The sequence below is a fragment of the Rhizophagus irregularis genome, chromosome 17 (assembly GCF_026210795.1).
Source record: "Rhizophagus irregularis chromosome 17, complete sequence".
In the NCBI taxonomy this organism is placed as follows: Eukaryota; Fungi; Glomeromycota; class Glomeromycetes; order Glomerales; family Glomeraceae; genus Rhizophagus; species Rhizophagus irregularis.
Window position 1 is genome coordinate 3,031,576 of NC_089445.1, and position 144,179 is coordinate 3,175,754.

General features: G+C 27.0%; 35 protein-coding genes across 37 annotated transcripts; 20 read left to right on the plus strand and 15 right to left on the minus strand.

The window, feature by feature from the left end:
• Positions 1-7,351: 7,351 nt before the first annotated feature.
• OCT59_009363 (uncharacterized protein) lies at positions 7,352-7,702 on the plus strand (the record flags this gene model as incomplete). The annotated part of the gene is made up of 1 exon (XM_066133497.1): positions 7,352-7,702. One exon carries the CDS (start codon positions 7,352-7,354, stop codon positions 7,700-7,702), a length of 351 nt encoding a protein of 116 aa, XP_065999931.1.
• A 3,942-nt stretch (positions 7,703-11,644) lies between these two features.
• Positions 11,645-12,213, minus strand: OCT59_009364 (uncharacterized protein; the record flags this gene model as incomplete). Its single annotated transcript, XM_066133498.1, has 5 exons — positions 11,645-11,703; positions 11,788-11,847; positions 11,906-11,950; positions 12,033-12,065; positions 12,153-12,213. The coding sequence occupies 5 exons, from the start codon at positions 12,211-12,213 to the stop codon at positions 11,645-11,647; spliced, it is 258 nt and encodes an 85-aa protein (XP_065999932.1).
• Positions 12,214-12,320: 107 nt separating this feature from the next.
• OCT59_009365 (uncharacterized protein) lies at positions 12,321-13,488 on the minus strand (the record flags this gene model as incomplete). Its single annotated transcript, XM_066133499.1, has 2 exons — positions 12,321-12,947; positions 13,018-13,488. The coding sequence occupies 2 exons, from the start codon at positions 13,486-13,488 to the stop codon at positions 12,321-12,323; spliced, it is 1,098 nt and encodes a 365-aa protein (XP_065999933.1).
• A 9,322-nt stretch (positions 13,489-22,810) lies between these two features.
• On the plus strand, positions 22,811-24,292 carry OCT59_009366 (uncharacterized protein; the record flags this gene model as incomplete). The annotated part of the gene is made up of 3 exons (XM_066133500.1): positions 22,811-22,947; positions 23,128-23,897; positions 24,087-24,292. The coding sequence occupies 3 exons, from the start codon at positions 22,811-22,813 to the stop codon at positions 24,290-24,292; spliced, it is 1,113 nt and encodes a 370-aa protein (XP_065999934.1).
• Positions 24,293-27,879: 3,587 nt separating this feature from the next.
• Positions 27,880-28,659, plus strand: OCT59_009367 (uncharacterized protein; the record flags this gene model as incomplete). Its single annotated transcript, XM_025328908.2, has 1 exon — positions 27,880-28,659. The coding sequence occupies one exon, from the start codon at positions 27,880-27,882 to the stop codon at positions 28,657-28,659; it is 780 nt and encodes a 259-aa protein (XP_025164665.2).
• A 2,653-nt stretch (positions 28,660-31,312) lies between these two features.
• Positions 31,313-32,786, plus strand: OCT59_009368 (uncharacterized protein; the record flags this gene model as incomplete). The annotated part of the gene is made up of 2 exons (XM_066133501.1): positions 31,313-31,458; positions 31,652-32,786. The coding sequence occupies 2 exons, from the start codon at positions 31,313-31,315 to the stop codon at positions 32,784-32,786; spliced, it is 1,281 nt and encodes a 426-aa protein (XP_065999935.1).
• A 1,676-nt stretch (positions 32,787-34,462) lies between these two features.
• OCT59_009369 (uncharacterized protein) lies at positions 34,463-36,081 on the plus strand. The gene is made up of 2 exons (XM_025328910.2): positions 34,463-34,765; positions 34,843-36,081. Exons 1-2 carry the CDS (start codon positions 34,509-34,511, stop codon positions 35,993-35,995), a joined length of 1,410 nt encoding a protein of 469 aa, XP_025164667.1. The 5' UTR covers positions 34,463-34,508; the 3' UTR covers positions 35,996-36,081.
• Positions 36,082-38,383: 2,302 nt separating this feature from the next.
• OCT59_009370 (uncharacterized protein) lies at positions 38,384-39,383 on the minus strand (the record flags this gene model as incomplete). Its single annotated transcript, XM_066133502.1, has 6 exons — positions 38,384-38,424; positions 38,510-38,522; positions 38,587-38,640; positions 38,814-38,932; positions 39,022-39,170; positions 39,307-39,383. The coding sequence occupies 6 exons, from the start codon at positions 39,381-39,383 to the stop codon at positions 38,384-38,386; spliced, it is 453 nt and encodes a 150-aa protein (XP_065999936.1).
• A 2,418-nt stretch (positions 39,384-41,801) lies between these two features.
• OCT59_009371 (uncharacterized protein) lies at positions 41,802-42,593 on the plus strand (the record flags this gene model as incomplete). The annotated part of the gene is made up of 5 exons (XM_066133503.1): positions 41,802-42,027; positions 42,092-42,169; positions 42,262-42,306; positions 42,383-42,427; positions 42,499-42,593. 5 exons carry the CDS (start codon positions 41,802-41,804, stop codon positions 42,591-42,593), a joined length of 489 nt encoding a protein of 162 aa, XP_065999937.1.
• Positions 42,594-44,404: 1,811 nt separating this feature from the next.
• OCT59_009372 (uncharacterized protein) lies at positions 44,405-44,890 on the plus strand (the record flags this gene model as incomplete). The annotated part of the gene is made up of 2 exons (XM_066133504.1): positions 44,405-44,767; positions 44,837-44,890. 2 exons carry the CDS (start codon positions 44,405-44,407, stop codon positions 44,888-44,890), a joined length of 417 nt encoding a protein of 138 aa, XP_065999938.1.
• Positions 44,891-45,326: 436 nt separating this feature from the next.
• On the plus strand, positions 45,327-46,324 carry OCT59_009373 (uncharacterized protein; the record flags this gene model as incomplete). The annotated part of the gene is made up of 5 exons (XM_066133505.1): positions 45,327-45,459; positions 45,679-45,957; positions 46,040-46,083; positions 46,160-46,211; positions 46,290-46,324. The coding sequence occupies 5 exons, from the start codon at positions 45,327-45,329 to the stop codon at positions 46,322-46,324; spliced, it is 543 nt and encodes a 180-aa protein (XP_065999939.1).
• A 1,765-nt stretch (positions 46,325-48,089) lies between these two features.
• Positions 48,090-48,350, plus strand: OCT59_009374 (uncharacterized protein; the record flags this gene model as incomplete). The annotated part of the gene is made up of 1 exon (XM_066133506.1): positions 48,090-48,350. One exon carries the CDS (start codon positions 48,090-48,092, stop codon positions 48,348-48,350), a length of 261 nt encoding a protein of 86 aa, XP_065999940.1.
• A 3,625-nt stretch (positions 48,351-51,975) lies between these two features.
• Positions 51,976-53,165, plus strand: OCT59_009375 (uncharacterized protein; the record flags this gene model as incomplete). 3 transcript variants are annotated; one of them, XM_066133509.1, is made up of 2 exons in its annotated part: positions 51,976-52,197; positions 52,407-53,165. In XM_066133509.1, 2 exons carry the CDS (start codon positions 51,976-51,978, stop codon positions 53,163-53,165), a joined length of 981 nt encoding a protein of 326 aa, XP_065999943.1. The 3 variants fall into 3 exon arrangements, with proteins under 3 accessions (XP_065999943.1, XP_065999941.1, XP_065999942.1); XM_066133507.1 differs by having other exon boundaries at positions 52,195-52,197; XM_066133508.1 differs by lacking the exon at positions 51,976-52,197 and having other exon boundaries at positions 52,673-52,677; positions 52,805-53,165.
• Positions 53,166-57,551: 4,386 nt separating this feature from the next.
• On the plus strand, positions 57,552-58,976 carry OCT59_009376 (uncharacterized protein; the record flags this gene model as incomplete). The annotated part of the gene is made up of 7 exons (XM_066133510.1): positions 57,552-57,825; positions 58,089-58,298; positions 58,366-58,449; positions 58,526-58,561; positions 58,629-58,661; positions 58,731-58,830; positions 58,907-58,976. 7 exons carry the CDS (start codon positions 57,552-57,554, stop codon positions 58,974-58,976), a joined length of 807 nt encoding a protein of 268 aa, XP_065999944.1.
• A 7,736-nt stretch (positions 58,977-66,712) lies between these two features.
• OCT59_009377 (uncharacterized protein) lies at positions 66,713-67,588 on the plus strand (the record flags this gene model as incomplete). Its single annotated transcript, XM_025330677.2, has 1 exon — positions 66,713-67,588. One exon carries the CDS (start codon positions 66,713-66,715, stop codon positions 67,586-67,588), a length of 876 nt encoding a protein of 291 aa, XP_025170808.1.
• Positions 67,589-70,207: 2,619 nt separating this feature from the next.
• On the minus strand, positions 70,208-74,073 carry OCT59_009378 (uncharacterized protein; the record flags this gene model as incomplete). The annotated part of the gene is made up of 2 exons (XM_066133511.1): positions 70,208-70,536; positions 71,484-74,073. The coding sequence occupies 2 exons, from the start codon at positions 74,071-74,073 to the stop codon at positions 70,208-70,210; spliced, it is 2,919 nt and encodes a 972-aa protein (XP_065999945.1).
• A 2,898-nt stretch (positions 74,074-76,971) lies between these two features.
• Positions 76,972-78,535, minus strand: OCT59_009379 (uncharacterized protein; the record flags this gene model as incomplete). Its single annotated transcript, XM_025327524.1, has 3 exons — positions 76,972-77,810; positions 77,899-78,312; positions 78,397-78,535. The coding sequence occupies 3 exons, from the start codon at positions 78,533-78,535 to the stop codon at positions 76,972-76,974; spliced, it is 1,392 nt and encodes a 463-aa protein (XP_025170811.1).
• Positions 78,536-81,357: 2,822 nt separating this feature from the next.
• OCT59_009380 (uncharacterized protein) lies at positions 81,358-81,594 on the plus strand (the record flags this gene model as incomplete). The annotated part of the gene is made up of 1 exon (XM_066133512.1): positions 81,358-81,594. One exon carries the CDS (start codon positions 81,358-81,360, stop codon positions 81,592-81,594), a length of 237 nt encoding a protein of 78 aa, XP_065999946.1.
• A 1,475-nt stretch (positions 81,595-83,069) lies between these two features.
• Positions 83,070-83,953, plus strand: OCT59_009381 (uncharacterized protein; the record flags this gene model as incomplete). The annotated part of the gene is made up of 3 exons (XM_066133513.1): positions 83,070-83,186; positions 83,524-83,803; positions 83,886-83,953. 3 exons carry the CDS (start codon positions 83,070-83,072, stop codon positions 83,951-83,953), a joined length of 465 nt encoding a protein of 154 aa, XP_065999947.1.
• A 1,991-nt stretch (positions 83,954-85,944) lies between these two features.
• OCT59_009382 (uncharacterized protein) lies at positions 85,945-86,805 on the minus strand (the record flags this gene model as incomplete). Its single annotated transcript, XM_025330678.2, has 1 exon — positions 85,945-86,805. The coding sequence occupies one exon, from the start codon at positions 86,803-86,805 to the stop codon at positions 85,945-85,947; it is 861 nt and encodes a 286-aa protein (XP_025170813.1).
• Positions 86,806-87,712: 907 nt separating this feature from the next.
• Positions 87,713-88,621, minus strand: OCT59_009383 (uncharacterized protein; the record flags this gene model as incomplete). The annotated part of the gene is made up of 1 exon (XM_025327525.1): positions 87,713-88,621. The coding sequence occupies one exon, from the start codon at positions 88,619-88,621 to the stop codon at positions 87,713-87,715; it is 909 nt and encodes a 302-aa protein (XP_025170814.1).
• A 1,344-nt stretch (positions 88,622-89,965) lies between these two features.
• Positions 89,966-90,655, plus strand: OCT59_009384 (uncharacterized protein; the record flags this gene model as incomplete). The annotated part of the gene is made up of 1 exon (XM_025311517.1): positions 89,966-90,655. The coding sequence occupies one exon, from the start codon at positions 89,966-89,968 to the stop codon at positions 90,653-90,655; it is 690 nt and encodes a 229-aa protein (XP_025170815.1).
• A 2,269-nt stretch (positions 90,656-92,924) lies between these two features.
• On the plus strand, positions 92,925-93,728 carry OCT59_009385 (uncharacterized protein; the record flags this gene model as incomplete). The annotated part of the gene is made up of 1 exon (XM_025327526.1): positions 92,925-93,728. One exon carries the CDS (start codon positions 92,925-92,927, stop codon positions 93,726-93,728), a length of 804 nt encoding a protein of 267 aa, XP_025170816.1.
• A 4,416-nt stretch (positions 93,729-98,144) lies between these two features.
• OCT59_009386 (uncharacterized protein) lies at positions 98,145-100,146 on the minus strand (the record flags this gene model as incomplete). The annotated part of the gene is made up of 7 exons (XM_025320682.2): positions 98,145-98,179; positions 98,248-98,322; positions 98,390-98,431; positions 98,519-98,569; positions 98,655-98,672; positions 98,751-99,609; positions 99,679-100,146. The coding sequence occupies 7 exons, from the start codon at positions 100,144-100,146 to the stop codon at positions 98,145-98,147; spliced, it is 1,548 nt and encodes a 515-aa protein (XP_025170817.2).
• A 2,423-nt stretch (positions 100,147-102,569) lies between these two features.
• Positions 102,570-102,987, plus strand: OCT59_009387 (uncharacterized protein; the record flags this gene model as incomplete). Its single annotated transcript, XM_066133514.1, has 3 exons — positions 102,570-102,597; positions 102,674-102,889; positions 102,959-102,987. The coding sequence occupies 3 exons, from the start codon at positions 102,570-102,572 to the stop codon at positions 102,985-102,987; spliced, it is 273 nt and encodes a 90-aa protein (XP_065999948.1).
• A 4,168-nt stretch (positions 102,988-107,155) lies between these two features.
• OCT59_009388 (uncharacterized protein) lies at positions 107,156-108,101 on the minus strand (the record flags this gene model as incomplete). Its single annotated transcript, XM_025332522.1, has 2 exons — positions 107,156-107,223; positions 107,303-108,101. The coding sequence occupies 2 exons, from the start codon at positions 108,099-108,101 to the stop codon at positions 107,156-107,158; spliced, it is 867 nt and encodes a 288-aa protein (XP_025170819.1).
• A 2,628-nt stretch (positions 108,102-110,729) lies between these two features.
• Positions 110,730-112,740, minus strand: OCT59_009389 (uncharacterized protein; the record flags this gene model as incomplete). Its single annotated transcript, XM_066133516.1, has 8 exons — positions 110,730-110,764; positions 110,838-110,918; positions 110,987-111,025; positions 111,115-111,165; positions 111,243-111,260; positions 111,330-112,014; positions 112,191-112,196; positions 112,273-112,740. The coding sequence occupies 8 exons, from the start codon at positions 112,738-112,740 to the stop codon at positions 110,730-110,732; spliced, it is 1,383 nt and encodes a 460-aa protein (XP_065999949.1).
• Positions 112,741-113,640: 900 nt separating this feature from the next.
• Positions 113,641-115,110, minus strand: OCT59_009390 (uncharacterized protein; the record flags this gene model as incomplete). The annotated part of the gene is made up of 1 exon (XM_025333609.2): positions 113,641-115,110. One exon carries the CDS (start codon positions 115,108-115,110, stop codon positions 113,641-113,643), a length of 1,470 nt encoding a protein of 489 aa, XP_025170821.1.
• Positions 115,111-117,587: 2,477 nt separating this feature from the next.
• On the minus strand, positions 117,588-118,384 carry OCT59_009391 (uncharacterized protein; the record flags this gene model as incomplete). Its single annotated transcript, XM_025320684.2, has 5 exons — positions 117,588-117,729; positions 117,799-117,870; positions 117,943-117,997; positions 118,075-118,295; positions 118,361-118,384. The coding sequence occupies 5 exons, from the start codon at positions 118,382-118,384 to the stop codon at positions 117,613-117,615; spliced, it is 489 nt and encodes a 162-aa protein (XP_025170822.2). The 3' UTR covers positions 117,588-117,612.
• Positions 118,385-118,785: 401 nt separating this feature from the next.
• Positions 118,786-119,553, minus strand: OCT59_009392 (uncharacterized protein; the record flags this gene model as incomplete). Its single annotated transcript, XM_066133517.1, has 5 exons — positions 118,786-118,875; positions 118,950-119,021; positions 119,099-119,156; positions 119,240-119,460; positions 119,530-119,553. 5 exons carry the CDS (start codon positions 119,551-119,553, stop codon positions 118,786-118,788), a joined length of 465 nt encoding a protein of 154 aa, XP_065999950.1.
• Positions 119,554-119,804: 251 nt separating this feature from the next.
• On the minus strand, positions 119,805-120,802 carry OCT59_009393 (uncharacterized protein). Its single transcript, XM_025320686.2, has 5 exons — positions 120,746-120,802; positions 120,458-120,675; positions 120,320-120,374; positions 120,170-120,238; positions 119,805-120,077 (listed from the first exon to the last, which is right to left on the minus strand). The coding sequence occupies exons 1-5, from the start codon at positions 120,767-120,769 to the stop codon at positions 119,994-119,996; spliced, it is 450 nt and encodes a 149-aa protein (XP_025170824.1). The 5' UTR covers positions 120,770-120,802; the 3' UTR covers positions 119,805-119,993.
• A 1,138-nt stretch (positions 120,803-121,940) lies between these two features.
• Positions 121,941-124,437, minus strand: OCT59_009394 (uncharacterized protein; the record flags this gene model as incomplete). Its single annotated transcript, XM_066133518.1, has 3 exons — positions 121,941-122,042; positions 122,121-124,207; positions 124,395-124,437. The coding sequence occupies 3 exons, from the start codon at positions 124,435-124,437 to the stop codon at positions 121,941-121,943; spliced, it is 2,232 nt and encodes a 743-aa protein (XP_065999951.1).
• A 3,010-nt stretch (positions 124,438-127,447) lies between these two features.
• Positions 127,448-128,866, plus strand: OCT59_009395 (uncharacterized protein; the record flags this gene model as incomplete). The annotated part of the gene is made up of 2 exons (XM_066133519.1): positions 127,448-127,658; positions 127,806-128,866. 2 exons carry the CDS (start codon positions 127,448-127,450, stop codon positions 128,864-128,866), a joined length of 1,272 nt encoding a protein of 423 aa, XP_065999952.1.
• Positions 128,867-129,703: 837 nt separating this feature from the next.
• OCT59_009396 (uncharacterized protein) lies at positions 129,704-130,699 on the plus strand (the record flags this gene model as incomplete). The annotated part of the gene is made up of 1 exon (XM_025327528.1): positions 129,704-130,699. The coding sequence occupies one exon, from the start codon at positions 129,704-129,706 to the stop codon at positions 130,697-130,699; it is 996 nt and encodes a 331-aa protein (XP_025170827.1).
• A 2,719-nt stretch (positions 130,700-133,418) lies between these two features.
• OCT59_009397 (uncharacterized protein) lies at positions 133,419-135,071 on the plus strand (the record flags this gene model as incomplete). The annotated part of the gene is made up of 5 exons (XM_025323613.2): positions 133,419-133,736; positions 133,809-134,679; positions 134,759-134,803; positions 134,877-134,933; positions 135,037-135,071. 5 exons carry the CDS (start codon positions 133,419-133,421, stop codon positions 135,069-135,071), a joined length of 1,326 nt encoding a protein of 441 aa, XP_025170828.2.
• Between the last annotated feature and the right edge of the window lie 9,108 nt (positions 135,072-144,179).

Genomic DNA, 144,179 nt, shown 5'->3' on the forward strand with positions numbered 1-144,179 from the left:
ACAGTTTGTAATGAGTAAAAAAAATGCTTTTTATAGCAATTATTGTTATACTTCTAATCTTTTTAAAGGTTTCTGCTATCTATTTTGTAATTGATATCTTTATATACCACAATAAAAAAAGCAAAGACAAATTGTCTATTGTCCATATAGCTTATTTATTAGAATTCTATTTTAGCTTAAATTCTTTTAATTTTATCTTTAGTTAATCTGTTATGTAATTTAATTTTATTTTCATTATCTATTTCAGATTTTTTTTAATTTTATTTCATAATAATATTTTTTAATTTATCTTTAATTAATTATTAATAACCTTTTTTGTATTATTTAGTTTCAGATTTTTTTTAATTTTACTAATTTTATTATATTTGTAATTTATTATTTTCTTAAATTTATAGTTAATTTACCTGAATAATTCTTTTAAATTATTTTAGCATTTTTATTTTTATTTTTATGACACTTTTATTTTATTTTTTTAACTCCATTTATTTAATTTTATTTAATTAAATTTATTTACTGTTTAATAATTTTAAAAATACTAATATCTTCATAATAAAAAAATCAACATTAAAGGAAAAAAAATTAGTATTTTAAATTTGAATATTAGGAATTTAAATGCATATTATTTAGTGTGTTAAAAGCATATTTTTCATACAATAATTACTAGTAATTTAATCAGTTGATAATTATTATTTAATAAATAGATAAAAGTTTATTAAATATATCTAAATTTGAGTTTTATAGCAAGTTTACTTTTTTTGTTATCTAAAATATGGCTGCTTTAGCTTGGATGCAAAAGTATTGATCTTGACCAATCAGATGGTATTTTCTTGACACATCAAGGAATTTCTTATAATTCCTAGTACCCATTAAAATTTAAAACCTTGATCTTTTATTTTTATTAATTAAAAAAGGCATTTGAATGCCATCATTTAAAAAAATAAATTATACAGATATATCATTAAATAAATTTTTTTCTAAGTATTTTTTAACAAATAATAATAAATAACAATGAGTTCACATAATAATAATCATTATTGAAATTTTTTTAATTTTTTTTTCTAATAGTATAAACTGGTATGCAAGAAAAATTCATACAAAATTTTCTTTTTTTATAATATATAATACAATAATATGTATAAATTTATTGTTGTGTATACTATGCTAAATATTCAAATAAATCACAAAATGAAAAAGTAAAAATGTCCAACTGAGGTAAAAGTTCTGGTATCCACCTCTTTCAATATTTTTATAATCATTATATTATTACTTCTTTCTGTTCTTTAATTTTATCTTAATCTTCATTTTCCTCTTCTTTATTTTCTTTTTCTTCACTCTCCTCTTCTTCACTCTCCTCTTCTTCATTTTCTTCTTCCTTATCCTCTACTTCCTCATTCTCTTCTTCATATCTTTCTTCTTCATCTTCCTCAATAAAGTTAAAATCCTCATCATAAATAATATTTTGATTATTATCATCGTCTCCAAAAATCTTATTTTTCATATTTTTAGCTATTTCTAAATTTAATGATATCTTATCTAACTCTTTCATTAAATTGCAATATATTCCATCCTAAAATAATAAAATTTATTAATTTATTAATAAAGTAATTCAATCATATAAATTTATTTACCTTTTTTTCCTGAAATTTAATAGCTTTTTCAATGAGTTCCTTTTGTTCTAACCAAAAAATAACAAGTCTTGTAATTTCAGATTTGACAAGTTCTTGCTCTTCTTTACTTCTATTAAGGTTATTGAAATTTTGTATTGCATTGTACATAATAATTCGTGGTATATTGCAATTTTCATCTAAAATAATATCTAGTGATATCCAAAAATTAGATTGATTATCTAAAACATTCTTGATTGATGCTGTTAGATATTTTTTCTTTTGTGTAGACGATAAAAATTCTCTTGTTTGATTATAATTTTCAATTGTCTTATTTATATTGGTTAATGCATTAGCATTCAAATTTTTAATTTTTGATGCTAACTTTTGACCTTTTAAAAATAATATTATAATTAATATATAATTAACAATTTATACATTACATATAAAAAAATTTTATTACCTTTGTGAAATTCATTATATAAATAAGATGAATTGAATAAATATTCATTTCTTTCTTTTCTCAATCCATCAATAAATTTAGATAGTTGATTAATACAATAAAATTCAAGATATGCACTATATTTTGAATCCATAGGATCCCACCGATGTGTTTTAGGTATACTTAATGATATTTCATAATTTTCAATTTTTTTAAGTATATTATCATGTTTTTTTCTTAAAAGTTCTTTCTTCTTTATATTATTAATCTTTGTAGTTTCAATGCTAATAGTAGAATTATAAAATTTTAGTATTCTATTAATAATTGCAAATTATTACAATATATAATGCAATACACTAACTTAATACTTCTTAATTCCATTAATAATTCAAAGTATGCATGTTCTCCTTCTAAATGATGCTTAAATGCTAATGGTAAAAAAATATTAGTTATATACAATCTAACATATTTTAATAATAATATTTATACTGTACCATATTCAGAAGTCTTTTGTTTTTCTATTGTTTCTTCAATTAACTTGAAATCTATATTATGTTGTTGATTTAGAAGACTTAATTTTTCTAATGATTCATGTTCTACTTTTTTTGCATTTTTGTATCTCTTGAACAGATTATTTGCTATAATAAATAAATAATAATTAGTAATTTACTTTTAGAAAATAATTATAATCGATAATATACATTTCAAACCTAATTTTTCTACAGATTTTTGATAATGAAATTCAAGTGCTGTTCCTATAATATCCAATCTATGACCAAATTTCATATATTTAGTAGTTTTGGCAAATTTGCCAAGGTAAGACCACAATCTCTCCAGTGATTCACCATCAGTAAGACCTACTGATTTAATTACCCTTGGATGGTATTTTTGTTGGCATTTTGATGTATGGGCATATGCATGAAATATAGAAACTGCCCATGTAAATCTTTCATGATAAGGGTAAAGGATATTGTTTGGATTGGCAATATGAGCATCAAGAAAACAAGCAATATCATATAAAAATATAAATTTCTGATTTGATTTTGAAAATTGCTGTTGAAAATGATCAATTAAACATTCTGCTAGAACATATCTAATTAAATTATTTAATAATTATTAAATTAATATGAATAATAATATTATAATAGTCAAATTTATTTATTACCTTTCACCCATATTACGCAAATTTAAAAATTTTAAGGGAATTCCATGCCGACATGTACTTCCAAATATTCCTGTATCATCTAAATGTTTAAATTTTTGAAGAGATTTTATTTGGTTAGTGGCCTTAAAATTGGATTCACATGATGTTGGCCCGGTCTATTTTTTTAAAATAAATAAATAAATAAATAAATAAAAATTAAAAATCTTATATATGTTAATAAATATATTAACAACTTATATAGCTTATAAATAAATTAATATTTACCTCGGATTTATTGTTATTATTCATTAAGTGAATATTAGTAGTTGAAGCTTGATTATTTGATAACAACCAACATCTAAAATTATCTTCAGAAATAATAAATCTATCATTAACTAATCGATTTTCAACATCATTTCCCGCACTTTTTAATCTTTTTAGCTGAAAGTTTCCATCAAATGCTATAATAGTATTTGAATTTTCTTCATTTGGCCAAATAAAAGTTGTAAAAATATTATAGTTAGCTTTTATTAATTATATTGATTAATGTTTTAATAAAATATTGGTCTAAAGAATGAATATAATATTTTTATACTATAAATATGAATTATTTATTTTGTTATAAATAAGTAAAAATAAAAATATACTTGTGGACATGCAGGACATCCAAACTCATTATCATTATTTTTATAAGCTTTTCTAAAATTAGTCTGAATTCTTGATTTCAATCCAAGATATTGATGAAATGAAGAAATAAATGAATGATATATATTCTACAAATTATATAAAATTAGAATTATTACAATAAAATTTTAATATATAAAGCTGAAAAACTTACTTGTGTTATAATTTGTTTACTTTGTAATGCTTTTAAAACTTTGCAAAATGCCAAATATGGCACATGTGCTTCAAAAAGTAATTTATAATAAAGTTCAAATACTTCAAAATCAAAAGCAAGTGAAGGGTTGCAAGGTGTTGCAGGAAATAATCCATTTTTGATTAATGAATTTACATTTCCATCACATGCTGGAAGCTGAATATAAAACCATCCTAAAATATAAACAATTAGAATTATAAATTATTAAATAACTGAAGTTTAGAAAAATTAAAGTTACTTTAGTTACCTTTTAATGTAATTGTTAAAATTCTAATTATAGAATGCTCACAATTTCCTTCACATAATTGTGGCAATTTTACATCATTTGATTGAATTTGAAAATTTTCAAATATAAGAGTACGATGAAATAAATTGACCTTGTGATGAAAAATATTAAAACATGAATTACAATAAAATATTTTTGTTCCACAATCCAAGCACCTTAATACAGCCAAATTATTACAATTAATGCAAGTTGCATTGCTTGGAATTGCTTCATTTTCTAACATAATATTATAAATATCATCCATCCCCATTTTCCAATTTGTTGAAAGTGTAATTTGTCTTTGTTGATAACTAATATTTTTGTGATTGGATTTATTATCAGCAAATTCTATTTCACCAGTATTTTCATATTCATCATTCTTTGCTTCTAAAATTTGCTTAACTTGAAGTTTTGTATAACTGGATGCTTTATACTTATTTATTCCTTTAGAAAATTTATTGTTTATAACTCTTCCAGCATCTTTATTATTAAAGGAAACTCTATAAGGTCTATAAAATTTTGGTCCTTTAAATGTAAAATAAAGCGGAAAATTGTTATTACATCTTAAAAAATTTAAACTTTAATTATATTGACTGACCTTTTTTTGTTTTAGTATTAAGAGTATTTTTCTCAAAATTCATAGAATTTATCTCTTTAACCTTAAATTTAATAAATAAAGATGTTTATATTAGTATTCATAAATTATTTTTAACATTATTAAAACATACTTTGTTGAAATCTGACATTTTATTAATTAAAAAAAATCGAAAAAGATCAATTATTAAGATAATCTCTTTATATGATATTAATGAATGATCGGCAAACAAAAATGCAAATCCAACTGTTACCTACGTAAATGATCATAAGATTAATATGAATTATGGAAAATGATATATGAATGTAGTCTATTTAATTAAGATACAACATATAGATAAAAATAATCTCTAATAATTAAATCCAAAAATGTGAGGCAACTCAAGTAATGAAGACAAAATGTTTTTAAAATTATGAAAACACAAGTTACAAGGATACAATATCTTCAAATTATTACAAGGATAAAAATATCCTCAAAATTATGAGGATAGCAATATCATTAAAATTACAAGGACAAAAATGGCCTCAAATTTACAAGTACAGCAATGTATATTCTCAAAATCTACAAGTACAACAATGTTCTCAAAATTATAAGGATAGCAATATTATCAAAATTATAAAGACAAAAATGTCCTCAATATTATGAGGACAGCAATATCATCAAAATTATGAGAACAATAATATATATTATCAAAATTATGAGGACTAAAATGTTCTCATTACAAGGACATCAAATTTATAAGGACAACAATGTCTCAAAATTATGGGGACAGCAATATCATTAAAATTATAAGAACAAAAACATCCTCAAATTACAAGGATAAAAATGTCCTCAAATTATGAGAATAGCAATAACATTAATATTATGAGGACAATAATATCATCAAAATTATGAGGACAAAAATGTCCTCAAAATTATAAGGACAAAAATGTCCTCAAAATTATAAGGACAAAAATGTCCTCAAAATTATGAGGATAGCAATATCATCAAAATTATGAGAACAATAATATATATTATCAAAATTATGAGGACTAAAATGTCCTTAAATTGCAAGGACATCAAATTTATAAGGACAGCAATGTATGTTCTAAATCTACAAAAACAACAATGTCTCAAAATTATGGGGACAGCAATATCATTAAAATTATAAGGACAACAACATCCTCAAATTACAAGGACAAAAATGTCCTCAAATTATGAGAACAGCAATAACATTAATATTATGAGGACAATAATATCATCAAAATTATGAGGACAAAAATGTCCTCAAAATTATGAGGATAGCAATATCATCAAAATTATGAGAACAAAAATGTCCTCAAAATTATGAGGATAGCAATATCATCAAAATTATGAGGACAAAAATGTCCTCAAAATTATGAGGACATCAAATTTATAAGGACAACAATGTATGTTCTAAATCTACAAAAACAACAATGTCTCAAAATTATGGGGACAGCAATATCATTAAAATTATAAGGACAACAACATCCTCAAATTACAAGGACAAAAATGTCCTCAAATTATGAGAACAGCAATAACATTAATATTATGAGGACAATAATATCATCAAAATTATGAGGACAAAAATGTCCTAAAAATTATGAGGATAGCAATATCATCAAAATTATGAGGACAAAAATGTCCTCAAAATTATGAGGATAGCAATATCATCAAAATTATGAGGACAAAAATGTCCTCAAAATTATGAGGATAGCAATATCATCAAAATTATGAGAACAATAATATATATTATCAAAATTATGAGGACTAAAATGTCCTTAAATTGCAAGGACATCAAATTTATAAGGACAACAATGTATGTTCTAAATCTACAAAAACAACAATGTCTCAAAATTATGGGGACAGCAATATCATTAAAATTATATGGACAACAACATCCTCAAATTACAAGGACAAAAATGTCCTCAAATTATGAGAACAGCAATAACATTAATATTATGAGGAAAATAATATCATCAAAATTATGAGGACAAAAATGTCCTCAAAATTATGAGGACAACAATATCATCCAAATTATGAGGACAAAAATATCATCAAAATTATGAGGACAAAATATCATGAGAACAAAAATGTTCTCAAATTTACAAGGACAACAATGTATGTATGTTCTCAAAATTTACAAGGACAACAATGTTCTCAAAATTATAAGAATAGCAATATTATCAAAATTACAAGGACAAAAATGTCCTCAAACTTATAAGAACAGTAGAGGACAGCAATATCATTAAAATTACGAGAACAATAATATTATCAAAATTATGAGGACAAATATGTCAGGACATCAAATTTATAAGGACAACAATGCATGTTCTCAAAATCCACAAAGACAACAATGTCCTGAGGACAGCAAAATCTTCAAAATTATAAGGACAAGAATGTCCTCAAATTACAAGAACAAAAATGTCCTCAAATTTACAAGGGCAATGGTATTCTCAAAATTTACAAGGACAACAGTGTCCTCAATATTTACAAGGACAACGATGTCCTCAATATTATGAGGTCAAACATGTCCTCAACTTACAAGGACAACAATGTCCTCAAGATTATGAGGACAAACATGTCCTCAAAATTTACAAGGACAACAATGTTCTCGGACAAATATGTCCTCAAAATTTACAAGGACAGCAATGTCCTCAAGATTACGAGGACAAAAATGTCCTCAAAATTTACAAGGACAGCAATGTCCTCAAGATTATGAGGACAAAAATCTCTTCAAAATTTACAAGGACAACAATGCCCTCAAAATTATGAGGACAAAAATGTCCTCAAATTTATTAAGACAATAATGTCCTTAAGTTACGAGGATAAAATGTCTACACTTATAAGGTCACATGATCACTGCTTAGTATTGGCCAATAAAAACCGTGGTTTCCATGGAGGATATAACCTATGCATTTGAGACACGATGGATAAGGTTATATCCTTTGCCGATCAGGCGAATGGGGTGTACATAAAAGGAAAATTTCCTTAAAAGGCGATTTTCAAATTCAAAATTTCGAAATTTCGAAATTTCAAAAATCTTAAAAAAAATTTCCTTTTATGGTAATTTTTTTTTGAAATTTCGAAATTTCGAAATTTTGAACTTTTAAAATCGCCTTATAAGGAAATTTTCCTTTTATAGGATAGATCTACGTTACACAAAACGTCCAAAAAAGGAAATTTGGTAATACAAACTTCCTTATTTGGACATTTGTGTAACGTTACATTGCCATAAAAGGAGATTTTAAAATTCAAAAATTCGAAAAATCAATTTTTCGAAATTTTGGCACTTTTCGTTCAAACGGTACACCGTAATTTACTATATTAGCTTAGAATTAAAATATATTCCATTAGTTGGTTTAATAAAAAATCAGAAAGTTAAATATGGTGCAAATGAATTAGAAATTTAGATAAAATCCTTGAAAAGGAAAATGAAGAAGATTTACTAAAAAGACCATATACATATTGGTCTAAAGAATATAAAAGAACAAACCAGACAACTATAGGTGAAGTATTGAACAGTGGTATAAGTCAACTGGAATCATATATGAATACAATTTCAAAGGGAAGAGTTGTTGATTATTCTAGTTCAGGAATATTTGATGAACGTGTCAAAATAGTAAAATCAAATCCTAATAAATTAAAAGGATTTGTCATTTTAGTAATTGGTTTTCGTCGTATTTTATGGAAACCTGTTGATGATGTAATATCTAATTATACATATAATATAATTTAAGTATTATTTTAGTTTAGCAATTTAATTAGTAAATTTAAAGTAATCCAAATAATAAATTTATGTAAAATTAAATCGTATTTCAATTAAATTTTAAAAAATATGGTTATTTCATTATTCTTCTTAAATTGGATGAGTTTACTATTAGTATATTGTTTGTATTTATATAAAAAATTGCAAGGTTTAATACTTTCAGAATAAAGATATAGTAGATAATAAGTATCTGGTATTATACAATAATAATTATATTTTAGTTGTATTATAATTAGATTAGTGTATAAAATATTTTTTTTTTGAAATATTTTTAAAAATATACTACTTTATTTTCAATCCAATTATTTACTTAGTTGTTAATATTAGTCACATTAGAAATTTCAAACCAATTTTTAGTAGGCTAAATTAAAGATTTTGAACTTTTAAATCTATAATTACTTTTTGTTATTAAAGTTGATCAATAAATTTATATTCATTTGGAAATAATATTTATAATATATATTTGGAATTATTTACCTATATATATTGTATACCATTTGTTATTTGTTATGACTACTATATAAAGTAAAATTTAGATAATAATAAATTATTACAAGTACACTAAGGATCAATTATAAGGAAATTTATAAATATCAAACTTTTATATTTAATTAGCTATCAGACTATCAATCTAAGCAATCTTCAGTTAAAATCCTTTAATTACTTCTACTTCTACTATATTTAATTGCTAATCCATTATCAGTAGGATGTTACCAGAAGGTATTTCTTTTAGTGTATTATATACTAACTTCAAATAATATACAATAAGGTTAAAATTTCAGTTAATATACCAATTTTCTTAATTAAAAATTGTATCTTAAAATTTATTTCCTTTTGCTCCTTTTTAGTATTGAGAAGACTTATAATAAATTGCACTTTTATTCCTTGAAGAATAACATTTCTGAAAGTAAATAAAATCATTAAATAAATAATTTGATTTATTTAAATTTGCAAGTATAACTAATATAATAAAGATTTAAAGATAAAATGGCAACTGACTGCTATTATTAATAAGAAATTTCAACAATAATAATAAAAGCAGAATAGGATAGTTTACTTCTTCCATTTTACCTCAATTAAGTTTTAAAATTATTTCCATAATCACTTATAAGGACGCTTGCCAAAACTATTTTTTCAAAATTTTAGTTTAGTCAAAATTCAATCTGAACTAATTTTTATAATAAAACTTAATTGCCTAAACTGTTTTTATGCTTTTCTGAAACTAATTATAATTTAGGAAAGTTTCAGATTTACCAATTTTTTCATTAAAAATAAAGTTTTTGAGTTTCAGATTTTTGAATTTTATCATTAAATGAGTTTTGGGCAGCAACATTAATCACTTATGATCTTACAAATGCATTCAGCTTTTGCAAAAGTTTTAATACTATTATCTAGATCCTTATTGGTATATTGGTAATATTATAAGTGATTTACTTTTGATTATTTTAGAAAGTTTAACTAGCTTTTGAAATAGATGTAGTAGTAGTAATTTTCTGACTTTTTTCATATTCTTTAATAACTTCTTGCCAAAATATTTGCAAATCTTTTTTATGCTGTAAATGCTCTATATTTACCTATGAAGTGAAATGGATGAGGATCTCAAATAAAAATATCCATATAATTCACAAAATATTACTAATGAATTTCTAAATGAGGTATGAAATTTCTCTATGGATTTTAATTTAACTCGTTTTTTTTCTAGTATAAAATACAATAATTTTTTTTTCATATGTTTTATAGGTTAAGACGTATAATTGCAAGAATAATCTTAATTTATATGGAATAACTAATTTTCAAAAATGGACATTGTGAAAATGTGGCGAGCAACATATAAATCAATCTGATACAAGCTAGTGTAAAAATTGATAATTTAATTCAAGCAAGATATGCAATTAACAATTAATCCTTACTATGATATATCATTTGAATGGGTCCATACGATCAATTTGAGGATATTGTATAAATAGGCAAGGGTGAATTTGCGATGAATTTTTAAATGGGATATGAAATTTCTCCGAAAATTAAATTTGTTTAAATACTGTACTTCGTTTTAGACAATTTTGGTTTAGGTGAGTTGAGTTAAATAAATTGGTAATAATGTAAAAACATGCATATTTGAGTAAAAAATTGTAACATGTTACATGTGTCAGTATCAGTTTTACTTGCAAAATTGACTTTATGATAAAACCAGTAATTTTATTTGACAGTAATTAAAAAGATTTTTTTAACTATAAGTAAGTATAAATGATATAATGGTATAGGTTATTTATTTCAGAATGGCAGATCAATGGGTCAGTGGCTGGGTTCAGTAAAAATTAGCAGATTGGTATATTTGCAGATTACCACAGTTAGTTAGCTAATTTTAACGAATGTTTTGTTTAATAATTTTTTTATTGCTTTTTTTTACTAATGATCATTAAATAATAACCTTTTATAATTATATTTAATAAATTATTATCATCATGGTTTATTAATAGTTATTAATAAATAATTTTATTGATTTTATTCTGTGGCCTTTTTTTGGCAGATAAATGGATCAGCTGCTACAGTAAATTTATTATTTAATGTTAATTATTATTTTTTAAATACTATAATTTAATGATAAATAGTTTTGCTTATATGATAATTCTAAACATATTTGGCATACTACTAGACAAATATTTTTTCATTTCTTTTGCAGTTTTGCTTCAGAATTTTAAGAATTTCAGATTTGTGTATAAGCATTTTTCTAAATTACTGTAAATTCACAGTTAGTTGAGTACCCTACAGTAAAAACGTTGGCAGTGAAAAGTTATGTAAGAAACTATATTATCAGTTATATACATGTAAATATTAAATATGCATGAGTTCTTTTCATAAAACATAATTAATGAGAAGTAATATATTTATTGATATTTAATTATTATCATATACAGGAAAAAATAAAAAATACAATCTTCTGTTGATGATTAAAAATTTAAACCACAGCGAGTGTCAATATCAAGATTAATTTCTTCAGTGATATAATCTATGTAATAAACAAAATTAATTAATTCGTAAATTTATAATTTAATTAAAACATAACGATGAGTAATATATAATTTATACTAACCATTATTGCTAGATTGTATATTATTATCAATATCTAATTCAAGTTCTGTTGTCAAATAATCTAAAAGTTAATAGTAATTAATTTACATATATATAAAATATTAAAAAAATCATTTTACCATTATTTTCATTTTCAAATAATTTGACCTTTTTGTTGATTTTTTCTAAAAAATTTTTAAATTCAAAATAAATTAATAGTTGAAAAAATCAAACAACTCGATCAGTTGTATAAAATGTTTATAGTACCTTCAAGCAGGCTATCATTAAATTTTCTTTTGTCTTTAGGTCGTAAATTTTTTGAATAGTATACAAAAGTTTAATAATCGTACAGAAACAATCAAATGATTTAAAAGTCGAATTACTTACCAAATTTTAAACTAATACTTTGACTTCTTAAACTTCTTGTAGATTCTGCAGAGCTGATCATTGCACTTAAAGGTCTGCTTTTATATACAGCACCTGGATTATTTGTTATTGGCCCGATATCTGGTGAATTAATGATTTTAGTTGGATTATTTTTTTCATGTTCATAACTCAATTTATCATATCTAATAATCGTTCAAGTTCATGAGCTGTTGGTCTTTTATTTGGATCATAATGCCAACATTTTTGCATTAATTCAACATAACCTTCAGGTGCATTTGTAACAATTGGAGGACGAAGACCAACACATATTTTAATAATAAGTTCTGCATCATGATTTTGGCCCCAAAAAGGCTTTCTGCCTGTCATTAATTCCCACATAATCATACCAAAGCCATATATGTCTGAAGCTTTAGTATATTTTTGTCCTTGAAAAATCTCAGGGGAAATATATGGAATAATTCCATATATTTCATTATCTTCATTATCATTTAATGGTTTACTTATTCCTAAATCACCCGTTATTACTTCTAAAATAGAAGAAATAAAAATATTTCCGCTATGATAATCTTTATGAATAACATTTGCAGCATGTATATTTTTAATCCCAGTTGCAATATCTCGTAACATCTTTAACTTATCTTCCCAACTAATATTAAAAAAACGTTTAGCTATATAATGTGTAAGATCTCCTAACTCATAATATTCTGTAATTATCATAAAATTTTGTTGTGTGATCCCTTGATGTATATTGACATAATTGCCACCTTTTAAACTAATATCATAAAATATTTTGAGCTGTAAATAAAAAAATTATAAAATATTATTTTCATATATTAATAATCGGAAATCAAATAGGACATTATACCTCATGTAAGTCTTTAGAACTGATGTTTTTGGAATTGTTGAGCTCCTTGAGAGCGAATATCTCCGTACCTTCATAGCGACTAAACCTGTGTTTATTCGGATTCCAATTAGTTGTTAGGCCATCAACACAAGTGGCTTTATATATTTTACTGAATCCCCCTTCAGCAATAAATTCTACATCTTTGAATTTATTATAAGGAACAAATATCATTTTACCACGTGGTATAGAGCTATTTGTAATTGTATACCTTATAAAATCATCAATAACTTTATTTCCACTTGGTATAATAATTTTATTTGCTTCATAACATAAACAACAAATTTGATGAGTTTCACTAAAATATCTTTTATTTCGATTGCATTCACTACATTTTTTATATTTGGATTTTGATTTAAATGTATTTTGTGCTATATTAACTGAAGACGTGTTATCCAAGTCAATTTTTAGTTTATAATTAATTTGTTGATCCATGATAAATTACTAAATTTCAAAATATGATCTCTTTGTATTTATATACTTATTTCTCTATTATTAACAGTAAAAATAACATAGTAAGGTTATTGAAGAATTCTTTATTTGAATTCTGGAAATTTTGCTAGAAATTTCCATTAATTAAACGCTTTTCTCCTTTAATAAGTGATCAGCTTGATGATTAAAATAAATTAACCTTTTATGGATTTTATGGATCACAGAATTTGGTGAAAACATTCTTAAGAATAATTTCACAAATAGAACGTTCGGTAGTATAAATTTGTAACATGGATTGTATCATCATCTGTACGACGTTTAATAAAAATAGAAATTTGACAAAAAATGTAAGGCAATTTAAAATATTTCTCAATTTAATTTCTTGTGAAACAGTTAAAATTTTTTTTATAAATGATCGTATTTTTATAATATGACAAATTTTAATACATTAATTGTTAATAATTTGGTTTTTATTTATTTATTTATTTATTTATTCATTTAAGGAATTAGTATTTAATCTATTCATTCCATTTTTCTTTGTCAAAATAAAATAAAATCAGAGATATATACAGTACGAAATATATCTACGGTCGGGCCAAAATTATTATATGTAATGTTCTAAATTCTTTGGGCATTATATTTACTGTAAGTTGCACCATTAATACAAACTATACTATTTCCAAGTTAAACAAGATTTTAAGAATAAAAAATTAGTATCATTTATTATCAAAATAAATTCCGTTTCAAAATTATGAAAATAGTTATATTGATTTTAAAATATTAACAAAATAATATCATATAATATATGACTAAATCTATAAATTCGTTATACGTTTAACAAATGATTGTAAATCCTTATAATACCTAAAGTATATGAAAATTCTTTATATATGACATGTTGCGACGTATGTATCGGTATTTATAAGTAAATATAATATGGTATGTTCAAAAAATCATTTTTTCTTATGCACGATCTTTGTAAATACATAGGAATAAATAGTAATGGATGACATTAATAAATAAATTAATCTCTATGTTTCACAATGATTTGATACTGATTTGATAATATTATATTCTACTAATGATATGATATCTGTTAATTTATTTACTGATATTCAGATATTCAAAATTTAATGATTTTTAATATTATATCCTATAATAAAAATTACTTTCTGTTAATCATCATTATTATAAAACAAATCATAATTTTATCCTTTACACGGCTTAAACTGAAAATTTAAAGTTATGGTCTCTTTTAAAAGAAAATATTTAAATTATCTCATGTTTAACAATTCTATGATATTGAATAATAATAATAGAATAGAATAGCCTCTTGGTAAAATTCTCGATCTGCTGAAAAAGAATTATTGTGTTTACAGTAGGAACAAATTAAATAAGCTTAATAAATAGTTACGTTGATCTTCATGTCATTCAACCTAATTAATCACGTGGTGAAAATTTATTTTAAAATGAAGAAAAACAGGAAAAGATATGTGGTTACTTAAAAAAAAGAGAATTAACGGTAGCGATCAGCGAAATAAATTAATTTTAGATAATGATGTTGTGCCCCAAATCTCAATATGCCCCAAATTGGCGATAATCATCGATGATTACTATATGTGAAAAGTAATGCTTTGAAAATTCTTAAGGCATTATAAAGATGGGCCGATAATTTAGGCCGATCGTTAATTTTGGGGCAATCGTCAACTTGGGGCACAACAATGACTTTAGAAAATCAATGCTACTGTTAAGCCAGTTCTTGTATGCTTAAAAATAAGCGTATGGGTATATGGTAAGCAGAAGGATAATTGAATAAAATAAATGTTAAATAATATTAATGAACGCAAAGTGAAAATAACTATATGTAAATATTAGTAAATGTATCACTGTCGATCAATTTACGAAGGTTACACAATAAAATAAAATGAAATTTCAGTCAAATGCGAATACGGTATTGCACACACAGGCATATACACTCAGACGCAATATTTGACTCACAAATATAACAAACTATAAAAATAAAAATGAGATAATTTATTTAATAAATGCTTTTATTAAAATATAACAGAATTATCTATTATTACATTGATTTAGAACGCATGTATTTATAACAATAAATTCTATGCTAATCATGTTAAGAATATTAAATAAATGCTATATATTTAACAAATGTAATATGTTAAATATGTGTTATATATTTAATATGTTGCATATGTTTAACATGTTAAACATATTAAACATTCGTAACATTTGCAACATTCGTAACATTCGTAACATTCGTAACATGATCGCCGGTCATGTGATTATTCGATTAACACCACTCCCTCCCGGATTTTCAACCCCGTTGAAAATTTCGATGGATTTAAAGACCAAATCCTTATATTCTGCCGTACTTAGCTTCCGGATCATAGTGGGGGTTGTATGGGTTGTCCTCATAATCTGTTCAACTCCGGAGACCTCAAATATATAATAGGTTCGGATAGCAATCGTCCGGAAATGTATAGATAATTGTTGTAGAAATTGACCGCGTCTTGTATTATCCCGAATTTCTACTTCCAGAAAATGTCCTAAATAGTAGACATTTGCTAGCATTAATATTCGGTCATCAATGCGCTTGGACCTTTCTATGGCAGCATTGATTAAATCAAATTTTTCTTCCAAGCCTGCGGTAATCGTATAAGGTGGCGGATATGCCACAATTTCGGTTGGCTGTAATTGTCGCAAATCTTCCAAGATTCTTTGATAAGCATTTATTTCGGCCATTTTTTTTTTTTTTTTTTTTTTTTTTTTTTTTTTTAAATTAAACAATATATAAATATAATAATAAACAATAAACAATAAACAATAAACAAAAATAATAATAATAATAAATAAACAAAAAAAAAATAATAAATAACTATATATATATATATATAAAAATAAATTTTTTTTTTTTTTTTTTTTTTTTTTTTAGCATACATTAAATGCATGCATTCATTATATCATCAATCATGCATTCATGCATGATAGTCTATATGCGTTGGTGATACAATTTCAACCATTCCGAATTCACCGGAACTTTTAAAACCTTTCCTTCAATTGTGCGCAACTTATATGCGCCATTTCCTAATATTTCATGCACATAATAGGGGCCTTTCCATCTTTCTTGGAATTTTTGCTTGCCTCTTAGTTGACTTTGGTATAGCAACACAAGGTTTCCGATTTTAAAATGCACTTCGGAAAGACCTGCATCATGTTGCTCTTTCTGCCTTTGTTGCGCCTTGCATATATTATCTTGTGTTTCAAGGCGATCAACTATCACCTTTCCAGTAAGGGTGTGAATTCGATTAAAGAGATCATCCTGGAAATTTTCCCCAGCGCATTTACTTTGCGCAGTGGAAACAGCGAATTCTATTGGAAGCACAGCATCACGGCCATACATCAAGTAGAAAGGTTCATGCCGTGTGGTGCTATGGCTTTTCGTCCTGTATGCAAATAAAACAGATGATAGGTACAAATCCCAATCGTCTTTATTTGTATTGGCGTATTTGGCAAGGGCTTCACATAACGTTCGGTTGAAGCGCTCTACCAACCCGTTAGTCTGCGGGTGATACGCCGTAGACAATTTATGCTTAACTCCAAGGTTTTCGCATAAGGAGTTTAGCATTTCGTTTACAAAATGCGTCCCACGGTCAGTTAATAGCTCTTTTGGGCACCCGTGGCGGCATATAATATCTTCGTAGAAAAACGAGACAACTGACGATGCCTTAGCGTTGGGAATTGCACGGGCTTCCGGCCATTTGGTCAGGTATTCGGTTGCAACGACAATATACATGTTGCCGTTTTTCGTCTTAGGCAACGGTCCGACAATATCCATTCCTAGTCTATCGAATGGTTGTCCGACCTTTATCGGATGGAGAGGTTCATTACGGCGATTTTTGCCCCTTCGTTGGCATTCATCACAGGTTCGCACATATCGGCGAACGTCATTGAACATTTGCGGCCAGTAGTATCGAATTTTTATCCTTCGATACATTTCATCTATCGAAAAGTGGCCTGCTAATGGATCCGAGTGCATATGATATAGAATATCCTCTATTTCATTTTCTTTTGCAACTCGTATCGGTCTATTGGGGTTAACTTTATTCTTTTTATAAAGTTGATCATTCAAGATAATAAAATATCTCGATTTTCGTTTAATAGAAGCACGTTGCTGCGTATCGAGGTGTGTTGGCATTGAGTGTGTCGTCAAAAAGTGTATGAGTGAGAAGTAGGTGTTTAAATCCATGTTGAGTCAAAAATATGGGTAATTCAATAAATCGGCGTCGTATATATGCAAATCGGGTGGTTAATAGAGTTTTTCAACGAAGATGCGTTAAGTTCTTATTCGGCTTAATGTATCGACGTTGGAGTGAAGTTTTCCGGGGCGGTTTATAATCTCAAGTTCATAGCCGTTCAAAGTCATTAACCAACGTCCGAGTTTGCCAACAGGATTCGATAAATTCATTAAATATCGTAACGCAGCGTGGTCCGTAATCACCGTAAATTTCTGACCATGCAGATATTGGTGAAAGTGTCTCGCTGACCAAATTACCGCAAGACACTCGAGTTCTGTTATACTATAGTTTCGTTCGTGCTTGTTTAAAGTGCGACTTGCGTATGCTATAACGCGTTCGCGTTTGTCTTCATCTTTCTGGGATAGAATTGCACCTAAAGCGAAGGTAGATGCGTCTGTATAAAGAATAAATGGCTTCTCGAAATTTGGGTAAGCCAATATAGGAGGCGTCATCAAACATGTTTTAAGCTTCTCAAAAGCATCATGTTGTTCGTCACTCCATATATACGGGGTGTTTTTCTTTAAAAGTCTATTCAAGGGTTCGGCTATCGATGAAAACCCTTTGACAAATTTACGATAATAAGACGCTAGAGCGATAAATCCTCGCAACTGCGTCAAATCTCTTGGTATGGGAAATTCCCTAATGGTTTTTAATTTTTCAGGGTCGGTTTGTATGCCCTTCCGGCTTACAACGTGTCCTAGAAACGGGATTTCATCCTTGAAAAAGAAACATTTTTCCGGACTCAGCTTCAGTCCGGCTAATTTTAATCGAAGAAAAACCTGTTCCAAATGTTGTAGGTGTTCTTCGAACGTCTTGGAGCCCACGTTAATATCGTCTATGTACACCACAACATATTGCCACAATATGTCCCGTAATACTGTATCCATCAAGCGCTGGAAGGTGGCGGGAGCATTACATAGGCCGAATGGCATAACCGTAAACTCGTAGGTTCCGAAACGGGTGATAAACGTCGATTTTTCCCTGTCTTTCAGACTAAGTTCGACCTGCCAAAACCCGCTGGCAAGATCAAGGGAGGAAAACCATTGACATCCGGATAACGTTTCCAGCATGTCATCGATTCTCGGCAAGGGATATCGGTCTCGTTTCGTTACTTGATTTAACTTCCGATAATCCACACAAAGACGTTTCTTGCCGTTTTTCTTTTCCACCACTACAACTGGTGAAGTCCATTGACTTTTTGATGGAGTTATTAAACCGGCGTTCAACAATCGTTGTATTTCTTCTTTTATGAACAGCTGGTTTTGATAAGATGTTCGGTAGAATCTTTGTCCAACCGGGGTAGCTTCTCCGGTATCGATTTTATGTGTAACTACCGATGTTCTTCCGAAGTCGTTAGGATCCCAGGCAAACAGATTCTGATATCGTTCCATAAAATCATCGAATTTCCGATGTTGTTCTTCGTCCAATTTTCCGGTATGAAATTTTCCTTTTTCAATTTCTTCATACTGGTAGTAATATTCATTACTGACGAAATTTCCTTCTTTTAATTCTTCTTTGATTTCTTGCGCCTTTTCCTGAGTAATATATCCGGCGTTACAGAATAGCTGCTCTTGTGTCTCCTCGTTGTCACTTTCATATTCTTCTTCCGATTCTTCTACGGCTTCTTCATCAACTTCCTTTTCGGATTCATCCTCAACCTCTTCTTCGGCTTCTATATTCGGTATCTCGATGCTGGTTATGTGGTGGGGCATTTCTCTACATTCGGTGGTCACTTCTAAAACCTGATCTTTCCACTTGATGGTCATCCGATTGTTGTTATAGTCCAGAACGGCCTTGGTCTTACGCAGCCAATCATTTCCGACTATAGCAGAATATGAATTAGCATCGGTGACAATGGCATCCATCGGAATGATGCATTCATGTATCTTCAACGGTATGTCAGTTACAGCGCCCAATGGTCGTCGACGCTCTCCATTTACATTCACCATAATAGTTTTTGAGGCTTTCGTTATTTCCATATCTAAATCTTTCAATAATGATAAGGAAATAATACTTCCAGCCGATCCAGAATCAACGATCAGCGGGAATCTTATGTGTTTAATCGAGGCTTCACAATATAATGCCGAAGTTCGATCATCATTCGGTCCGGCGGTATTAGCCACCTGCATGAGATCTTCAACTTCGGAAACATTTCCATTATTCGGAATTTCATCATCTTTCTTAACCGGTTTTTTATCTTGTTCTTCAGTTTTTGTCCTAACAACCGGTTTTCTTAGCTGTTTGGCCACTGTTAAGCCGAACTTTGGGTTCATTGCCAGCAACTGGCCATTCGTAATATCGGCCTTTTGATCAAAGAACTGCTGCGGCGTATATGGTTCTACCATTTTGTAAATTGGGGCTACAGCGGCAGACTTCTTCTTAACCACCTTCTTAGGTTCGACTTTCTTTACTCCAGTCGACCTTATTGGTTGTTTAGATTTACCAGAGCTTTGTATGGTTCGTATTATTGTCTCTTCTTCCGGAGGTTTATCCTTTACGGTTCCAGTAGTCGGATCAAGTCTAGATTTGCTTCGGGTAGTTCTCGTAGCGGGATATGTTTCCAATAACGTCAAATTCGAGGGAATTGTTGTCTGGCGTGTACGCTCACCCTCCTGAGGTACGCCTCCTAGTTTAAATGCTGGTCTTCGGTACTTTCTTGCGGTACCAATTGGGCCAGCAATTGTTGTATCTGCGCAAGTTGGTCATTTGTATTTGTTGGTTGCGGGATATTATTATTCCTCGGAATATTATTGGGACGTCCAGCAACATTATTTCTATTCGGACAAGTCCTAGATATATGTCCCGGCTCTCCACATGAATAACATACGACCTGATTCGGTCTACCTTGCGTTGTTTGGACCGTCTGCTGCTGGTTGGCATTTCGGAAACTATTATTATTCCGATAGCCTCTATATCCATTACCTATCGACTGCACTTGTTTAGATAAATCCTGGATGGCCTTAAGTAAATCGCCGGTATGGTCTGTAGTTGTCATCGGCGTAAATTTATTGAGGTATGCGCTGACAGCGCCCTGATCCCTATGCATTAACTCATACGCTTTAGCTCTATCCACCGCGCCATTCCACGTTTGATCATTGTGAGGCTTAACGGTGACATATAGGTCAGGCAATAGACCGTTTACAAATTTCCGAGCCTTGATTGCTTCGGGATAGGCGAAAGCATTCGTCTCTACCCTTCGGTATAATTCTTGTAAGGCGGCGGCGTAGGTATTTACATCCTCGCCAGGTTGTTGTCGTCTTTGCTCTAGTTCTGTAGTCCAGATTTCGACTAGAGTCTGAGTCCTAAAAGCCGCTGGGAAATTCTGAATAAAATCGGTATTGTTATTATTGCCGGTCCATATAGTGATCTTGTTAGGGTTATTATTTGGTAGCGCCTGATTGGCATTCCACCATGTAGAAGCAGCACCCTTAAGATAGGCCGGTACCACTTCCAATTTACGGCCGTTTGCTATACCATTAGCATTGCAAGCTCTAGTAAAATCCTCCAGCCATGCGACCGGGTCCTGATTGCCTCCATAGAATGATGGCAATTCGGCCACCTTTCCTTCTCGTCCTGGAGGGTTGGCAATGGCCTGTGTATTCCCGACCAAAGCATTGTTGGTATTTGGCAATACCTGGGTTAGTGCTGCAATTGCCGCTCGTAATTGCTGAAAGTCCTGCTGGTTAGGTTGAGCCATATTAATTACCGGTGGGATTACTGGAGCTGGGTTATTCGGTGTGTTGTATATAGGTGGTAAAGGAATATGTAAATGGGGAATTTCTTCCTCGGAATTCTCTGATGTGGTATCACTTAAAACTTCAGGTTCTGGTGAGGTGGTAGTCTCACTGACTTGATAGAGAACTTCGTTAGGATCTTGCTGAAAACCGTTAGTTAGATTATAGGCGTTAATAAGGTCCTGACGCAAAAGAGTATAATCTATTGGTTCTATGTCAGTGTATCGGATACTGAACAATAGGTTATGTATGGCGTTGTCAATATCCGCGTTAGTGATTGAATAAGCAACCTCTTCAAAGTATTGTTGAGTGTATCGGGTATATTCTATGACTGGATAATTAGAAGAAATCCAATCCAAAAAGTGTTGAAAAGTAGGGGTTAAGGGGATCTCAGATGGGTAACAATTATTACACGATAGATCACGATGATAAGTGGCTATGTTATTTAGCCCTAATTGTCTATGTATAGCGTCGTGTATATCGTTGCGATTAAAATGGTTTTGGAACATAAAAGGGGACTAAAATAATGGGAAATCGGGATTCTGGCAGAAGGCACCAATTTGTTAAGCCAGTTCTTGTATGCTTAAAAATAAGCGTATGGGTATATGGTAAGCAGAAGGATAATTGAATAAAATAAATGTTAAATAATATTAATGAACGCAAAGTGAAAATAACTATATGTAAATATTAGTAAATGTATCACTGTCGATCAATTTACGAAGGTTACACAATAAAATAAAATGAAATTTCAGTCAAATGCGAATACGGTATTGCACACACAGGCATATACACTCAGACGCAATATTTGACTCACAAATATAACAAACTATAAAAATAAAAATGAGATAATTTATTTAATAAATGCTTTTATTAAAATATAACAGAATTATCTATTATTACATTGATTTAGAACGCATGTATTTATAACAATAAATTCTATGCTAATCATGTTAAGAATATTAAATAAATGCTATATATTTAACAAATGTAATATGTTAAATATGTGTTATATATTTAATATGTTGCATATGTTTAACATGTTAAACATATTAAACATTCGTAACATTTGCAACATTCGTAACATTCGTAACATTCGTAACATGATCGCCGGTCATGTGATTATTCGATTAACACTACCGATGGCCAATCTTTTTGTCATACAATCGAAGAATGGTCATGTGAGGGAACAAATAAACAGTGATCGACAAATTGCCTTTAAAAAGGGAAATAATTGTTAAAAAATAAAAATTCCTTCTCTTATTTTTTTAAAAAAAAATGTCTTGCCAAATTTTGTCTGACACACTTTTAAGAGATATTAGAAATCTTTATGATAAAGCTGATGATTATAATGTAAAAATAAAAGTCGAAGGAGAGGAAATTTTTAAAGCTCATTCAGTTATTTTGCGTGCTAGGTCAAACTATTTTCGTTCTGCATTTTCTTCAAATTGGGCTAAAAAAGAAGGAGATTTTTATATATTTGAAAAACCAAATGTAACTCCAATTGTATTTCAAATCATATTAAAGTAAGTTAAAATTAATTTTAATGGATAAATTTAATTTAATTTTCATTAATAAATTTTTTTAAATTTTAGATATATTTATACTGGAACCATTGCGATAGATACAGTTAATGTAAAAAATAACTTAATTGAATTACTTCTTGCAGCAGATGAGATGAATCTTTATGAACTTACTGAGCATCTTCAACAACATATTATTGATTTAAGTCGTTTAAATGATGATTGGATTATACAAAATGCTGTTAAACTCTTTAATACTATTTCCCACCGAAAAGGAGTTTTCCCTAAGCTTGAAGAATTGTGTAATAATATTATGATTCAAGACCCAAAATTATTTATTGATTCTAATGAATTTTTGGGGTTAGATAGTGAAGTTTTACTTTCAATCATCCAACTTGATAATTTAGAAATGAAAGAAATCATAATTTGGGAGAATTTAATAAAATGGGGTATTGCAAAGAATCCTAATCTTAATTCAGATAAGACAACTTGGAGTATTAATGAATATGAGATTTTGAAGGAAGCTATTTCACCATTTATTCAACATATTCGATTTTTTCAAATGACATCTCAAGAATATTATTATAAAGTCCGTCCTCTAGGTAAATTACTTCCTAAAGAAATTGAAGAAGACCTCCTTTCATATTTTATTGTTCCGGACTGTAGATTGGTTACAACGGTTCTTCCGCCTAGAAAATCTCAAAATGATAAAATATTTGGTTCATCTATTATTACAAGAAAATATTTTAATCTTATTTCATATTGGATTGATGATGGGCAAGAAGTATTGCCCAATCCACTTAATAATAATCGATATAATTTTAATTTACTTTTACATGGAAGTAGAGATGGATTTGAGCTTGAAAATTTTCAATATAAATGCAATAACAAAGGAGCTACAATTGTTATAATGAAATTAAAAAATTCAAACAAAATTCTTGGAGGATATAATCCAATAAAATGGAGTGCATCAGCTGGTTGGATTGATACAGATAAAAGTTTTATTTTTTCATTTTATTTAAATATTTTAGACTTATCATCAATTATAATTAGCAGAATTAAAAATAAATACTACGCGATTTCTGATAGCAATACTAAAAGAAATCAAGGATTTGGTCATGGAGATTTATATATACTTAAAAAAAGTTGTAAATTAAGTGATTATTCTGCTAGAATTCATGATTCAAAAAATTTTGAAATTGATGATTATGAAGTGTTTCAAGTCATAGAAAAATAATGATAATAATGAAGTTTATTCTTTTTTTTTTTACTAGTTGCAATTAAAAGTAAAATTGTAAAATTAAATTTTATTATCTAAATAAAGAGTAATTATTGATATATAAATTTGCTAAGATTGAAAAATTATTATTGAAATTTTTCTTGAGAAAAAAATTTGAACATGCTTTATATTATAAATTGTACTTTTTTATAAAAAGGTATTAATAATCAATAACGTAAATTTAAAGACTATGGATTTAGAATACCTGTGATATGTATAGATTTGACTTTTAAAGTCTGATAAATATCAGCGTTAACCAATAAAATTTTATAAATAATGGATTTTATATATTTTCAAAATCTGTAAAAAAAAAATACTGTTTATGTACAATCCAATACGTAATGCGAATATAAGTTAAAAAATTTATAGTTCTTATTGTGAATTTAAATATCTTTGTTCTTATTCTAAAATGTCTTCCCTTCTATATAGTATTTGTTAAAACGTTAGATCCTTCAGTTGAAAAATTATAACACGTTTTAAAAGTATTTATTAATTAGTTAATGGATAGTTTGTATTTATTATAAAAATCTTTCAGTATATTGAACTTCTGGATCAGTAAGCTAAATAATGATAAAATTAAAGTTTGAGCATGTTTGTTAGATTTGCTAGATTTGAACTTTTGATTATACGATTTTTATTTAATAGGGTTAATATTCGATCCAATTAGTTGTTGCACATCCCAAAATTTATTAAATTTTATTATTTTACTAATAATTTTTAATTATTGATTTTTTGAATTCGCTATTTAATTGAAATTATGAATAATTTAAAGGTCAACAGCTTTATAATTATGAATTCATTATATATGTAATATTCTTAATAATACATTACAAAGTAAAAGAAGTAATAAATTATTACTACATTGGTCTCCTTACCTTCTTACGTATCGTACAATACGTGTAAGGAAGGAATTTGCGTTGCTGAAGACACACGTCTTAAATTTTTTGTATGCATCATCATCTTAATTTAGTAATCATTTCTTATAGGCGAGCGAAGAAGTCACAATACTATTTAAGTTAGCAAGTCTATACGTATATTGTATGAATACAATAAAAGTTTATTTTCTGGTGCGATAACAAATTTGAAAGATTTGAAAATGTATTTTGCATCAAAAATTTTTTTTAATTTTGACAATGTAATTTAAAGAGCTTTTGATTCATGTATGGAGTGATTACAAACTTTTTTTTCTCCTGATTGGCTTATACTCACTTTTTGTAAATTAAAGTTTGTTTCATATTATACAAACTCTTAAATTACCCAATTTTTTTTTTTTAGATGAAATGCGCATGATACGACGTCTATAGTGTTGGTATTTCACATATTTATATGAAATATACTTCCTCGAAAAAATTTCAGGATTATGTAACCAAATGATACAGAAAAAAACTAAAGGACGTTTAATAAAATTTGAACATGAAATAAAATTCTAAAAAGTTATATTTTTAACGTCATTAATAATTGTTTAATTAAAATTAGGGATGGCAACGGTCGGTCATGGTCGGTCATCGGTCGGTCATAACAGGACCCAGAAATATATATATAAGGGTTAGGTTTGAGTTTGCGTATTTTGAACTAAAAAAATCATGAAAATCTTTCCTTTTTTAGATAATTTTTGATAATTCCGGTCAGAATTTTATTTCCTATTATAGTAACCGACTGACATTATCATGATTCCGGCCCTGAAAAAATGCGTACAGCTCATAGTAAAAAAATTTTTTCATCACCTGACCCCTATATATATATTTCTGGGTCCTGTCATAACCGGTCAAGAACCTTTGACCGACCGACCGACCGTTTGACCGACCGGTCTGACCGACCGGTTAATCGACCATTTGACCGACTGGTTAACCGATCCTGAAAACGTTTGCGAAACGTAATTTAATTGAAATACTTAATAAAAAACGTTTTCGCAACGTTTTCTATTAAAATAATTAAAAAAACGTTTGCGAAACATTTTTTTTTATTAAATTACGTTTCGCAAACGTTTTCAGGATCGGTTAAACGGTCGGTCAAACGGTCGGTTAACCGGTCGGTCAGACCGGTCGGTCAAACGGTCGGTCAGAGGTCTTTGACCGTGACCGTTGCCATCCCTAATTAAAATACACATACTATCTTATCAAATAACAAAAATAAAAAGGATGTTAATGACTTATTGTATGATAATAATAATATTATGCACAATTAAATTACCTGAAATTCGATATAATACGTTTATATTGTACCATATACTTAGATTTGTACACTTATTTATTAGTTTTCTTTGGTTCTTTTCCATAAAAGATCATGTATCACCACTTCTTCAACATTAATTAAACCAGCAAACGTAACCATGTTTATCAAATCTAATTGAATCTGGATGTAATTATACTTCTTACAGAATTTCCCATTTTTTGATTCCTTTTTGTCATTTGACTTCAATAATTCAAGTTCAAGCTAACGAAACTCCATATCAGAACTCCTCAGTATTACTTTTTTTTCTCCACAAATCATCTATGGACGCAAGATATTTTGCTATCATTATTAAATTTATTTCTGGCTATGAATGTGTCTATCCCGTCTTTCATAGTCTAGATTCATTTCCATAGCAATAATCTTTGATAATTTATAAAATGTATATCGCCTTGTTAGAATTTTTTTTTTAATTCTCTCCCATTAATACAAATTTTTTAGACATAATTTCTCCAAATTTGCTTATTCGTATACTAGACAAATGATAAATGATAAGCATTTCTAATATTATCTAATTTGTCAACCAAAATTTCATTCATATCACTAATCAGCTAAATTACTTACATGTAATAAAGTATAAAAGGGAGTATCATTATTAAAACAAAATTTTCTTCACTTTTATCACTTTTATTTGAAAAAAAAATGTTTTGCCAAACTTTGTCTGATACACTTTTAAGAGATATTAGTAATCTTTATGATAAAGCTGATGATTATAATGTAAAAATACAAGTCGGAGAAGATTCAAAATGGAAATATTTAAAGCTCATTCAGTTATTTTGCGTGCTAGGTCATACTATTTTCGTTCTGCATTTTCTTCAAATTGGGCTAAAAAAGAAGGAGATTTTTATATATTTAAAAAACCAAATGTAACACCAATTGTATTTAAAATCATATTAAAGTAAGTAAATTAATTTTAAAGGATAATAAGTTTATTTTTAAACTATTGGCTTTTATAGTAAATTAATTTTTTAATTTTTTAGATATATTTACACTGGAACAGTTGTTAATGTAGAAAATAATTTTATTGAATAACTTCTTGCAGCAGATGAGATGAATCTATGTGAACTTACTGAGCATCTTTATAGTAATGGTCATTAGATTATGCAAAATAGCATTAAACTCTTTAATACTATTTCATGTCGAAAAGTAAACTTTCCTAAACTTAAAGAATTATGCTATAATACTATTATTCAAATCCCAAAATTATATATTAATTCTGATGAGTTTTTGGGATTAGATTATGAAGTCTTACTTACAATTATTCAATTTGATAATCTAGACATGAAAGAAATCGTAATTTGGGAGAATTTAATAAAATGGGTATAGCAAAGAATTCTACTTTTAATTCAGATATGAAAACTTGGACTATTAATGAATATGAGATCTTGAAGGAAACTATATCAAAATTTATTCAACATATTCGATTTTTTCAAATGACACCTCAAGAATACTATTATAAAGTCCGTCCTTTAGGTAAATTGCTTCCTAAAGAAGTTGAAGAAGACCTCCTTTCATATTTTATTGTTCCAAATTGCAAATTGGCCACAAAAGTTCTTCCACCTAGAAAAATTCAGTATAAATTTGGTTCGTCCATTCTTAAGGGAACCCATTTTAATCTTATTTCATACTGGATTGATAATGGTCAAGAAGTATTGCCAAATCCACTTGAAGATGGTCAATATGAATTTAATTTGCTTTTACGTGGAAGTAGAGATGGATTTGAACCAAAAGATTTTCACTTAAAATGCAATAATAAAGGAGCTACAATTGTTATAATTAAATTAAAAAATTTGGATAAAATGATTGGAGGATATAATCCAATAAAATGGAATGGATCTAATAGATTTCTTAATTCAGATAAAAGTTTTATCTTCTCATTTTCAAATAATTTACAATCATCTAAAATTATATTAAGTAGAGTTAAACATGATGACTCAGCAGTTTCAGATGATAATGATAGAAACCAAGGATTTGGTCGTGGAGACTTATATATATTTAAACAAAGTTGTAAACTAGTAAATTACTCTACTGAAATTCATGATTCTGAAAATTTTGAAATTTATGATTATGAAGTGTTTCAAATTATAAAAAAGTAATATTGGCTTTTATTTGGTTATAAACCATTTTTTTTAATATTTCATTAATAATTCATTAGTATTTCATATTGTTTATATTATATTATTCTTTTGTTTTATTTACATAATAAATAAAGAAAACTATTCTAAATAAATATTTTGTTTAAAGGGTATTACTAAATATCACCAGTGGTGATCGTCACCACACCACTTAATTCTGGCCGAAAATTATAATTTTGGCCAGAGTTAAAAAACACACCATAAATTTCTTTTCAAAAATTTCAAGTAAATAATAAATGTGTAACACAAACCTGAGTAGATACTAATCACACTAAAATTTTGAAAATTTGACTATAAAAAACCTTTTTTAAAACAAAAAATTGTATTTTACTTATAAAATCAAACTTTCCTGTTTTTCTCAAAAACTATCTAAACAATAGCCTTTATAATCTAAGGGAAACATGTTCTACTCATAAATTTACATATAGTAATAATATTTATATTATAATTAGAAGAATATTCAGTCAAAAATTTTTGAAAATTCAAAAAATATTTTACATGTGGTGACGATCACCACTGGTGATATTTAGCAATACCCTTGTTTAAAAGCCATAATACAAATAAATTTCTCAAGATCTGCATAAATATTTTATTATAAAAAATGTTAACATTTAACTTTTTTTTTTTACTTAAAAAGATATTAACCATATCAGCGGATTTGTTCACTTTTGCATAATGCTAAATTTTGAATGATTTTCATAATATCCGTCACCCAAAACCGGTTTGTAATGTCATGAAATCACCTGATTGAATATCACTTGACTAAATAATAAGTCGAGTGAAAATCTACATTTGCGAAACTTAAATTATTTAACGTAAAATAGACACAAAAAAACCCATTTCGTTAACAAAAAACCCATTTCTCACCTGCATAGTATTTTTAATGTGTATTATTAGAAAGTAAGTATGTTTTAATAAAACAAAAAGTAAAATAAAAATTTATATAGACACAATAGCTATGAATATTTATAAAAGTATTCTAAGACTCATTTAATATTTAAAAAATTTTTTTTTTATAATAACTTTCATAAAATTGTCCATTTTTTGAATTTTTCAAAACATATTATTAATTCTTATTTATCTTGCTGTAGACAAAATAGGAACTTTTATATTCAAACAAATTGTAAGCATATGTATTATTGATTTTTACACAAAAAAGATTTAGAAGCTATTGTATAAAGTGAGATTCCACAACAGATATTATCAGTATTGCTAAGAATAATATTTATTGTATTTTGGCTTAAAAGAACTATTTATCAAATTTATCAAATTATTGTATTAATAAAACCAAATAAAATTTTTTTAATGTTCGTCCCAGGTCCTACTGCACCATATGCAATAATTTGTGTAACAAAAGTACCTTAAAATAAACATGTTAATTAGAGGGTGAACAAATCCGCCGATATGCATCATTTAAGCATAATTTTTACTTGTTAAAGTGTGTTTTTTATAAATTCTTTATTTCTTATACATAATTCTGCAATTTCCTCTAATCATGCTCATCTTGCAAAATTTGAATTTAGTATAATGCCTTAATAGCTTTTCAGTTTCATTCAATTTTAATTAATAAATCTCTTGGGTCTATCAATCCTCTACTTCAAATACTTTATCAAGCACAAAAATTTGGCTCATTTTTATTGGATATTAATAATATGGGATCGGTCCCCGGTCCAGACTGGTCTTCAGATCTCAGACCAAATATCGTGAAGATCAGTCCCAAGACCGACGCAGGACCAGTCTTTGCTAGGACTGATCCAACCCTAATTTTGACTCCCCCTCCCCTCTGGATTTTTTAAGAAAATATGGACATTAAACAAACAATTAATTTGGAATGGCCTAGCTAATAAATAAACATTTGATAATATAATTCTTAAACTATTTCCAAATTTCACACCTTCATCAAACAAGATTTTGTAATCTATTTATGTGAAATTGAAATAATGTAAATAAGTAAGAAATGTAATTAAAAAGGTTTCACTATATAAATTGCACAGTGTTAATAATTACAATCTTTCTTTGATTTTTTTATTTGAAATAAAATAAATAAGCCCAGTCACCATTCTAGTGAACCAGTACTAGTACCAAGAAATATTTATTCAGTATACATTACCTATTAAATTACCATATTTAACTTGTAGCACATAAAAGTAAAAAAATAACTCTTTCTAGTAAAGTTATATATTAGACAAAATATAAGTTCAGTATGAATCATTATGAAGACAAATATACAAAATACTTTATTAGACATTAAATACTATGTCTCAAACATTTTGATGCATTATCAATATAAAAATGAAATACATTGTTTCATTTGTGATCAAGCCAAATTACTTACAAGTAAATTACCATTTTTAACTGTAGCACATAAAATTTCTAGTAAAGTTATGTATTAGATAAAATATAAGCTCAGTATGAGTCAGCATGAAGGCAAATATACAAAATACTTTATTAGACATTAAATACTATGCTCATTTTTTGATGCATGATTATATAAAAATGAAATATATCGTTTCATTTGTGATCAGCTAAATTACTTACAATAAAGTATAATAGGGAGTATCATTATTAAAACAAAATTTTCTTCACTTTTATCACTTATATTTGAAAAAAAAAAATGGTTTGCCAAACTTCGTCTGATATACTTTTAAGAGATATTAGTAATCTTTATGATAAAGCTGATGATTATAATGTAAAAATACAAGTCGGAGAAGATTCAAAAATGGAAATATTTAAAGCTCATTCAGTTATTTTGCGTGCTAGGTCAAACTATTTTCGTTCTGCATTTTCTTCAAATTGGGCTAAAAAAGAAGGAGATTTTTATATATTAAAAAAACCAAATGTAACACCAATTGTATTTCAAATCATATTAAAGTAAGTAAATTAATTTTAAAGGATAATAAGTTTGTTTTTAAACTAGTGGCTTTTACAGTAAATTAATTTTTTAATTTTTTAGATATATTTACACTGGAATAGTTGAACTCGAAACAGTTAATGTAGAAAATAATTTTATTGAATTATTTCTTGCAGCAGATGAGATGAATCTATGTGAAATTACTGAGCATCTTTGTAATAATCATTGGATTATGCAAAATAGCATTAAACTCTTTAATACTATTTCATGTCGAAAAGTAAACTTTCCTAAACTTAAAGAATTATGCTATAATACTATGATTCAAACCCCAAAATTATATATTAATTCTGATGAGTTTTTGGGATTAGATTATGAAGTCTTACTTACAATTATTCAACTTGATAATCTAGAAATGAAAGAAATCGTAATTTGGGAGAATTTAATAAAATGGGGTATAGCAAAGAATTCTACTTTTAATTCAGATATGACAACTTGGACTATTAATGAATATGAGATCTTGAAGGAAACTATTTCACCATTTATTCAACATATTCGATTTTTTCAAATGACACCTCAAGAATATTATTATAAGGTTCATCCTCTAGATAAATTGCTTCCTAAAGAAATCAAAGAAGACCTACTTTTATATTTTATTGTTCCAGATTGCAAATTGACCACAAAAGTCCTTCCACTTAGAAAATCTCAGTATGTATTTGATTCATTTATTCTTAAGAGAACTCATTTTAACCTTATTTCATACTGGATTGAAAATGGTCAAGAATTATTGCCAAATCCACTTGAAGATGGTCAATATGAATTTAATTTGCTTTTACGTGGAAGTAGAGATGGATTTGAACCAAAAGATTTTCACTTAAAATGCAATAATAAAGGAGCTACAATTGTTATAATTAAATTAAAAAATTTGGACAAAATGATTGGAGGATATAATCCAATAAAATGGAGTGGATCTAATAAATATCTTAAAACAGATAAAAGTTTTATCTTTTCATTTTCAAATAATTTATGCTCGTCAAAAATTAAATTAAGCAGAGTTAAAAACAGTGGTTTTGCAATTAGTGATGGTAATATCGATAGACGCTACCATGGATTTGGTTATGGAGATTTAGATATATTTGAAAAAAGCTGTAAATTAGAAGATTATTCTATTAAAATTCACGATTCTGAAAACTTCGAAATTGATGATTATGAAGTGTTTCAAGTTGTAAAAAAGGAATAATAAGTATAGTTTATATAATAGAATTAATTGGAATCACCAAATCAGTTTAACATTATTAGCTTTAATTTTAAGAATAATTGCAGTATAATTGCATACTTGCATCTTTAGCCTATATTAATTTAAACCTAAAAGTTATTGAGGCAATTTAACTATACTTTGAGCAATATAATTATGTATACAAACTGAAAAGATCATCTTTATTGTTTGGTGACATAACTAAATTTTTCTTGATAAAAAAATATTTAACTCAAAAATGGTTAATAATTAAATTTTTTCTATTCAACAAATTTTTTATTTTTTTTACAAAATATTGAAATTCGAAAAGAATTTCTAATGTAATATATTAATAAAAATAAAAAATATATAAAATATTGAAATTTGAAAAAGAACTGTCAAACGCATTATATTAACAACATAATACCTATAATATCTTAATTGGGTAAAATTTTTATTGATTCATAAATTTTGAATAATTTTGATAATTTTTGATTTGGATTTTCAGATTAATAAAATAATCCCCTGTCACACTAAGTGTCACCTTCATACTAATTATTGGAAATTGCGAACTATTAACAAAGTTTATAAATAACGGAAATCTTCGTGGAAATCTTTAACGAGTTAGTCATATGTTATAGTATATTTAATAAGTGATACGCTCCAGAGGGTTACCTATTTATTTCATGAGGAGAGAACGCTAGAATTTGTTTCCCGAGAAAAAAAACCTATTCCTCCCAAATAAATAATACATAAAGTAGGGTAATTCATGTAATCTATCCGCGAATTTTGCATAATTAACATAAAAATTTTTGTTCTACGTACATTCATTATAAGCAACAATAATACGCTAATAATATTTATAATATTTTTGTTCGTAACTCGACATAACTAAGAAAATTTACTGTTAAATGTCTTGTTATACCTAAACGATACTTTATGGAAATAAATTTCAGATTATTGAGAACATATGGGCGCATTTTTGGAATTAATGATGCACCTTCCTGGCTTAATATTAAAATTATTCCAAAAACGTGTTTATATGAAGAATGTCATTATTATAATCGCATCCCGTGATCGCCGATTATCCGGAGTACATCGATCTTCGTGGAATTCCAAATCGGATCCGGATGATCGACAGAACACCATTTTGCGGCTAAAAATTAAAGGTGATCACATGTTGTTATCAATGAAATTATACCAATATTAATAAGGTTAGATATCAGATAATCACGAGGTTTTGGCTGGAAAAGTATTAACAGTTAACATTTTTTATTTTTTTATTTTTCAAAACAAAAACATATAAAAAAATAATAATAAATTTATTCTTTTATATAATTCTGATAAATTGAGATTTATATTTGTTATGTTTGCATTTGAAAATCTTTAACGACTACATTTTTAAAAATAAATTTTGTTCAACTTTTTAAATTTTATTTACTAGTATCGGGATGATCGTGTAAAAAAAAAATAAAAAAAATTTTTTTTTATTATATAATAATTCACCGAATATGTTAGTTTAGGATTTAAAGTGTGATGTAATTCGTCTTTTAATTATGAGTTATTTAACGCATGATACTTTTATTATTTTTGCGTATGATCATGTGAAAATACAATTATAGACAACAATAATGATCGACAAATCATTTAAATAGCATTGCATATAATGGGAAATGATATCCATTTTTTTTCAAACGATAATCCCTTTTTCTTTTAAGAAAAAAAAAAATGACTCGTCAAGCATTAACTGATACACTTTTAAGAGATATTAGTGAACTTTATGATGGAGCTGATGATTATAATGTAAAAATACAAGTTGGAGAAGATTCTGAAACAGAAATTTTTAATGCACATTCAGTTATATTACGTGCAAGGTCAACTTATTTTCGTTCCGCATTTTCTTCAAATTGGGCTAAAAAGGAAGGAGATTTTTATATTTTTAAAAAACCAAATGTATCCGCAATTGTATTTCAAATTATATTAAGGTAAATTATGAATACTTTTAAATTTTTTTTTGATAATAAATTTGTATATTAAAAATATTGAAAAAAATTTTTTATAGATATATTTATACTGGAACAATTGCGTTAGACGCAATTAATGTTGAAAGTAATCTTATTGAATTACTTATTGCAGCAGATGAGATGAACCTTTATGAACTTGTTGATCATCTTCAACAACATATTATTCATTTAAATCATGATTGGATGGTTCAAAATGGGGTTAAACTTTTTAATATAATTTCTCAACATAAAGGTATATTTTCTAAACTTGAAGAATATTGTAATAATATTATGAATCAAGAACCTGAATTATTGATAGATTCTAATGATTTTTGGAGATTAGATGATGAAACTTTAATTACATTTATACAACTTGATAATCTTAAAATGGAAGAGGTTAATATTTGGGAAAATTTGGTTAAATGGGGTATTGCAAAGAATTCTACACTTAGTGCAGATATGACAACTTGGGGATTTGATGAATATGGTATTTTAAAAAAGACCTTAACAAAATTCATTAAACATATTCGATTTTTTCAAATGACACCTCAAGAATATTATTATAAAGTTCGACCTTTAGGTAAATTACTTCCTAAAGAACTTGAAGAAGATTTACTTTCATATTATATTGTTCCAGATTGTAAATTAGCAACAAAAGTTCTACCACCAAGAAAATCTCAAAATAATAAAAGATCCGAATCATCAATTATTACAACCAAACATTTTAATCTTTTATCATATTGGATTGATGATGGACAAGAAACATTACCAAATACACTTAAAAATGGTCAATATGAATATAATTTACTTTTACGTGGTAGTAAAGATGGATTTGGAGTAGAAATCTTTAGAACAAAATGTAATAATAAAGGGGCTACATTAGTTATAATTAAATTAAAAAATTCAAATAAAATTATTGGAGGTTATAATCCAATAAGATGGAGTGGATCAGGTAGTTATCTTAATTCTAATCAAAGTTTTATTTTTTCATTTTATTCAAATGATTTAGATTCTTCAAAAATTATTTTAAGTAGAGTTAAAGATAGTTTTTATGCAATTTTAGATGATAATAATAGAGGTCAAGGTTTTGGATTTGGTGATTTATATATATTTTTAAAAAGTTGTAAATTAAAACATTATTCTACTAAAATTCATGATTCTGAAACCTTTGAAATCGATGATTATGAAGTATTTCAAGTTATTAAAAAATAGAGGAAAGATTTTTTTTTTTTTTTGTTAATTTATTTATTAATTTATATTGTATTCATTATTATTTATAGAAGAAATAAAAAGAACATTTATTTTATAAAATAAAATAATAATATTTCCAAATATAAATTACATTACCCATTACCCATAAATCGAAATTACATGTCATTTTTGATAATATATACTATTTATTTCATGAACCTTCTCATGAAATAAATGGGTAATCTCTTGGAGCGTGCCACTCATTAAATATTAACTATTTTAAATTAAAATTAGTAATTTTCCGGCTATCTATATGAGGCCGGGAAATAAATAAACGAAGATTCCCGGTCATTTATAAACTCAGCTAACCACTCGCAATTTTTAAAAATTAGTATAAAGGTGATCATGAGTGACACTTAGTGCGACAGGGATTATATGATTTATTCCAGATCTTTCTTACGTAAATTGATTTTAAGTTAGAAATTGACTTTAAGGTAGCGGTGATGATGATTATCTTATGTAAATCAACTTTAAAGTAGCGGTGATAAATGATTATCTTAAATTGACTTTAAGGTAGCGGTGATATTCCATTTCGATATTTAAATTCAATATTATAATTCAAAAATATGAATGAAATATTAAGATTAATTTGTTTCATACGTACAGTATATCATTAATGAAATTGTGATGATGATTATATACGCTTCGATATTTAAATCAAATATTATAATTCAAAATTCGAACTTTAATATGTATCCCATAAATTCAAATTTTCTAGGGTTCAGTATATATATAGATCATTAATTTGTTCAGTGATGTGAAATATCAAGTTGAACTTGTTTTCTACAAATCATTGGTAATGGTTGATTATATCTACTTTGATATTTTATGTCCGATAATTTGAACATCCTTTTGTTGGGTTATCAACTGAAAGACTAATTAATTATTCTCGTAGTAATCCAATTATACTACATCTGCATATTTATCTACGTGCTTCTCTTTCATCATTTAATGCATAAATACATCCAACATCATAATCCAAAATTTAAAATTTGAATAAAATATTAAGATGAATTTGTTTCTGATATGGAATTTGAAAACCTTTGTTAAAGTATTCATAAAGTTGACAAAAGTTCTATTTTGTTAATATAAAAGATATTAATTTTTTAACAATAATCAAATTGATTAAATAATCAAACTATTAAATGATCGGCTCTAAAATTGCCAATAATAAGATTGTTTAAATCTAACTAGATTTAATAATTCAAAGTTCCGACATATGAGAACTAATTTCTCAATTGGCTGAAAAAATTTGCCAAGAAAAAAAGTAATTTCTTTATTTTAATAAATTCATATATCAAATAGAATTTTTAAAAGTTAAATCTAGTTAATTTGAATTCTTAAAAATTTGCAAATATTACTTACTATATTTCATCTGATATATTGAAATTGTGATAAATGGATAATGATGCACTATTTTCAATTATTTAGATTTATAATCATGAAAAATCTTGGATCTAGATATTGCAAAAATGTTTTTTACTTATTTGACAACTTGATTAAGGAAAAAAGCAATAAGCATATTCAGCATATTCTACTTTTCAATAAGAATTATTGCAAAGTTCATTCTTTGAATAAAATATCTTCAAATTTGTTAAATTTATTATATATCAAACTAAATTCAACTTATTTCACAAGAAATATTAAAGAATCTATCAATTAGATCTAATATCATGATTAATATCTATTTCAATTTGTTTATAATCAATCATACATTACTCATTCAAAATGTGATCATGAGATTAAAAATATCCTGATAAAAATTGCTTAGGAAATATAAAGAATAATTGATCTGATAATCTGATATCTTAAATTTTAATGACATGTTATTATTCTTTGTTGTATTATTATTATTTTTATGATTTCACTTTCATACTTTCATATTATCAATTGTAAAGTGATTCCCAAAAGAATATTTGAATATTTTGATAATGAAACTTGCAAAAAAAAACATTTATTAATTATTTCGATAAAATAAATATCTGATACTTTTTTTTTTTTGATTAATAACATTAATAATAATTAATTCATTCTATTTTACTCTATTTTAAATCTCATTAAATTCATAATTTTTTCATGATTTTCTGTTTTTTTCTCTTAAATTAAAAGTAAATTAATATTAATTAAAATCTATTAATTTCAAATTTTTTACCACAAAGCAATTAGGTTTTTAATCCATTATAAAAAAAAAATTAATTATTCAATAATGTTTGTAATACAGAAGAAATTTTATACTATAGTATAAAATATCTACTAAAAACCTATCCTGAATGTTCCGATTGAATTGTTCGGCTTGTTAACCTTCATCACATTGAAAGAAAAAAAAAGAGAGAGAGAGAGAGAGAAAATCTAAAAATATGAAATAATTCCAATAAAAGAATTCTTCCATTCTATTTAAAAATCAATATAATATGATCTTTCAATATTTTATTGTTAATATTCAATATATATTTCGTATAAAATAGACTTTTTTACCTATTGGAACTTTCTTAGTCCAATTTTATCACCGATTACACTTAATCTTGGTCGAAAATTGTATCGGGAGATGTTACTGTGGATTCACTAAAATCACTATGATGTCTACAATTTTCTTCATCAATTATCATCTTATTATAAAAAGAGGAAAAAATCAAATATTTCGATTAGTTATAAGATTTTATGTTAACGTTCATTTACTTATAATAGGCTTTTATGATTTTAATTACTGTAAATAATATTATAAATTCAAGAAATATATCCTTGAACCGATTATATTAAAAATAAATAAAGCATTTCTTACTTGATTTGGATTAGAATTTTCGACTTGAGATTGAGTCAATTTACTTCGAAAGTCTTTAACGAGATCATTAGCATTTCGAAGGTTACGTATTGGTTGCCAATCTGATTCCAAGTTCGGATCTTGATAAAAAAGAAATTAAACCCATAATTTAAATTTATTACTTAAATTTATTAACAAAATATTCAAATAAACTTATTTTTTTTTTTACCAGAATAAGATAATAAAGCGTATTCTTCTCCATCTTGACTTTTAATAGCTAAAATATCATTAATATATACTTTAACATATTGAGGTTTTTGCGGAGGTAAAGTGGAAATTTTTCTTTTTTGCTTCTGATTATTGCGACTCTTTCCATTACTAATGTACTCAAAATTATTTATTTATAACAAATATATTTTCATTAATAATGTTCAAATTTTATATTAAAAGATATTTTAATTGAAAATTTTATTTTTTTTTTAAAAAAAAAACTTATTTATTAAATAAAAATTACCTCTTTTTATTTTTATTATTTATTTCATTTTTTCCTTGCTTATTTTTTCTAACGGATAGTCTTGTGACGTAAGTCATATTTTTAGGGGAGGGAAAAAAAATTTTTTTTTTTATAGTAAAGTGATAAACAAATTATACAAATTATATAAAGTAAACAATTATGGAAGAAGATAGAATTTTACATAAATGTTGGGCTTTTTTTTTAGTGCAAAAGATAAACAAATGGATTATCACGTGGGTAAAAAAAAATTTAACGCAACACCGGCATACCGTTCTGTTGTGTCTATTGGATCCAATATTAAAAATTGTAAAATTATTGGCTAAAAAAAATTTATGTACACTCGGTTAATTGTACTACATTTATTATTAAAGTAATTTAACCATATATGTACTCCCGATAGTGCATGAATTTCTCCCTATAATCTTCGTTATTATTTTGGCGTACAGAATTTCAAAGTTTTATTTAGAGAAAAAGTTTACTTTATTAATATCTTTTTTATGCACTTATTTAAAAAAAAAATTCTTTTTTTTTTGTTCAAAGTAGTAAAAGAAGAAACACATTACGCTATGATACCGAAATTCATAAATGATTGACAAACTTCGTTTTAAAATAAAACTTTTATTATTTATTTGCGCACGTTTATTTATTCAAATATTTAAATTGAAAATCGTAAATATATCAGATATTAAGAATTTTAAACTAATAAATATCGATAATAAAATTTATTGAAACCCTTTTAAAAAAAAATAAAAAAAATTGATTTTTTCAAAATAATTTTTTAAAAATACAAAAAAATACGCTTTTTATTAATTTATAAATAAAATTTTTTGGATATTAGTAAAAGCCAATTTATTTTTTAATGAGAAAATAAAATATGAATGAATGCGCAATGCTTGTATGCATTTGAAACAACTTTTGAATTAAATTAAACAACATTCTTTTAAGAAGAAAATATAATAATAAATTAATCCTTTTAAATTATGTTTTGAGTGGATTTCACTTTATCATAACGGGTAGTAATAGTTAATTTCAGGGACGAGCACTTATTAACGATTATTATACTATATTTTGAGGTCTATAAATTAAAAAATTTTCTACAAATTGTCATGGGAATGGACGGTATTTTAATGCTATATGAACTTAAAATTAGTAAGAATATAATTTTTCACTCTATTATTTTTTTTGAGGTAGAAAAAATCAACTTAACACCTGATATAATGAGTTTTCTAAGAAGTAACTAAACTTAAAATTCTATTAGGTTATTATGTGTCCTCGAGTGTTATTGCAAAGACCTCATTTATATTCAGACATCACCTAATCGTTAAAAAGCCGTCTTCAATAATTCAACTGATACAACAAAAACCAATCGTTGCATTAATAACAGGTAAGTATTACCCGCAACATTAAAGGATATGTTAATTTATCATTTCACATCATTTAGAAAGTCTCTTATTATTTTTTAGTGTACATAACTAGAAGACGTGATCTTTAACAGTATAATAAGTCACAAATAATTTCGGCATTCAATCGTCAGACCTTATCACGGTTTAATATATTTTAAAGTGTTAAACATATTCGTTTATTTAAAATTACAATACAATCTTTTGAAGATCATTATCTATTTAGAAAGATTCGGGATGATCAGGGATGTCCCGAAAAGTTGCATTAGTAATTAATTTTAAATTATGTGTGACCGAACTTTATTATGGAATATTTGTGTTATGAAATTCGTCCAAAGAATTCTATTGTGACATTCTTAGGAAAAAAAACAAAAACCTCATAAACCATAAACATTTCTTAAGTTTTTGAATCTTTCTTAAAAAAAATACTCCAAATAAATAAAGTGTATTTTTCAAAGTAACGATAAACAAATATTAGTTATGTGGTTTTTTTAAAAAAAAAAAACTAATTGATAAGTTAAATTCACACCACCAGTAGAAGTTATTAATGATATTCATCGAGCTTGCAAAGAAAAACGAGCAAAAACAATGATATCAAGCGGAAATAAAATTATTGACAATTTTGTAGAATCAATTGTAATGTGATGATGGAATTTATCCCATATGATAAATTCGATAATATAAAATTTATTGCCGAAGGAGGATTTAATTCTAAAAACATGAGTTTCAATTAGTTAAATGAGGTATTTTTATATCTTATCCTAGTAATGATTATTGCTTATATAAAATTATTAATTTATATTTATTATTTTAGCTCAAAATATATCATTCTTATTGTCTAAAAGAAAAAAAAGTAGACAAATCTACATTAATATATATTATGGAATAACTCAAAATCCCGTTACTCAAAATTTTATGATAATTACAGATTATATTCATATCATTGTGGAAATATTTTTATTTTTATTGAAGGTCTATCAGCAGTAATTAGTTGATGATGAAGATAATGAAATATATGGTATTATTCCATATGTTGCTCCAGAGGTTTTGCAAGGACAAAAATATACTAAAGCTTTGGATATATATAGTTTCGGAATGATTATGAGGGAATTAATGACAGGCAGAAGACCTTTTTGTGATAAAAATCATGAAGCAGAACTTATTATTGAAATATGTGATGGAGTTCGTCCTCTAATTGTTACAAATGCACCTGAAGGTTATGTTGAATTAATGCAAAAATGTTGGCATCCTGATCCAAATAAAAGACCACCAGTCACTGACTTAGAATATAAGATTCGCAAACTTTTGCTGGAAGATCCATGTAAAATTATGAAATCACCAGATATTGGGCCTATAACAAATAATCCGCATGCTATCTATAAAAGCAAGACCTTTAAGTGAAATGATAAAATCTGCAGAGTCCACAAGAAATTTAATAAGTCAAAATATTACCTTAGAATTTAGTAAGTAATGCCCTAAATACATTTAGATATTAAGAATACTGTAATTACAAATTTATTAATATAATTATCGGTAAATTTTATTTTTTCAAAAGAAAAAAGAAGACTGGATGACAATATGATTGGGAATGATAATAATTGTACGGTATACTCTTTTTTCTTGATTATTTTTAATAAACTTTATTATATTAACTAAAAAAAGACACAATATTTTAGATAATACTATTAAAAAAATTAAATCATTTAAAAATGAAAATACTGGTAATTAAAAAGTTTTTTCTTTAATATATAATTTTTAATAAAAAAATAATAATATTCCTTATTTTCTTTAGAATATTTGACAAAAGAGCTTAAGTTTGATATTGATGGAAATGAAAATATTACTGGGTTCAACAAAGAACAAATTAAGTTTATAATTAATGATTAATATTTTTTTGATTGAATTGAAATTTATTATTAATCATTTAATCTGATTATGTTATTAGGGAAATTGGGTTTGATATTTAGTTTTTTTTTCGATTTCAAGATTTACAATTTTACAATTTTATTATGTAGAAAATTTACTTATTAGGAATATTGTATATTTTGAGATCATATTTCATATTTATTTTGTTTATTTCTATATAATAAATATTACAAATAAATATAATATTTAACAGATAATGATGTTTTTTTATAATTGATTATTTTGAAATCATGAACTTAGTCTACTTTGATTGAAATAGACTAACAAATAAACAATCATGAATAACCGGAAAATTTTATTCATTAACAATCAAATTGATGGTTTAATAAACTTTACCTTTATAAATTGTTACTTTCCCTATATATAATACAATATGTTAATAAAAAGAAACCCTTATTATAAATATTTAAAAGAGATATACACCGTAGAGCCACGACTCGGGTATCAATTAGGTATGATAGATTAGATAGATTTAAGAGCAAATAACTTACGCGTTTTTTGTAGATAAATTATCCAAGTCAGTATTAAATAGGAACAAGCTGTGTAATTTACTCGTGCATTGTCTTTTTCTTTGCTACTTTATTTCTAGTTGAAATTAATTTTGGCTGAATTAAGGATCTGGTCAAATTGTTTTATATCGGCCTCTTAGATGATGATTTTCTGGGACCCATGTTCTACGGATTTTCTACATCTAAATTTAAATTCGGGAAAGTTATCATATATTAGAATTACAATATATGACATCTAAAGTTTGATTTGAAATAAAAGATTCAAGATCCATTCGCAGCAGAGCTTGTAGTTTTGTTAGACCAAATACACCACTATGTTAATTTAGATAATTTGTATTGAATATTTTTCTTTTATTATTTAACAGCAGAAATTGAATATGATAATATTGGCCAATCTCGTATCAAGTGAGAAAAAAAAAATATATTTCGTATATTTACTAGTTATTATAAGTTATATTACCGAAAAAAACTAATCTAGATATTAATATACAAAAATTAATAGACTTTGTATAATTGTTAGTATGATTATACATATAATTATAAAAGTAATAAATTTATCCTTATTGAAAAATCTTAACCTCTTGAAATCTAAAACAAATAGTAAATTTATAATTAAATAATTAAATCATCTTATCTTATTAATCTTAAATAATTTTTAAAGCATGAAAAGTATTTTTGGAATGCTGCGGATCTGACTCACTTGATGATCGACATTCCGATCATCAATTAATTTATAATTCGGGCCAAAATTTAGTATTAAGAGATAGACAAATCACCACGTGATTTTATCCAACAAAATACAGCGCATGTGATCCCACAGAAACTCCAATCGAATTACTATTGACTATAGAGTCGTATTTAATGTTAATATTAATATTGTCAATTCATATTTAGAATTTTATATGTCTGATCTTTTAATGATCATCATCTATTTTAGAAAATTCGAAGGTTGCATTAATTAAATTGTGTGACGTCAAACAAATGTGATATTGTGATTTAATAGTTACTCATTATATAATTTATAATTACAAATAAATATTTATTAATACAAATATTCCACGATAAAGTTCCATTGGAACCATATAAATATATTGAACTTGTCTATTATGATATTCTTAGAAAAATACCCTCCATAAACATAAACATTTGTTTAAATTCTAGAATCTTACTCAAAAATACTTCAAATAATAAAGTGCATTTTTTATAAATTACATGAACACATTGCTTTTTTTTTTAAAAAAAAAACAACATAACTAATTAAATATGTCAAATTCACATCGTCATATGGAATATAAGTGTAATATTTATCGGACTTGTAAAATATGTAAAGAAAAACGAGTAAATTCAATATTTCCATCGAGCGAAAATAAAATTGTTGACGATTTTATTAAATCCACACAAATCAATGGTAATGTGATAATGGAATTTGTCCCGTATGATAAATTCAAATACGTAAAATTTATTGCTGAAGGAGGGTTTAGTAAAATTTATAGGGCCAATTGGATTGATGGCCCAGTAATTGGTTGGAATCATAAAGAACAAAAGTATATTCGTGGTCGTCACAAATTAGTTGCTCTTAAGGACCTCTATGATTCTGAAAACATAAGCTCCAAACAGCTGAATGAGGTATTTTTATATCTTATCTTGGTAATGATTATCGTTCCATATAATCTTAATTTGTACTTATTATTTTAGCTCAAAATATATTATTCTTATGGTCTAAAAGAAGATATTGGACTAGCCCTATAAAAAAAGAATGTCCGGAAATTGTAGCTGAAAACGTCCGGAAAATGTTTATTTGTCTGGAATATGTCCGGAATATTGCAATATTCCGGACGTTGGAAAATTTCCATTTTCCGGAAAATGTCCAGAAAATGTCTAGGAGGGTTCAGACCCAGCGTCCAGAAAGTGTCCGGAATATTGCAATTTTCTGGACGTTTTCCGGACACACGGACATTTTCCGGATGTTTTTAGCTACAATTTCCGGACATTTTTTTTTTACAGGGTAGTCTACATTAATAAATATTATGGAATAACTCAAAATCCTGAAACTCGAAAGTTTATGATAATTACAGATTATTGCAGTTTAGAGGATCTTACACATTATATAACTAATAATTTTTTTGATATTACTTGGTCACATAAGTTACGCAAATTATATGATATTCTATCCGGACTTATACATATGCATAAAGCAAATATTATTCACAAAGATTATCATAGTGGGAATATTTTTATTGAAGGTTTATCAGCAGTAACAGGTGATTTAGGATTAAATAAATCATCATTTGATGATGATGATGATAATGAGATATACGGTATTATTCCATATGTTGCTCCAGAGGTTTTGCAAGGACATAATTATACTAAAGCTTCAGATATATATAGTTTTGGTATGATCATGTGGGAATTAATGACAGGTAGAAGACCTTTTTGGGATCGAAATCATGATACAGAACTTATTATTGAAATATGTGATGGCCTTCGTCCTCCAATCACTACAAATGTACCTAAAGGCTATATTAAATTAATGAAAGAATGTTGGAATCCTGATCCCAAGAAAAGACCAACGGCCACTGACATAGGACTTAAAATTTACAGGCTTTGGCTGGATGAAGGTAAAAATCCGTGTAAAATTGTGAAATCGCAAGATATTGGGCCCATAACAAATAACCCAGGTGCTATATACAAAAGCAGACATTTAAGTAAAATGGTAAAATCTGCAGAGTCCACAAGAACCTTAGGATTTAGTAAGTCATGTTTTAAATACATTTGGATCTTAAGAATAATTCCAAATTTTATCAGTATCATTATCGGTAAGTTTCATTTTACGGTATTACTATTTTGATTTTTTTAATGAATTTATTATACTAACCAAATAAAAACACAATATTTTAGATAATACCATAAAAAAATTAAATTACTTGAAAATAAAAATACTGGTAATTAAAAGACATATTCCTTTTATTATATAATTTATATAATAATGATTTCCTTATTTTCTTTATTTGTTTAAAGAGCTTTAAGTTTGATATTGATGAAAATGTGAATTCTATTGGATTCAACAGTGGTAAGTAAACAAATTAAGTTGGTTAAAATTTAAAATTTTTTGATTGAATTCAAATTTATTATTAATCATTTTAATCAGATTATGTCACAAGGGAAATTGAGTTTGATATTTAATTTTTTTTTCGATTTCAAGTTTAAACAACTTTAGTATGCAGAAAGTATTTTCTTTATTAAAAATATTGTATATTATAAGGTCATGTATTTCATATTTTATTTGTCTATTATTAAATATCACAATAAATATAATAATATAACTGAACAAATAATGATATTATTTATATTTGATCATTTTTGCTTATTCGTGTTTTTAAAGAGAAATAGACTATCGACTATCGAGTATTTTCTAATATTTTAATAAAACAATCATGAATAACAGAAAAATTTTATTCATTAACCATCAAATTAATGATTTAATAAACTTTAAATTTAAAAATTGCTATCTTCTATTTATGTAATGTGTTACCATTAACATTTAAAAGAAATATACAATGAAACACAAAATTTAATTGACTATTTTGTTTGAGCCATGAACTCGGTAATTAATTAATTAGATAAATTTATAGTAAGAGTAAATAATTTTGCACTAATTAATAAAATAGTTGCCTTCCTACTATTTATAACTTTTTAATTTAAAAAGTAATATTTAATAATGTAGTTTTTTATTTTTTTGAATATTTCTATGTATACCAATAGTGAAAAAGTGTATATTTTTTTGCCAAATTTTGCCTTGTTACACGACTTTATCTCTAACTTTAATCAGTAAATTTGCATAATTTTGGTATCAAAAGATTCTTTCTTTAAAAGAACCATTTTTTTCTATATTATTTATAATATTAACTTAATAAAATTATAATATAAAGTTTAAAACATAGTCGGATATGACCTCAACTATAATTATCCGGGGTCCTGGTAGATTACATTACCGAAAAAACTAATTTAGATATTAATATACCGTGTCTCAAAGTCAATAGACTTTTTTTACTCATTACTTCATTATTGTTATGCAGGATAAGTAATTATAAAGGCAATAAATTTATCCTTTTTTTTAAAAAAAAAAAACTCTTGAAATATAAAAAAGAGGGAGACGAAAAATTGACCACGTAATATTTAGCCAATAAAATACAATTCACATGACCATTTAGTAATCCCAAGCCAGAGCTAAAATCAAACAAATCCTTTAAGACCGTATTATTTCCTTATCCACAATACTAATATAAATATGATCAATTTGCATAAAAAAAGAGGTATATAATCAAAAAAGGAAAATGAAGGGCGAAAAAGGATGACGTAGGTGGATGAAAGGAAGGAATATTACATGGGTTAACTATCAAACCGTCTAGTGCATTACAATAGAATATCCTTCGTTACGCTCCGGACAATTATTGAATGATTAAATTAAAAAATAGCCACGTAAATATATAATTATATGCATCTGACCCTTTGACGATCGTCATCTATTTGGAAGATCGGATTTAATTTAAACTGTGTTACAGAACTTTATTATTATTTGTATTATGCAATTATCTTTACTATTCTCCTATACGCTAATGTACTTATATTTCTGAACCAATAAAATATATAATTTGTCCAAAGAATTCGATTTAGGAAAAAATACTAGTTTAATGTTTACTCCCTTAATGATCCATATACGGTTGTTGATTTACGCATCAAGCTGATCATTTGTTTAATGGGAATTAATGGAATTTCTAACAAAATTTCCAGAATTCAAATAAAGAATTCTTCAATCTTATGTTCACCAAATAATGGAGAAAAAAAGTATATAAATATAAGAGATCATATTTTAAACGTTCTTTGATTTATTATAAATCAATCAATTAACTATAATAAACTAAAAACTGACTTTTTGATATCGGATAACATGTCTTCAGATAATATAACACAAAACACAACTAAATCAAAATCCAAATATAAAAAATGTAATGAATGCGATCGATATAAAAAATATTTCAATGAAATTCATCAAATTTGTTGTTTATGTTATGAAATTATTATACCAAGTGGAAATGGTAAAATGGTATTTGTTCCTTATGATAAATTCAAAGATGTAGAATTTGTTGCTGAAGGAGGATTTAGTGAAATATATAAAGCAACTTGGATTGATGGTCTAATAGCTAACTAGAATGTGGAAAAGTACAAGTTTTGTCATAAAAGTGTAAATTTAGTAGCTCTCAAGGAACTCAACAATTCAAAAAACATCAGTTCTAAAGACTTAAATGAGGTATAATATCCTCTTTGATTTTTGCTTGTTGATATATGACTATAAATAATAATCTATTTTTTTTTTTTAGCTCAAGATATCTTATAATATTAGCTTAAAAAAACATAATATTTATATCAATGAATATTATGGAATCGCTCAACATCCTATTACGCAAAATTTTATGATAATTACAAACTATTATGAGTTAGGAGATCTTACACATTACATAACTAAAGATTTTTTTAATATTAGTTGGGAAGATAAACTAAAGAAGCTACGAGATATCGCAACTGGAATTAAAGTGATACATACTTCAAATATTATTAATAATTTTTTCCAAAAACTAACAGGCGATCCAGGACTAAGTAAATTATCTTTAAATTATAAGTAAGTTTGATATTGGTGATAATGTAATTTCCGAATCCAAAACAATGGTAAGTGAATTACATATAATTAATAATTAATAATTTCAAATTTATTATTATATGTAAATTATGTAGCTAGGGATATTAGGTTTGATTTTTAATCTTTTTTTTGATTTTTAGTTTAATTATATTTAAATCTTTTAAAAAATTATCTTTAGGTTACATATAAATGAAATAAATCAGCTTACACCTGACATTAATTGGCTGTCTAGATGCTTAGTAATCAATAATTACAAAAACCAAACATTCAGACGATACACGTTCTTTGATAAAGTTCTAGGCAAAATAATACTTTTTAGGTTTTTCATATTTTTTTGCGGTTGGCGTAACCTTTTTACCGCGTATTTTCTTTTTTTTTTGTTTTTTTGGCGAATCACGTCACTTTAGTGACCTTGGTTACGTAGTTAGATTGTTAGATTATAATCTGCTCAATGTAACCCTGCCATCTTTATTAATTTTATTTCTATTAATGACAGATAAAGCTAAAAATTATTTTTTTACTTGTAATTATAAATTGTTCCCATGCTTTATTATTAATTGTTCTTATATTACTTGACTCTCATCCTTTTCATTTAGATTTTATACTTGCAGACTTGAAATTCAGGTAATGTGAAGCCAATGGTATTAGGTATTTTTATTTTTTTTCAAGATTTCATATAATCTACTAAAGAAATTAAATAATATTGTAAGTTTAGTATCCATAAAAAAATTATTATAGTAACAAATTGAAAGTATAATTGATCAATCTTATCGAGCATTATTGTTCATTTCTTAATTGTCAAAAGCGGAAATAAAAGAATTTTAGTAAAGAAGGGAATAATATATATAGCGCCCAAAATTTGATTTGGAAATGTATTATCACGTGAATAAAAATACGTATACACTCATAATCGTGAATTTTCTTAATACTGTAATAACGCGTATTATTTTTTTAAAAAAAATTTCACATAATACCAAATATCAGAAAATATCTAGTTATTATTATATTTATTTTAAACTTTCAAACGAAGCTTTTATGATTGTTTTTTTTACACTATTCAATTAAGACTTTATTATAATTATAGGACTTAACATGAACGTACTACCGGAATATTACACAAAATACTTCACGGTCTAATTTTTTTTCCATTTTTTTTCGTATGAATCTTGTTTAAGATACCGTATTGTACAAACTTATAACGAAAATAATATGATTCTGATTTCGGATAAAAATCACATATGTACCATTCAATGCATATTTTAAAAATACACTTAATATTTTTTAAAAGCTAATAAAATAAAGGTATTGCGGTCATCAGTGGTAAAATTATGATGTAATGCCAACTAGTGTTTATGATTTTTAATTCTGGCCAAAAGTACATCGTAATCGCCACCTATAGCAATTTTTATAAAACAAACTCAGCACTGATAAATATAAACTTATATTTGTTATCTTATTATTATTTACAATAAAGTAAAACGTTTGATAATTTATTTCAAATACTTCAGGACAAATAAGCTGCATCAATTATAAGATATACAGTATAGAAATGATAAAGTAAAAGTCGTAACTTAAAATGATATATTACTAACCGAAATTTTATAATTAATTTTTTTATCCCTATCAACCAAAATATAATACCTGAAAACTGAACAAAATGAAAAAATTTCAATTATTTTAATTATTTTAAAACAATAAAAAGATATTATTGGGCGTTTTTTATAAAACTAGTAACGATTTTGTTGATCATTTGTTGATCATTTATTTTTAAATTTATTATAAATTTTGTCACGAGATTTTCTATGGAAATCATTTCTCAATTTGTTATTAAAACACCTGCTGAATTGCCTCGAAATTGAAAATCATTTCTCTTTTTATAAAAAAATTTCCTTTTTGGTAAAAAACTCTCAAATTAATCTTATAACTTTATATGACAATGACAATGACAATGTCAATGACAATGTCAATGTCAATGTCAATGTCAATGTCAATGTCAATGTCAATGTCAATGTCAATGTCAATGTCAATGTCAATGACAATGACAATGAAAAAAACTTCTAATGCCAACTTTTCGCAAAAACTCTTCCTGTGCCACTGAAAATACCTGTTAAATTGAGACATCATTCAATATTTGCATGTTTTCATTTGTTTGCTGATCAATTTCGCTATTATAATATTATTTACTGTTGTAGCATTTTCGCTATAATTTAAAAAATTTTTAAATAATTTTAACAAAAAACATTTTATTGTTAATTAATAAATTATAGTTTTTCAATTTGATTTTTAAAATGTTAATTTTAAAATAATACATGTATTATGACAATTTCTCTCTATAAAAAAAATAAAATAAATAAAATAAATAATAAGTAGAGGTTAGAACCATCCAAAAAAACCTTAACCAGTTAATATGAAAAATATTTAAAATTTTTTTTTACTTAAAATTATACCAATTTTCGATTTTACTAACGCTAATACATTTAGTTGAAAAAAGACTATTTGAATCACTACCATTATTAATAAATAGGAAAAAATTCGGTATTAAATTTTGAGTTTGGAAACATATAACTGAATTACTAAGTCTCTGGGCAGCATTAAGTAAATCTGATCAGAATTACTGATATATTTATGGTCAAAACAGTTTTAACCAGTTAATCCTGCTAATAAGATCCTTATGTTAATTAAATTTTGACAATAATTTGTCTTATGGATTATAAAATTTTGATATTTAACACTTTTGGGATTATAGAATTTGATTATGAGGATAATGCACCATTGGAATTTTAATGGATGAGTTCCCTTCAGTGTACAAAAAGTTTTAGAAAAATTCCGAAAATCTTCTGAAAAATACTACAATCTGCAGTAAAATGTCCAAAATTATTCAAGATTTAAAAAATTTACCAGATTTTTCAAAAACCTTTTAGAAAATCTGGCAAAATTGAGTAGATTTTACGCTGGCCCCCTTTCTTGAAGTGATACAATTAATTATGATAATCAAGTTTTTTCATCTTGTACTTTACCAATTATATAAAAATCTGTAATGCTTTATTCACATTTATAGATAGTTTGCAGGTGTTTTTTTCTCTACACTCAAAATAATATAAAATCTTTCAATTTTTTTTTATCAAAAAAATTAAAAAAAATGACCGCTACTCTGTCAGTTATCGCACTTGTAGTACGTTTAAGAGAATCCTCTCACACAGCATTTGGGGACGCTATCTATCGTGAGAAAGTTTCCAATGAAAATCCTGTTTTTGGATTCAAACAGTTTTCAAACGCGCTGCACGATTATAATGAGGCGTTTAAAGAAGGGGACTTAGTCCATTTTGGTGGAAAGTTCACTATTGATGACAATAAATTAATGGTAAGTAATTTTTGTATGTATCTAAGGAATAATGACATATAATAATTTTAATAATAATTTTATAATTTACTTAATAATAATAATTATAAAAATGATAATAATCTAATAATAATAATTATAAAAATTTATAAAAATGATAATAATTTAAATAATTTTTTTAATATTAATTACAAATATAATATTTTCATTTGTCTTTTTCATATAAACAGCTCTTAGTTGAAGCGGCATGTGTGCTAGAACCTCAATTAGGACGTAATGGAGAACGTTTGAAATGGGAACCTGAAAAAATTCCATCAACAAAGCCATTCGTTCATATCACTACTTCTGCTTGTGAACCATTGTCAACATCAAATAATATGAATTTTGTTAAAACCAAATCGTTGATCTATTCACCATTTCATTCTGCTGCACGTTACATTAATTTTGAGATTGGATATTCAAGTGAATCAAAATGGCTTGAATATCTTTCTGATAAATGGAGTGAATTTGCCAATTTTTTCGTCGCTGGATTTCTTGAGGCAATTTATACAGACGGATCAACAACATACGTACAGATAGATGCAAAGTTGATCGATTATGGTGTTCGATTTCGTACTTCAACTTCAAGTAACAATTACCAACCCTCACCACAAAGATCAACCACCAACGCATTTGCTCAAAGGAGGAATAAATCAACTCCTAATTCACCAGTAAAAACACATATTACCCCAAAATCGGATTCAAATACCACAGAAATAGAAAATGCATATGAAGAAGAAAGTGATAATGATTCAGACAAAGAAGATACAGTAGGAACAAATCAATCTCCTATAGACCTGGTTATGATAGATGATAATACGCCTATTAATGCTAATAAAACTAAAAAACGCCAATTATCTGATTTGTGTGATGGTGAAATTGATCAACCTATTAAACCGAAAAGAAGTTATAATAAAAAAGGAGGTCGTGGAGGACGCGGAAAGAAATAAAAATTATTTTGCGTATTATACAAATAATAAGAAAATATGTCAAAAATCATTTCCATAAATTATAGAAATTAAATCTTAAAGAAATTAGTAACAGAAAATTTAGTATTATTCACAAGGATCCACATTTTTTTGTTAAAAAAATATTTTTTTTCTATAATAATTTGTTTCACTTCTTTTAAAAAAAGAATATACATATATTTTCTTATATATAATAAAAACATAAAATTTATGATCTGAAATTATGATATAATGGTTTAATTTTATTAAAAAAAATAAATCTTTTTATAACGAGTGATTTCGTAACTAATTAATGTACACGTTAACATAATTATTTATGCTACACATAAATCTAATCTAAATTTATCAAAAAATTTTCTTAATACTGCTTAATACAGGTTAGAATTTTTGCCAATTTACTTTTAATTTATTCATAATTTTAATATTATTTTACAATTTTACAATTGTAATAGCAGGAGATATAATTTGGCCTATCGGTCATATATGTAATACGTATTACCAATTTAAATATAGGATTTCCGATTTTAATATTGCAATATGTGATCACGTATTACGGTTATTAACAAAGAATTTTTTTATTTTTTCAGCTGATTATTTTTTTGTCTTTTCGTTTACAAAAACCTAATAAAATAGAAGTAAAATTTTATTTTTTTTCCTTAAATATAAACAAACACATTTAAATTAAATAACTCAGAATTTAAATATAAACAAATATTATAGTTTGTTTACACATATTTCAAATTATGGTTTGAGCATTTTGGCCAAAGTAAATCTTGCTCTTTAATTGAAAGTAGTTCAGCAAGTTTGAAGCTGTTAAGATATTAATCTACATGAAAGCACAGTTAATATTTTTGGAGTTATTTACATTTTTACATAATAGTACTAAGTTACAAAATTTTTTTTACCTTCAGAGCGTATTTTGGGCAGTTTAGTCAAAGTAAATCAACTTCTTATATTAATTGAAAGTTTTTTGGCGGGTCAAAATCTGCTTGGATATTAATTTTCATGAAGGTACAGTTAATACTTGAAGAGTTATTCACGTTTTTCACAATGGAATTTTATTTTTTCTATTTTATCACTTTAGAGCGTATTTTCGGCACTTTAGTCAAAGTAAATCGACTTCTTATATTAATTGAAAGTTGTTCAGCGTGTAATAATCTGTTCGAATATTGGTTTTCATGAAGGTACAGTTAATACTTGAAGAGTTATTCACGTTTTTCACAACGGTACTCATTCACGAATTTTATTTTTTCCGTTTTATCACTTCAGAGCGTATTTTGAGCACTTTAGACAAAGTAAATTGACTTCTTATATTAATTGAATGTTGTTCAGCAGGTGATAATCTACTTGGATATTAATTTTCACGAAGGTACAGTTAATACTTGAAGAATTATTCACGTTTTTCACAACACGAATTTTATTTTTTCCGTTTTGTCACTTCAGAGCGTATTTTGAGCATTTTAGTCAAAGTAAATTGACTTCTTATATTAATTGAAAGTTTTTCAGTGGGTCATAATCTGCTTGGATATTAATTTTCATGAAGGTACAGTTAATACTTGAAGGGTTATTCACGTTTTTCACAACGATACTCATTCACGAATTTTATTTTTTCCGTTTTGTCACTTCAGAGCGTATTTTGAGCATTTTAGTCAAAGTAAATTGACTTCTTATATTAATTGAAAGTTTTTCAGTGGGTCATAATCTGCTTGGATATTAATTTTCATGAAGGTACAGTTAATACTTGAAGGGTTATTCACGTTTTTCACAACGGTACTCATTCATGAATTTTATTTTTTCTGTTTTGTCACTTCAGAACGTATTTTGAACATTTTGGTTAAAGGAAATCGACTTCTTTTATTAATTAAAAGTTGTTTAGCAGTCAAAATCCAATTTTCATGAAAATGCAGTGGAGTAATTTATATTTTTTATGATCATACTATACTGAATTGCAAATAAATTTACATTCTTTAATGTATTTTTAAAATTTAAATTTTTATTTAATATTACTTAATAAATAAGGTTGCTTGCCGAAACTAGAGGGTTTCGGCAATACTTTCTATATGATTTAATTAGAGTTTCGGCATTTAAACAATTTATAAGAATAAAGACAATATGATTTTTTGTATGTAAATATTTATTTTATAATATTTAATATTAAACTAATAAAATATACGATTAAAAATATAATAAAAATTAAAATTATCTTCTATGTGGGGACCTGCTTCTACCTCTTCTTCTATCTCTACTTCTGTCCCGTCTTCTATCTCTACCTCTATCTCGTCTTCTATCTCTACTTCTTGATCTACTTCTTGATCGAGACCTTGATCGAGACCTAGATCGCGACCTCCTTCTTTCCCTTCGCAATCTATATTCATATCGACGTCGATCATGCGCAGCATGCCGCCGTCGATACTCTCGTCTAAACAGATCTAAAATCCAATAAAAATATTAATGAATTGAATGAATTGCCTAAATAAAATTAATTTAAAATAATAATTAATAATAATTACCGGTTTGTAACCAGAATTCATCGTTCATATCGGCAAAACACGCTCTATCGAAACTATTTGGGCTTGTAATAGGAATGCCGTCATCATTATTATTTATTATTCTACTGAGGTTTTCATAACCTCGTTTGAGGGCATTCCATTTTGTATAGCACTGCCTGGGTGTCGCTGCAAATCCCGTTGCAGCGAACACCCTATTTGCTATTATTGTCCATGCATTAACATGGTAGCGGTTTGAAATTCTTTCGAATTGCTGATGTAAGTTTCTTCGCTCCGCAATTAACTGTTTAGCAGCATTAATCGTCCATTGGAATACTGGTGGTGGCGGTGGAACAAAAGGTACTAATGCTGCCATTTTTTATTTTTTATGATTTTTTTGTAACTTGAAAATTAAATACAATTTGAAAATTAAAATACAATTTGGTTTTGAATTGCGAAAAAAAAATTCAAATTTCATAATATTTATAATAATTTTAAAATTCGTTATAATGTTTAAAACATGAACTGATGAACATAATAACATTCTACATAATTAAAGTATTTGTAACAAAATAAACACAGTTTTGATTCTAATGTAATAAATTTAATTAACGCAGTTCTAAATTTTTTTTTGTAATGCAGTTCTTAAAATTTATTGATCTAATGTAATAAATTTAATTAACGAAGTCCTTAAAACTTATTGATTCTAATATAATATGCTTATCCTTATTCCTTAATTAAATTGCACTATTTTTAAAATATAATATGCTTATCCTTATTCCTTAATTAAATTGCACTATTTTTAAAATATAATATGCTTATCCTTATTCCTTAATTAAATTGCAATGTTTTAAAATATAATATAAAATTACAATTGCCTGCATTGCCTGCATAATTATATGTTAACTGGACTTTGATCGCGAATATTTTGCCCTGCATAATTACATCATTTATTTCCTAAATAGTATCATTATTTAAATCACATGATATTAGAATTAATTCTCATTGGATTAACTATTGTAATTATTTCTCATTATTATTATTCCTTACTATCATCATAATTATCGTCATTAACACTTTTATTAATAGAAAATTTAAAAACAAATTTTTATAGTGATAAAAAAATTATTAAAAATACTAAATAAATAAAAGAATTACAATGATGGAAAAAAAAATGACTGACTGAAAAAGGAATAATATTCATTTAAAAAAAATTTGTAATTACAAAAACTGAAAATAACTGGATAGCTGCATCAGGACCCCGAACAATACATATAAAGGTCACATTAAAATCAAAATTTTTTACTATGATCAATAAGCAAATGATTTTGGATTCTATCTCGCCAATTATAAGTGATCTACCTACTACTAATTTGTGATACTACAGACATCCCTCGCGCTCAAATTTTGTGTTCTTACAAATCTCTCCTTATAAATTCATTTGATAGATTTCTATTATTGGGGCTTTAAAAGTTCCTTTCATTATTTTACATAATTTACAATTATAGGTTAAATTATTGAAATCAGTATCTTAATTTTTAAAATTAAATAATCCTAATTATTTCTAAAAATAAATTAATGGTCGCGACTTATTAATTTTATTATTTTAACTCCTTAAATTAACTTATCGAGTATTACTATTTTTAGACTATTTTCCTTTGTTCTGAAAATAATTTTTCTGATATGATTTTCCTTTTCCAGAATTTTCCCTCATGTAACATTTATCCTTTTATTTGTTTTGCTAATTTTTACATGTTTACGCGTCACATCTCTTCATTATATAAGTATCTTCATTTTTCCTTCCTTTCTTGTTTTTACTTAATATTTTTCAAAATTTTCCTTCACTACACCTTTACTACACATCTATTTGTTCCTTCTCAAAATGGTTGCCACTAGGAAATTTACCACCACTTCTGCTTTAATTGCTGCTCGTCCTTCTACTACTGCTGCTCGTCCTTCTACTACTGCTGCTCGTCCTTCTACTGCTGCTCGTCCTTCTACTGCTGCTCGTCCTTCTACTGCTGCTCGTCCTTCTACTACTGCTGCTGCATCAAATAAGAAACGCTGTCGACGTTCTGCCACCTCTAACCGAAAATCTAAAAATTGCTTGAAGGCTTTGAAAGCTGCCAGAAAACCAAAGGTTCAACTTCTTGAAGGTGGGTATTGTACGCAAGGTTTACTAAATGATCTTAAAAGAGGTTGCCTGCAGACAGTATATTCGTATTCTCAGGGCATGGTTCTTGACGGTTCATTACCTGTAGACGGAGTATTCATATTCCCAGTGTCCAGTTCTTAAAAGGATTTTACCTTCTGCAGATCTTTTCTAAACTATCGACTTTATCCACTTAGTTCTCGAACTAACTATCCAATTATTATCATATACACATATATACATATATTTTTTTTTAATTTAATTCAGAGGAACTTGAAAGTTGTTGTCGTCATCTTAATCATATTCAGAAACAACTTAATGAGGCACAAGACTCCCTTCATGACAGTATTCAACTAAGGTCTCAGCTGGAAGATGATCTGACTATTGCACGATCAAAAATATTAGACCTTGAAGATGAATTAACGAAGCAGCGAAAAGAACAGAGAATGTTGGGTAAAAAGTATATGGAACTAAAAGGTATATTTCAATATTATATCTTTCAACTGTTATTATATATTATTTCTTTAATTAAAAATTTTATTAGAAGAGAATTATACCATTAAAACTCGTCAACTTCGTTCTCATTCTACTACTCCCGCTACTCCTATACCATCACAACTGACTAAAAGTAAATCTAAAAAGAAAGTAAAATTTGCCACTTGATTTCTGTATTTTGGAAAGGCTTTTATTTCTTCTTTTTTTAGGTTTATGGATGATTCTTGGACAATTATTCATGGTAGGTTTATTTGTGTGGGTGTTAATGGTGACGTTATTAAACTACATTAACATCCCTTTTTTTATTTTTAGATTCCCAGATAATTTTAAACAACATTCTTCATGGTAGATCCTTTGCATGGTGTTTAATGGTGTATTGTTTAATAATATTAATGCCTTTTTTATTTTTTTTAGATTTTTGGATGGTGTCAATAAATTTTTTGGATAATTATGTGATGGTTTTAATGGTAGTACTAACCCCATTATTTACTTTGTTTTCTAGGATTTTATTATGGTACGTAGGTTTTTTATTAAATTGGGTGATAATGGTGCTATTAAACAAAACTAATAATGCCTTCTTATTTTTGTAGCGTTTTTTGGATAGGAAACGCAAATGACATTAGACGCGATGAGATATCAAAGACATCTGAGACGTATTAGAAGTTGTTTGTTGGAATCGAACCAACTGGAAAAATGTTCCAAACCATTAACAACATTTATAGTTTAGAAAGATAAAATATTAATGTAACACATATAATAAATATCTAGTTTTAAGCAAATAAAATAAATAAATGATGTTTATTAATAAATAATAATATACAATACACATAAAAATCAGTAAAATATCGGGATATATCAGGATATATTATCAATGAAACATTGTATTTTGATAATATACGGCAATAATTGAAAGTGCGAAAATTATTAGTACTCCATAAGTATTGCTCCGATTACTATGAAAATTTACGTGCAGGTAGATTCGACATCGTCGAACAACATTACTTAAACTTGAAAAGGCGATTACATTTGACTAAAATGCATTCCGAGCGTACCGACGTTAGTAAAAAAATAAAAAAAATAAAAAAATAAAGTAATATTATTGTGAAAAATACAATTTTTTTTATGAGTATGATGTCTAATTTTATGAGAATTAGATGTAATAAGTTCAATAATGTATTTGAAAACAAATTATCAGTTTAAAAATTTATTTTATAAAAATTTTTGAACGTGTGAAATTTAATTTTATTTTTTATATATAAAAAATTACTCCTGTTACGCAAATCTATATATGACTATTCATTTCTAATTTATTTGCTACGCAAATACAAATATGACGTTATGGAAATTTTACCCCTAAATACACAAAATTCTATATGACTTAATAAAAAATTTTATATGATGAATAAGCAAATTTTTTTGTTACCGTTCATTCCAAAAGGATGGGAATAGAAAAATTATTATTAATACAACTGAGTTTTTTTGTAAAAAAAGTGATTAAAATTTCATTAACTGGAAAAATTATATTAGCAATAAAGAATTGTGTACATATGAACATATGACCTGACCGCTAATCAAATAACATGGACAGATCATGTTACATAATTCAAATTATTTATACAGACAGTATGACAGAATATTTCTCGGTTTACACAATTTTTTAAAAAGCTATCAATCGGCCGGTAAGTTGTACAACCGATACCAAAACTGCATATATATATAGTAAATAAATAATATTAAATTAATATTAATAATAAATAAATATTGCACATAATTATAATTTATTTATTAAATATATTAAATAATTCACTCAGTTTATACAATTATCGATCAGCCAGTAAGTTATATGGCCAATACCAAAACTGTGGTTTTTAATATATATATATAGTTAATAAATAATATTAATTATTTATCAATATATTAAATAATTTTAGATATAACAGCTAAGTCATATATATAGCGAATAATAATTGCATTAATTACATGATAAATAAAATGAATAATCACGTATTTTACATTATTTTTAGGAAAAAACTGGTAATTAATTACCAGAATTACAAATAAGAAAAATAAGATAATAAAATCCATGTATTACATAACACATATGATCTTCGGGAATCGGATATTTTGGCAGGTTTCGGCCTATCTTAAGATTCGGCCTAATTTTGAAGTTTCAGTCAAAATTACAAATTTCAGCCAAAATTTTGGATTTCTGGAATTTTATTGGTTAAACCCTTTCACAATTTAAAAATAGGGTTTTAGTAAAAGACCCTTTATTTTGGTATATTAACACTGAAATGTAATTAAAATTCTTACATTAATAAATACATTTTTAATTTTTTCATATAATATAAAACTATGAGTTTTACTGTTAATCATTGGAGAGTTGAAGTATCAGATAATGATTCTGAATCTTATTTGAACTCAGAACATGAAAATTTTGATAGTTCATTATTTTCAAGTTATGCAGTTCGTCAACAAGCTAATGCAGATCATTCTCGAATTCCAATTCAACCATCTTTGTCTTCTGCAAACATCACCTTTAGAGCTTATTTTCCATCCTGGCAACCTTCTATAAAATTGTGTAACTTACAAGATCGGTTTAATACAACTATTCTTACTCAATATCCATGTGTTCCATGTAGTTATTGTTCTCGTTTACAGTATCCAACAAAGGCAAAGTGGGAACTATATGATAGAACATTTAAATATCCTTTAGAAGAAGCTTATTCAAATAATCCACAAATCACATTAGTTTTTCATACTGATGATTCTCAACCTGCACGTATAGCAACATGTTCTTCTTGTTATAATTCTAATAATCATCTTAAAATACCAATTCCTGATCCTATACCTGATGAAATTCAAAGTGTGCCTTTATATCATCGAATTTATCTCTCACCTATTCATCTTAGTTGTTCATTAGGCCGAGTTCCAAATAGCAATGCTTACACAAACTATCGTCACTTAACTGGAACCTTTAACTACTCAAAAAATATTAATGCACTTGCATTATATTCTGGTACCATTGGTGCTATACTAAATAATAATCAATCAAATTCATGGTATCATTCTTCACTTGATAATGCAGCAAGATGGTTACGAGATCATAATCCTTATTTTAAACCATATCAAACTTTAATTAATCGTGGAACATGGGATGGGGCACCAATTATCTTTCCAAATGCCTCACTTAGTAATACTTCTCAAAATCAAGACCATCCATTATTTAACATTAATTCACGTCCTTCTGCTGTAATACTACCTCCCTATGAACTTGATGCAGAAATTCATAATGAAGATTACCATTATAATCGATTAATGGCAGGATTTTTAACTGATCCATATAATAAAAAATTACCAATATCTTTTTATGATAAAAATATTGAACCACTTTTATTTCCTGACCTTTTTCCATATGGAAAAGGATTTTATATAAATGATGAAAATACAAATCGGCGATTTACAGATAGTTTAGGTAATTATGCAAAATCTTTACTACTTTGTCCTGATCCCAGATGGAGATTATCTTGGTATTGGCCTCATTATATTTATTTAACAATTGAAAAATTAAGAAATCACCAAAATAGAAATCGAATTTTAAATCAATATAATACTTCACTATCACATCAATTAACAACAGCAGATTTAATTACCAATAGTATTTATACTGGACGTCCAATAATTAATGAAAAAAATACAACAACTATACCTTCTTATATTAGAACGGGAGATTCTTATTTTCGCCAAAAAGAACATCATATTAATACTATGGTTCAAGGATTTGGTTTACCACAAATTTTTTATACTATGACTATGGCTGAAAATCATTGGTCACATTTAAAAAATATTTTATTAAAAACTGATAACAAAGATCCCTTCCTTCTAATCGTCCATTTCATACCTACTTGCATTATCATCATCGTTTAGCATCAATGCATCAATATCTTTGGAAAAATCCAAATTTAACTGATTGGGGTAACTGGTTACATCATTTTGAACGTGATGAATTTCAAAATCGTGGAGCAATTCATACACATGGTATAGCTTATTTATCTAAATCAATTTCTGAATTAATTGATTCTAATGTAATTAGAGCAGATATGCCAGATCCCAATTCTGAACCAGAATTATATGAATTGGTTAAAAAACATCAAATTCATACTTGTGATTCACGTTGTGGAGGTCCAGCTCCATCTGGTTCACGTTGCAAAAAAGGTTTTCCTCAACCATATTCAGATACTACACATGAAGATCCTAATTCCTTAAGATATATTTATCGTCGTACTAAAGAAGAAGATTTATATGTTATTCCATATCATGCACCAACATTATTTTTATGGAATGGTCATATTAATTTTCAATATGTAACAACACATCAATTTGCAAAATATATGACTAAGTATGTTACAAAATCTGAACCATCAGAATATTTTGATATTTCTGAACCTGATGCATTTCGAAAACATATTTTAGCAAGACGTCTTGGATCAATGGAATTAATGATTCTTTTACTTGGATATTCAATATGTCGATCATCAATTGCTGTTGAATTTCTTCCTTCTATTCCTCCTGAAATAAGAACTAAATCTATAAAACCACTTTATTTATTACAACAAGAAGAACAATTATCTCCCTATTGGGATGATGCCATTGATAAATATTTTGATCGTCCATCTGATAATGAATTTGATAGTATGACATATCCTTTTTATCATCGCAATTATACTATACAAAAAAGTCAGCCAAAAAATGGAATATATTATATAGATAAAAAAAACCGCTTTGTAAGAAAAAGACAAAAAGAAATTCTTGTACGTTTTCAACATTTAACAATTCAGCAATCAGAATCATTTTATTATCAACAATTACTACTTAGATTACCTGTTAGAAGTGAAACTGATTTAAAAAGCTTATATCAAACTTATAAAGCTCATTTTGAAGCTAAATATCCTACTGAATATTCATTAACTTTAAATTTTGTACAAAATTCAATGCAATCTAATATTCAAAGATATACAAATAATTATCAAAATTTAGTTAATAATTTGATATCTTCATTGCATGTAAACTTACAAGAAATTATTGGAAATCAGTTAAATAATTTGTTACGTCAACCTATTCGCTCTTTAAATCTCTCATCTATGCTACTTTCTGAAGATCAATACAAAATAATGAATATACTTACAAATAGTTGGGGAGAAAGATTACATTCTAAACATCCTTATTTTTTTCTAACTGGTTCAGCAGGTACTGGTAAATCTTTTATGATACATCTAATTAAAAATTTTTTAGCTGATAAAAAAACTGAATATTTATTGATGGCTCCTACTGGTGTTGCTGCACAAAATGTAAATGGAAAAACTATACATTCAGCACTATATATTAGAAATACCCAAACCTATTTTGAAACATTATCTCATTATAATAATCAACAATTTGAAAAACTTAGCCAGATTAAAGCTATTATAATTGAAGAAGTATCAATGGTATCATCAATTCTTTTATCTTTTATTAGTTCATTATTTGCAAAAATTAACAAATCACCAGTACCTTTTGGTGGAATTCCAACTTTACTAATTGGAGATATTGCTCAACTTCCACCTGTAAGTGGTAAACAAGTTTTTTATGCTCCAGAATGGCAAGAATTTTTCCCACTTTTTCTTACAACTTCTCATCGCCAACAAGATAGATCATTTTATAATATATTAGAAGAAATGCGAATAGGAAATATAAGTTCAGAAACAAGAAGATTAATTGATGAAAAAGTGCAATCATATCAAAGTAACAATGAAATGTCAACTGATACTACCTATATTTTTGGATTTCGTCATAGTGCAGATTCAATTAATAATTTAATCTGTGGTTATCTTCCTATTTTTAAAGATATCTCCTCTGGATTTTTAATTTCTACAGCTATTGATTATGTTAATGAAAAAGAATGTATACCAAAAGAATATGATAAACAATTTAGACATTATACTAATTTACCATCTGAATTAATAATAAGAGAAGGAGCAAGAGTAATGTTTCTAACTAACAAATTATTTAATGAACAACTTTGTAATGGATCAATTGGTGTGGTAACTAAATTAATAAATGAAAATCAAGTAGAAGTGGCATTTCCAATAAATAATGGGATAAATCAAGTTATAGTAGAAAAAATTACAACTTATTTTAACTTACATGGAGCTTCAGCACAACGAACACAATTTCCACTTCAAAATGCATTTGCTCTAACTGTACACAAGACACAAGGCCTTACATTACCCCATGTAACTGTATCATTGGATGAACAAATGTTTGCTCATGGGCAATCTTATGTAGCAATAAGTCGTGCCACATCTTGGGAAAATCTAGAAATCCAATCTTTTGATCCAAATGCAATAAAAGTAGATGATGCAATGTTGTCAGAATTAAATAGATTACAGGAGAAGTTCAATACAATGTATTTATCATAATAGCATCCAATCTAATTTTTTTAAATCACTATACTTAACATTATCATCATATCTAATATTTTACTAAAATTAATACAAACTATTATATTTATATTTATCTTTATATTATTACCACTTAACATGTTACAGGATCAATTCATTTTGATCATTAAATATAATATTTCTTTAATAAAACTAATAAACTCAAAATAAACCATAAAATTTATTATTTGATAAAAATACAAAATACAAATCAACTTTTTAATATAAACCCTATTATATTACTTAAAATATATATAAATAATTACTGAATAATGCAATAATTATATTATAACTCACTAACAATACCAAATTACCCTAGTTAGAAAAACAGATTTCTTTGAAATTTGTGGATCTCAACAATTTATATGAATAGGGATTTCGCAAAATATGACCCCTTCCTGAGGTCGATTTCTCTCATTCAACATTTTACAAAACAGCCGAAATTTATTGAATTTGAAAAAAAATGTATTCGTTAACAGAAACGAACGAATAACCTCGAAAAATTAATTAAAGATACAAATGCTTTCATAGAAATCTTATATCATCACACGACTAAAAATCTAATATAATAACAAGTTTATTTTACACAAGCACTAAAAATGTACAATACAGATAATCTTGGTTGTAAAGTTGGGGTGCGCTGTCAATCAATCAAATCAAAACTATATATGGTATCATATGAATAGTTTAACTGGCCTTATAATAAATTTCTTATTAAACTGTTATATTTTTATTTTTTAAATAACTCTGAATCTTATCATTTCAAATTTCGCAAAAATATTCAAAATAACTGACTCTTCCATGAAATACCCTGTTTTTTCGAAAAAAAAAATCATTACTAATACTATTAATATTTCGAAAACAAAAAATAAACATTCTGACTAAAAAAATTCGGAACTTTCAAAAAAACGAGGTATTACATGTTACTCTAAGTCATCATGTATTCTTAATTCTTTCATGTATTTGGCATTGTTTAATGTTAATAGAACACTAATAGAACGTGAGTTATTTAATTTTAAGCTTTCGAATATTTTAATGGGAAATGCCACGGAGCCCGCCACTTGAAAAGAGCACGTGAAATTCAAGCTCAAAAGAAAAGCCATTCAAATATTTGCTAATTACAAATAAAAAATCAGCAACGTAATGTAAATTTCGAAAAAAAATGCCGGAATAAACCATACTATTTAAATCAATACTATATTGGAATTACAAAAAAAAATCTTCAATAGTAAATTTTCATATATACCATATATAGTTTTGATTTGATTGATTGACAGCGCACCCCATTGTAAAGTGTAAACGTATTAAATGATTATTAATAAATAATTCCACTATCTCATCTCTTTAGTGCATATTCAGGTTTTTACAGAAAAGGGGATATACCGGAAATATCAAAAAATTTTTTTACAAAAAAAAAAGTTCTCGTGTGGCGTAAATATAGTTTGCACTATTATGATTTTGGTTAGCATCAAGCTTATGGTGATTGGCTCTTTTTTGTGCTTAATAAAAGAATTTGGAAATTTTTATGTTTGCATTGAATGAATGAATCGCTTCCTATTAGGGGTTATGCTGATCATCATAAAAATCATAAGAAAAAAGAAAACGAACAAATGATTACCAAAAAGAATTCTCATTTAATTTCCAATTTTAGCTTAAAAAATTTTTTTTTTACAATAATAAGTATTTTCCTTTTTCTTTAAAAAATAAATAAAAAGATTTCTTATAAATAGAACTTTTCATTTGCATTGATGGCATTGTCTTGCATAAAAACTTATGAAATAATCAATTTTTATGTAACAACTTATACTATAAAAAATTCGAAAAAAAGATATATTCGCACATTCAATAAATGAGATTTCTCATTACTTCTTATCAATTATTAATATTTATTTATTATAAATAATTAAACATTATATTATGGTATCATATATTAATAAACTACTTGTAAAAAGACAAAGTACGAGTGGTAGTGTATGTAAATTAGTATTAGGAGGTCTACAACCAGCTGATGAATTATTATGTTGTGAGGATAATTTACCCTGTTTGGCTAGTTCCCCCATATGTTCCTCTACTAATAAATTGACTCGCTGTTTTTTCATTAATAAACTGGGTGCTTGTGAGCGAAATGATACTCTAGCCAAAACGGTTTGTCAATATCAAGATGGTGTTTATTGTCTCAAGGGAGAAACTGACATACCATACGATGAGGACCAACTAGGCGGTTGGAATGTAATATATTGGATCTTTGCTCGATATACTGCAATTAGGTCAGTTAACGGTTATACCGACGAAAAAACAGGTCCCCTTCCGGGAGCGCCACCTCCAGCACCGGCAGCGCCACCACCGCCGGGAGGAGAACTTCCATCCAAAGCACCCAAAGGACTTCAAAATCCCAGTTCTATGGTCTGTTCGGATTCTATGGCCTCAGGAATATGTCAAATTAAAGATGATTCTGGATACAAAAACTTTAACTATATTGTAGAAATATGTAATAATGATATTGATATCATAAATTCTCCTCCTCAAATATACAATTACAATTCTACTACTACTGTTTCTACTACTGTTTCTACTACTGTTAGTATTACAACAACCATATTATCACCTCCAAAAACTATTATCACCACGGTTACAGAAAATTCGCAGAGTTCGCAGAATTCGCAGAGTTCGCATTCTGGTACTAATCATTTAGAGACGGGAAGTTTATCTTCTTTACTACTTGTTATTTTGCTAATTATTACCACAGGAAACATAATCGGCAGAAGGAAATTTGGAATATTTTGCACCATATAGTACCGTGTCAATAAACATTTTTTTACGGAATTTTAATAATGATGAGGGATACCGGTTTTATAAAATTTTTATATCATTTTTATAATATTTGAATAATATACTATGTTAATTCGGTAAAGGCAAAATTTTCAAGAATTTTATTATAATAAATAGTTATTTGATGGGCGGTCGAAGGTCGATACCCCTATCCAATAATAATCAATCAAGACGCTATTTTTTTTTCAGATTAAGGTTCCAACATTTGTGAACCATTAAAAGTGATGAAATATTTTTTTCTAAGTTTGATAAATCAAGTTTTAAAGAATTTTATAAAACTTATGGAATAACGTTACCAGAGGGCGCGCAAGAAGCAGTATTTATTTCCAAAAATAATTCCCACACGGCACGGCAGAAGTATAATTATATAAAATAAAGAAGTTCACTAATAAGCGAATATTATTATACAGTACTGTATAAATGAATTAATAAAAAATAAATATTTACAATTTATCTGAAATATTTTCAATAAATTTTATTTTAAAAAATTACAATATAAATAAAAACGAAAGAGTAAAAACGATTGTCTCTCAATTTTTATCCTAAAATTTTTGTCATTTATCAAATCTTTAAATATCGATATTATTTTTAGTTAGAATTTCAGAGATTTAAAAGCACAAGTACATTAATTTGTAATCCATTTATTTACTAAACACTGTAATTAAAAATATATTAAAATAAAAAAAAAATATAGTTATATGATGTACAGTACAAAATAGAATTATATCTTAACTCCTCCCGCTAATTATGTATCCTAAGCTAGTAAGTAGCAATACTACAAGTAGTAGAGAATATACTCCTCCTACTACTGATATAATCATTAATTGAAAAAACTGCAGTATTATGACTAAAGACTACATCTATTATATTCCAATCACTCATTTGCTACTATCGTATGATTGTATTTTTTGAATAAAAAATTTTAATGTAAATTACAAAAAAAAAATTAAATTGATTTATTTGTTAATTTCAGAGTTACTTATCATTATTATATGTACTACGGCCCTACCACAAAGGATCTTCCTAAGAAGTGCCTTTGGATATTCTCCCGAGGACTTCCCCTCCGGAAAGGTAAACGGAGTCGTCGAATAAGAGTCAGCAATAAGGGTTTTATAAGACCGTTTCCTTTGGCATAATGCTGCACAATGCTCCACCTGTAAATATTTCGCATAGCACTATGCCGTTCCACAACCAATCGGTCCTATCGCAGGACTGCAACAAATAGCAAGCTTACTAAAAGTAAGCGCCTATGCTCCAACTTAGAATATTTAGGAAAATTGGTGGGAATTTTTCTTCCTCCTAAAAATAAATATAATAATAATAATTAATAATAAATATTATGCTTGAAATCAAGTCCCCGGCGATGCGAATGTTCTACAGTACTGAATTTTATTTTTGAAGTACTTTGAATTTTGAAATTTTGCAACCTGATTATTTGTCAACTATAGAAATTTCCTATGGAATTTGAGTTCCTTGTGGAAAATTACGTAAAATAGTCGGCAGTAAATTTCGTATTTCTGCAATCATACCATAATAATATGATGACGAAGAGGAAGTTTTTTGTTTCATTTGATTAAAATACATTATTTATAAATCATAATACTTCCATTATATTGTCATATTTGTTATTATAGTTTTTTAAAGTAATTCATACTCATTCATTTAATATTATTTCTCTTTTTTTTTATATATATGGACCAGGCTGGGGCTCGGACCAATCTTGTGATTTTAAGACTTCATATAACCATTCAGAAAAAGTAAAGTACAAATTATCACAATAACTTTATTAAAAATATCTACCATGTAAATTTCATGATTCTAATTAAAAAAACACAAGTTATAAAGACGGTTTTTGAGAAATCCCATTTTTTCCCAAATGATTGTCAAGAGTAAACTGATTTTGTTTAATGAATCAAATAACACAATGCTAATTAGTCGAAAACAAAACACTCCTAAACCAATCTTTACAATATAAAATGTAATGAATTTAATAAAAAGAGAAAAAATTTCGATGAAACTCAACAAATTTGTAAAGCCTTTGGAACTGGGAAAAGTCATATAAAAATCTTTGATCTATAATAATTATTTAATCTCAATTATAAGGAATAATCTACCCTATAAAAACGAAATGTGTTGAATTTGTTTTATATTTGTGCTCATGTGTAATAAATGTCTAAAAAAGCACCATTTTATCCGATTTATGTCTTATTACAAAAAAACAAAAATTAAACAAAATGGTGCTTTTTTAGACATTTATTACACATGAGCACGAATTTAAAATAAATTTAACACATTTCGTTTTTATAGGGATCTAGTTTTTCAGAAAACACAAGTATTAATTTATGCAGGTATCCAGTTGCTATTAAAATTATAAGAAATAATGGTTATAATATTACTCTAAGATAATAACAACTAATTGAAATATAGATTTGAATATAATTTCAATAATTGACATCATATTTGTATTTAATAATATTTAATTCCTTTTACTTTATTGCAAAAACTGTAAAAGTACATAATAAAAGTAATAAAAATGTTTTCTATATTATAACTGATAAATAATTCAACAAATTAACAGAGTTATTAATTTTTAATTATACATTCCAGACATTCAGAATCTTCTTGAACTAAAATTTCAGTAAGTTTGCGACTTGTATAATATGCTTGTGAATGATTTTGTGCAATATAAGCATTTGTTTGTTCCTGCACTAAAGCTTTGTTCGCTTCTACAAATTCCAACATATCATTTTTTAATTGTTTATCAATGTCAGGTACTTCATATTGATAATTTCCATCCCTATTAATTTTATAATATTTATTAATGCATTTAATCCATACAGATATAACGTATTCAAGCGTTGTTATGGTTGGTCTATTAGAAGGATTTGAATCCCAACATTTTTTCATTAAATCTATATAACATTTTGGAGTATTTTTTATAATTTCAGGACGTTCCCCTCTACAAATACTCAAGCTAAGGTGATGGTCATGTGCTTCATGATTAAATGGAGGAATACCCGATGTAAATTCCCACATTATCATTGAACAACTATAAATATCACTTGCTGGAGTATAGGGTTGTTTTCTTAATATTTCAGGCGCCATATAAGGTAAAACTCCATAAATTTCATTAGCTTTATTATCAGAATCTTGTAAATCGCTTATAGGTTTAGATAATCCTAAATCAATAATAAACGATTCATTGCAATTATTTGAGATTAAAATATTACCATCATGAAAATCACCATGAGTTAAATTTGATTCATGAATTACTTTAAGTCCTAATATAATATTTTTCAGTAATTTTAACTTGTCTTGCCATTTGAACTTAATTATATCAGGTAAACATTTTCTCAAACTTCCTTTTTTTGCATAACTCATTACTATTATATAATTTAAATTATTTGGATCTTGGGTAATTCCAAAGAATTGAATAAATTTTGAAAATGATTTTTTCTGACAATTATAATGATATTTCCACTATACATATAATGATAAAAAAAAATTGTTAAATTTTTGCAAAAAAAAAAATTACTATATACCTCATCTAAAAATTTAGTATTTAAACTTGATGAATTATTAAGTGATTTAAGAATGACCTCATAATCTGTTTGCCTATTCCATTGTTGCTTGTCAAAATTCCAACTATAAATAGGTCCATCTGGCCAGATAGCTTTATGAATTTCACTAAATCCTCCTTTATCAAAATAATTGACATTTGAAAATTTATTATAAGGTATCCACTCTAAAATTTCATAGCTGTTTTTAGCATTTATTTGTGCTTCTTGAACAAATTTATCAATAAATTCATTTTCACTAGTCCACTTTGAAAAATCTTGTTGAAATTGTTTAGTATTACATTGTTGGCACCACTGGTAATCAGTATATGGTTGCTTGCATTTATTACATAATTCAACACCATTTTTAAGGTTCATTTTGTTACTTTCTACTGCTTTCTGATGCCAATAAAAAGATTTTTCTAAATTCTTGCCTGTTCCTTTTCCATTTTTGTAGCATATAGCTAAATTATTCATTGCATTTTCATCACCATTTTCTGCTGCTTTTTGAAACCAATAAAATGCTTTTTCTAAATTCTTTTCTGTTCCTTCTCCATTTTTATAGCATATGGCTAAACTATTCATTGCTACTTCCTCACCATTTTCTATTGCTTTTTGATACCAATAAAAGGCTTTTTCTAAATTCTTTTCTGTTCCTTCTCCATTTTTATAACGCATAGCTAAATTAAACATTGCTTTTTCATCACCATTTTCTGCTGCTTTTTGATACCAATAAAAAGCTTTTTCTAAATTCTTTTCTGTTCCTTCTCCATTTTTGTAGCATATTGCTAAATTTTTCATTGCCTTTACATCACCATTTTCTGCTGCTTTTTGACACCAATAAAAAGCTTTTTCTAAATTCTTTTCTGTTCCTTCTCCATCTTTATAATATTTAGATAAATTAAACATTGCATATTCGTCATCATTTTCTGCTGCTTTTTGATACCAATAAAATGCTTTTTCTAAATTCTTTTCTGTTCCTTCTCCATTTTCATAATGTAAGGCTAAATTAAATATTGCCTTAACATGATCCTTTTCTGCTGCTTTTTGACACCAATAAAAGGATTTTCCTAAATTCTTTTCTGTTCCTTCTCCATCTCTGTAACATATAGCTAAATTAAACATTGCATATTCATTATCATTTTCTGCTGCATTTTGGTGCCAATAAAAGGCTTTTTCTAAATTCTTTTCTGTTCCTTCTCCATTTTCATAACGTATAGCTAAATTACACATTGCATTTTTATCACCATTTTCTGCTGCTTTTTGAAACCAATAAAAGGCTTTTTCTAAATTCTTTTCTGTTCCTACTCCATTGTTATAACATATAGCTAAATTAAGCATTGCTGTTTCATTACCATTTTCTGTTGCTTTCTTGTACCAATAAAAGGCTTTTTCTAAATTCTTTGCTGTTCCCTTTCCAACTTCATAACATACGGCTAACTTAAACATTGCCTCTTTGACACCAACTTCTGCTGCATTTTGATACCAATAAAAGGCTTTTTCTAAATTCTTTCCTGTTCCTTCTCCATTTTCGTAACATATAGCTGAATTAAGCATTGCTGTTTGATAACCATTTTCTGCTGCTTTTTGAAACCAATAAAAGGCTTTTTCTAAATTCTTTTTTGTTCCTTCTCCATTTATATAACATATGGCCAAATTAAACATTGCTTTTTCATCACCATTTTCTGCTGCTTTTTGATACCAATATAAGGCTTTTTCTATATTCTTTTCTATTCCTTTTCCATTTTTATAACATATGGCCAAATTAAACATTGCATCTATATTACCATTTTCTGCTGCTTTTTGAAACCAATATAAGGCTTTTCCTAAATTCCTTTCTATTCCTTCTCCATTTATATAACATATGGCCAAATTAAACATTGCACCAATATTACCATTTTCTGCTGCTTTTTGATACCAATATAAGGCTTTTTTTAAATTCTTTTCTGTTCCTTTTCCATTTATATAACATATGGCTAAATTGAATATTGCTGTTTCATTACCATTTTCTACTGCTTTTTGATACCAATAAAAGGATTTCTCTAAATTCTTTTTTGTTCCTTTTCCATCTTCATAACATTTGGCTAAATAAAACATTGCTATTTCACTAACATTTTCTGCTGCTTTTTGAAACCAATAAAAGGCTTTTTCTAAATTCTTTTCTGTTCCTTCTCCATTGTTATAATATACGGCTAAATTACACATTGCATTTCCATCACCATTTTCTGCTGCTTTTTGATACCAATAAAAGGCTTTTTCTAAATTCTTTGCTGTTCCTTCTCCATTGTTATAATGTAATAAAGCTAAATTAAACATTGCTTTTTCATTACCATTTTCTGCTGCTTTTTGACACCAATAAAAGGATTTTTCTAAATTCTTTTCTGTTACTTTTCCATCTCTGTAATATATAGCTAAATTAAACATTGCATATTTGTAATCATTTTCTGCTGCTTTTTGATACCAATAAAAGGCTTTTTCTGAATTCTTTTCTGTTCCTATTCTATTTTCATAACATATGGCCAAATTAAACATTGCTTTTTCATTACCATTTTCTGCTGCTTTTTGATACCAATAAAAGGCTTTTTTAAAACTCTTTTCTGTTCCTTTTCCAGTTATATAACATGTGGTTAAACTATTAATTGCATCACTATGACCATTTTCTGCTGCTTTTTGATACCAATAAAAAGCTTTTTCTAAATTCTTTTCTGTTACATCTCCATTTTCATAACATGTGGCTAAATTAAACATTGATACTTTATTACCTAAAGAATTAACATATTCTTTACAGCAAATTTCTTTGGTAAAAGGTTTATTGCAATATGAACAATTTTTGGAGTTTACTGTATTGGTATCTTTATGTGGGATTTTTGATTCACTAAATTTTGTTTCCATCTGGCTGTTTTGGAAATTTTTTTTAACAATACTTTTTTTTTATTCAATATTTCATAAATACCAAAGTAGGAGTTTTAATAAGAAAATTTGGGGTTATATTTTTACCGATGCACTGATTTGCATTGAAAATTTCCTTAATTCATATTTTGTGTAACAACTGTGGCTGTATTTGTGGCTCATATGACTTAAGTAACAATAATATTAAAACGCTTCCATCCAGCCCTACTGTGAGACTGCGCTTATAAAGTAAGCATGGTATGCTCCCACCCATACATAGCATCATGCTGCTCTAACAAAAATACCAAAAAAAGTAAAGAAATGAATATGGATGAGATGAAGAAAGGGAAGCAGGGAAAGAAAAGAAGGAATGAAGAGGGAGTGTGTGTGAAAGAGGAACGGAATGATATATTAACCCGGCAAAAAAAATTTTTTTATAAATCTTTTTTAAGGGGAAAAAGATAAAAAATTGCGAAGTAGGAATTAAAAGAGAAAATGAGAGGAAAGAGAAGGAACGGAAAGAGTAAGATGAAAGAGAACGAGGAAAAAAAGAAGATGAGAGAGAAAAGTGAATAAATGAAATATAACTACGAGTAAAAGAGACTTTTGTATAAATTTGGTTTGATTATTACCCATACGTAAAGTCTCTATAATCAAATTATGTCATGATTACAATATTTCCCGCGAAAGAGATGATTATTGATCTTGTATGTGTACAATGAAAAAATCTGCCGATCTTCAAAATTGAGGGCTCTAAAAAATTTTTTCGTCGAAACAAAAGAGATTTAAACACGCGCATAGTTGATCAAGGACCGCTTAAGACCTTTAAGTTACGATAACTTTTATAAAATTTGTTGAGATTTTTTACGTTTAACAAACGTTTGGTTTATTATTGGTTATTTACGCCAAATCATCAGCATAAATATCATACTTTTATATACTATTTTCGATTATATAGTTATCAGATACGATTTTGAAAACCTGTACGGTACTGTTGATCATTTTTCCAAAATTTCAAAAATTCCGTACCGTACCGTATTATATATATTATATATATTAGAATAAGTACAGTACGGTTGATTTTTTTTTATATATCCAAATAACTACAGACATTAATGTCCAAATAACACCATAGTAAATGGACGTTGTTGTTCAAATAACCACCATAATTAAATGGACCATTTAACTATGCATTGCGGCGGATTTATGAAATTTGGCAAAAACCCTGCTGCGCCCTCGGGAATTAAAATTGACTTACAGAAACATTAAGCTTTTTAAAAAATGTCAAATATGACGCACCTTTAACACTGGAAAAATTGGTTAGGTAACGGAAAAATTGGTTAGACGCAAGATTTGGGGTACAAAAAATTTTTTTAGGGCTCATTTTTGACCGTTCACTAATAAATTTGGGAAATTTGGTGACTAAAAGACTGTCAAATATCCATTTAATTTGACATGACGGACAAATTTAGGGTATTTCATAAATCCGCCGTGATGGGTGGTTATTTGGACAATAATGTCCGTAGTTATTTGGACATATAAAAAAAAATTAACTGTACCGTACTGTACTGGCTCTAATATTATTATATATAGTACGGTACGGTACGGAATTTTTTGGAAATTTGATCAACAGATTTGCAAATTCGTACTGACGCAATAACTATTATTTATAAAACACCTTATTCTTTTTACCGCAATTCTACTTATAGGCTGTAAAAAAATATATATATTTATATGCATTAGGATTATGAAGGTATAGATGCTCATTCAAAATAATAGTATAAGATATTATTAATACAGTTCACCCTCGCTATAGTGAAGCTCTTGGCTGAAGGTTAAGATTCATTATATTAAGGGATTCATTATATTAAGGGATTCACTATAGCGAAGGTGAACTGTATTAAGAATTATTATTTATATAGAAAATCCGTACCTGAGCTTTTCTTTACTATAGCAAATTATTCATTATATAAAAATTCACTATAGCGAGGGTGAACTGTACTTCAAATTCAATCGTCTAATGTAGTCAGGTTTTATTTTAAACCCCTAATATAAATATATTAAATTATTTACTAATTAATTATATTTTATTAACGATTTCTTGGTGATAGTGTACTTCAAAGTCCTGAAATGTTAATGGTGTCAGTTTTATGTTATAAATTGCAGATAATAATGTTTTCTATCTTGTAGAAATAGTATATGATTTATGAATGATGAGTTTAGCAAATGTAATTTGAATTTCTTTTGATAAAAATAAGCTTATAAACTTTGAATCAAAAAATTTGTTCATGATAACAAACTACTTTATTACTGCGGTATTAGATTTATATATTGTAATGGGTTATGTATGTATATGGATTTCATCGTAATGTAAACCATCATAGAATCAAACGTAAAACGCAATCAATATCTTACATTTTTATTAAATATCTGAACTTTTTAATGATGCACTTGCATTTATCTTTTTGAATTAAAAGAGTCCCGCATTGGACGACGTCACGTGAGGACAGAAATTCACGTGATCGATCATTTTCATAGTAGACAACTAGACATATACAATCTTCGCTTCGCTCCGAACAATAATATCAATTATCGTTCTTGTTTTTTTTACCAATATTATTATTGTTGCTACATAAGTGCATTTACAAATGCGCAATATTTTAAAAAGAAATAAATAAGTAATGATTTACTATTGATTTTATATGACTTTGTTACATTTTTTATTGTATCATTTGTAAATAAAAATTTTAAGCCCGAATCATTATTACAAAAATTTCTAAGACTAAATAAATAAATAAATATGATATAACAGATAATATGTAAACTTTATTTACATCTATATAAAAATTGTCCTCTAGTACAATAATAATAAAATTTTAACTAAATCTAAAAATGAAATTATTAAATAATATTCATAACTAAATCACGAACTTTCATTAAAAAGTTTGTAGTCTTTAGTACACTATTTCTAATAATAAGACCAAAATATCCAACTGGTGTAATGTGATTTATTGTAGCGTCTCTAGATTTTAACACATCAACAGGTGCTCGTTTTAACATTTTATTTTCATATTCTTTAATACAAGAAATATAATTCTCCGGGGAATAGTTAAGTAACGCTTGAGAAAGAGCTTCAGCATCTTGAATAGCATGTGTTGTTCCTAATCCTAATAAAGGACTCATAGCATGTGCTGCATCTCCAATTAATGTAACTCGGCTACTTGTCCACGAATTAATAGTTAATGGATTGATATCTCGTATTTGTCTTCGTTGTATTGGATTATAAGTTTTAAATGGATAATTTTCTGACTCTTTTGGAACTGCTTTAGGAGCTAAATCCCATAGTTCTAATAAAATATCTGTCATTTCATTCTCTGGCCTTAATTTTCGAATCATATTTTTAACATGTTCAACAACTGATGCAGGATTATTATCATCAACTTTAATTTTTTCAGTTTCATCATTATCTAATTCACTGGAATAGAAATATGCTATTGTTGTTCTATAATGAAGTTCATCAGAATTGTTTTTATTCTCGTAATTTTGTTCTTGTTCAATTGAAATTAAACGAAATGCAATGAGTGTTGCATCTCCATTTAATCCAAGTGTTTTTTGAACTAAACTATTTCCACTAGTTTTAGTTAGCCTGTCCATTAGATGTTTAGGCACAACGATATTTGCAACAACATAAGTTGCTCCAATATCGTTAATTTGTAATTCCGGTAATTTTTGCTTTCGAACTAAAGAAAAAAAAATACATATTAATTATTAGTCAAACAATAAAATAAATAATATTTTATTTTAATAAATTAAATCTTGAATTTTTACCTGGAGAATTAACTCCACTTGCATCAACTAAAATGTCACAAAATTCTTGTGAACCGTCCTCGAAATTTACCCAAACACCTTCGTTAGTTTCTACATATCTGACAAGCTTTTTACCCCATTGAACTGGAACATTTTCTAATAAAACATCTCTAAGTCTATCACGATAAGCAACAGTCATTGATAGAAAACGATCGGGAGTTTCTGCGATTTCATAAATATTTTTAAATTGTTTAAATGGGGGTCTTAATAAAAGATTTCCCTCGTGATCATTAGCTGAAACTCCATGATGTTCTACATCAGGAACTGGGTTTGGAATTGCTTTTGGAAGGTTCAAAGCGACTGAGGATGGAATACAATTCATAAGTGATCGAAATCCATGAGATGTAAATCCTACATGATAACCTTGCCATCGATCTAATGTTTTTAACACGAAATTGAGTTAGTCACGTGATATTGTTAATGAAAGGATAATTATAAAAATTCATACAAATTATTTACCTTTAGGACCAGATTCTCGTTCAAAAATCTTTACATTGAATTCTTTTTTATCTTTATTTTTTATCAAAGAATGATAAAGAGTAAGCCCTCCTGGACCTGCACCGATAATAATTACAGTTGGAACTTTTTCTTGATACATTTTCGGTATAGTATTATTTTCTTTTTTAAAATTTTTAATTTTAATTTTTTGTAAAATTTTGATAAGAATTGTTTGAATGTATTATTTTAAAAAAATTTAATTTTTTCTTGATGAATTCTAACATGAAAATTGTGGAATATTTATAATAAAAATGATCTTGACGAAATTGACCTAAATTTAACCGAAATTTACCCGAAATTTACCCGAAATTTACCCGAAACTTGATCGACATTTAACCGAAATTTAACCGAAATTTAAACTGAGATATTTTTCCAAAATTTATCCGAGTTGCATGAGAACAACACATACTGTACAGTGTACACCTTATTTTACAAATTCAAACTTTCCCATAGAGATAATCAATACTGTACCTTATTATTTGAATAATTTGTTCGTTTAATTCTTAATTTGTTAGACTTATTTTCGCTGATGAAAATTTTAACAGGCAGAATTGAAGTATATTTAAAATAAATTGAAACGAACATATTTTAAATGTTAAAAGTTCGCATTATTAAGATTATTAAAACAATCGATTAATTTAAAGGTAGAATTACACAATTCAAAATTTTATATTACTGTATATGGTATCTTGATATCCCTTTGTGTTCTTTGTGTTTCAAATATGATGATCATTTTATTCATCATTGTATCATTCATTCATTAGCCATATCGTCATTCATTCATTAGCCATATTTAACATCATTATAATTTGAATAAAATTCCTAAATATGTAAGGAAAATTATGTAAATACCACCATTCCTGGCAGCCAGAGCTATAATCTGTTCGGATTACATGACTTCCTGCTAGTATTGTCAATAGCTTATCTAATCATATAGAGGCGGGAAAGCTTATCTTTACTACTTATGTATTATTAATTATTAGGCCACACAAATTTTGATTTTTCGGTCCCGGGTCAATTTTGTAAAACTTCGAAAAAAAATTTTATATATTGTTTATTAAAATTTGTCAGGTAAACATTTTTAAAAATTGAAAAAAAAATTTTTATACGTTTTTTGTATTTTTTAAGGATTCATGTAAAATTTTCTATTATAAAAAACAAAAAATAAAACTTGGGTTGCAGTTGAGGTGCACATTGGAAAAATCAATGGTATATTGTTTATAAGAAAATTTAGTAAAGGTCGTGGTTTTTCTATTTTTGTTATTGTTCGGTGTGAAAATTTTATTTTTAAGTGGATATAGAGTGACGTTATGATGCTGATGATGATAGAGCCTATGGAAGCGGAGATTACCGCAATAGCGATAGCTCACATGGGTCAAGGATATAGAAGACAAAATAAACAAGACGATTGACAAGACCGGTCAAATAAAATTTTAGATTCTATAACGGATTATATATATATAAATTTTCAATACGTAAATTTTATAGTACTGAATATATTTATTAGTTCATTAAAATCAGCTCTAGTGGCAAAATATTGCGCAAACTACACCGTATACTAAGGTACTCGGTATTCAACTTTTTTAGCACAAGTAATTGTTCACGCATAACTGATAACTGATCCGTAAGCTCTTCATTCGTATTCTAAAATAAAATATTATATATCCTTGCAGCCTCAAGTTCTCTTTGGTTTCTTCTAGCTTTTCTTTCCAATCCTTCCTTTTGAGTTACAGTAGCTTTTTGTACATTATCTCCCAATTTGATTGTTGAGAAAAATAATAAAAAATAAATTAAGCTTCAAATTTGTTAAATTCACAAATAATTGTAATTTCTCTACTGTCAACGATTGTCATCAAATAAGAAAAAATTATTTGTTAATAGTTCATCACGAACTTGCTTATTTGCACCATTCGACATTATATTATTCAAACATTGACAAGTAATTTATTACGCCCAATAATTTGATCACTATATAATAAAAAAATTCTTCCGACATTTCCATATAAATAATTTGCGCCCAATCTATCCCATATTTATTATGGTTATTAATTTGGTTGTTGCACGTTTTCCAATTTGTGTGGCTAATCCGATTCCGGCTAATGAAATTTTGATCGGATATTTTTTTTCTTGCTAATGAGATAATTCAAAGTTTAATTTGAAAAAAAAAAATATTTTTAAATTAGTTTTTTTTTTTCAACTGAAAAATAATTTTATCTTTTATTTTTAATAAAACTTAAATATTTAATAATTTTAATAATTTTCAAATTTTACGTAATATTTAATATACGTATGAACCAAATAATAATAATAATTTAAATACTATATTTTAAAATTTTACTAATTAGCGATGGAATATAGGAAATATTTAAGGGAAGCTCATTTGTCTCCGATTTTTCGCTAAAATGATTTATTAAATTTAAGACCATTGATCCTGGTGCAAAGCAACGGGTGACTGTTAGCTTAAAAAAAAGAAAATTAAGAAATTTTACTGATTTTATCGAGTATAGAAAACAGCTACTATTTCTTTCCTGGTTTGTATGGTTTGTGCGTTAGATTTAGATTACGATTTGATTACAGAGTAACGCTCCTCACGAATTCGTGTCTTATTTATATAAAAAAATGTAATAATGAAAAATTATGTATAATTTATTACGATATTTTGTATTATAGATTGTTTAATCAATTTAATATTCATCAATTTCATCATGATAATAGTATTACGCTCATGTAATAGTTATTATGAGGAAAAAATATTTTTTCTTGATTAAAATCATGATAGCAATGGAGATTCCACATGAAATATGTATATTCTGTTATTTCTGTGTATTCTTCTGAATGAAGAATTTTTTCATGAAAATTAATTGCGTGAAAATGTACCTTTTTGATTTAATAAATAACATAACGTAAATTATGTAAAATGTGATGAAAGCAATGGTACGAATGGGCCTTCAACTCATGGTAGTTGACACAGTTATTAAACCCAATCGTAACTCCGTAGCAACCTCACTTGGATATGAGTTCCAAGGTCAAGATAAAGACGATGATATTAACTATGTGAAAGAAGTTCTTGTATATTATATTGAAGAAGTTGAACATATCATTGTCATTGGGGGCGCTACGTTGGACTTCTTTTATGGACTGCTTCGTCCGCGTGTTTGACTCGGATGCTATGAACAGCTTGTTATGGTTTCATGGTGATTATTCTAAAATATTGGAAAGAGAGGAAAAGGGACTTAAAAACGGCCGGGAGTGTCATGGTTTTTGTAGAGTCCGAAGGAATTGCTATTGAAACTAAGAGTGGTATGTGCGAATTTCGCTCATATTTTTATTAATATATCTTAAACTATTATATCTATTTCTTCACTTTAACTTTCTTGTTGAAGAAACCAAAAAGAAGTTGAAAACGAAAAGCTCAAGAAAGAAACGTTATCACTGATTTGGTGTTTGCGTGTACTTTTGATTGATTTTTTTTACGATCATATGATGATGCTAAGAATACAAAATCAAAATTTTATTTTGAAACGTAAAAAAGCGATTAATATTTTTACAACAAGCGTAAAGAACATATTTTATTTTTTTTTCCATGTACGATACAACTAAGCTGTAATTTTCTAGAGTGAATAACCTTATTTTAATTAGTAATTAATTAACTTTAGATAATTGTAATCAATAAAATGTTAATCAATCTTTAGTAGCAAAAAAATAATAAATCGAACATTAACCATAACATGTCGGCCCTGTTCTGAACGAATCATTCTTTATAAGAAAAGATATTTTGCTATATACAACTAATCAACTACTAATATTAAACAGAAAATATACATAATATCTCAAATAAATAATTTCATGGATCGTTTCGAATATATTTTCTAAATTGACTATCATAAAGTAACACAAGCAAACAATGTTATTTCAAGTTTCAATGACAAATTTATTTTTTGTTTATCCCCAACAATATAAACTTAGATTAATTGTTCATAGTATTACATAGAAGGGCATAGATTTTACCCAGGGATATAAAGTATTGGCCCACATAGTACCAAACCGAACGATTATTGGTTCGCAAGAAGAATTGATTTTATGGGTTACCACCTTCCAGGTTAAAATCCGTGAATTTCTTTGGCGTGTGGCTTAATTATTCTCCAAATCGGTTACTTGGGTTTTAATTCATCAATTAGAAAATTCTTATCTCGATTTAGTTAATAAAATGAATCTTCAAATTTTTGTGTATTATAAAAAAAGAATTAATGTACTGAAAAAGTAACGCTTTACTAAATCTGGCATAAAAAAATCGATCTGATAAAATGATTGTTGCATAAAAAAATTAAGCAATCATAAATCTGCACGATACAATTGCTCAAAAAATTATTGCAAAAAAAAAAGTGAAAATAATTATGCAAAAAAATGCAAAGTTACAAAATTTATAAAGAAAATTAAACGTAAAAAAATATATATAGCAAAAAAATAAAATTATGCTAAAAAAAAAATACTCCCGATCATTGTGATCATTGAATGATTGGATTTTATACTTTTTTTAATTTACCCAATTCAAGTGCTTGGGAAAATACAGATAACCAAATTTTCAGCATAAATACAAATTTTTTTTGTAAATCTTTATTTCACAGATTCCATCAATGGAGACGCGTCGTTCCATTTCATCATTATCAACTGAATCACGTCTTTCAGAAGTGACAAGTGCAGAAGCGTCAAATTCTACCCGAATTGATGATGAAAAAAAAAAGGATGAAAGTGTAAATAATAATATTTTTTCATTCCTTCTTTAATCAATTCTATAGGAAGAATAAACAAGATTTTGGGAAACGATAATATAAATAGTACAAATTCATCCATTATTTTAACAAAAAACTGAAACATTGGACTTTTCGAGATTTTTGACAGTTGGATTATAGAAAATGTAGATGAATACAAGAAAGGTGCAGCCCATAAATTTTTTTATAAAAAATTAAGAATTCCATCAAGCAAAAGGTTCAAAAGTGCTAAAAAATTATTAAATGATAAAAAGTAAGTAATTTTGAAGTTTTTAATTATGGTTTACTGTTTTTGGTCATTCTGGCTTGACTTTGATAGAGGAATTTTGTATTTACATTTTTTTATCAATTTTTTATAAAATCTCAAGAATACAAATCAGTTCTGGAAAACGATGAAACTTCTGAGGCCGAAGAGCGAACTTTGGCAATAGAAGAAAGGAAATTAGTTATCAGAGAGCAAATGGCCAAAGTTTGCTTTAAAATGGCAAATATAGAAAATGAGCAAGAAGCTAGAAAAGAGCGAACTTTAGCCATAGAAGAAAGAAAATTAGTTATCAGGGAGCAAACAGCCAAAGTTCGCAAAGAGCAAGAAGCTAGAAGTAAGATAAAATTTTTTATCATCAATACAAATGCAATAAATGCAATAAATGTCTTTTCCCCAACTTCTCATCTATTTAACAGCCATAAAGGAAACTTTAACACTCCAAAAAAAACAAAGAAAATACACTTTTCATTTATTTCCTTTTTAATCACTTTACAATTTTCCTTTATTTTTCAAATTTCTCTAATTACTTTAAAAAAATTTAGTAGTAGTTTACAAATTATAGTGTAACAAAAAATTACTGTGTAATACAATAAATAAATCATAATAAATCATAATCTCTTCTATTCGAATGATTTTTTTTTTCATTATAAAATAAAGACAACATTAAATATTTTTGGATCTCATTTTTATAATCGATTAATCGATTATATAATAGAAATCAATACTTTTATCGATATTTCCAAATTCTTGTACGACACAATATTGTATTATAAAGATAAAACTAGAAAGATAATAAAATATACGAAAAATAATTAAATTATTTAAATATGTTATCCATAAAATATAAGGTACAAATTTTTTATTTGCCATTTTTTTTTCTTTTGCAATTATACAAAAAATGAAGTGTCTTATATTTTTAATTAATTATAAAACATGCGATTTTAATAGTGATGATCTTTATAGCCGTAAAAATTCATTATTTTCAACCTTGTTATTGGTCATCAGATTATCAAATATTTAAGACATTTTCACTTTTTCTAATTTAATTATTAAATATTAATGAATCTCATTCACGCTTACATTTTTGTATTATCCTTATTAGAATTTATCACAGCATGTCTTTACATTTTTCATCAAAATTTCCTATTAAAAACCTGTCTTAATCTTAGATGGGAGTAATTTAAATGATAATGTAAATGATGTGTATCAGTTGTTCGTTTTCAAAATGGTAAGGAATTGATTAGAGCTAATCAAAATGAGTCTGAAAATTATTTAAAATGTGGAATTCGAATATGAATTTAAAAATCTCAAAATTATATTCGAACCTCAACTCATTCGAATCTCAAATCTCAACTGGTATTCAAATATTTTTCTTCGAATCTAGCCTATTTACTGTCGACTAGATTACCATAATACAGTCAGACCTCTATTTACCGATAATTGCCTGTACCGATTACAATTAATAAGAAAACCTCGTTGTACCGATATTATATATAGTTTCACGATGTAACAATTGTAACATGTACCGATACTTTTCTTTGCCCCTTTATTACATAGTAAGATGTTACACTGATCTTAATTCGGGTCACACTATAAATTTGGCCAGAGTTAACATCTAAATCATATGACATTTTAATATATGAGATTTTATTGGCTATCTGGAGTTTGCATAATGCTGGCAAGAATTGGATTTTGGCCCGCATTATGATTCACTGATGATATGTAGCGATAATTTGATATACCGATATATTTTTTCCAAAACAATAGTATCGGTACATAACATAGAGGTCCGACTGTACCATTAAATATATTGGCTAAATGTTGTGAAATTTATTTATTAATTGTTTAATTATATAATAAAATCTTTTCTAATAATTAAATTAGAATAAATTAAAGAGTATAATGCCTTTTTATCTATGGGAAACTTATTAATCAACATTATGGGCCAGAAAAGATCTCTCCAAACTTGCATCTATGTTTACATATGGTATTTGCGAATGTACATTTGACTATGGCACTACATTCATTTTGGTGATTGAATTATATAGACGATAACTATTTATTATTAAACCGGCTGAAACAGTTTTCCACAAATAAAATCTTAATTAAAAATTTCATCATAATATCAACATTTGTTTTCGAAAAAACAAATTTTTTTTTCTACATTTTCAGGACTAAAACTGCTGTGCTTATTTGTAACTAAATTTCCAATATCGGAAAGTAATCTCTTTGAAGAGACCGATGTAGCAGTTAAAATTTATGATATCTAATATTTTAACAAAAAGTTAACCATTTAGTATCGTGTATCGTGATACTGTCAAAATTCTATATAAGTATTTTTGTTCAACTACAAATAAGTACAATCTATCCAAACTAAATAAAACGAAAGCGCAAAAAAAAATTATGGTTATAAAAATAGTGGAGGTCAGCCAGCATAAGTACTAGATAATATAGTATATGATGCACAAAAAAGAATCATATTCCGAATTTTCTCCAGCCGATTATGCTTCCTAAACTAGTGACTAGAGATACTACAAGTAGTAGAAAATGTAATTCTCCCACATCTAAATGGTTAGATAAATTAGAAATAGGCGTTGCTGTAACCGTAACTGTAACAACAGGATAGGATACTTCGGGAGGAGAATTTATAATGTCAATTGATTCATCACATATCTCCACATCGTATTTAAAAGATTTGTATCCAGAATCATCTTTAATTTGGCAGAACCCCGACGCCATGGAATCTGAACAGACTATAAATTTGGGATTTTTAAGTTCGGTAGGCGGATCAGCCGGCCCTTTTGGTGAAGGAGCTGCGGGTGCTGGAGAAGCTGCGGGTGGAGGAGCTCCGGGTACTGGAGGACCTCCGCCGGCTGGAGGATCTCCGGGTGCTGGGCCTTTTGGTGGTGGTGGTGGTGGTGGTGGTGGTGGGGATGGTTGTAATGGTGGTGGTGGTGGTGGTGGTGGTAGTGAATAATTATAACCATTAATTGAAGAAGCTATGATATTGCGACCTAAGATAATTTCTATCACATTCCAACCGCTTAGCTTGCTAGTATCGTATGGTAGGTCGGTTACTCCCTTGAGACAATAGATACCACTTTGATATTGGCAGACTGTCTGAGCCAAAGTATCATTTCGATTACAAGCATCTAATTGACTAATAAACCAACAATGAGCCATTTTTTTAGTAGAGGTACACATGGAGGGGTTGGCCAAGCAGGGATTATTATCTTCACAACATAATAATTTCCCGGCTGGTTGTAAACCTCCGAGTACTAACTTACATATAGTACTACCACTCTTACTTTGTCTTTTCACTAATTGCATTTCCATGTTATAGTATTTTATTTATTTATAACGTATATTAATAAATTAGTAAAAGTAGAAACCACGACATACATTTGTTAAATGTAAAATTATTTTGCAATGCAAAGCCGTAAAAACGAATAAAAGTTCTGTACTTCTTTTTATAAAAATCATTTTCATTTATTCATTTCTCAATAAGAAAAAACTTACCATTTTATTATGACAAATAAAATCTCCAAATTAAATTAGAAAATAAATAAGAATTGTTTATGGTATTGTTTTACGTTCTCATTTCATTTTCTTTTTTAATCGTTTCATTTGAAATGATGATATTCATCATGCTTGCAGTATTGTTTACCTGCCTTTGTGCTACAAAACCATCATGCCAGTGTGATACCTTGCAAGGGATAATATCGCATTATAAGATTAAGCAATGGATAATTAATAAATTAAATGAAGAAAGATAATAATTTCGGTAAAATGCCCTTTCAGCAAACGGTGTCTCGTTAAAATATCCCTTCATCAAAATCAGAGTAAACTTTGAGATTGGCGATTTTTTTAACTAATAATTTTGGCATTATTTGTCTGTAAGCAAACCATCAAATATCAATCATGTTTATTTTGCGTAAGTATTTAGATAGGCTTAAATGTTTAAATATCAAGCCGTGACTAGCTTTATGTACTTATTATGTAATATTAATTCTTAAGATACAAATATTTCTACCTATTTGAGTGTAATATTAATTCTTAAGATACAAATATTTCTACCTATTTTGAGGGAAATACGCAAAAGCGTAAGTAATTCAACATGTAAAGCTATTTATTTATTAAATAATCAAATAAAAATTCAATAACGACCGCGTGAATAATCTTATACATTAATATATACATTATATATAATACCTATATGTTATATGATATACAAAAAGAAGGATTATAATCCAAATTTTTTTGCACTAATTATGTTTCCTAAACTAGAAATTAGAAACACTATAAGTATTAGAGAATATAACCCTCCCGCCTCTAAGTGATTGGAAAAGTTTGTACTAGGTTTTGCTGTAACCGTAGTTATAAGAATTTGTGTAACTGTAGTAGTAGCATTAGAAATTTTCGGGAGAGAATTTATAATGTCAACTGAATTATCGCATATTTCTACATCGTAGCTAAAAGATTCATATCCAGCATCATCTTGAATTTGACAGATTCCCGAAGTCATAGAATCCGAACAGATTATAGATTTAGGATTTTGAATTGTGAGTGCTCTGACTGCCAGAGCTTTACCAGGAGCTTTACCATCCGCAGGCGCAGCACCCGCTGGGGGCGCAGGAGCTTTACCATCCGCAGGCGCAGCACCCGCCGGGGGCGCAGGAGCTTTGCCATCAGGAGCTTTACCGGGAGCTGGAGCTGCTGGTGCTGGTGCTGGTGCTGGTGGTGGAGGAGGAGGAGGATACTTACTGACATAACCATTGACTGAAGAAACTGCAGTATTGCGACTTAGGATCACGTCAATTACATTCCAATTGCTTAGACTGCTATTATCGTATGGATGGTCGGTTACTCCCTTGAGACAATAGACACCATCCTGATATTGACAAACTGTCTTAGATAAAGCATCATTACGCTTACAAGCATCTAATTGACTAATAAACCAACAATGAGCCATTTTATTAGTGGAGGAACAAACGGGGGAATTAGCCAAACAGGGTTGATTATCCTCACAACATAGTAATTGTCCAACTGGATGTAAACCCCAGAGTACTAATTGACATACGCTACCACTAGTAGATGTAGTAGATGGTGCTTGTCTTTTATCTAGTGGGTTATTAATACTAGTTACTTCCATAATATAATATTTTAATTATTTATAATATATACTAATTAGTAAAAGTAATGAAAAATCTTGACGTACAGGTTTATAAATTGATAATTATATTTTTTATATTTTTTTCAATTTTTTTTTTTAATTGTAATTATTATATAGAAAGATGAAATTAATCTAGAGTTAAAATCATTTTTGAAATGTTATAAATAATTTATGCAGAGTAAAAGCCGCTAACGTAATGAACATTCTGTTTGTAGTAAATAAATACTTTTTTTTTTTTATTTTGTCAGAAAAAAATTGATAAATTTTTTAATAATAATTTCTCTAAACTAAAATTGGAAAGTAAATAAAAGTCCTTTTATGGTGTCATATTACGTTTTCATTATCATTTTTCCTTTTTATTTTGTTATAATTATTTCATTGACATAAATGATATTCACTATGCTTGCAGCATAGACGCCTGTGATACAAACTAACATATGATACCAGCATTATATCCGGCAGGCGATCATTTCTGAGACAAAATTCTCGACGTACAATATCGTATTATAAAGTTAAATAATAGTTGATAATATATATATCGCGCTTACTTTGCAAGCTCGTGAGTCATTTTTTGTTAAAGTAGGTTCAAAAAATAAATAAAATTGAACATTTGCATTTTTTTTTATTTTTTTTTTCAATTACAGTAGTAATTTACGCTAAATATTCACATATTAATAATATTTAATCAAATAAAAAAAAAGTGTGTACATATATGAAAAATAATTTATTAATTGTTATGTTTGAAAATATCATTGCGTTCTTGAGTTATTCTTATTACTAATTATATTAATATGATACAATTGTTTTAGTAAAATGATATAAAAATTCATGGTCGTCAAATTTTTTTTTAATTTTCCGCGGAATAAACTATTGGCTTTGTATAAATGTATTATTAGTATGATGAATATCATTGCAATAAATGAAAGCTATTTATAATTAAGGTTGATACTAAAAACGAGTTCTCATTTACTAATTTTCAACTTTCTCGTAAATGAACTACGCAATTTGCGTTTAGCTTAAAATTAATTTTTTTTTTTGTAAATAAAACTTTCCATTATGTGTTAACGCCTTTTTCCCGCATAACAGATAACAGATAAGTTATTTTAATTTAACTTAAAAATGCATTTCATTTGGTAGAGATGATCGACATAATTAAACAAAGTTCGTTCATTAAAAAAAAAAAAGTATAATTATAATTTCATACATTCGGCAGATTTTAGATTTCTCTCTAAAATACCTCTAAGATTAATTTTCATTAATTATTCAAAATAATTACATTAGTTAATTTATTATAAACTATTAAACAAAAGACAGATTACGGCTATGAGTGCTAGCATATGTCAATTAGTGTTAAGAGGTTTTCAACCACCTGGACAACTATTATGTTGTGAGAAAGATAGTATCTGTTTAAATAATGCACCTATCTGTTCTTCCACTAATAAAATGGCTCAATGTTGGTTTATTAACCAGTTAGATTCTTGTACGCGAAAGGATGCTTTGGCTATGACAGTTTGTCAATATAAGGATGGTGTCTATTGTCTCAAGGGACAAACCGACCAATCATATGACCGTAGCAAATTATCATGGAGTGCAATAGATTTGGCATTAAGTCGTAATAATTTGTCCAATTCAAATAATGGTTTTACTATGAATTATGATAATTTTCCTGTTCCCGTTCCTGATCAAAATCCAAATGAATATATATTTTGTTCAGATGCCATGTCTTCGGGAGTCTGTCAAATTCAAGATAGTAATGGGTATAAGCCTTTTTACTACCTAGTAGAAGTATGTAATAATGCATTTGACGTTATAAATTCTTCTCCCCAAATATCCAATGCTACTGTTACTGTTATGGCTACTACTACTACTACAGCTACTGCGACCGTTACACAAACAGTCACAGTTAAAGCGTCTAGTGGTTTCTCTATTCATTCAGAGGTGTCTTCTCTACCACTTGTAATGTTGCTGATTACTATTTTTGTAAATATAATCGTGGGGAAATTGAGAATATAATTTTTTTTGTACATCTCACAATCTCACATGTATTGTTATAATTAAATAACTTATTTAGATATCATAAGTAACCATGGTTACAATCTTATTTTAATAAATTATAATATTTATTGATTTCTGATCAAAAAAAAAAAAATCTTTCTTTATTATCTCAAAGAAAGTGTTAAGGTGATACGCGGATATCAAAGATGCTATATATATTTCTGTAAATACCATAACGTGAAAAGCTAAAGAATAATAAATTACAAATCAAGTCAAAGGTTGGTATGTAGAAATTAGATTCGTACCAGTATAACTCGAATCAAACTTGCACAAGTTGCACTAGAGTCGATATTTGACGCGGGCAATTCCGTCTAGCATTATTCTTCTTAATGTTTGGGTAAAAATGAAGGTTTTGCCAGGAAAATTTAATTTAAATGCTGATTCTAAGCACGATACCCGCGCAATAACAAGAATGATAATCATATTATACTTTTCATACTTTTCATAAGCTTTATATTAGATTTAATATTAGGCTCAGATTAATTAATATAACCAATTAATTTTATATCATTTAATATAAAATCATGTTTCTCAATAAATTTGATGCATAATTTTATACGACATTATAATAAATTCAATCATTATATAATAAACATACTAAATATTGGTACAATATTTACCTATCGGGCCGTATATTAAATACGAGTTACGCATTTAATAATTAATGAATTTGTTAATATTACTTGGAAAGATAAGCTAAACAAATTAGCTTGTATTGCAATTAGACTTCAAAGTATACATAACTTAAATATGGAAATATAAAAATAGTTGCAATAATAGGTGATTTAGGGACTAAGTAAATCATCATTAGATGACAAATATGTGGAATTTGTCTTTTATCGGGATCAGGGTGCCAACATTTTGCGTTAATTTAACATAACCTTCATGCAACTGATTGTTTCTATACGATACGATTATGTACACTATTTTAAAAATAATTACAACCTAAAGACAAAAGAATAATCTGTTTGAAGGTACAATAAATTTTTTTTTTTACATGATCAATCTTTCAACTAATTTATTTTTAATTTAAAAATATTTTTAAATATTTTTCTATTAATTACGATTTTTCTTTTAGATTATTTGACAACAAAACTTGAATTAGATATTGATAATAACGTGCAATATAGCAATAATGGCCTATGTTTGGTGTAAATTTACGAATATTTAATTAGTTTCGTTTATAATACATAAATTATATTGCTGAAGAAATTAATCTTGATATTGACATTTCGGTGGTTGGAATTTTTAATTATTAATAGGATATTGTTTTATATTATATTATTTATTTAAAATAATAATAATAATCACTTATACTGTATAAGATGATTATTAAATATCGACAAATAAAATTTCAACTCTTCAAAGTATGCTTATGAAAAAATCAATAGAACTCATGTTGAATGTTTATGTATAACTGAAAATATAATTCACGCATAACTTCACCGCAAACGAATAATTAACGTAAATAATTGGGAATTGGTTGCGCAAAAATACGTAGGAAATTTATAAAAAAAATTCTAAAGTGGCTTCATTCTTTAATGAAATTTCAATAGTAGATTCATCACATTAATAAAACTAAGTGATATTATTAATCAACGTTGGCAGTAACTCTGGCAAAATTTATAATGTCAGTCGGAATTAAAAAACTTATAATCATATAAACCGCCGCTTTATAAATTTTGCCAAAATTACTGCCGATCAGTTTTTAAGGGTTTCCGTAATTTTCCGGTTAGCAGACGGGCTGAAAAATTTAATGCATATCGAATTCTGGTCGCACAGACAGGACGATATACATTATTAAATGAAACAACTAAAATGGGTTCTTATTTATCAAAATCGTGTTAATTTATTTATAGTTAGAAGTTTGCAACAAAAAATATATTTATGATTACCATAAAAGAATTCTCATTTACTGTATTTTTTTTCTTTTTCTTTTTCTTTCAAGATGGAAAAAAAAACAAAAAAAAAAATCCGTGTAACTAATATTTGCGCTATTTATATGTTTATATCGATCAATTTTCAAAATAAATAGAACTTTCCATTATTCTTGCGTCTTTATCCTATAGATTATTTTAATTTAACTTAAAATCGCATTCATTTATTAGAAAATATAATACTAAAATACTAAAATTCATTATTTAAATAATCAATAGATTTATGTATCGAAATTTCTCCCTCAAATACCTAAAAATTATTCTTTATTATTCAAAATAATAATCATATTATGGAAATCGATCATAAACCATTAGAGAAAAGACAAGCTTCGGCTATGAGTGATAGCATATGTCAATTAGTGCTCAAGGGTTATCAACCAACTGGACAATTATTATGCTGTGAGGCAGGTAATGCCTGTCTGGGTAATGCACCCATTTGTTCTTCCACTAGTAGAATGGTACAATGTTGGAATATTAATCAATTAGGTTCTTGTAAGAGAAAGGATACTTTGGCCAAGACAGTTTGTCAATATCAGGATGGTATTTATTGTCTCAAGGGAGAAACTGACGAACTGTATGATCGTGGCAAATTAGCATGGAGTGCAATAGATTTGGTATTAAATCGTAATATTTATTCCTATTCATTTAATGGCTTTACTATGAATTATGGTAATTTTCCAAACCCCATCCTTAATCCAAACCCAAAAGAAAACTTGGTCTGCTCTGACGCCATGGCTTCGGGAATATGTCAAATTCAGGGCGATTTTGGGTATAAAACTTTTAACTATCAAGTGGAAGTATGCAATGGTTTGATAGACATCATAAATTCTCCTCCAAAAATAGCAAAAGCTATTACTACCATTACTGAGCAAGTTACGACCACCTTACCTCCGGAAACTATTACTACTACCTCCACTAAACTCACTACGTCCATTTTAACTCCAGAAACTAAAACTACTACAGTAACAGCAGCAGCGCCTATTTCTCTCGGCAGTAGTGGTTTATCGAATTATTCAGAGATATCTTTTCTACCGCTTGTAATATTACTAGTTACTATTTTAGTAAATACGATCGTGATGAAATTAAGAATTTAACAGTTTTTTTTTTATATGATCTCATATATACGGTATTTACATATATTGAGGTAAAAGAAAAACGCAAAATAAGGGAGCCGACGGCCACGTGTAGTTGGGATAGGGATCTGAAGAAAAATGTAATTGGCTAGTGAACGATTTAGAGATAATTTTAAGATTCCAAAAGTAATTACAATGACTATTTTTAATAAATTTACGTATAAAAATACTTACTTATGTACTGTTGATCAAAAAGAATATTCCTTTTTATTATTTCGAGAAAAGTATTAATGTTATATGGTGTGCTCAGTCTAAAGCCAACCAATGCTTTTATTTAGTGGCAGACTTTATAATCATATCACGTGAAATGAATTTTATTGGTTAACGCATATTTATAAATATGCTTTTGATGAAATACAGATGGTGTGATTTATCTAAAGCTTTCTCCAAATCATAATCATCTCAAATATCATCGTCCTAAAAATTATCGAATATTTTATCACAAATTTTCTTCAATAATTTGTATTTTTTTTTTCCTTAATTGCTTGCTTTTCGTGACATTTTGCATGCAGTTATACAATTTTTTTTTTACTTTTACTACTGATCGGTGTAATGAAGGATTGCTTTTTTTTAAGATTTATTGTAATTTAAGAAATTTTGGTAATTTTGTAATTTTGGCCACTTTATGATGGCCAAATTTGACATATAATTAATAAAAATATCTGATTTTGATTTTATATATTTAATGTTAATGATTACTTAACCAGAAAAGCTCTGTCATATGAAAGATAATGTCCTGATCTATCATTTAAAAAAAAGTTTATTTAAAATAATTGATTTTTTAATTACTTCTATTCTTTTTGAGTCATGTGATAAAATGCGATTGGTGCGCACCATACATACTTAATTAATTCAACGCGTAAGGCTATTCCAAAAATAAATAAATAAATAAATAATAAGTCGCAAATTAAAGCTTCTTAGCTTGTCAAAATAAATTTGTGACGGTCAAAATTTTGCTAATATAGTCTAATCCGGTCAATTCTTTTAAAATTAAAATTAAAATCTCGCTTGATTCTGATTTTATTATTAATTTTGATTTTTGACAATGAAAAAACAGATAATTAAAATAATAATCGAAATTAATTAATTATTACTAATTATCATATTATTATCATATTATAAATCTAAGATTGTTTCATAGAAGGAAATATTTTTTTAAAATCATATAAAGGTATAAAGCAATATAATGATTAATTTTTATTAACCTATTTTTAATACTTGCGGTTTATAAGAGTTTTTTTGCCATAAAAATTACTGTGCCACGTTTATTTTTTTTTAGCTTTGTGGTACAATTACAACAGCTTATTTAAAGCAAACGCGTTCTTAAAGGTTAAATAAAGTCATTCTGCAGGTATGAGACTATTTAAATATTAATTTTCAAGAAGTTAGTTTTGATATTTATGAATTTATACTTATTTCTTTATTACTGTATATTCTATGCAGATACTTTATTTATTCAAAAATTTAGTTTTATTTAACCAAAGTGTTTAAGTTATATGATAAAGTTGTTTAATGGACATAAAAGTATTCATTTATTGATTTTTATTGTACTTGGGTTATAATAAAGTTAAACGACACTGTACATATGAGTTTTATGAATATTTTGTTTATTTACTAGTAAAATTTAATAAATTATAATTGAAAATTGAAAATACTGAAATATAATATATCAAGAATTAAAAAATTTCTTTTTTGTATGTACAGTAAAATTAAATATTGTTTTTTTTTCACGAAACAAAATATTTTCTAAGACAAAGTTACACAAGATTTGTGGCTACGATTTTTAAGCCAATCATATTTAAGAAAAAGGGAGGAATCGCCCGGAGTACATGTTTTTACTTTTACATATTAAAATATGCTTTTATATTAAATTTTATTTTATTAGTTATATACATTGTTTCATAATCATAAAAAACGATTTAATTAGTATGCATAAAAAAAAATCCGGTATTAAAACTTAAGTTTTAGAACACGTGACACAATTACATGTCTCTAGGCCACGTTATATACATCTGACCAGAATTATGGTCAAATTAGTTATACCCATTTAAAAGTCTTAACGGTTCTAATCTCTAAATGTGAAATAGGTGAACTCATGGTTTTGCTTAGTTATATATAGATCTTTTTTATTAAATAAAAAGAAAACATAATTCACCTAAGAGATTACGTAGAAATTAATTTAAAAAAAAAAATTCAAGATTAACAAGAATTTTCTCAAGTCTTAATAATAAACTATTATATAAAAAGTCAAAATATGACTTTGTGTTAAGAAATTTTGAATCTTTTATGTAACCGGTTTCTTTTATTTGATGAAAATGTTCCTTCCGTCATCGAGAATGAGGTTTGATGTTTTTTTTAGTTAAGAATTATTGTTATTTTTTTTTTTTTGCTAACATTTTATTCACGATTTAATTCATACTTTGGAAAAATAATGATACAAATTTTGTGGCTCGAAATATTTATTAGTTTACCTCTAAATGGTAACCATATTTTCAGAATTCCATCATATTGAGGTCGTACAAACTACAACACAATCGAATTGCAAGAGACGATTTTTTTTTTTGAGAATAGTTGTTTAGTTAATAAATACTACGTATTTAAATATTTATATCTTTGAACTTCGGTAAGGTCAATAAAAAAAATTTTTTGTCGAAATAAACTTAATTTTCAGTCTATTTTATATTAATTAAATGAAAGTTCAAGATCTTTTAGTTTCCCAGACACGTATCTAAAACGAAATTTATTTTTGGTCTAACGGCTTGATAATAATTTATTTCATGGTTCGAGAATTAGGTAAAGAATAACGTTTAAATTCTAAAAATGTAAAAATGAATTAAAGGCGATTAATTATTGAAGATCGAATGAAATAATATCAAAGATGGAGCCTGTATTAGTGCCTCGACCCGTATCCGGATCAATCCGGATTGATCCGGATTTTTTTTTTTTTCGGATATCCGGATTTTCACGGTTTTCATCCGGATTATAAACCGGATGAAAAATATCCGGTTTGACCCGGAATCCGGATGAAATTTTTATTATTTTTTTTTTTTATTAATAATAATTTTGCTGATCCATAAAGATCTATATCTAAATGATATTATGGCTAATTATTTTTGCGCCTAATACCAATTTTTTTATTAAAATTTATTAAATTTATATTTGTTATTAAACTTTTTAATACAGTAAGTTTAAGAAGATTTTTCAATTATAATTTATTTATTGAAGTTTGTATCAGATTTGTTTATTTAAATTTATACATTAACAAATAACAAATAATTTTAGATTTCACATTCAAACGTTCAAAAGAAAAAAAACTTTATATTATTTTTGTTACAAAATAATAATTATTGTTTTAAAATGAAAAATTGTTCAATATTATAAATTTATATAATTATAACAACTTTTTTTAAAATTAAAACTAGTGTTATGTAATTTGATTCAAATGATTCTTTAATTTTTGAAAGAAGAAACAAATCCTTAAAAAATTGCCTTACTAACCCAACACATCTATTTATAGTAATCTTTAGCTGTATATAAAAATATCTTGTTTAAAATTTCATAATTAGTTAATTTACAAAGAAATGTTAAACAATAGTCTGAGACAATGCTGAAATAATATGAAATTGTTTTAAAGAAAAGTATTTAATGAAATTGGAATTATGTAAATTTCGTGGTCTTGGATAATTTTGGCCAAATTTGTAATTCGGGCCGAAATTAACATCACGTGACACCGGGAAAATAGTTTAGCCACCGGGCAAAAAATTTTTTATCGGCTGGCATGAAAATTTAATGTTACACAATTTGTAATTCTGGCCGGCGTTATGAATTCTGGCCAGAATTATTGCCGATCATTTGTAAATCCAATCCGGTTTCCGGTTTCTATCCGGATTATCTGATCCGGATTCAAAATCCGGGTCAATCCGGATATAATCCGGATTTTTTTTTTGTGTAATCCGGATGACGGTTTTCATCCGGGTCGAAGCACTAGCCTGTATGAATAACATCAACATACTTTAATTGTAACGTAGGTATATGTATGTGCGGGAATCGGTTAAATTACAGTATTCCAAAAATAATGGGCAACAAAAAATAATAATTAATATTAAATAGACAAAATTACAGTCTAATATCGCTCGATATCGATAAATTTTTAATAAAAAGCCATTGGAAAAAAGATATTTGTGTTAGTATATCGAATTTTCATTAAACTTTTACCGACCGTAATAGTCGTAATTAATTACTCCAATCGCTTTTTTTTAATAAAGATAAATTCTTTAGTCTATTTATTGTAAATACAGTTTTTATAAATATAAATGTAAAAATAAAAACTAATAATAATTAAATGTGAAAGTAATTAATCCAAAACATCATCAGTAACTAAATGTCAAAGCCGATTTCTTTGGTAGTATAATCTATACATATTTTAAATGAAAATTAGCCAATTTAATTACTAGTAATTGATCGTAATACTATTACTTACAACTGTCGTTAAATTTATTAAATTTGCTAATATTAATATTATCAATGTCAAATTCAAGTTCTTTTGACAAATAATCTAAAGGAGATAAAATTTGGTCAAATTATAATATTAAAACAAATAAAACCGCGCAAAATAAATTTACCATCATCGTTTTTGTTTAATTTAATTTTTTTAATGGTTTTATCTAAAATAATTTTTAATAATAAAAAAAAAATAATAATTATAAAAAATATGATCAATTAACTTATTAATAGTTTAATGTTTTTTTTACCATTATTTCCAGTATCTTCAATCAAATCATCATCACGTTTTCTTTTATCCTCTTAAAAGAGATTTGTAAGATTATTAGTATTTAGATAATGACAATAAGAAATCAAAACTAATCATTAAGTTTAAATAAAAGATACCATTAAAAGGTTTATATCCTAAAATAAAATAAACATATTAGTACTTTTTTTTTTAAAAAAAAAGAAAGAATAATCCAATTAGTAAATAATTCTTACTTTGAATTTTTAAACTTCTAGTTGATTCTGCAGATTTTATCATTGCACTTAATGGCCTGCTTTTATAGATGGCATTTGGATTATTTGTTATAGGTCCAATATCTGGTGACTTTATAATTTCAATTCTGTTTATAGACCAATGTAATTTACCACCTTCGTCAAAAATCTTAGAGAGATCATTGGCTGTTGGTCTTTTATTTGGATCAGAGTGCCAACATTCTTTCATCAATTCAACATAACCTTCAGGTGCATTTGTAACAATTGGAGGACGAACTCCATCACATATTTCGATAATAAGTTCTGTGTCATGATTTTTATCCCAAAAAGGTCTTCTACCTGTCATTAATTCCCACATAATCATACCAAAACTATATATATCTGAAGCTTTAGTATATTTTTGTCCTTGAAGAACCTCTGGAGCAACATAAGGAATAATTCCATATATCTCATTTTCATCATCTAATGATTCAATTGCTGATTTACTTAACCCTAAATCACCTGTTATTGCTGAAATAGGATTTACAACAAAAATATTTCCACTATGATAATCTTTGTGGATTATATTTGCATTATGAATGTTCTTAAGTCCCGATGCAATATTTTGCAAAATATCTAGCTTATCATACCAAGGATAATTAAAAAAATTATCAGCTATATAATGTGCTAAATCTCCCTTACCATAATAGTCTGTAATTATCATAAAATTTTTGGTAATAGGATTTTGGGTAATTCCATAACATATATTGATAAAGTTATAGTCACTAAGGTTCACATAATATTCTTCATTAAATTTGCGATCCTTTTTAGCATCTTTTTCAACAGGTTTCCATTTTGAAACGAAATCGTAATATACCTTGAGCTAAAAAAAAAAAATAAATTCAATTATTTATTGTCTTGCATCAAAAATTAGTAATATGAAATACTGTACCTCATTTAGTTCCCTAGAATTTATGCTCTCAGAATTATTAAGTTCCTTAAGTGCAACTTCCATTTCACCATAACAATCATACTTTTGATTTTCTTCATTCCAATTCTTTATTGGACCATCAATCCAAGTAGCCTTATAAATTTGGCTAAATCCTCCTTCGGCAATAAATTCTATAGCTTCAAATTTTTCATAAGGAACAAATTCCATTCCTCCTTCTTTTTTACAGTAATTAGTTAACGTGAACTTTATAAAATCATCAATAACTTTATTTCCACTTAACGGAATCTTTTTTGCTTTATAACATTGATAACAAATCTGATCGGTTTCATTAAAAACTTTTCTTCTTCGTTTGCATCCATTACATTTCTTAAATATTGGTTCAAGTGTAGTTTGTGTTGGATGATTTAAATGTACATCACTCGATATTAAAAAGTCGATTTTTAATTTATAATTAGTTTGTTGGTCCATAATTTTTCCGTATTAAAATTAATTTAGAGAATCCAAAATAAAAATTCTATGTTTATATATACTTTTTTTTCATATAATAATAATAAACTTTAAAGAATTCTTTATTCGAATATAAAAAATTCCGATTAAAATGAATATATCTTTTTTAGAAAAAATCAAACTTGATATATTTAACATTAACTTTTTCTAGTATGTTTTGAATATCGTGTTTCAGGAACTCCGAAATCGTATTCCATCGAATTATTCGATGCATACTGAAATTACGTAAACTTGCATTTTACATGCAGCGATAAACAATGTCACGTGTCATCGTGACATGACGAAATTTTGGTTGACAAATAAAATTAGTCAAAAAAAATTAACGTGATATAAATTTTATAAATTATCAAAGATCATCCCTGCGGAAATATCTGTTCACTCGACTATGAAAAAGACGGGATAGACACATTCCAAGCCAGAAATAAATCTAAAAATGATAGTAAAATATCTCTCGTCCACCAATTTGACAATCGACACACGATTATACAGTATATAGATTATTCATGAAGAAAAAAAAAACAGTACTGAGGGTTCTTATATGGAAGTTTCGCCAGCTTGAACTTGAATTATTGAAGTCAAATGACAAAAACTAAGGAATCAAAAATTGGAAAATTCTGTAAGAGGTATAATTGCACCCAAATTCAATTAGATTTTGATAGGGGTAGGGGTTTAATCCATGTGATTATGATTTTGTTGAAATTCTGGCCAAAAAATTTCCGGCTAAAATTATGGTTTTAGAAATTAGGCCGAAATTACGTTAATGCGAAAAAATCGTGAAACCACGTGGGTCATCACGAGTTCATGACAACCCATCCTACATACTATGATTATGTACATGATATATTTATTTATTAAATACTTTGTTAAAAAGACACATAAAGTATTGAGCAGCCTACAGACTCTAGACTCATCCGAGACAGATAACGCCTATATTGCCTATGTTAACCATAAAGTTTCAAATGTCTGTATCCCTAAAAAACTTTGATTGTGTCGGTCATTATACGCCTAATAAATTTATTTTATAAGACGTGCGAAAAATTAGTGAAACGTTTTTATTTTTTTACATACTGTGTATTACGAAAAAAGATCCGTATTAAAAAAAAAAGAGAAATATTCATACTTTTTTTTTTAAAAAAAAAAAAGGTTTTAATAATGAAAAAAAAAGTTCTTTTCGTAAAAATATCTTTTACAATTCAATACTGTATTTTTTGTCCAACATTTGACGCAGTATTATTTTGTTACACTTATGTCGTGCATGCGTAAATCGGAAAACGAAAATTTTTTTTAAGGTAACATTCAGCTTTTTCTGCTGCTGTTAAGTTGCACATTTTTGTTAACCACTTAATAAAGTTTTCTAAATTTATCTATTGAACTATGTATATCCCATTGAAGTATAAGAATTGTAGAGAATGTAAACAAGAAAATACTGGAATGCTATACTGTAAAGCATGTAATGTAAAGCATTTTCAACAAAATTTTAAAAATTGGACAAGTGGTAATAACGATATTGACAAATTTATTCAAGATAATCAACTATCAGCGAATTTTTATGGTCAAGTATTAGAATGGATACCTTACAATAAATTATATGATATTGAATATATTGCAAAAGGTGGATTTGGAAAAGTGTATAGAGCAAAATGGATTGATGGATTTATTGGTTATTGGGATAATATAAATGAAAATTGGGAACGACATAATTCCGATGGGTTTGTAGCTCTAAAAAGTTTAAATAATTCAGAAAATGTTACACTAGAATTTATCAATGAGGTATTACCTAATTTCTTAATTTAATGAAATTTTTAAATACGGTTTTTATTAACGAATTTTAAATGTATATTTAGATAACAATACACTGTAAGACTATTGTAGATTGCACAATTTCTGTTGTTGTTAGAGTTATGGGATCACACAAGACCCAGAAACAAAAAATTACATGATGATTTTAGAATATGCAGAGAATGGAAGTTTAAGAACTTATTTGGATAAAAATGGTTTACTAAGCTAGAACATTTAAGGTATATTGCACTAGGACTCGAGAGTATTCATGAAAAAGAACTAATTCATCGAGATTTACATATTGGAAACATACTTAGTTTTTCAGGTTATACTTCTATAGCTGATATGGGATTATGTAAACCTGCAGATTATAATGCATCGGAAAATACAAAAAACAGTATATATGGTGTTTTACCTTATATTGCTCCCGAAGTTTTAAGAGGACAAAATTATACTAAAGCTGCTGATATTTACAGTTTTGGTATAATTATGTATGAAGTAATTTCTGGACTACCTCCATACCATGATGTAAGCCATGACAAAATTTTAGCAATAAAAATTTGTCAAGGACTTAGACCTCAATTGATTGTGAATTTAATCAAAAGATGCTTGGATGCAAATCCATTAAATCGGGTTACGGCAAATGAAGTTCAAGAAGTTTTACAATGATGGCAAGAGGAATCCTATAAATTGGAATATAATGAAACAGAATTAACAGAATTACAAAAACAAATTAGAGAAGTAGAAGAAATTGATAATAGTTTACCAACTAGCAGTGTGCCATCAACTAGATTAGCATACGAAACACATTCCGAAGCTGTTTATACAAGTAGATTACTTAATTTTAATAATCTTCCAGAACCCAAAAATTCAGATGATTATTATGATGAACAAAATGACAATATAATTAGTGAAAAATTTTCAGGTAAATACTGTAATAATTTTGCATGAATTAAATGTAAAAAATGCTAATATATCTTATTTCATTAAATAGAATCTTTACAATTGATATTTCTCAATTGACAATTGAAGATAATGTTGGTATGTATAATATTGTATATATTTCAATTTATTTTTTAAGAAATAATTTTAATGGTTTGATTAACTCATTTTATCTCTTATATTACAGGAAAATCAAAGATTATTTAGTTTGTTGAGTTAGTTAGTTCTCAATCTTTTGGTTTTATTTATTTCTTTTACACAAAATTTATATATTGTTATTGAGATTCAATAAAAATTTGTGTTAAACTGAAATAAGTTTTACAATCACTTTATTCTCACGATTAAATTATTTGAAATTTTGAAAGTGTTTTTTTGCTATAACGAATAATTAATATTCAATAAACCTGGATCAAATTTTTTTATATACTTAGGCATTAATTTATATAAACTAAAAGAGAAAATTGTATGTTTTTTGTATTTAACTTTGTAGAATGACGACATGTCCATCAAAATTTAGGAAAGAATTCATTAAGAAAAACTTGACATCATCTTAACTTCCAATTATTGACTGTCAGTACCATACTATGTCCTAATCTTTAGGTATAATAAATAAGTGATCTCAAATAAATAATCAACATGACGATATTGATAATTTTACAATAAAAGATAAATTCGAATATTCATTTTCAAAAAGGTATAGTATTACAAAATCATGGAAAATTCATGGGATTTCCAGACTTCCTGATAAATATAGTCGCTACAGCCTATCAGGAACAGTTTAGCACGCTGCTAGTATATAGTGAAGATTTGAAATGGCGTATAATGCAAATCTTCAATATGACGAAAGAATTATTAGCAATAACTTTATGGACTTTGGTTTACACTGTAGTATGGCAAAACCAGTTTAAATTTTCTACACGTCTTTGAACACGGTTATAAAAACGAATCTCATAATAGAAGATGAATTCTCTTTAAAAAAATACTTGGTAAACTAAGTGATCATTGATATGCAACTTATCAGCCATGACTTTTATTTATTAATGTACTTTTATTTTTTTACACAATATCTTGGAAATTCAGTCTCATTCTAAAAGTTAAATAAAGTGTAGGTGGTACGAATAAACTTAATAGTTTAAAATATGAAAAATATTTCATTTAGTATAATGATATTTTGAAATTTTTGCGATGTTGATCGTGCTTATGTGATTATCAATCATGTTTTTCAGAAGCCATAGTCGTTGATTGACATGAATTTTAACCAAAAATAATTTCATTTTGCATTCGCGCAAATGAACTTTATATCAACCTTTTGCCTTTTTTTGGTAAAAGAAAAAATGACTACAATTTTTTGTCTTTCAAAAGATTTTTATTCTATATTAAATCATGCCGATGATTACAATATCGTTATTCTTAAGGTTATCGATATTTATGAAAATATCATGACGTATTATTTAGTTGATAAACCTAAATTATATAGTTTGAAACTTGCGAATATAATTTCCAATTGGATTGATAAAAAAAAATCCTTTATTTATTCGTACTGAAAGAAGATTCCTTTATATATAAATTTGTCCTTATTTATCGATTTGACATTAATTCATTTAAGAACAAATGTAAAGATCAAATAGTTAGTCTAGTTTTATTTAATTATTAAGGTCAACAATCTGATAAAATCTTTTCATTCGAAAATAATGAAATAATGAAGATATGAAAAATATGAAAATTAGTCGTGTTGTAAATAATTCTAAAGCTTGCTATATTAGATTATTATATCAGTACCGGTTTAATTTTGGTTGGGATTCATTATATATGGAAGTTCAAAATTTATATATTTATAATCGTTTTAGCGATTATGAAAATAATTTACAATCAAAAAGTAATACTTTTACAATTGAAGAAATTGAAGCTTTTATTGTAACTATAGACCAATAACTTAGATGATTATATGAAATTTTCATTAAATTTATTTCGTACCGTGTAAGTTATTTATATAATTAGTTATAAGAATGATGTAAATACCCTATAAAAAAAGAATGTCCGGAAATTGTAGCTGAAAACGTCCGGAAAATGTTTGTTTGTCTGGAATTTGTCCGGAATATTGCAATATTCCGGACGTTGGAAAATTTCCATTTTCCGGAAAATGTCCAGAAAATGTCCAGGAGGGTTCAGACCCAGCGTCCAGAAAGTGTCCGGAATATTGCAATTTTCTGGACGTTTTCCGGATACACGGACATTTTCCGGATGTTTTTAGCTACAATTTCCGGACATTTTTTTTTTACAGGGATAAATTTTATAAAACTACAAATATCAGTAAATTCTTATTAAATAATTTGAATTATATAACAGGAAAATCCATAACATTTCTACGCTTAAAATTGGAATATTAATTAATATAAATTTTTTATAACAATGAAATGAAAAATCGTTTATTATTCATTAATTAAATAATTACCTTTTTTTGCGCTGATATCACGTGATAGAATATTACAATTACTTGATGATGATAATATCGTGATACAAATCGCTTAGTAAATGACCATTCTGATATGATATCTGGAGTAAAAATTGTTTTTATCATATTTTACAAAATTATACGCGATTATTATTTTTAAAATCAGTGAATAATAAAAAAAATAATGAAAATGAAAAGTTGAAGTTATTTAATAATATAGTTTGACCGAGTAATATTAACATAAAATAACATATCTATCAACTAACTGTAATTCCTCTCATCCTTTTCTTTCAACTTTTAATAAATTTAAAAAATTATTTAAAGACAAAAAAGTCTCGCAAAAAAACGGCAACGTAAATTTCAAATATCTAATCCCAATAATTATATTTGAAAGTAATAAACTCTTTAAACACCAATTTCTCAATTCTTTTTTAATATTGGTCCAAATTACTCCCGTCAATAATATCAATAAAGAATGAATCCAAATTTTGTGTTTCAAAATATTTAGTAGTTTACCTCTAAATGGTAACTTCATATTTTCAGAATTTCACTATAACCAAATTAAAAATCATTACCATATTGAAAGTCGTACAAACTACAACATTAAATCGAATTCCAAAGAGAATAGTTGTTTAGTACTTTAGTTAATAAATGATTACGTATTTAAATATTTGTATCTTTGAACTTCGGAAAGGTCAATAAAAAAATATTTTTTTATCGAAATAAACTTAATTTTCTATTTTATATTAATTAAATGAAAGTTCAAGATCTTTTTAATTTTCCAGACACGTATCTAAAAAGAAATTTATTTTTTTGATTTAACGGCTTGATAATAATCTATTTCATGGTTTGAGAATTTGGTAAAGAATAACGTTTAAATTCCAAAAATGTAAAAATGAATTTAAGGCAATCAATTATTGAAGATCGAATGAAATAATATCAAAGATAGAGCCTGTATGAATAACATCACACATACTTTAATTGTGAAATTTTGGCGAAGGTATATCTGTCCCCTTCCCTTTTCGTTCTCCCATTTCCTTTCATCCCTATAAAAAGTTTTATCCGTTATTTCTGTCGTAAAATGAAATGCCGATTCTTGACGTTTTGCTAAACATCTCGGCAACCAGTGATCGTAGAAGGATGATCCAATGCTCATTAGATTCGTCAATGAGCTACTCTGTACGTTCACTGCATGTTTAAACTGATTAAACGGACTAATCCTAAATTCGTCCGGATGATCCATTATCCGTTTAATCCGGATGGATTGATGAATGATCCGAATTTTCGGATTTCAGATCGCATCTCTAGATAAAGGTCTTGAGGTATATCAAACATTGTGTCATGGTATGAAGAAGGTTTTGGATACAATCGTTGGTTTATAAAGTATAGCGTGTTCGGAAACTGGTCTAGCTGGCTTATGACCGGATAAGTAATTATTCATTTCGGTTCTTTCGTCAGGAATAGTTCTTTCGGCCAGGAATTACTGCTAATGTCAGGATAATGTATAGCTTAAAGGCGTACGAGAAGTAGATCACAATAAACTTTTCTGAATTGCATATTCCAATTTTTCAAGTCCAAATATTTCACTTCGATAATTTGAGTAGGGAAATTAAATTTATATTTAGCAATTACAAGCAGATATTATATTATTCTTGTTATAGATATAGTATTATTACAATGTAAAAAATAGCAGATATTATTTATAATATTTTTGTTTAGATAAAGAATTTAGATAAATCTTCTAATCTTTAAACAATATCTTTTCTAGCTCATATTACAAAGTCATCTTTGATTCCGTTATCTTTTCTTCTTCTTCTTTGAGCGATTGTTTTTTGTGCCTTTTGTTTTTCTTGGTTTTAAAGAATCTAAAAAGAAGAAAGTTAATAAAAAAATCCCACATCTTTACTCCCATTATAATAATGCTTGTGGTGCTTCTGGACATACCTATAGATTCTTCATACACGATACCATCTTCTACAGTCCATACTACAAGATCTTCATGTGACTTCACATCTTCTAATGAATCCCCTACTGGCCATAATACCTGTTCCATATTCTCCCATTGAAAAACTCGTCCGTAGCAATCTAAAAAGAGCAACCCGTATAACATCTCTCCAATTACAATAATATGGTTAAATCCAAATTCTGCAACGCATTCATAGTAATAGCCAAGCTTTTCTGGATCACTGCTATTGGTGGATAAATCACAACAAATAGATGATGCTATATTGCGACGGACGGATTCATCAACAAACGTATCAACTACCATGGACAAATTACGGCCCAGTCCTTTCGATCCAACTCGTCCGCTAGCTTCTGGCACCATGAACATGGATCTTTCACTAACATCGTTTCCATATATATACATCGCGTGTACAAAATTACACGCTTTCGTTCGGTATTCTTCTCCCGTCCACTCAGCATCTCCCAATACGCACACTCTGCGCAATTCCCCAATTGATGTTTGCAACTCTTTAATTGCTCTTCTGTTAGTACAAAATCCTGGCAACTCTCCAATATCTTCATACTTTCCAATCTCATTTCGAGTGCATATTTGTTCTTCAACCCCGGCCCGCAACGAACTGACACACCAAACATGTATCTGGCAATCTTCTCTCTGACAGTATACGTTAAATTTATTACTACAGGCTGGTGCCTGTTTATCGGTTGCAATGCTGCAATAGTCCTCGCTAGACGGTTCAAATTTTCCTTGAGGTATGCCACTTGCATTTGAAGACTCCATCTTTTGGACGGATGGAAAATGGAAAAGAAATTGGTAATCGGGCTGATCTTTAACCCTTTAAGTACTGATTAATGATTAATATACGTCATAGACTCATAGTGATGTTGATTTATTAGTCATTTTATTAGACTGACATATTAATTCTCGCTTAATAATTAATCTTGTGTGACTAACGTTTAGATTAGCCTGTATAAATTAATTTTGACGCTTGATCGGCAAGTCACGTTGCAATTTCGGTTTATTTTTTTTCAATTTTTTCAGTTCCCCTTTTTTTTTATTTTTTCTTGAACCGATCTTTTACTTTGGGTTCTTTCTTTTTTCAAATTTCGTCATTTCTCTTTCGAAAAATCTTTTTGTTTCCTTTTTTTTTCTTTTTTAAAAATTTTTCATTTTTTTTTCCTCTTTCTTTTTTTTTTGTCTTTTTTCATTTAGATTTGGTTTTTTTTCCAAAACCGAAAAATTATTATTTTTTTCTTTATTAAATAATCCTATTGTTTTTGTCTTTTAAGACATATTATTTTTTTTATCTTTTTTTTAGACCAATTTCTTTCTTTATCCTTATTCTTTTCCCCAAATTTTTCGAATTTTTTTTATTTTCTTTTTCCTTTTCCTTTTCGGTTTCTTTTTCAATCCGATTTTTCTCTTTGTCCCTCCCTACAAATTTTTTTTTCAGTTTTTTAAACTTCTTTTCTTTTTTCGGGTTGGCTTTTTTACTATTTTGGTTTGGATCAGGTGATCGGATCGGTGCTGCAACGGTTCAAATTAATAATTTAATTCCGGCCGAAATTATAGAATAATACTGGTCAGAATTATAATTTAATTCTGGTTGAAATTATAAAATCATACGAAAAGCACCCTTTTTTTCGTTTCTTTTTTTCTTATTGATAAATTTGGGATTTTTTTACTAATACTTTTACCCTTAATATTTTTTTTTTTTTTTTTTAACGGACTTTATTAGTACATACATACATTTTGTCAACAAAGTATCTATTTTCTATTAGATTTATATTGAAACCTACACTAAATAAGACCTAGCTAATGTAACTACTAAAATTACTTTATATAAATTTCATTTCCGGTCCTCTTCCGATCTTTTATAAAAAAAAATTTTTTTCAACCCATTTTTTTTTATTTGTTTTTTTTCAACCCATTTTTTTTATTTATTTTTTTTTAAACCAATTTTTTAAACCAATTTTTTTTTCCTTTTTCGGGTTTGTTTTTTCTAAAACCAAAAATTATTTTTCAAATATTTTTAATTTTCCATTATCTATATTTTTTTTATATAATTTTTTCCATATATTTTTTTTAGAGAATTTGTATTTTATGCACCATGCTTATAATGCACCCATGCGCAGTTTTTTTTTCATGTACATGATAAAAAAAATATTAAAATTATTTTAATGGATACACGATCTGATGTCCCAATTGTCCCATGCATAGTTTTTTGATAACGCAGTAACCTTTTAGACTATTTTGATCAACAATTAAACTATTTTTATTCCCACATACTCTCTTCTTCGCTCTTTCCTTCCCTTTTTTCATCAAATACTATTCTTTACTTTCTTTACCCTTCTAATAACTAATATGAGTGATTCAGATTCTTTTTCAAGCGATGATGAATTTTTTACCAATGATTTTACTACCGGATGACAGATGATAATTTTAACTTTAATGGTAATCAATATGTTTCTCTTAAAAAACAGCAATTATATTATGTTAATATACGGGAATTGACTAATCAAGCTAAGCAGATTGCTTGCAAGAGTTGTAACGAATCTTTTATTATTTTACTTGAAGAGTATATTAACAAAAAAAAATAGGGAAGCATTAAATTTACAATCTGGATCAAACCATAATATAGATGAGTAAGAAGTAGATCAAGAAAATGTTATTCCAATTGGAAATCCTATAATTCGACGTCCTAAAGGAAGACCACCTGGAACTGCGAGGTTTAAGGGACCTTTACAAACTTTCAACTCAACCCAATGAAGCAATGTGCTTATGCAGTAAGAATGGTCACAATCACGCTACTTGTCCAATGAATCAAAATCGAAAAAAAGAAGTAATGAAGTTTTGAACTAGATGTATGACATTGAATTTAATAGGGTAAGTGTTTAGTTATAGAAGCATTAGATTTGGAGTTGCGTTAGGGTTAGGATTAGGGTTAGGATTAGGTTGGTTTATTTAGAGGAATGAAACAATGCTTTTTAACTCAATTATTTTATCAATTTTGTAGGTGCGTTTAAAGTCCAAATTTGCACAAAGATAATCTTTATTTATGATATGTATGTGCGGGAATCGGTTAAATTACAGTATTTCAAAAATAATGGGCAATAAAAAATAATAATTAATATTAAATAGACAAAATCACAGTCTAATCTCGATATCAATAAATTTTTAATAAAAAGCCATTGGAAATTTCCAAAAAAGATATTTGTGTTAGTATATTAAATTTCCATTAAACTTTTACTGTAATAGTCGTGATTAATTACTCTAATCATTTTTTTTTAATAAAGATAAATTCTTTAGTTTTTATTATTGTAAATACAGTTTTATATATATAAATGTAAAAATAAAAACTAATAATAATTAAATGTGAAAGTAATTAATCCAAAACATCATCAATAACTAAATGTCAAAACCGATTTCTTTGGTAGAATAATCTACACATATTTTAAATGAAAATTAGCAATTTAATTACTAGTAATTGTTACGGATCGTAATACTATTACTTACCACTGTTGTTAAATTTGTTAAATTTGCTAATATTAATATTATTATTATCAATGTCAAATTCAAGTTCTTTTGACAAATAATCTAAAGGAGATAAAATTTGGTTAAATTACGATATTAAAACAAATAAAACCGCGCAAAAATAAATTTACCATCGTTTTTGTTTAATTTAATTTTTTTAATGATTTTATCTAAAATAATTTTTTTAATAATAAAAAAAAAATAATTATAAAAAATATGATCAATTAACTTATTAGTAGTTTAATGATTTTTTTTTTACCACTATTTCCAGTGTCTTCAATCGAATTATCATTAATCATTCTTTTACCCTCTTAAAAGTGTTTTGTAAGATTATTAGTATTTAATATTAACAATAAAACCCGATTATTAAATTTAAATAAAAGATACCATTAAAAGATTTATATCCTAAAAATAAAATAAACATGTTACTTTACATCTTTTTTTAAATAATGCAATTAGTAAAATAATTCTTACTTTGAATCTTTAAACTTCTGGTTGATTCTGCAGATTTTACCATTGCACTTAATGGCCTGCTTTTATAGACGGCATTTGGATTATTTACTATAGGTCCAATATCTGGTGACTTTATAATTTTAGTTGGGTAGTTACTATATTCTTTATAATAATCTAATTTACCATTATAGCTAAAAATATTAGAGAGATCATTAGCTGTTGGTCTTTTATTTGAATCAGAGTGCCAACATTCTTTAATCAATTCAACATAACCTTCAGGTGCATTTGTAACAATTGGAGGACGAACTCCATCACATATTTCGATAATAAGTTCTGCGTCATGATTTTTATCCCAAAAAGGTCTTCTACCTGTCATTAATTCCCACATAATCATACCAAAACTATATATATCTGAAGCTTTAGTATATTTTTGTCCTTGAAGAACCTCTGGAGCAACATAAGGAATAATTCCATATATCTCATTTTCATCATCCAATGATTCAATTGCTGATTTACTTAATCCTAAATCACCTGTTGTTGCTGAATAAGAAGCTTCAACAAAAATATTTCCACTATGATAATCTTTGTGGATTATATTTGCATCATGAATATTCTCAAGTCCCGATGCAATATTTCGCAAAATACATAGCTTGTCTTCCCAAGAATAATTAAAAAAGTTATCAGCTATATAATGTGCTAGATCTCCCTTATTATAATATCTTGTAATTATCATAAAATTTTTGGTAATAGGATTTTGGGTAATTCCATAGCATATGTTGATATCATTATAGTCACTAATGTTCACATAATAATCTTTTTTTTTATGCGATCCACTTTATTAACTTCATGAAGTTTCCATTTTGAAACGAAATCGTAATATACCTTGAGCTAAAAAAAAATAAATTCAATTATTTATTGACTTGTATAAAAAATTAATAATTTAAATTTATATGAAATACTGTACCTCATTTAGCTCCCTAGAATTTATGTTCTCGGAATTATTAAGTTCCTTAAGTGCAACTTTCATTTTACCATAATAATCATACTTTTGATTTTTTTTATCCCAATTAATTATTGGACCATCAATCCAAGTAGCCTTATAAATTCTGCTAAATCCTCCTTCGGCAATAAATTCTATATCCTTAAATTTTTCATAAGGAACAAATTCCATTCCCCCCTCTTTTTTACAGTAATTAGTTAACGTGAACTTTATAAAATCATCAATAACTTTATTTCCACTTAACGGAATTTTTTTTGCTTTATAACATTGGTAACAAATCTGATCGGTTTCATTGAAAACTTTTCTTCTTCGTTTACATTCATTACATTTCTTAAATATTGATTTAGGTGTTGTTTGTGTCGGATGATTTAAAGGTACATCACTCGATATTAAAAAGTCGGTTTTTAATTTATAGTTAGATTGTTGGTCCATAATTTTTCCGTTTTAAAATTAATTTAGAGAAACCAAAATAAAAATCCTGTGTTTATATATACTTTTTTTCCATATAATAAAATAAACTTTAAAGAATTCTTTATTCGAATATAAAAAATTCCGATTAAATGAATATATCTTTTTTAGAAAAAATCAAACTTAATATATTTAACATTCAACTTTTTCTGGTATGTTTTGAATATCGTGTTTCAGGAACTCCGAAATCGTATTCCATCGAATCATTCGATGCATACTGAAACTTTGAAAACGTATTCCATCGAACATTCGATGCATACTGAAATTACGTAATTTACACTTTATGCAGCGATAAATAATGTCACGTGACATCAGTGACATGATGAAATTTTGGCGAGAAAATTAACAAGGTGATATAAATTTTATAATCAAATGCGGAAATAATCTGTTCGCTCGACTATGAAATGTTATTTGATAAGTTAGCATGTGTATTTTTTAATTACACAATTATTGACGTAGTATCCTATTTTGAGATTAGAATTATATATATTTTGGCTATTAAGTATTCATTATTATAATTTTATTAATTACATACAGTAATTTTATAACTGATTACCCGACAGATTTCCATTTTGGCCAGAATTAGCACATAATATACTTTAATGCCGGCCAGAATTAAGGTTTTAAAAGCAATTAAAGATCGAACTCACGAATCAAAAGGATAATCACGCCACTGAATTTTATTGAAAAAAAAAAATTATTACTGAATTATTAAAAAAATATGATTATTATATATACAACTTTGGAGAACAATTTTTTTGATTTTTTATTGCTCGTAATAAAATTTGATAAATTATAAATTATAAAATAAATACTAAAATTAAGTATTATATTAATAATAATAATAAAGATTAAAAAATTTTTTCAATTATTGGCTAAAACATTTTTAAAAATATATCTCTCAATAATTTCATCATGTTGACGTGTTCTATTACAAATAGAAAATAATAAAGGTTTACTTAATCTTTTTTCACAACCTTCCAAGAATAAATTCAATGCTTCAGTATTACAAGACCAATTTTCGGATAACCACATCATTTTCAAATTTTTTGGTATATTCTTACTAATTGCTTTCATTACGTTACTTATGTCATAACATAGTGAACCATTAACATTATTAAATATATAAAAATATTCCAACTTTGAACATTTTTGAAAGAATAAAGGTAAAAAATAATTAATAACTACATTTGCATAAGACCCAAGGTATTCTGTAAGATTAGGACAATACATGATTATTGTGGAGATTAATAATGAGAAATTATTTGTATCTTGTGGCGTTATCCAATATAAATATATACTTGTTAAACTTCCACCCGTATTCTTAATCAAGGTTGATATCTGATAAAGATAAGGAAAATCTAATTGAAGTTGAAGTTCACGTAATTTTCGAAACTTAGAATTAACAAAATTTTCCATAAGATCTTTGCCAAAAGGTTCCACATGAGTTATTGCTAGTTTTTCTAAATTATTACAGTTTGAAAAAATATCCATTGAAAACATTCTATGAAGAGATAATGATGTAAGAAAATTAATTTTATGCTTTAAAGAATTTTCAATAATCGGAAATTGAAATTTTGTAGTAGTAGTTTCTATTGATAAGCTAAGTAACGGTTTTCGTTGAACTTGAATTAATTCTGCCAATCCTTTGTTATCAATACAAACACAATTAATTCGTAAATGTTGAATATTATAACTAATTTTAGATGCTTGAAAGAAAATTTCCGGTTCTATACATCCATCAAATGAAAATTCGTTAAGCCATGACAAAGATTTTTCCGCCCCAGGAAAAAAATGAAGTCTTAAAAATGAATCCGAGAGACTCTTTACTTGATCCGATCTTCTCAAATTAAGTTGTTTTAAATTATCACAACTTTCTATAAAATTATTATATAATTGTTCAAGCAATTGATAAGTTTGAAATATTGGAATAAAACATTGTTCCTCTGATGGTGTTGTATTACAACTTCCGATCCACATTTCCGTTGCATCAAACAATATTACATTATCCAAATGTCGTAAATACGATGCATAATTGAAGGTAGCTCTTCTTTTTAGTGTCGGCGTCATTTTTACTCCACATTTAGAAAGAATTATTTTTGCTTCATCACTTAGGCACATTATGTAAGTTGTGATGAGCATACAAATCTTTTCGTGAGCCAACTCGTGTTGTTGAAGATTCATTAATGGTTCTTCCCAAAGCATGGGAATTGCTACTGCGCACCATTGTCGATTCACCAATGAACATGAACGTAACGTATAGTAATCAAAATTTTGTTGAATTATAAATTCAAAGATCTCGATGAGGCACTCTACAGGAAGCTTTATCGACATTTTTGGTTAATCTTATATACAATAGTTTTATGATCGTCTAATATATAAAATGTAAAATTAATTACTATAAGTTTTTTTTTTAAAAATAATAATAGTAATAATATAATAATAATAATAGGTCAAGATAAAAAATATTTTTATTAAAAAAAAAAAAATTATTTTCTGTTTATTTTTTTCTAATATTATAAATAAAATAAATAAAATGCTTACTTATGAAATTTTTATAACTTATTATCGGTACTTTGCATAAAAAAAAAAAATTTTTTTTGATCGGAATGTAAAATTTCATTAATATATCATTTTATATACTTTAGTTAGGTTCAATAATGTCGACGCAATCGAACCAAATCAAGAAATCGCCGAAATATTTTTAGAAATTCAGCCTCAACCTCTATTTTTAAACTTGTCGATCAATTGTGTTCGAGAACAGTCTTGATTATTCCTTTGATTGGTTTATAAAAATAGAAGCGATGACGCCGCTCTTTAAATAATTTCACACTAGTCCAAAATTAGTAATTATGGAATGACAATTTATGCAATGCGTGGTGATTATAAAAAGCACAGGAATGGTTGTTGCGTTTCTGCGTTTCTGTGCTTGGAAAAAAAAAAAAAAATTTTTTTTGAAAAAACAAACAAGTCATGAAGATTTATCACAAAATGCGCAATGTAATCATGTAATCATGGAGAAATTAGTATAGATGAATGTTTCAGCAATTATATTCTATAAATCATCACTGAAAAAGAAAAAGAAACTTTGACGGTAGATTATTTGTAAGGAAAAGAAAAAACATACTTGAAAAATAGCATAAATTTATTATTGCTAAAATATCTATTTTTTTGTTATTTTATGTCGAAAGTTATTCAACATCAAACTGGATTCGTCTTTTAGATCTTTCTTTTTTACAATATTTGCTAGAAAAGTTATTAAGTTCAATAATAAAAATGTTGATTGGGAGGAAAAAATGCCATGGTGTTCATTGAAGTATTCTTGGAGATGTATAAATCTGTATTTTTTGAGACGTCTTGATTTATAATTAATTAAAAGTCTATAAGAAAGAAATTCTGGTATTTTAACCTTTATTAAATTTAAGTCACGTGAACATATTTTATTACTGCGAACCGAATCCCACAATCATACTAAACCATATATAACTATTAAATTAGTAAATATTTTCCTTTACCGACAATTGCACATACAGTTCATAAATTATTTATATTTTCTCATGTATTTCGTGAGCATTCCCGTGCAAAATAATAATGTAGAACTTTTTTAGAGGATTTTGCCTTTTTTTCAATAAGAAAAGTGGTTCGAATCTGTTCAGAGGGTTCTCACATTTTAATTGGATATATTGCGCCACAACACAAAATTTTTTAATCAAATTGTTAAGAATTGAATAATAATGAAATTTAAGGATTAAGTGCAAATACAAAATAATTATTAACCAGAATTTCACGCCCATCAAAACCGTACCGTAGTGTATTTCTCTGGGCAAATGCTGTTGAAAAAAAAAATATTTAATTTTTTTAAGTTCGCTTGTTATAAATGAAAAAGAACTGTAGCAAAAAAAAAAAAACTTACTGGACCAACTTTACCAACTCTAACTTTTCCGTTTTAGCGATATATTATTCTTTATCGTCCTTTCATCTAAAGGAAGAAAGTTAAATCAAAAGGATGAATGCAGAAAACTTACGGCTTCGTGGCCACCTTTCAGAGAAATAAAGGATTGTGGTTTAAAAGCTCCCGAACTTTATGCCCACCTTTCAGAGAAATAAAAGATCGTGGTTTGAAAGCTCCGAACTTTACAATTAACAAATAAATAAATCAACAAATTTTTTTTTTTTTACTAAATAAACAATTTTAAAAATAATTTTTGTAATTTTTATCATTCAACAAAATGAAAATAAGATTTGTCTCCGGTTACCGGTTTAATTCTTCTTTCTTCTCCCGCCCATGACATAGCGATCTTGATCTACATATCCTATGTCCCTTACCAATTGCATGATCTCCTTCCCAAATGAAATTGGAAGAACTTTTCCAATAGCAAGCTTCAACTCAATTTTGCTGACAAATAACAAATTTCAGATTTATAGCGGGATGAAATAATCGAAAGATAAGGGTTGCCTTATGCTCTTGCGCAATTGTCATGAATAGTGCCATGATATGTGAAAATGCGAGTATTTCAATTTATAGACGTGATTTCACCTATATATATATGTTCAACATTTTGATCAGCCTTAAAATATCGAATGTTTGTTTTAATAAGGTATCTTTTATTTCGAGAAAAATCTTTTAGATTATTCATTATTGAACGAATCACAATTCAAATTTAAAAGTAACTAATCTTTTAATTTAAATTCGGACGAATCCCTAAATTAATGTTATATTTAGTTTTGCCGAAAAATGCGTATATAGTCTTAATTTTTAATTTTCTCGCCCTTTTTCAAAAAAAAAAAAAGTGATTCAAATCTGTTCAAATCTGTTCAGAAAGTTTTTATTGCAATTTAATTAATTTCAAGTAATGGATCCATTTGTCTCGAATTATTCTTAATTGCAAGTACAAAATAATTACTAGCCGCATATTCAACTCCATCCAAACCGTAAGCCATTGATTGCCAATCCTTTAAGAAAAAATTTTTTTATTCAGGAAGTTCGTTTGTTATAAATGTAGTAAAAAAAACATGACTTACTGGTCCAACTTTACCAATTCTGATTTTTCCATTATGTTCCATTTTAGCGATATATAATTCTTCATTTTTGTTCTATTTTTAAAGGATTAAAAGAGAAAAATTTTTAAACAAAAACAGACCAAACGAATATGAAATAGAACTTACGGCTTCATGTCCTCCTTTTAGGGGAGTGAATGATTGTGGATTGCAAGTTCCCGAACTTTACAATTAATAAATAAATTAAATAAACATTAACTTAAATCACTTTATTATAACAGTTTTTGAAGATAATTTTACCGTTCAACCCAATGAAAATAAGATTTGTCTCCGGTTAAAACTTCATAATCACGAAGAATTTCTTCTTTACCACCCCATGAAATTACGAGACCTTTCCGATCTTTATCTACATATCCTATATGTATTCCACCTTTAAAATGTCCCCTACCAATTGCATAATCTCCTTCCCAGAATGAAATTGGAGGAACTTTTCCACCAGAAGCTTTAACCCAATTTGCTGCCTAAATGACAAATAAATTTTAGATTTATAACCGAAAGAAAGCACTATATTAAAAATAATGCTTACAGAGTGTTCTTGTGCAAATTCCATGATACGTGAAAAATTAGATAAGAGAAAAGTGTGGAGTACAGTACTTCAATTTATACGTCGTCTGTAAGATCATGTGAATTTTTATAAACATCGTCTAACCTCAAATATTGTGAATATCTTATGTAACCTACTGTTTTGTTAAATAAAAATATTTGTGCATATCTTATTTCTTTGGCAGACTACATTATTTAATTTTAGAAATTCAGACGAATACATTAAATCAATGTAACTTATAAATTGTTTCATTTTCCAAAAAATTACATATACAGTCAAATTATTTTATGCATTTCGTGAGCATTCCATCAATCTTTTTAACTTTTTTTCACAACTTGTTCAGAGAGAATTAATTACTTTTTTTAAAATATGTATCTATTACAACTAACAAAAAAAAAAATTTTATATTACAATAATATAAGGCTTAATTGCAAGTACAAATAATTCATAACGTAATTTTCTTGTCCATCCAAACAATAAGTCATTATGTTCAAATGCTGTTAAAAAAAAAAAAATTTTAAATATTTTTAAGTTCGTTTGTTATAAATGTAGTAAAAAAAACATGACTTACTTGACCAGCTTTACCAATTCTAATTTTTCCATTATGTTCCGCTTTAGCGATATATAATTCTTTATTAGTTTCCTAATAATTAAAAGAGAAAAGTTGAAAATAAAAAATAGATTAAATAAATATAAAAAAAAAATAAAAAGGAAACTTACAGCTTCATGTCCTCCTTTCAAAGGAATAAAGTTTGATTGTGGTCGACAAGTTCCTGAACTTTTACAATTTGATTAAAAAATAAATAAATAACTCCATTAAATTTTTGTTTATTATAAAAAAAAAATAATAATAATTTCTACCATTCAACCCAATGAAAATGAGATTTATCTCCGGTTAAAACTTCATACTCACGAAGAAATTCCTCTTTTCCGCCCCATCCAATAACGAGTCCTTCACGACCTTTATCAACATAACCTATATGTAAACCATCTTTAAAATGTCCTCTACCAATTGCATAATCTCCTTCCAAGAATGAATTTGGTGGAATTTCTCCACCAGAGGCTCCAACCCATTTTGCTGCCTAAATAATAATAAAAAAATTTTAAATTTATAACCGAAAGAAAGCATTGTATTAAAGATAATTGCTTACAAAATGATCTTGTGCGACTGACATGATATGTGAAAAATGTGAAGAAAATCGGGAAATGCGTTAATTTATAGGCGTGATTCTTCCGCAGTATCATGTGAAGTTTTTGCAAAATATTGATGATCATTTAACTAACACAAATAACACAAATATTTGTTTTTCCACAAAATCTCGATACCCTTCCGTATATATATATATAATGATTCTTTTAAAAATCCTTGTAAGAAAAAACAACCATTCTTTTTAATTTTAAATTCGGACGAAATCCAAAAAATTATTCCATTTTTTAACAAAAAAATGCTGTTATAAATTATTTTATTTTTCTCGCTTGTATAATTTCGTGAACATTACAAAAAGATTTGTATTAACATTTAAAAAGAAAAAATAATAATAATAAATTACAATAAAATTATAAAATTTGATTTTTTTTTAAAAAAAAAGATCCAATCATCCAAATAATAAATAATTTAAGTTCTAAATGCAAATACAGAATATTTATGACACGGAATTTCACGTCCATCCGTAACATAATTCATCCCATCGATCAAATGCTATTAAAAAAAAAATAATTTTTTTTTTTTAAAAAAAAAGCTCACTTATGATAAACGAATTGAATTTTCATTAAGAAAAAAAAAAGGCTTACTTGACCAGCTTTACCAATCCTATCTTTTCCATTATGATGCGTTCTAGCGATATATAATTCTTTACCGTCCTGTTTTTTTAAAAAAAAGGAAAAAAAGTTGAAAATAAAAGTAGATCAAAAGAGTATGAGATAGACAAGAAGAAAACTTACAGCTTCGTAACCTCCTTTCAGAGGAATAAAGAATTGTGGTCGGCAAGCTCCCGAACTTTAATAGATTAATTAAAAATAAATAAATCAACAAATCTTTTTTCCTTTTAAAACAAACAATATTTTGAAAATAATTTTTACCATTCAACCCAATGAAAATGAGATTTATCTCCGGTTAAAACTTCATACTCACGAAGAAATTCCTCTTTTCCACCCCATCCAATAATGAGACCTCGATTTTGATTTACATATCCTATATGTAAACCACCTTTAAAATAACCTCTACCGATTGCATGATCTCCTTCCCAGAATGAATTTGGTGGAATTTCTCCATCAGAAGCTCTGACCCATTTTGCTGCCTAAATATTAAGGAAACTTTAGATTTATAGTCAAATGAAAGATATTAAATTATCAAAAGATAATATTTACCCAATGTTCTTGTGCGACTGCCATTATGTAGTAAATGAAAAATTATAATGTATTGTGAAAGCGAAGAAAGAGAAAAAGTATTTCAATTTATATACATGGATTGTCTGCAGGATCATGGGAAAATTTTGTCATAAGTAATCTAATTATTGATGATCATTTAACTATTTACAAGTATTTACAAGTATTTATTAAGAATCATCTAACTAAAAATTGACTTTAAAATGACGAAATAAGGCAATATTTCTTTTTTAGTATGATTCATAAATAATATCATATTAATATGAAAGTCGTTTTTTTTTCGAGAAAATCTTGGCAACCAACTTCATTTTTAAAAATTCTTGGCAGACTATTCAAATGAATTATTGCTTCGATTTTTAAAAAAGCAAACCTAATCTCAACAAAATATATATATATGTATATGAAATGATAAAATTCCAAAAACGAGTGTGGCTGAGTTATTCTTGGCAAAACGAATACCTGTTGTGGATCAATAATGCATGAATAAAACATATGTTAATGCTTCTCCTTTCCGTGTACTACCTAATGTTTAACATATGTGGTCTTACATTTATAGTATGTATTTAAATTGATTTATTAGTCTCCTCAATGTTTCCTAAATAATAATCCGCATATTATTACAATAATCAAGTCCACTTTTAAATAAGCGATATCTTTCTTTTACTCCTTTTCTCCATTTCTCGATTTCTGATATAATGTTGATATAAATGGTGCAGATCATGCAGATCAGTGGTATGTTCAAATACCCCAGAAGTTACACAAACTCGCGTTTATATTATTATTTGCGTGATCAATTTTTAATTTTTTATTTTTTTTTATCAGTTATTAATTATTATTATACAATCGAACATAACTTTTTTTTTCTTGCTATAAAAAATCATCATAAATTTTTTTTTTATATTTCTATATGTATGATACAAGTTAAAAATAAATGATACGCGTCATCTAGACCTTTTTTTCTATTGAATAAAATGTAAGTTATAATATTTTTCACACAGTGAAATTTGAATAAATTGATAAAAAGTGTAGAGAATAAAAAAAACTAAATACATATAAAAATCAAGTACTAAATATATTTGAAAATATCATTAAATATTATAAATTAATAAATAAATAAATAAGAGAAAAGATATATTATAATTTTTTTTATTATTTAAAGAAAAGGGGAATCCGAGCTTTACACCTCATTTGTGTCATCTTGATAACCAGAGATATCAAAATCATAATCATCTCCGGAATCATGTTCAGATTCAAGTGTTGATGATTGTTGTATATTATTCTTAAATCAAAAATTAAAATGTGAGCTTTTTTTTCTTAATTCATCTTAAAAAGAATTTAAATATTAATTATTACTTACTTGAACTTTTTTAGCATCATTTTTGTTTACAAGGATTGATTTTTTCGGATTTGAACCTTTAACTGCCTCTTCTTGATTAGGTTCCGTTCGGAAACGCACTGATTTCTTACGTACAACTTTACCATCATTCTCCACATTCTCATTGTTTTTAGTTTCAGAATTGGATTCATTATTTAAATCAATTTTCTTTTCTACTTTTGCATTCAAAATCTTTTCTGCATGTCTTTTAAGTCCATCAAGATCATACCTTGGTTTAGGACTTACTTGAGCCGCGGCCCCTGTCATAATAGGAGCACTTATTTCACTTATTTCGGAACGGAAAGCAGTATCACCATCGACATTTTCGATTTTCATATTTGATTGGCTTGGTTGAATGAACCGAGTTGTAATTGTCTGCGTCATATTCAATTGATTTTCGGATTTACCAGATGGTTCATCTACGCGTTCAATAACCATATTTGATTGCGTAGGTTCAATGTATCTCATGGCAGCTGATTGTGGTAAATCATGATCATGATTAAGATTCGATGGTGGAACTTTTGAAATGTTATTTTCAGGTGCAATTTCAATTTGACTCATCCCATGAGTAGGTTGAACTGAATACATACTACTTGCTTGACTATCTGGTCGATTAGAATTTTCATTTGTTGTAGGTATGTCACTTAATAATTTTGTAAACGAGCTATCACTGATATGCGAAAAATTTTTTGAAAATGTGGAAGGTATAACGCTTGCAATCAAATCATCTAATTCTTTAAGTTCGTTATTAGTAGCTTCTGAAATTATTGAAAAATCTTCATTCATATTGCTCATATTGTTAGGAACTGGAAACGTATCCTGATACGATATTGAAGAACTATTTTGGTCATTTGTAGGAACTGGTTCACTTTTGGAAAATGATGGTGAACGCGAGGAATCTTCAAGAGAATGAGGTGAATGTGGTGGAGTTCTGTATTGCTGAGGTTGATATGGACTTTCTGGAGATAATAATGTTCCTTGAGTTGGATCTATAGAATATTCTTGTTGAAAATGTTGAGAGTTCCTGTAAGATTGATCATTTTGTGGACTTCCGTACGAATTTGGTTGATGTGATTGTTCTCTTTGCTGAGAATTAGGAGTGAAAGGTGGTTGTGGTAAATATGGTGACGGTGGATATGATGGTGTATTAGGAGTGTTAGGAGTATTAGAATTTAACTGTGACTGTGATAAATATGGTGACGGTGGATCATCTTGGTACGTATTTGGAGGATACGATGGTGTATTAGGAGTGTTAGGAGTATTAGGAGAGTAAGGTGATAAATATGGTGACGGATAATCATCTTGTGATGGACCTCGGTACGTATTTGGCGAATATGGTGATGTATTAGGAGTGTTAGGAGTGTTAGGAGTATTAGGAGTGAAATGTGATTGTGGTAAATATGGAGATGAATAGCCATCTTTTGATGATCTTTTATAAGAATCTGATGGATATGATGGATCATTTTGTTGGAAATTAGGAGGAAATTGTGGTTGTAATAAACGAGATGAATCATCATCCAGTGATGGTCCTCTATAAGAATCTGATGAATTTGATAAAACTTCTTGTTTGGAATTAGAAGGTTGTGGTAAATAAGGAGATGAATGCGATATATCCCTAGATGATTGATCTACAGGATAATTATTTTGTAAAGAGTAAAAGTTATTATTAACGGAAGGCGGACCTAAATGTGAGTCGTTTGAATCCGGGGATGAAGTACTGATAAATTGAGAGACATTATGATCTATCATTATCGGAGAGTTTTTTCCTTGTTCATTATGGTCATCTCTAAATTTTTGAGATCTAAAATCACCACTTCGTTCAGTATCACTGGATTTTTTACCATCTCCAACTATCTTCCTTCTAATAAATACTACAATTAGAACTATAACAACAAGAGCTCCACCAGCAACACCGAGCATTTCAGGCCCATTAACACCATCATCATCACCTTCTGCGACAGCGTTTTCTAGAGTTTTATTATTTATTGTATTATTGTCTATAACCGGAGGCAAGGTAGGAAAAGGAGCTAATAATTCTTCATTAGGATTGGTATTTTTAGGAGTAGGAGCTGTGGTTTAACGAGAATTTAATTAGTATAAAATATATGTTTTTTTTCATTATATATTTATTTTATTACGAATTTTTATTATAATCGAACTTTCAAATAACAACAATTTTTTAATAATTAAAATACTTGAATAGATTAAATTAAAAAAGATCATTAATAAAAAGAAATTTTTACAAGTTATACTAACCTTTCTGACGTTTCTGTAACTGAATAACGTTTACAAAAGACATTGCTATAACTTTAAAATAAGAATATAATAAGTACGTACATAAATGTTACATGGTTTAAAAATTATTATTAAGAGATATAAATATTTACCGAAAAATAAAGCATTTAAAGTCCAAAACGAAGAAAATAAAAAAGAAATTTAGGGAAAACGAGATATATGAAAAAGAATAAGGGGAGGGAGGGGAAAAGTAAAAAAGAATTATTGGTATATAATAAAGGAAAGAAGATTGAATAAAAGAACGAAACGAATAATATCTAAAAATCTTTTTCCTCTGCGTATGAAGTAAAACGCAAAGGTTTCGGTTAAGATAAGAAAAATTGTGAGAGGCATTCGAAATAATTTAATTTATTTACAGATGTACAGTAATACAAAAAAATTTATAAGGTGAGTACCAATCAAGAGATTTATTTGATCGTTGTCTTAATATATCATTGTAATTAATTGTAAAGGTCACAAATTTTTTTTATTATTATTATCAGGTATTGCATTGTTTGTTTGAATACAACTAATACAACTGGGGCCTAAAAACCATGAGAAAAAAAAAAACCTTTTTTAATACTTGACATTCTAAGTAAAAACAAATATAAAAAACAATAAAAAATAAAAAAAGAAAAATATAATTATTTTTTTTTTGTTGTTGAAAAAAATTATGAATTGTTTACTTTTTGTGGAAATTCAATTTTATTCTTAATTCGTTACTTTAAAATCACAAGGTTGAACTTGTTGATCGTTTTTTCACTAACTAAAAATAAAAAATAATTAAAAAAACTTAACAGTTAACCTGTCAAAAAAAAAAATTAAATTAAATTAAATTAAAATTATTAGAAATTTAAACGGTTAATCGTAACAAAATCTCGGATACTTAATATAAAGATTTTATCCGAAATTTTAAGATTTTTTTTTTTTTTTTTAAAAAAAAAAACGATTAACAGTTAAATTTATTATGTAAGTATAAATTGCGGTAGTTACAAAAAAATTTTATCCGAAATTTTAAGATTTTTTTTTTTTTTTTCAAACGATTAATTTAAGTAATTGCGGTAGTTTGCATAGTTTGCATGAAGAGATCAAAATAATAATAATAATTGATGATACAAAGAATACAAAGATATAAACAATATAATCTTATAATCTTATAATCTTATAATCTCTCTTATCAATTTGATTATATTTATTTTAAATCAGTTTTTTTTTTTTAATTAAAATAATTTTTAAATCATTTTTAAAAAGGGAAAATTATTAAAAAATCAGAAATTTTCCTTTTTAAAATAATTTTGGATGTAGAATTTCATAATGAATATTTTATTTTGCATAATTCATGTGATTCAGAACCAGTATAATAAGTATAATAAGTATATCATTGAATAATATCACGTTATAATTAATTTGTATTTAAATACCTTTTACTTGATTTGGCCGTTATATTAGTGTGATATGTGGGCCAACATTGCCAACATTATAATATATGAAATATGTTTAATTAGTTTCTATTACGCCCTTTAAACCATTATAAATTTGGTTTAGTTAAATTTAATTTGAAAAAAAAAAATAAAATAAAACTGCGGGATATTAATTAGAAACAACGGGGGATAAATACCGTAATTTTTTTACTTTTTTAAAAAATCATGATCTGATTGTACATTTAAAATATATTTTTAGAAATCCTAGAAAATACGTAATTTTTTTTTTTTAAAAAAAAGAAATGTATAAAAACTGTATTTAAAATAATATTATATATTATATTTTTTACTTATTTATATAACATAAGTTGAATTTTTTTTTATCTTTTCAAAAATAGAATAAGTACTATCATAAAGAGTATCGATTTACGATTTATATCCCAGTACATTAGATTATAATTTTGTCAAAAAAAAAAAATAAAAATAAAAATAAAAAAATGCCTCCTTGGAATTTCCCCTTGATTTTCTTTTGATCCTCCGCGTAAATTCTTCTTCTATCGAAGAAGAAATGTATATATATATTTTTATCGAAAATGACGAATAAGTGATCAATATTCGTTTTATTAACTCCGATTTAATAGATTTTTTATTACTAATGAAATTAAATAATTAAAATGAAGAATTGTCATGATTCGGATGATTAATACAAACTCGTTCATGAAAATTTTTTCGTTATAAAAATTATTGTTTTTGGAAAAAAAGGAAAAAAGGAAAATCATTGTACATTGAAAAAATTCAAAAAAAGGTGATTATCAAGAAAGTAAACAATTAATTATATAATAATATTTATAATATTTATTTTTATTGTAAAAAGTGGTAATTGGTTGATGTGTTACCTTGTTACCTCATGAAAAAGCCTCATCCAAATTTTATAACTTGTGACGTATGTATGATTAAATTGCTCGATCAAATAAAGTAGAATAAAAAAATATTTATTATCATCATTTTTTTTGGAAGGTGAACAATCAATTAGGTTTACGTTTCCGGTAACAAAACGTAACAAAAAATTTCTTAACGGGTTTATTCGGATATTCCTCAATGATGACTCCGAACTCCGAAATGATCACTAAAAAAGAATTATTTGATTTAGGAACATTTTTTTAATGGTAATATAAAAATTATTGAAGAACTTTTTTTATATCGTAAAGAGTAAAGAGGAGTTTTAATTTTTTTTTTTCTCTCTTCAAATCTTCAAATTATTAAAATATTAAGGAAATTTTTTTTTATTTAAGATTTTTTTATATATAAAAATAGTTTTTTTTTTAAAGTAATATTTTTTTTGATTTATGTAGACTTTTATTGGTTAATTAAAATAAAATACCTATTTTTGTCTAATTCCCATAAAGTAACAAACAGTCTTGCATCAATAGTCACTTGAATATTCTAAATTAAGATTCAAGTATAAAACGATTTGTGTTCTCCTATTTAACAATTTTTTTTATAAAGAGAACCTTTGTTTTTTTTAAAAATATATTACATGGTGCAGTATAACTTTTAAAGATTCTAAAAAAAAAACAACGAATTTTTTTCCTCTTGAAAAAGAAAAAAAAAAAAATGAAGCACTTCATGTTATTATTATTATTATTATCTTTAATATTAGTGAAAATTAATTCTGTCGTTCATGCACAATTAGATAGTAAAAATTCAAATTGTACTTCAAACATTGATTCTCCATGTGCAAAATTAGACAAATTATTAGCTCCTTGTGGTTCAAAAATTGCTCCTCCTCCTGCTAATATTCAAGCATACGAATATACTGTTGATAGTAAGATACATTTATTAATTATTTTTATTTTTTTTTTAAAAAAAAAAGAAAAAATTGAAGTTTAAAAAAAAAATGAAATTTTTTTTTAAAGAAAATTTCTAATTTTTCTAATTTTTCAAAAAAAAAAAATTTTTTTTTTTTTTTTAGATAAAAATTTGGCAAGTTGTATGTGTGATCAAAATACTTACGATACGCTTTCATCTTGTGTATCTTGTTATTCTAATGGAAACAGTAATATAAAAGCTGCAGACTTTAAGGATTATCAAAAATCCTGTAAAACTTATGGTTTTACATTTGGTCCACCAATTAAGGATGATTCTTCCCCAACTTCGAGTATTGCAGTAAAAGTATCAATAGCAATTGCTGGTTTCGTATTTATACTTGGATGTGTCTTAATTTGGTTTTGGTATAAAAAGAAATCTAATTCAATGAATAAAGATGAAGAATTTAAACGTGAAATCATTTTAACAGAACAAGAAAGGTCTGCTCATCAACCTCATCCATCATCACCTAATAATAATTCGAAATCATCAAATCAAAGATTATCTAACAATAGTACACAACCTCTGAATCCAAGACTATCAAATAATAGTTCTTCATCACAGAATCCAAGGTTATCAAGTAATAGTTCTTCATCACAAAATCAAAATCCAAGGTTATCAAGTAATAGTTCATCATCATCTCCGACTCAAAGATTTTCAAGTAATCCACAATTACCAATACAAAGGTTATCAAGTAATCCACAATTACCAATACAAAGATTACCAAATAATAATTTACAAATAACAACTAGATTACCAAGTAATTATTCTCAATCATCATCTGAAAGGTACCCTAGCAGTTATTCTCATTCATCAACTGAAGGTTTATTACCTAGCAATGAACCTAATCTTCCAACTCGTCCAAGTTTATATACTCCTCCTAGTACAATTCAAATTCCATCACAATCTCAATATTTTGCTCCACATTTTAATATTCCACCTCAACAAACTCATTTTCTTCCACAACAACCTACTTATTCACTAATTCAACCAACTTCCGCACAAACTTATACACATCCACCTCCACAACTTCCTCATTTTAATAATGGTAATTCACTTCCTGGTCCTGATCCCATGTTTTCGAGAATTCCTCTTCCCCCTCCCCCTCCTCCCCCTCCCCCTCGTAATTATTATAATCCTAATAATTATTATGGTGGTCATAGTTAGAATATACTATATATATTACCAACGAGTATATATTCGTTTTATGTTAAATAATGTTTCTAAATGTACTTTTAATTTGTATAATATTGTTCAACTGTAACTGTAACTTTATCTTTTGTAAATAAACTGATTTATATTTTTATAATGTTAGTGTATAATATTAGAGTCTAATTCCAAACGGACTTCTATTAGAACAAATAAAGGAGGATTCGTATCGCATTTATTATTCCGAAATAAATAATTTTTGATTAACTTGAGGCTTTTATTATTTCATTTGCTATTTCTTTGCGGTAGAAACATTTTGGCTTCAAATATTAAAGAATCAGATAAAGTATTAGGATTTTGGAAATTTGAAAATTTTTAAACATTTAAACAGTGAATAACCGTTTAAGCAGAGAATAGTCGTTTAAGCAGAGAATAACCGTTTAAAATAGAAAATTGTATCTTACAAAAATTGTTTAATTTGTCAAATTTGTCAATAAAAGTGCAAACCCAGAAAGATTGGACACGCAATTCATACCTCTTTTTTATGAATAGCTCTGTCTTTAGATTATAGTCTCTTTTTATAGTTAAACGGATGAATATTTCATTTTGTCATTTAACAGATAAACCGGAAATAATCACGTGTAATTCTTAACGTATGCAGGAACTAAACAAAATTGGTAATTATAATTTCAGTCTAATCCAAAATTGTTACAACCATTTATGTTATGACTATTTTCAACGAACAAAGGACAAATTGTTCAGTATTTTCGGTCGTACTGCTAAATGATCTATTATTAGTCATGTTATTTTTCATCATTTTTTTTTTTTTTATAAAAAAAAAAAATCTAAACTATCATGAAACCCATGAAACCTCTAGAACAATTTATTAAAAATAATATTCAAGAAAAAATTAAAGATATAAAATATTTTAAAACATGGTTTAATGAAAATTTAGCTATAGTTATAATTTTAATTACTGGAAATCCTTTTAAAAAATATGAAGCCACGTTAATTATTCATGAACCTGCTGAAAGAATGATGAATAGAATTTTTATAATACTTAAATGTATAGCGAGTGATTTAAAATTAAATAAAATCAAAAGAAAAATAGATATAATTAAAAAAAAATTGAATGAAGATAATCCTGGAATTCATTTCAATTTTTTTAATAATAATATTATAGAAACAAAATTACCTTTTGATATTAATAATATTAATCCTGATGAATATATTAAACCATTAGATATTATTAAAATAAAGAGAGGTGGATATAAACATGTTGCTATTTATTTAATTGATGGTAAAGTTTGTCAAATAGATGGCGCGAGAGGAAATTCTGGTGGATTATTTAAGAAGTTAAATTCTGGTGGTGTGAGGATTGCTGATTGGAAATCATTCTTAGGTGATAATCCAGGAGAAGTAACTAGGTATCATGTGTTAATACCTTTTAAAAGAAAGGAGAAAATAATTGAACATATTGAAAAAGCTTTATTAAGCAAGTATGGAGAGGGTGAGTATCATCTTTTATTGAAAAATTGTGAACATTTTGCCAATATGTGTGTTTATAGTATTAACAGATCAGAACAAGTGGAAAAGTTGAAAAAGTATTTAATAGGGGTGAAAAGGAAAGAAAATAATAATATTTACAAAAATAATATTTTAGATATTAACAAAAGTGACAAAATGTTCACCAATTTAAAAGTATCTAGAGAACTAACTATAGAGGAAAAACAAATTATTGAAGAGTTACGAAGAAGTACTAAAGTTGAAACTATAAAAGAAACTTCAAAAGGATGGTTCTCATTTCGAAAAATCTTTAAAATCGTTTCATGTATATTTCGGCGAACATAAAATGGTGATATTTTGGGTATATTTTTTTTACATTCTGGATAGTTTTAATAGTGTTATAATAAAATACATTGGGATTAATTAATTACTTTTTATTAGTATGATATACTGTATAATTTGAGGCTAGAGTTAATCGTTAACTGGGTAATCGCGTAGTCACGTTGGAAATGTGTCATGTGACACCTATTTTTCTTCTATGATCGGGTATTTAGGAGATTTTGTAGCAAAAATTAACCATTGATTGTACAAAAATTTTACTCGTTTTTTAAAATGGAAAACAAGCAAAAGAAAGTAGGATGAGAACGCGATACAAGCTTTACTATTGTGTGAATTATTTTCTCAAATTACAGGCGAGATAAATATTCCGTAGTCATTTCTAACAAAAGCGTCAAAATATTATTCGGAATTTATATTTTTAATATTTGTTGCGAAACCTTTCGGAAAGCATTACGCAGATATATATATTTTTCATAATCGTTACAATAACGAGTTAAACACAATAAGTAAATACTACTGCCCAAAAGGGTCGCTTCATTTCTCCGACAATCATTTCACCGACAATTATCTCACCGACAGACGTTTCACCGACAGGGTCATTTCGCAGACAAATGTTTCATCTCATCGACAAGGGAATTTAGGATTAAAGTTAGGGTTAGGTAAGAAAATCAGGGTTGTGATTAGGCTAGGTTAGGGTAAGTGTGGATTAGGATTTCAAAACTGTCGGTGAAATGATTGTCGGTGAAATGATTGTTGGTGAAATGATTGTTGGTGAAATGAAATGAGCCGGACCTGTCCAAAATGGGACAAAAGATACCTCAAATGGAAGGGTTATTTTGTTTTTTGGATCAATTTGACAGTCATGATAACCAGAGTACATCGACTACTCTGCAACTTGCAGTGGGGACGTCCATCGTGCATGTTTGTGATTAACATTCAACAGACTACCTTGGGACCCTTCGTGCTCGCAATGGGAAAGACTGTGCTTGTCCGTGATTGTCCTACGACTATTCGATTAAAGTTTCGATGATTGGGTATAAACTTATGGTAATATTCAATCTGATCCCCTGACAATTTTGAAGATGTTTAAGAAAATTGTAGCTTGGAACAAATAAATAAAATGGGATCTTTAATTAATTAGGAGCATATGTCTATGATATAATGATTCACATTTTATGTAACTATTTACGAATTATATATTTCTATGAAATTACTCGATGAAAACTTTGAAAAAACTGACATAATATAATTTTAAAGTAAGAGCGATTAATTTATTTGAATCCTAAAAAAATAGTTTCATGAAATAAAATTCAAACAATTTGTTATTAATACTACAATTGGCAAAAGACAATCTACATCTAAATCTTTTCCCATCAACGAAAATCATTTTGTTTCCTATTTTTTACAATGTTAATAAAGTATACAGTGTAGTCCTATTTTAATCAACAATTTACAAATTATTCTTTATGGTTATCGTGATCGTCAGACGTGACGTAACGAGTTTTATAACTTTATGATAAAATATTCTCCATTAATATTTGTGTTAAGTATTATGAATAAAATTACTGAAATTTAAATAAACTAAATAAACCACTATCAATAGAATTTACATTAGAATATTCAGAATTAATCAATTTACTACAATTAATTAATTTAAAAATGGGACAATAAGTTAAGGCCATTTTGGAGTATAAAACCAAAATATATTATAAACAATTTTTTTGTCAGTTTCTTCACATTAACGGCTACTTTTAAATAGATACAAAAATCGAAATTTAACGCAAATATTCACAAGGTTAGTATGTTATTTTCACAATATGCCACATTTTCTGTGCCGGTTACAAAGAATTTTCACAAAATTTATCGTATGGGCGATATGACAATGGGGAATCAAACACTATTAAATTATCACATGCAAACGAACATATCCGCCGATATGTTATTTGTTACCATTCATTTTACAGCGTGATATTTATTTTCTATTCTAATATACAGTATACTACTTTCCGTTTTTGGGAATGATAATTATTAATTCACGAATTTTTATAAACAATATTTTGATTGTAAAATAATTCTGTAGACTAACTGCTTTCAACATTCGGAAATTTGTCAATTTCTAATTTGTTAATTTAGCGACTATTGATTGACAAAAACATTGGGCCAGGTCAAATCATTTACTAAATTTGGTTTAGTCTCATCAGTTATAACGTTATGACATTCTGTAAAATATTAAACGGTTTTGATTATGATTTCTAGAAAAATGTGACAATTGTTTTTTACTTTGTTAAAATTTCTATATTTCTATTTAATATTTCTTGTGAACTTTATCATGAAATTATTCTAAGAATGTTTTTACCGAATTCTTGATAATCCGCTTATTTTAAATTTTAATGCATCAAGCTGATCATCATCTTTAAAGGGAAAAGCGTTTAATTAATGGGAATTTCTAACAGAATTTCTAGAATTCAAATAAAGAATTCTTCAATAACCTTATAATGTTGTTTTTAATAGATAAAAAAGTATATAAATATAAGGAGATCATATTTTTGAAATTTAGTAATTTATTATGGACCAATCAATCAATTATAAACTAAAAATTGACTTTTTGGTGTCAGATAACACGTCTTCAGTTAATGTAACACAAAACACATCTAAATCAAAATCCAAATATGAGAAATGTAATGAATGCAATCGATATAAAAAATATTTTAATAAACCCCATAAAATGTGTTTTTTATGTTATGAAGCAAATAAATTTAATACACCAAGTGGAAATAAAGTTATTGATGATTTTATAAGATACACAATTACCAATAGTTCTAAAAATGGTGGTAAAATGATATTCGTTCCTTATGATAGATTCAAAAATGTGGAATTTATTGCTGAAGGAGGATTTAGTAAAATATATAAAGCCACTTGTACTGATGGCCTAATAATTGATTGGGATGTGAAAATGCACAAGTTCAATTGTAAAAGTGAAATTTTAGTTGCTCTTAAGGAGCTCAACAATTCCAAAAACATCAGTTCTAAAGAATTAAATGAGGTACAATATCCTATTTGATTTTCGCTTATTAATATATGATAAACAATATTTAATAATTTATTCGTTTTACAGCTCAAAATATATTATAATATTAATTTAAAATATACATCTCCTAATGTCAATAAGTATTATGGAATCACTCAACATCCCATTACACAAAATTTCATGATAATCACAGAATATCACGAGTTAGGAGATCTTACACATTATGTAACTAATGATTTTTTTAATATTAGTTGGAAAGGTAAGTTAGAGATGTTATTTGGTATTGCAGTTGGAATTAACAAAATACATGCTGCAAATGTTATTCATAAAGATTATCATACTGGAAATATTTTTGTTAGTAGTAGTTATACTAGGACGACAACAGGTGATTTAGGACTAAGTAAATCATCACTAAATGATGATGAGGATAATGAAGTATATGGTATTATTCCCTATGTTGCACCAGAGGTTCTTCAAGGACAAAATTATACTAAAGCTTCAGATATTTATAGTTATGGAATGATCATGTGGGAATTAATGACAGGTAGAAGACCATTTTGGGATCGAAATCATGATACAGATCTTATTATTGAAATATGTGATGGTTTTCGTCCTCCAATTGTTACAAACGCACCTGAAGATTATATTGAATTAATGCAAAGCTGTTGGCATCCGGATCCAAATAAAAGACCAATTGCTGAAGATCTTTTTTTGACTTTTTATAATGGTAAATTAAATAATGTAAATGAAAGAAATAAGCCAACACAAATTATAGAGACATCAGATATTGGACCTATAACAAATAAGCCAGGTGCTATCTATAAAAGCAGACCTTTGAGTGCAATGATAAGATCTGCAGAATCCACGAGAAGCTTAAGAAGTCAAAATATTCATAATAATACGTTATCTATAAATAAAAGAAAATTTAATAATGTTCTTATTAAAAATAATGAAAAAGGTGTAGTATATAATAAACTTTTGTTTTCTAATCTATTGAATAATTTTGTAATCTTTTAAGATCTTATATATATTTATAGATGAACCAATCAAAAGAATTAAATTATTTGAAAGTGATAATGATGGTAAATATCTTTACTTTTTGACTTCTTTGTTTTGTAAATTTTATATTATATAAAATTATGCTTCCATTATTAGATTACCTGACAAAAGAACTTGAATTGGATATTGATGATAATAAACTTGACAGTAATGGTAAGTTAAAATAAATAATCTTAAAATGTTTAATTAATTTATTAATTTATGAATTAATTAGTTTTATTTGTTTAATTTATTAAACATTAATTATAATTAATAGATTATATTACTGAAGAAATTAATTTTGATATCTAATTTATTTTGAGTTTGTAAATTTTACTTTGTAAAAATATGTTAAGCATTTTTCTTATGTTATACAACATTAGGTAAATAAATATGTAATATAAATTACAAATACTCTCGTTATATAACTCGAGATTGATATTTATCACGAGTGCATGAAATAATGTACGAACTTTTTACTCATTAATATAATATAAAAAAGCAAATATTTAATAAATTTATTTATTTATTTAAAATACTGGAAAGCAACAATATTTAATATAAATTATATATATTTAACTTTATTATCGATCATTGATCTGCTGATTCAGTTCATGTGATGTCCGTAAAGGAATGAGCGATATTAAAAAAAAGATAATTATTTAAACAATTTTTCATATTATACAGTAGTAATAAAAATTCGTTTTAGAAAAATAATTTTCGATTTTTCGTTAAGTTCTTTTTACAAAAATAAATAAATAAATAAATAAATAAAAATCAAACGCGTTTTTCATATTAAAAAATGCTGATTTCGGATTTTATTTTTTTTAAAAAAAATACTAATTGCATTTTTTATATTAAAAAAAAATGCGTTTTGTTTATTATAATAAAAAAAAAGGTTTCTTTAATATAGAAGACTGATTATCAGTTTTTTTAATGTAAAGAAATTTTATTTAAAAAATTTGTTATACGTTAATGGATTGTCCAATAAAATTTTTACCGGCCAATCCCTTTTTTTAATAATAGATATAAAAAAAATAAACATTTTTTTTTTAATAATTGTTAATAAAATAACACAGTTTTTTTATAATTTTTAATAAAAAAAAATGTTTTATGAAAAATAACTTACAGTTTAACGGATAATCCAATAACCATTAAACTAACCGGCTTAATTTAGAAAAAAAAAAAATTGAAAAATTTTTTTAATAATAATATAAAAATACTCATATTTATTTTATTTTGAATCCTAAATAATTATTTTCCATTAAATAAATAAACAATATAAATTTTGTATGTAAATGTTATGAAATTTATTTTAAAACAAAAACGAATTTATAGTTATCTATTGTAGATTTTAAATAAAACAATCTTATGTAAATTAATTTTAAAAATTTCTTCATAAACGAAAAAAAAAATTTCTAATCTTATTTCATACTATTGATTTACAGATTTATTTCAGACACGAATTATATGAATAATAATATTTTGCTCATTTTGTAAAATTTTGCAAATAAATTATTATTATATTAAATTTTTTACGTCACATTTCATATTGTAATATTTTAAGCTTTATAAATCTTTTCGGATCTCTCCATCCTTTTCCGCAAAGCTTCATCAGAGCATTTTATCTCGGGAATCGCCTCCCTAACCCCTTTTTTTAACTAACGCTTGAGATCCATCCTTGCCATAACTAGGTTTTACCTCCTTGTATCGTTTAAATACAGCTTTCCAAAATCAAAATAGCTGTAAATAAGACCTCGAGATGCATCTTTATTTTTAGATTCGGCACTATCAATCTTGTTAGAGAGTTGCAAAAAAATATTACCAGCTTCATTCATGACATTTGTTTCTTCCAAGCCTTCACCGGGAACAACTTTTCAATAAGTTTTTTCAGCGTACTCGCCCATCAGTCTTTTTCGCTTTCTTGTTAGAGGATTTTTCGTTTGATGTACTCGATTCCCTAGAACGTTTTTTCTGCGCATCATTCGAACCTGAATTTTCCAAATCGCCAATTTCCATATAATATTTTTATAAAAGGTATAAAATATTCAAAAGTCCGTTAATATACTGTATATACAGTACTTTCTGCTAAGAAATTTGCAAAGAAAAAGTAGGTTATAAAGTCATCAAATTTCCGGGATCGCGCGGTCTCGGAAATTGTCAAGAAAATTTTTTATTATTACATGCAAAAAATAAATACAAAGGTCCGTGATACATGACGTCTATGCTATTACTCCTCTCCTTTTTCGAAATACTCTTGAACCTTTGCTTTTTCATTACCGGCACTCTCTCTACATCCACTCTATCCTTCAATAACCCAATAATAACTTCCATCACCCGCTTCACGTTTTTACACAACTCGCTTTTCTTTCTTTGAACCTTCTTTCAAGGCAGAATCGATGAACCGGTTATTGAGTGGATTTTACTCGTGCATGAAATACCATAAAATACCATTCCGTGGCTGTCGTGACCATAGATTAGTAATAGTCATCCCCAAATGCTTCGCCCGGCTTACGTTTTCTCTTATTTTTATTCACCTGTAACGTACTTTCACACTCTGCGCAAATCCCATGACCACTTGATATAGCTTCCCTTCCGTGATGCAAATAAGTTCCTCGAGGGCCTTGATTGCGTAATCAACCCGATCAGTACTTTCTTCACCAACAACTTCGAGTTGAGGAGCCAAGGTAAGCTCTTTCTCGATTATTCTTTTGACGATATAGAGTGAAGCATGGAGAATGGCCGAAATATATTCACAGCGCATGGCTTCGTTGCTATCAGCAAGCATAGTCCCCATATTTCCCAGTCTGCGCTTTATTTCCTTTATACATTGTTGTAACTCCTCGTCTTCGTCTTAAAGTGGATAAGTTTCTTAGAATGTAGGATAAAAAAAAGTTAGCCCCTTCGATCAGAGATCTTCAGGAAAATAACCAAACATATTTGAAGACGTTGTTCTATAACTTTAATCTTTTTTTCGAATGAATATGATAAAAAAGGAAATTTACCCGGCGGAAATTGGTCGAATTGTGCCTATACCATTACCAACAATATCATATTTTTTCAACATTTCCTTCAAACTCTTGTACGAGGAGAACGGACGCTTCGGTTTTTCTTTGAGGGTCTTTGGTCTCTTTTGCAAGTCTCATAGCTGGTCCACCTGAAAAATTGGAGGAGCTAAAAGCATTTCTTCGGTTATGTCAAGAAAATCCTGACCCGTAACCTTTAATTTTGCTTGCGAAGTATTCTCAAGTCGAGCTTTAGATTCTGCTCTTTCAAAAATCGATAAGGTTCTCTGTATCCCAGTTCTCAACCAAGTAAGAGTCGTGTTCAGCTGTTGAGGTAGACATGGCGCTTTTATAGGAATATTTGGCTCGTATAAAAAATAATGTTACGTTTCGGAGTGATAAAAATTTATTTCTGGGAAAGGGAGTATAACAGAAGTTTGATTTATCGACAAAGGATTCTGATTTGCTAAATCAAATTTCATAAGAAATAAAACTTCGTAACGTCCAATCTTGGGATTTCTCAAAAAGCTTCAAAAGAAATAATCATCTCTTCATATTTCAACCTTGCTCACGTAAATATAAAAGGATTTTTTTGTAAGAAAAAGACCCAAGTTTCATTAATATTTTGGTCTTTAAAGGGTATAAAACCAATATACTGACTTTGTGTAACATGTTTGTAATTCTAAAGTTCTTCCTATTAAAACTTGGCGGAATAAAGAGATCATAGAGATCATAATGCATATAATGGTAGAATAACAGCAGAAATATATTCTAGTGAAATTTGTGTCAAACGGATAGGTCTTTAATGTAATTAATGATTTACATATAAAATAATTGTGTAACCAAGGATTATTTAAGCATTACTTTAAACAAATCATATGAATAAATCTATGAACGCTCATTACTTTATTAATTAACGAATCATTTTAATAAAACTATGAACGCTCATTACTTTATTTAATAAATCATTTGAATAAAAATACAAACACTCACTACTTTATTTAATTAACGAATCATTTTAATAAATCTATGAACGCTCATTACTTTTTTTAATGAATCATTTGAATAAATCTATGAACTCCCATTACTTTATTTAATTAACGAATCATTTGAATAAATTTATGAACGCTCATTACTTTATTAATTAACGAATCATTTTAACAAATCTATGAACGCTCATTACTTTATTTAACGAATCATTTGAATAAATATATGAACGCTCATTACTTTATTTAATGAATTCATTTTAATAAATCTATAAACGCCCATTACTTTATTTAATGAATTCATTTGAATAAATCTATCGCTCATTACTTTATTTAATGAATTCATTTTAATAAATCTATGAACGCCCATTACTTTATTTAATGAATTCATTTGAATGAATCTATCGCTCATTACTTTATTTAATGAATCATTTGAATAAATATACAAACGCCCATTACTTTATTTAACGAATCATTTGAATAAATCTATGACTCACATCTTTGCGATGCAAAAAATCAGTGATTGATTAATAATAATTACAGTATATATAGGTTTAAAATTTTCCAATCCTATTTTACAAAACAAAAATAACAAAAATAAACATAAAAACAACGTAAAATAAACATAAACCTTTGTAATTTCGAAATATGAGTGCTAGAAAGGCAACCGAAAAAATTACCGAAGTATTGGCAAATGAAGTTAGGAGGCAAACCCCTAGTCACGGTAATATTCATTGTTTAAATTTTAACATTAAAGTAAGTTGTTCTTTATAATTAAAAATGATTCTACAATAGTTGTCGAAGCTGTTGTGAAAAACGCAAGCGAAATTCCGGAAGTAGCTGAGAAAGTAGTTACGGAAATTGCTGAGAATGTGACTTCAGGAGCTCCAGATGGAAGACCTATTGTCTATCGTTAATTAATAATTATGAATTTTTCGAATTCTTATTCTTCATAACTTATAACTTATTTATGAATTATTTTTACTCATACATATAGTATTATCAAATATGTAATAAATTTATCAAATAAATTTTTTGATTGTGTTGCTTGTACTGTATAACAGATGCTTTATTATTATGAAATAAACGTCGCCGGAAGCGGACGATAATATATAAAAATTGTACATGATAAAAATAAAAAAAATACTAATTATCTGTGATTAGTACATCTGCTGGCACCGTTTCGGTATACGCGATAAACATTGATTCCCTTTTCACCGGAAAAGATACGTTGAGGCTGTGTGGGAAAATGACTATAAATTATGTCTTGCGGTTCCATTCTTATTGCACCATCTACTTCGAATGCACTGTTGTTACTTAAGTTGTGGATTGCAACGCTATCAGATATGAACCCGACTTTATATAAAACCAGCCTGGTCGAATCTATATCTTGAAATCAATCATTGTAAAAAACATTTGGTATGAAATGAATAAATATACATGCGAAAATTAATATGGTTACACAAAAAATCCATATTAAATTTCACAAAATTTTTTATAGTTTTTTTATTTTTCTCAGCACACATACATAGAAGAGCAGCTAATGTTAAAAGTTAAGGTTGTGTGTGCTAGCTCTATATAAGCGAAGTTTTTTTATCCAAATAGGACCACTGGTTTCTTTGTTCTTAGTTTTTATATGTTTTTACCGCTTGACACTTTTTTTTTACAAGATCTCAATAAAAAAATTATAAATATTTTATCTAAAACATTTAAAAATAATGTTTACTTCCTTTATTGTGTATTATTTTCAAGTATATAATAAAATTTTATATAATTTTGAAGTATTTTAAGTAGCTGATGCTAAATATCTTAAGAACTAGCGATAAAATTCACATCATGTGTAGTTTCGTAATGTCGTCATGGTGTGATTATATCATATCGTAATTATCACTTTTTTATTAAAATACGATCATTGTGATTTTCATACATCTATAGTAAACTATAGTAATTTATATATATGGCTTCAGTGACATATTATGCAGGTGACAAATAGCGAAAGTCGCTGAGATAAATATAAACAACGCGAATGAGTCATGAGGCAGTCAGTATCAAATAAACTTTGCATATATAATACAATACTGTATATAATTTGTAATAAAACTTTTATTAAATTTACTTATACAAAACGATAATTAAAAGTATTTCTAAGGAAAAAATAATTTATTCTTTATATTTAATAACTATACGCGATATATCTGATATGGATTTTTTAAAATAGAAAATAATATTAGATGAATAACTAAATAAATTATATTATCCTAGTGTTGAAGAATAGTGTAAATATTAACCCTAGAAAAATTTTTCAGAAAAATGATCACGTGTCTGAGTTTCTACTAGGAAAATGATCCAGAATTTTTTTATAGGGTAATCAATTTGTATGTTTATTCATTTGGTTAAATCAGTCAAGAATATCTTAAGAAACCAAGAAAATTAAAACAAATTACACTATAATCATCATTTAAATTTAAATTTATAATAATAATAGTAGTAATAAAATAAATAACAGATTATAACTCGAAACAATAAAAAATTGAATTTTATTTGTTAATTAATAGTTACTCGGCACTTCGTGCCGAGTAACTGTTGTATTTGCAATAAGCAATATGATTGGTGAGATTTACTGAGCGCAGCTCAGTAAATTTTACTGATCATATTCTTATTGCAAATACATGTAAGGCACGACAGTGCCGCAGTTATGAGGTCACGTTGTGCGTTTTATCAGGCTTACGTAATAGGTATTTTTTATACAACTTAGTAACTGGTTGTACTAACATAAATCACCAATTAGTAAATGCCTGTATATTGAAAATGTTTCATCGGTACACGAAATTTTGCATTTTCCATAAATGTTTTATAATCTTTGTTAAACTGCTAAAAATTTACATTATTGATCTACCATGTCTACCGAATTTTCAGTATTCTATAAAAGGTTAACACATCAAGTTGATCATTTTTAATACTTTTCGGTCGCGAGTCTGTATTCATCTTGAAATTTCCTACGATATGATAATCTTAAAAAACATATAACTAATAAATAATATTAACGTCCTAGTCAAAGTACTTATTACGTGTTGATACTAATGATTATGTTGATGTGGCTGAGAAGTGTAAATAATTAGGAATTATTCTTAGTTACAATATACTGTCTATATATTTTTATTTATTTATTCTTTTTTTAAATTAGAAATCATCTTCTCTTCAATAAACGTGTCAAAAATACCCTTGTACGTTTTTACTTCGCCCACATTAATAACGCAATTTTACAAATGATTGCGGCTAAAATAATTATTAACATCAAAAATTTCGTATTTCCTCATATTGCTCTGCTCTTCAATTGTAAATTTTAACATAACTATGGCACAATATAGAAAAACGTCTTGTACACCTCCTTTACTTCGCCTTCATTGATTCATGAAATAGTGTTATTATAAAAAAAATTTTCTTATATAAACACGAGAAAGAGGTGAAAAAATTTCTTTAAACAAATTAACAAATACAAAATCAATAATGAAATTCAAATGCTCATTGCTGATTTTCGCCTTTACTATTGTTTTAGCGAGTAAATAAATCATCACTTTAAAAGAAATTTTTCTTTTTTTATTCATATTAATATTAAGGGTTCTTTTAATGATAATTTAAATTCACAGATGCAGCACCGTCATTTAAACGTAACGCGGACGCAGAAGCCCAACCCCCATGGAAACGTGACGCGGACGCAGAAGCCCAACCCCTGTGGTGGGGGATTAGTATCCATCGGTTGTAGCCGGTAGTAGCCGGATGGTTATACATGATCTGTGCACATGATTATTTTTCGGTAATTAGCTATTTTACCTATGAAAGTATAAATATATAAACAAATATAAGTAAATTGTGTAATTAAACCTGAAAAATTTTTGGTCTGTTATTAAACTAAAAAAAATTTTTGTGTTAAATTATTTTTGGTAATTTTAAATTATCATGATGTATTCCTTTATTGCCAAATAAATGTTATAAAGTTATTTTATGTACTTTTAATTTTATTATTTGTTATAATAAACTAATAAGATACTACATTTTACTTACTTTCGCTATAATAGATTACGTATTTTATTAGTAAATATAACTAGGTAACGGTGACCGCTAAACTCCGAAGCGGGCGTCACGCTGCTCGTTTTCCCAAAGTGAAATCTTATTATTGTTATATTTTGCAACGATTTGTAAACATTATCTTTATTGTAAAACTCAATCGTTAAAGTTTTTTATTGATAAATAGTTTAATAAAATAATTTAACATAATTATAAATCAAATACCGAAATTAAATAATATGTAATTTTTGACTATTTGTAATAATAAATAAAATTTCGTTAAGATTTAATTATTGAAATTAATCGCTTTTCTTCAGAAAATCTCTCTTGTGACCTCTTACATTTTTTAATGCGTTGTAGTCTTTCAAACGAAAATGGCTTAAAAAGTACATCATTAAGAGCACGGTCCCTGGAAATTGCCACAATTTTGCGTTAAGATTTTAATAACGAAAATAAATTACACAAGATATCATTTATTATGTTTTTTCGTTTATTATTAATGAATCTTAAATTACATGAAGAAATAATTTAAAAACAACTAAATTTATTATATGGGGACGCCCGTAGCAAAAAGGGGATGGGATAATTCCGTAATTTTAAAAAAATCGCAATTTAAATCACGTGATAAATTTGGCAGATCATCACTTAATTGTAAAATGAATTGACTTTCGGACCTTTTTTTTTTATCTAAAACTAAATTTTACAGGCAATTTACTAAGAGTATTGATTTTCTTTTAATAAGTTTATGTTGCTTGTTAATTCTATAAAAGTAAAATGCAAATAATAAGAAAATTTCAGAATTAAACTTTTTTTACTAATATATTATTAATAAAAAACCATATTTTCTTAATAATTAGACCAATAGACATATAATTATAATAAAATCTCAAATTTGAATTTTTTAGCCTATCCCCCCTTTTGCTACGGGCGTCCCCATATACAGTAGAATCGAAGCTAATAGTACATGCATTGTTATATATGGTCACATGTATATAAGTCACGTGTGGGACGTCCCGTATATTATGAAATCAGCTGTAAATCAACTGGTTAAATTAACCGGTTTAAAATGCTGAAAATATTTTGTAATTCTGGCCAAATTTACGGTGCCGGCCAGAATTATAAATCACGGGACTTCAGATAAAAGTTTATAATGTGGAATTTTTTTTTGTTATATAAAATTCATAATGCGGGCCGAAATTCATAGTGCCAGCCTGACAAGACATCTTTTATTGACATTTATATGACACGAACCAGTCGAAACATGTGAGTGAGTTGCCATCTGTTCATGATCACTTTATTCGCGATCATTGCAAAGACCAGTTTATCGTGCAACATCCAGATTAACGACGATAATTGTTTATGGC

Excerpts from the sequence above, each read along its gene's own strand:
- OCT59_009369 (XM_025328910.2), top strand. The coding sequence starts at position 34,509 with ATGACTCGTCAAGCATTAACTGATACACTTTTAAGAGATATTAGTGAA. Across the intron at positions 34,766-34,842 it reads GTATTTCAAATTATATTAAG|ATATATTTATACTGGAACAA; the intron begins GTAAATTATGAA and ends AATTTTTTATAG.
- OCT59_009393 (XM_025320686.2), bottom strand. The coding sequence starts at position 120,769 with ATGGCAGTCGCACAAGAACATTGG. Across the intron at positions 120,375-120,457 it reads CATTTTCATTGGGTTGAATG|TTCGGGAGCTTGCCGACCAC; the intron begins GTAAAAATTATT and ends AATCTATTAAAG. Across the intron at positions 120,078-120,169 it reads GGATTGGTAAAGCTGGTCAA|CATTTGATCGATGGGATGAA; the intron begins GTAAGCCTTTTT and ends TTTTTTTAATAG.